Source organism: Rhinopithecus roxellana, chromosome 8, assembly GCF_007565055.1.
Source record: "Rhinopithecus roxellana isolate Shanxi Qingling chromosome 8, ASM756505v1, whole genome shotgun sequence".
Lineage (NCBI taxonomy): Eukaryota > Metazoa > Chordata > Mammalia > Primates > Cercopithecidae > Rhinopithecus > Rhinopithecus roxellana.
Window position 1 is genome coordinate 16,638,637 of NC_044556.1, and position 118,801 is coordinate 16,757,437.

Sequence of the window (118,801 nt, forward strand, 5' to 3'; positions counted from 1 at the left end):
TCTCCCTCTGTCGCCCAGACTGGAGTGTAGTGGTGCAACCTCAGCTGACTGCAACCTCCGTCTTCCAGGTTCCAGTGACTCTTGTGCCTCAGCCTCCCAAATAGCTGGGATTACAGGCTCCTGCCACCATGCCTGGCTACAGAAGGGCATCTTTAATGGAGGACTTGCCTCTGCGTGACAGGACATCAGTGAGAGGTGCCACCCCCACCACCATTCAGGCCCTTTCTCTCTACCTCCTTACAGCTCTGGTGCTCAATTCCACAGGTGCCGTTCCCACCACAGAGCGGTGCCACAGACTCCCGAGGCTGGGACGGGAGAGTCCCTGGTACCCCACATGATTCCGTATCACCCAGTGAAGCCCACATTTCAAAGTCTTGGCCTTCTAGGTCCCTGCCTCCCAAACCTCAATCTCTGAAACAGATTTTTAGTTCCATGTGCGAAAAAAAAAAAAATTGAAGTCAGATTGACTCAGCCACAAAAGGGGGACGACTGAGTTCATAGAACTAAAAACACCTAAGGGTTTCAGGTATGGCTTGATCTAAGGGCTCCAAAGGCATCTTGGGAAATTGATCTTCCATCCTTGGCTCTGCTTTAATTAGATTCTCCCAGTTCCAAATCCCGCTGTGGAATCTCACTGGCTAGTTCGGAATCTCAGGCCCTCCATAAACCAGTCGCCGTGACCCATGGAATGGTGGTCTGATTGGCTGGCCTGAAATCATGTGACAGGACTGGCCTCAGAGATTTCTCCCAAGGACATCAGAGCCCAAACAGAATTAAGGGCCTGGTGGCTTATGCCTATAATCACACCACTTTGGGAGGTCAAGGCCGGTGGACCACCTGTCAGGAGTTCGAGACCAGCCTGGCCAACATGGCAAAACCCCATCTCTAATTAAAGTACAAAAATCAGCTGAACGTGGTGGTACACACCTGTAATCCCAACTACTCAGGAGGCTGAGGCAGGAGAATTGCTTGAACCCGGGAGGCAGAGAGTAAGAGCCGACCGAATAAAATAATTAAGTGAAGATAGGCATGGTGGCTCACGCTTGTAATCCCTGCACTTTTGGAGGCCAAGGGCAGGGGTGGTGGATCACCTGAGGTCAGGAGTTCGAGATCAACCTGGTCAACATGGTGAAACCCCATCTCTACCAAAAATACAAAAAAAAATTAGCTGGGCATCATGGTGGGTGCCTGTAGTTCCAGCTACTGGGGAGGCTGAGGCAGGAGAATCGCCTGAACCTGTGAGGCAGAGGTTGCAGTGAGCCGAGATCGCACCACTGCACTCCAGCCTGGGTGATGAAGTATGACTCTGTCTCAAAAAAAAAAGAAAAAAAAAAAAGACCAGGGAGGCTGTGCAGGTAGGAAATGTCTTTATTATTGGCCTTGATTGAGTCATCATGTAGTGTCTGACATAGATTACGTGTCCAGAGGATCTGCCTGGCACACGCTAGCTACCCCTGCCCACTGGAGCGGCCCCTCTGGCCCAGACGCCAGGCCTTTGTCCATCATGCCAGGGAAGCCAACCCTACCATCCCACAAGTTCATGCTTGGGGTGCGGAGGGACAAGGCTGTCCCAGGATTGGATCCTCCATCCCTTACCTCCATCCTGGCCAGGGGTTCTGGGGAGGACGAGGCTGAGGCCTGGATGATCAGTCTCTTTTTGGTTTCATGATCATTTAAAAAACAGAAAAGACAAACATTTCACAGTCTTTAAAAAATAGAAGTCTGAGGAGAGAAGCTAGGGTCCTGGGCCCCGGGAGGCCCTTCGAGGCCTCAGCATTCCCTGTCCCTTGAGGTCTGTCTGCAGGCCTGGCCACAGCGCACGTGGCCCCGTCATTGTCACTGGCCTGAGCCATAGGGCCAGTTGAAGGTACTCCCCGACAGCAGCATGTCTCTGATCAGTGTCTCAATGGGCGTCTTCCCCACCAGGCGCATGAAGAACAGCTGGGAGATGAGGGAGGCAGGGACCGCCCGCAGGGCGGGCAGCCGCAGCAGCAGGCGCCCGAAGCGCTGGGGCTGGGACGGGTACTGCGCCCGCACGTACTCGGTGAGGGCCACCTGCGCCTTCTCCTGCAGGCTTTCCACGTGGGCCGGGTCCGAGAGGCCACAGGCATCTAGGGGGACAAAGGCAAGTCAGACAGGGTGGGAGACAGCCAGAGAACACAGGGCCCACAGGGGTGACTAGGGGATACCACTTGCAACTGTGGGTAAGAACAGGGGGCTGGGCGTGATGGCTCACGGCCACAGTCCCACCAATTTGGGAGGCCGAGGCAGGAGCATCATTCAAGACCAGCCTGGCCAACATGGTGAAACTCCATCTCTACTAATAATTAAGAATAATTAGCCCAACATGATAGCATGTGCCTGTAGTCCCAGCTACTCAGAAGGCTAATGGGAGGATCGCTTGAGCCTGGGAGGTGGAAGTTGCAGTGAGCCGAGATAGTGCCACTGCACTCCAGCATGGGCAACAGAGGGAGACCCTGTTTCTAAATAAATAAATAAATAAAATTAGCTCAGTGTGATGGCACGTGCCTATAGTCCCAGCTCCTCAGGAGGCTGAGGTGGAAGGATCTCTTGAGCCCAGGAGTTTGAGGCTACAGCGACCCATGATCATAGCACAACCTGGGCGACAGAGTAATAAGACCCTGTCTCCAAAAAAAAAAAAAGGAGACAGGAAGAGGGTGATGGGACCCTGGGATGGAAATGCGAATATCTAAGGCAGTGTCGATCCTCCAGAGATAGGGAGGTGTTCTCATCTAACCAGTGACACAGTGACACAGGGGTGCAGGCAATGATGTTTCAAGGGTGGCTGGTGCCCAACTGATGCCTTTGGCAGGGAGACAGGTTCTAATTTTTTTTTCTTTTCTTTTTTTGTTTTTTTTTTTTTTGAGATGAAGTCTCGCTCCCAAAGTGCTGGGATTACAGGCGTGAGCTACCGCACCCAGCCTAATTTTCTTCCTTTAAGATGGAGTCTCGGCCGAGGCGGACAGGTCATGAGGTCAGGAGATCGAGACCATCCTGGCTAACACAGTGAAACCCCGTCTCTACTTAAAAATGCAAAAAAAATTAGCCGGGTGTGCTGGCGGGCACCTGTAGTCCCAGCTACTCGGGAGGCTGAGGCAGGAGAACAGCGTGAACCCGGGAGGCGGAGCTTGCAGTGAGCCGAGATCACGCCACTGCACTCCAGCCTGGGCGACTGAGCGAGACTCCATCCCAAAAAAATAAAAAGACGGAGTCTCACACTGTCCCCCAGGTAGAAGTGCAGTGGCACGATCTCACTGCAACCTCCGCCTCTGGGTTCAAGTGATTCTCCTGCCTTAGCCTCACGAGTAGCTGGCATTACAGGCACACTCCACCACACCCAGCTAATTTTTGTATTTTTAGTAGAGACAGGTTTCGCTATGTTGGCCAGGCTGGTCTTGAACTCCTGATCTCAAGCAATCTCCCCACCTCGGTCTCTCAAAGTGCTAGGATTACAGAGCCAGCGGCCCTGGCCAAGGAGACAGGTTCTAAGGAAGCTCACAGGGAAGGTGGGGCTGGGAAGGAAATTTGATGAGGAAGACAGAGCCCAGAAGGGCCTGCGGTGTGAGAGAATGTGGCAGCCTCTAGAGAGACCCAAGACGATGGGAAGCCAAGAAGAATCTTCTGGGAAAACAATAAATAAAGCCATATTTATTGATTTTCGAGACGCAGTCTCACTGTTGCGCAGGCTCGAGTGCAGTGTGGTAATCAGAGCTCACTGGAGCCTGGAACTCCTGGGCTCAAGCGATTCTCCCAACTCTGCTTCCCAAAGTGCTGTGGCTACAGGCCTGAGCCACCTTGCAGGACCAAAACCATTATTTATCAAATGAAAGCCACCTCCCAGAGTAGCCTGGTTCTGGTTCCTAGCCCCAAAGATACCTCTGATGGGATCTAGGGGCTTCCAGTAGGTGAAAGAACTCCCAGGAGACACGCTGGAAAGACCTTTGTCTAAAGGCATGGTGGCACACGCCTGTAATCCTAGCACTTTGGGTGGCTGAGGCAGGACTGCTTGTGCCCAGGAGTTCAAGACCAGCCTGGGCAACATGGTGAGACCATGTCTCTACAGAAAACTTTTAAAACAAAATTAGCCAGGAATGGTGGTGCACGCCTGTGGTCCCAGCTACTCAAGAGGCTGAGGTGGGAGGGACGATTGCTCGAGCCCTGGAGTTCGAGGCTGCAGTGAACCGTGTTCGGACCATAGCCTGAGTGACAGGGTGAGACCTAGTCTCAAAAAATAGAACAAATAAAACAATAAAGTGGAAAAAAAAAAAAGCTGGCTGCACCGCCAGTCGCTGGAATACGATAGGGCTACCACTGCTCATAGGGCTACCACTGCTCGATAGTTGACGGTTACTTAAATTCTGGGGATGCCCCGCCCCTCAATGGGAGGGGCCTCCGAGCCACGCCCCTACCCAGATCCCTGCAACCCTGGCGACCTGCAGGTTGCCCTGGGAGCCCAGGGATCAGGCAGTGGGGTGCCTGAGGGGGCGAGAAACAGGAGGTTAGGACCGTCCCTCCCACGTCCCCCCAACTTTGTGGTATCAGTGCTCACTGAGCGTGAAGAGACCTTTGGTGAGGGAGTAGGGGTCTCAGGGAGCCTGGGAACAGGAAGAGGGGTCTGGGGTCCGGGGTTCAGAGTTCTCCAAGAGTGTTGGAATCACGCAATGGGGGTGTCACTGTGTTACACTGCTTACATCACCCCTCTACGGCCACCCATGAGCGTTCGCTCACGGCGCTTGCAGGGCGCCAGGCCTAGGGAGCGAGCGGGGCGCTATGGGGGCCGGAGTCTGGGTCCAGGCTGCCCTCCTCCTAACCTCCCTTGGGTCCCCCCATCCCGCGGCCCCCTTCGGAGCGTGACTCACCGGGCGTGAAGAGCGCGATGGCCTTGAGGCAGCCGTACTCGGCCGAGTCGACCTGCAGGCGGCCCAGCTTGTCCACCTGCTCCTGGAAGGCCCGCACCTGGTCCATGAAGGCCACGGCGCGCTCGGCGGCCATGGGTGCGGCGTGGAGGCCGGCGGCGGCCAGTAGCGGCGCCGTGTGCAGGGGCAGCGCCGCCTGCGCCGCGTTCAGCACGAAGAGCTCGCTCCAGCTCAGGCGCAGCAGCGCCACCTGGTCGGCCACCGGCAGCTCGGGGAAGAAGGGCGCGTGGCGCGCCCACTCCACGGTGCTGAAGAGCAGCCGCGCCGCCAGCTCGCACACGTTGTCGATGCCCAGCACCGCGCCCGCCGCGCCACCCCCTGCGCCGAAGCGTCCGGCAGCCGCAGGGTAGGGCTCAGCGCGCAGCAGTTGCGCAATCAGTTCGGACACCGGCTGCCCCGGGAAGAGGTCTCCGCCGCCCGCCACCGCCGCCAGCGCCGAGCCCGGGGGGCTGCCCGAGGAGGTGGCCACAGCGCCAGGCAGCGAGTGCGGGATGCGGCCGCGCTGCACCGCTGCGGGAGGCAGGGACAGGAGGGACATGCGGGCGGGAGGGGAGGCGGGGGGGGGTTGGGGGGTGGCCACGGCAGGAAACGAGGGAGGGACAGGAATTAGGGGAGGGGAGGGCGGGGCACAGAAGGCCGGGAGGAGTGGAGATAGGAGATGGGGGAGACAGGAAGGGGAGCAAGGGGTATAGAGAGAGGAGAGGGACAGAAGAGAGGGGAAGGAATGAGGGACCAAGTAGGTGCCCAGAGAGACATGGGGGGCGGGGCAGGTAGGGAAGGACAAGGTAGGAAAAGTAAGGAGAATAACGGGGAAGGGAGACAAAAGTCATCAAGGGGTCACTCAGGCCCTCCCCTCCAAAGCCCCCAGGCCCAGCCTTTCCCAGAACGCCCAACCCCACCCCATGGGCACCAGGCTGGTTAAAGTCAGGGTCCAGGAGCCCCTGTCCAGGTCCAGCCACCACTCCCCACCCCCAGCTCCTGGGGACGAGGAGCATCTAATAAACCTTTTGGAGCCTCCATCTGTTAGTCATGGGGTTCCCAGAGCTGAGGATGGGCCAAGGAGGACTTGGGGACCCTGGCCAGCCTGGTCCCCAAAGCAAGAAATCAATACCCACCCAGCACTAGCTCTCTCCTATGGAGTGGGGATCATTTCTCTACCTTCCATCCCCTCCCCACCAGATGATGACCCCTGAGGGCCGGTCTGGGTCCCTGCAGAGGCCACAATGCAGGGAAGGGTTGGGGGGGACCCACAGTAGGGAGGGGTCCTGGGGGGGCTGCAGTAGGTCCTCAGTAAACATTAGTCGCCATCAGTAGTCTTGCTTATGAGGTGGGGAGGCCCTGCTGCTAGCTTGGGCACATGTCTGCAGTGAGCAGGTGGGTGAGAAAAGGGAAACTGAGGCACAAAGAGGCAGAGGGTTGGCCACGTGCCTGCCTGGCTTGTGCTGCGGTGGGCAGGGTGGCAGGGCAGACTGGGCTGGTTGCCAGCAGACTAATTAATGAGCTTTAATGAGTTGGCATGCCCCATCTCATCACCTCCGTGAACTCCAGGTCAACTCTGCATAGAGCGAACACCAGAGGGGAATGCGGGCAGAATCTGGGGGCGAACAGCGCTGAGCGGAGAAGCCGGGACCTGGGTTGAAGCCCGCTCCAAGGGGTCCCTGAGTCTAAGTCAACTCTCAAATGAGGACAGGCGGATGAGGCCCAAAAGTGGTTCCCCTCCTCCAGGGAGCTTCTTCCCCCTTTGCTCACTGGCTTGTGAGCAACCACCACTCCCTCACTCGGCCACATTCCCACCCCAGGGCCTATGGACTTTTTCTTTTTCTTTTTTCCCTCCCTCTCGCTCTCCCTTCCTTCTTTCCTTTCCTTTATTCCTCTCTCTTTGAGATGGAGTTCTGCTTTGTCACCAGGCTGGAGTGCAGTGGCATGATCTCGGCTCACTGCAGCCTCCAACTCCCGGGTTCAAGTGATTCTCCTGCCTCAGCCTCCCGAGTAGCTGGGATTACAGGCACCTGCCACCACGCCCAGCTAATTTTTGTATTTTTAGTAGAGACAGGGTTTCACCATATTGGCCAGGATGGTCTCAATCTCCTGACCTCGTGATACACCTGCCTCGGCCTCCCAAAGTGCAGGGATTACAGGCATGAGCCACCGCGCCCAGCTGGCCTTTGCACTTTCTGTTCACTCCTCCCCAAACCACTCTCCAGCTCTTCAGCCCAGACTGTGGAGGTTCAAATCCCAATCACAACTCTGTTGCTCTCTGACAAATAGCCTCACCAATCTGTGTGCCTTAGTTTCCTCATCTGTAAAATGCAGACAGTGGCTCCCATTTGCAAGCCCAGCACTTTGGGAGGCTGAGGTTTGAGCCCAGGAGTTCAAGACCAGCCTGGGCAACATAGTGAGACCCCATCTCTACAACAAATTAAGAAATTAGCCGAGCATGGTAGCGATCGCCTATAATCTCAGCCACTCAGGAGGCTGAGGTGTACAGATCTGGAAAAAGTGCACTCCAGGCAGAGGGAACAGCACGTGCAAAGGCCCCGACGCAGGACTGTGCTTAAAGCATGAGCTGTCATCATACATATTTCCACCCGAGGCTTTTAGAGACTTCTGGCGAGGCTGTTTGCTCTGAGGACATGACTTGAGATATATGAGAATTTTAGGTAAAACAGATAAGTAGAGGCAAAATCCATGTTGTGGGGGCAGGGATAAGAAAGTTACCCCCAAACTTAAAAGGGCCACAGGGAGGGATCAGTTTTAAAAGAAAGCTCCTCAGCTGTCTCTCTCAGCTTCTCCCACCAAGGCCTAGACAAAAAACAACAGCTTTAGGCCAAGTATGGTGGTTCATTCCTGTAATCCCAGTAGTTTGGGAGGCGAAGGTGGGAGGATCACTTAAAGCCAGGAGTTCAAGACCAGCCTGGGCCACAGAGTGGGACCCTGTCTCTAGAAAATAAATTTAAAAAGCAGCCAGGTGGGGTGGCTCATGCCTATAATCCGAGCACTTTGGGAGGCTGAGGCAAGCGGATCACCTGGGGTCAGGAGTTGGGAGACTTCAGCCTGGCCAACATGGTGAAACCCCATCTCTATTTATTTATTTATTTATTTATATTTTTTATTTTTGAGACAGAGTCTCGCTCTGTCGCCCAGGCTGGAGTGCAGTGGCGTGATCTCGGCTCACTGCAAGCTCCGCCTCCTGGGTTCATGCCATTCTCCTGCCTCAGCCTCCCGAGTAGCTGGGACTACAGGCGCCTGCCACCATGCCCCGCTAATTTTTTTGTATTTTTAGTAGAGACAGGGTTTCACTGTGTTAGCCAGGATGGTCTCGATCTCCTGACCTCATGATCCGCCCGCCTTGGCCTCCCAAAGTGTTGGGATTACAGGATTGAGCCAACGCACCCGGCCAACCCCATCTCTATTAAAACTACAAAAATTAGGCCGGGCGCAGTGGTTCATGCCTGTAATCCCAACACTTTGGGAGGCCGAGGCGGGTGGATCACGAGATCAGGAGATCGAGACCATCCTTGCCAACATAGTGAAACTCCATCTCTATTAAAAATACAAAAATTGGGCCGGGCGCAGTGGCTCACACCTGTAATCCCAGCACTTTGGGAGGCCGAGGCAGGCAGATTACGAGGTCAGGAGATCGAGACCATCCTGGCTAACATGGTGGAACCCCCTATCTACTAAAAAATACAAAAAACTAGCCGGGCGAGGTGGCGAGCGCCTGTAGTCCCAGCTACTCGGGAGGCTGAGGCAGGAGAATGGCGTGAACCGGGAGGCGGAGCTTGCAGTGAGCCGAGATCGCGCCACTGCACTCCAGCCTAGGCGACAGAGTGAGACTCCGTCTCAAAAAAAAAAAAATAATACAAAAATCAGCCGGGCATGGTGGTGTATCCCTGTAATTCCAGCTACTGAGGAGGCTGAGGCAGGAGAATCGCTTGAACCAGGGAGTCGGAGGTTGCAGTGAGCCGAGATCCGGCCACAGCACTCCAGCCTGGCAACAGAGCAAGACTCTGTCTCAAAAACAAAACAAAACAAAATACAAAAATTAGCTGGACGTGTTGGCCCGTTATCTGTAGTCCCAGATACTTAGGAGGCAGAGGCAGGACAATGACTTGAACCCAGGAGGCGGAGGCTGCAGTGAACTGAAATCACACCACCAGCCTGGAAGATGGAACGAGACTCCATCTCAAAATAAAATAAATAAAATAAAATAAAATAAAATAAAATAAAATATAAAATAATGAAAACAAAACTTCAAAGCAAGAGAGGCTCAGGTTAGACACCAGAAAGAACTGCCAGCCTGGCCCACGACACAGTCCCCAGAGGAACCTGAAACCCAGCACAGGAGATCTCATCCAATAGGCTAGATTCTTTTTTTTTTTTTTTTGAGACGGAGTCTCACTGTCGCCCAGGCTGGAGTGCAGTGGCGTGATGTCGGCTCACTGCAAGCTCCGCCTCCCAGGTTCACGCCATTCTCCTGCCTCAGCCTCCCGAGTAGCTGGGACTACAGGTGCCTGCCACCACGCCCGGCTAATTTTTTATATTTTTAGTAGAGACGGGGTTTCACCATGTTAGCCAGGATGGTCTCGATCTCCTGACCTCGTGATCCGCCCTCCTCGGCCTCCCAAAGTGCTGGGATTACAGGCGTGAGCCACCAATAGGCTAGATTCTATTCCTGAACCCCAGAAATCCATGTGGAAATCTCTGGGTTCTACTTGAATTCTAAGGGGGTTTGGCAGAGTTCTAGGCCCACTGGCCCAGAATACGCCCATCCACCCAGGTTCCCTGAGCAGAGACAGCTGGGCCTCATTCTTGCTCCCAGTGCCCTGGGTCAGGAGAAAGGGTAAGCTGCCCTTTGCCTTAATCAGGCAGAGTTCCTGCCTTGGGCAAACAAAAAGCATGGGTGAAGGGTGGAGGGGAAGCAAATCAAATAAAAAAACACATACACACACACACACATCCTTGTTCAGAAAGCAGTGGCCACGCCAGCAGACAAGAGGTCACCAAGGTGTCAGGGCCAGGGAACTGGCCTCTGAGACCGGAGTCGGGGGTAATTGGGGAGGGGAGCTCCTGCAAGAGAATGGGGCTGGGGAAAGTCCCTTGTGGGGCGTCCCTGGCCTCTTCAGCTCCACGGCAGCAACCAGGGGGCCAGGGATCCTAATTGGATTCCTCCAGCCTAGGGCCAGACCATAGCCCACTGGATCAAGGGATCAGTGGTAATGAGGTTAGCAGGCGCTGGGCCCCACCCCCTGAGGCACCCAGACCCCTGTGAAAGGGAGGGAAAAAGGGAGGAAGAAGCTGTTTGTTCACCCAGCCCTAGCTGCTGTGATCGTCCCCAGTGTGTCCCCAGCACGTACTCACCCTCCTTCCTCATGCCCACCCGGAAGCACTTCTTGAGACGGCAGTACTGGCACTGGTTCCGGTGGTGCTGGTCGATCTGGCAGTCACGGTTGGACCTGGGGGCACACAGAGGCCAGGGCTCCCTGAGACCCCCACGTCCTCCTCCCCCAACCAGCCTATGAGCTGCCTTTGGAGGCTGCCCCTCAGAAATACGAGTAGGGGCCCTCTAGACTGGGGAGGTAGCCTCGAACGGGTACAGGAGCTCAGCCTGCAGGTCTGCAAAGCAGACAGGATAACCTGGATGGGTGGTGATGGATGAAGCGGAATCTGTGGAAAAGCAGATGAGCACCCCAGGGAGGGCACATTGGCACTGGGTTTTGAAGGATGAATAGGAGTTCTCCAGGTGACTGGAGGGGTGATCCCAGAGACAGAGTATAGCCAGAGCAAAAGGGCTGAAATACACAAATATGAAGGCCTAAAGGGTTTCATTTTATTTGGTCACTGTCAGGCTGAGCAGGGTCATTGTCCCCAAAATGATGTGAAGGCAGAGAGGACATGGTCAGAAAGCTAGGCTTTGTGAGTTAACTAGGGGTCAGGCCAGAGGCTAGTGGTCTGTGGGGCCCCTGCATTATCACCCGCACAAAGCCCACACCAATGAATGAGTAAGTAAACAAAGTCACTCGGGTCCTCCGCCCTGAAGGTCCCACTCCTGTGCTCTTCTGGGAGGACCACCCAACCCCTATGAAAGCTTGAGATTCTCCTGGTCAGCCCTCAGTGAATACCATCGCCTCTTGCAGCGATGAGACAGGTGGCCCCACCCTGAGAGAAGGTGAGCTCCCCATCCTGGGTCAGCCCCAGGCAGGAAGGTCCAGGCCTTATTCTTCAAATGTCCCCAGAACCTTCTCCCCTTGGCCCATGCCCTTGGACTCCCCTGGTCTCTTGCCACCAGGAGCTGGGGGCTCTCCAAGGCCTGGGCCTGGCGCGACTACCTGTGGGGTCCCAGCTGGACACCCAGGGGATACGCAGAGACATTCACAGAGTGGAACCATCACTTAAGGGAATTAAATAGATGCATCTCTGTGGTGGCTCACGCCTGTAATCCCAGCACTTTGGGAGGCGGAGGAGGGTGGATCACCTGAAGTCAGTTCAAGAACAGCCTGGCCAACATGGTGAAACCCCATCTCTACTAAAAATACAAAAACGAGCTGGGCGTGGTGGCGCATGCCTGTAATCCCAGCTACTTGGGAGGCTGAGGAAGGAGAATCGCTTGAACTGGGTAGGTGGAGGTTGCAGTGAGCCAAGATTGACCCACTGCATTCCAGCCTGGGCGACAGAGTGAGACTCTGCCTCAAAAAAAAGAAAAAAGAAAAAAAAAAAAAAAAAAGGCTGGGTGCGGTGGCTCATGCCTGTAATCCTGGCACTTTGGGAGGCCGAGGCAGGCGGATCACCTGAGGTTGGGAGTTCAAGACCAGCCTGAACAACATAGAGAAAACCCGTCTCTACTAAAAATACAAAATTAGCCAGGCGTGGTGGCACATGCCTGTAATTCCAGCTATTTGGGAGGCTGAGGCAGGAGAACCGCTTGAACCCAGGAGGCAGAGGTTGCAGTGAGCCGAAATCGCACCACTGCACTCCAGCATGGGCAACAAGAGTGAAACTCCCTCTCAAAAGCAAAACAAAAACCAGATGAATCTCAGCTGCAGACACACAGCCCCACCCCTCAGGTGGCGACTGCCCCACTGAGCCTTGGTTTCCTCATCTGAAAATGGGAGGCCAGATACCGCCCTATATGGGATGGACTGGGTCAGAGGGGTTCACGGAGGACAGTGTCAAGACCCAGACCCCAGGCGGGGAACCCAACTTAGGAAAGCTGAGGCTCTGTGCCCATCTCCCCAACACCCCCATCCTCCCCTACACCCCCACCACTGCCTGGGTCCCGCAGCACCAGCCGCTGAGCCCCTGGGAAGAGGCCCCACTAGGGCAGAGGGAGCTCAGGCAGAACCAGAACAAAGCCCAGCCGCGGGATGGTGGGAGGATCCAGGGCAGCCGGGTGGAAACAGCCTGGCCTGGGGCGGCCCTGCAGGCAGGGAGAGGCCCGGCTCAGGGGCCCCTGACCTCAGGGGAGGCCCTGAACCTTCTGTATCAACTTCTCCAGCTGTAGAATTTGGACAGATCCGTCCCTCCAAGGAGGAAAGCAGTTAAGTTCTTCCTGTTATCCCACCTAAAGAGTGCATGCTTTTTTGCCCAACCCCGTGGCCCAACTCAGCTTCCTCCCTGAGCTTCTGGCCTCCAGTCCAATTTGATCAGAGCCCTCCCCTGCTCACACACCCTCCATGGCTCCCCATCACCCTCAGCCAGCATTTCAGGCCCACCTAGCTATGACTTCTCCCATGGCTGCGCGGTCCCCTCTTACAGCACAGCTCCCCCAGTCTGCCACTAAATGTTTTGTCTGGGCCACACACTGGCATGCTCCTGTGGCCTTTCTTCCACCTGCCAACTCCATGCTTCAAGGTTCATGTCCCCTAGCCTCCTCCAGGCAGAGCCTCTGCTGTCTCCCTGGGACCCCAGATCCCACAGGCTTGGGGCATCTGTCTCATTGTGTCTCCTCCAGACTGGAGGTTTCTCAGGAGCTAGACTTGGAGCTGGGGTCTCTCTGGAGGGGCTGGCATCAAACCACCCAGGCTGGGCCCCAGCGAGACCCTGCTAAATCCATTTGAAGCTCAGAATGGAATGGTAACTTCACCAGGTCACACAACTCACATAGCACAAACCTGCCACCAAGCAAGGGCCCCCCAATCCCCGCGGAAACTGGTGCTCCCTGACCCCACCCTCAGGAAGTCCCTGGGACCCCAAAACTGCCTGAGCCCCCTCCCTTCCCCTCCCTAAAGACATGACGGGAGAGAAGGCGGTTTTCCAGCAGCAAGAATGAGGCCAAAGTCTAGTGGCCCAGTTTGTGCTGGAGGAGGGAGCAAGGCAGCTCCACCACACATGGTCACACCAGGCCAGCCCTGACCCGGGACCTGGGGTCAAACTCCACCCTCGGGTACCTGAGGCCCTATTTGATGGCCTCAGCCAACAAGCCTTCCATTAGCCGTTCTCCCTGGGGGCACCCCGATCCGAACTCAGCGGTCCCCTACCTGGTCCCACAGTTCCCCCCTGGAAAGCCCCAACTCGGGCAGGGTCCCTCCATGTCCAACGCAAAGCAGGCACCAGGACCTCTTTCTGGGCCTTTGGGCCTCTGTTTTGTGCAGCTGGGAAATGAGACCGTCTAGACCGGCTCTACAGACACCCTGTATGTTCCTGGGGTGCAGAGTAGGGGCTTATAAACGGACAGATCGGATGCTTGCCCGGGAACGGTGAGAAAAGAACTCCTGGGCTGGACAACCCCGATCGCTTTCCCTGGGGACCTTCCGCCAGAACAGCTAGAAAGGCCACGCCCTGCCAGAAAGGTCTCCGACCTGGGACAGCCCAGCGATCCTGCTCAGAAACGTTTCACTCCCTGCCCGTCTCAGAGACACCCAAAGTTTAAGGGATTTTTCCAGGAGCCCCAGGTCTGCACCCACCCCTGGGGGAGGGGGACGTTTCAGTCAATTCCGGTGGCCCTGCCGGCCTTCCAGTGGCGATTTCCGGTGACCCAAGGCTCAGAGTGAGCCCAGAGGGGTTCCCCGGGATGGGCAAGGCCAACTCCCACCCCCACCCCCACGCTGGGCCCCTCACTCGAAGAAGACCGCCCCGTGCCACCCCAGCCTCCTTCCGTCTGCCGCCTCCGTAGCCACAGCGACTTTGGAAGTGATATTTGACCCCAAGGGCGCGCCGTATCGATCCGCGCGGCCGCAGACAATGGCCCCTGGACGCTGCGAGCTCCACGGTCCAAGTTCCACGTTCGATTCCCTCGAGGGCATCCCGCGCGCTGGGATCCCCGAGAACGGGTGCCCTGGAGTTGGGCTGCCACCCCTGACAGCACCCCTACCCCCACCCCAGCGCGGAGATGACCCCTCCCCAGAGAAAAGGAGGGGGGAAGGAGAAGCAAGTAACTGGGGCAAAAGCCTCCAGGGACCACCTGATGGGGGGAAGCCTGCAATGATGCAGCGCCGACTGTATACACAATCCCAGCCATGGAATACGGGAGGCGGGTGCTGTGCCCCTATCTCAGAGGGGGCAGTGGAGGCCCAGGGAAGGTCAGAGCCAGGCCCAAGGTGACCGAGCAGGTCAGAGGCCCGCCCCAGGCCGGGGCGGGGTGCACGGCGGCGGCGCGCGGATGGGGGGGCTCACCGGCAGGTGTAGCTGAGGTTGCGGCGGATGCTCCGCTTGAAAAAGCTCTTGCAGCCCTCGCAGGTGAAGACACCGTAATGCTTGCCGCTCGACTTGTCCCCGCACACCACGCAGTCCACCTGCAGCCCCGGCCGCTCCTCGTCGCCCGGCTCGGCGTCGCTGGCGGCACCGGGGGGGGAGGCCGAGTCGTCCTCGGCCGCGCGCGGGTAGCCGCCCGCCTTGTCCACGCCGTTCGTGTCGCCGCCGGGGCCGCCCCAGCCGCCGGTCACCATGGCCATAGCCCCAGGGCAGCGGGGCCGGGGCGCCCCCTCCGCGCTCTTCCCTCCGGGCACCCCTCTCGGCCCGGGGGACCCTACGCTGCGCGCATCCGGCCCCGGCGCGCGGGGGACACAGGCTGCACCCCCCAAAAAAGTTTTGCAGCAACTTCCTGCGGCCGGTCCGCGCGCCCGGGCGGAACTGGTCGGGCCGGTTCCAGGCCAACTTTCCCACGCGTGCGCGGGGCCGGGCCCTGGGCCGGGAGGGGCGCGCTAGAGGCGCGGGCCGGGGGCCCAAAGGACTCGCGTCCCGCCGCCCTGGGGCCCCGGCGGGGGCGCGCGGGCCATGGCCTGGCCCGAGCCGCGCAGGGGGCGTCCTCTGGTCTGGCCGCCGCTCGCCCGGGGGCTGCGGCCAACTCAGCGGGCCGCCATCCGAGCGCAGGAGGCCGGGGGGAAAGTTTGGCCGCAAGTTGCGCGGCCGCCCGTGACGGGGGGGGAGGGGCGGCGGGTGCGCGCCGGGGCCGGTCGCCGCGCCCCCTGGGTCCCCCGGCGGCCGCGGCTGCCGCTCCGGGCCTGCAGGGCCGCTGGGCCGGCGCCTCTGGAGCTGCCGCCCCCGCTGCGGCCGCTCCCGCCTGGCCTGGGCCTGCGCCTGAGCCCGAGCCTCGCTCTCGCCGCCGCCACCGCCGCCGACCCCGCGCGCCGGCCTCGCGCTGCGGCCGGTTTGACACACAGCGTTCCATTCGCGGGGCGGGCGGGGGGCGGGGGCGGGGGCAGGGGCGCGCGCCGCGGGCTGGGGGCGGGCGCTCGTTGCCCCGGCGACGGCCGCCCTTATAAGGGCATGGGTGGCCGCGCGCGGCGCCGGGCGAACGGGCCGGCGGGAGGGACGGGGGCCGAGCGCGGGGCCGCGGGGCCTGACCCTCCCCCGCCTCCCTCTGCCCCTCACCCCCGCCCTCGCCCTCGCCCGGCTCCAGCCTTAACCCCTGCCGGGCCGCGGCGGGAGCCTGAACCGCGCCTGCCCTCTGCCCTTCCTCGAGCCTCACCAAGATGTCTCTCCAAGGCCCTCCCCTCCACCTTTGGCCTTGGACGTTGGGTCGCTCGATCACCCTCGAGGCGCCCCTCGGAACCTCCCCCCACCCCACCGTTCCCGGCAAAGCAATGATGGGGGGCCAGTGGCACCCGGGGGGGGCACGCCCCTGCGCAAGACACACGCGCGCAGGAGACACACACGCGCGCACACACAAACACACACATCCTAGATTGTGTTTGCTTCCTCTTCCAGAAAGTCGCCGCGTCTGCCCCCCACCCCACCCCACCCTTTCTCTGCTCGGGTTAACACCTGGTGCTCGGAATCTCCAGGGGGAAGGGATGTTGTGGTCTGAGACCGGCTGGCCGGGGCCGCGAGGTCAGGGGGCCCCTCTGCAGAATTTCTGGCCTCCGGGGGCAGGGCGCCCACCCGCCCCGCGCGACTGGAGGCGACAGGCATGCCCACCACCCCTGCCGGGGGCCTGCCCCTTTTCCCTTTTAATTTCCTTTTCTTTCTGTGCTTCGCAGAAAGGGCTTGGCCTGGCGGCCGGCTGGACTGCAGATGTCTCTTACAGGCGCCCTGGAGCCTCGCAGCTGCCGCCACCTCCAATTCACCCCATCCCCCAGAACCGGGGCTGGGGCCCGCCTGACCAGCATTTATTAAACACCCTTTGTATGCGAAGTCCGGGCTGGCGAGCTGGAAAAGCCCGAGCCTCTGGCTCTGGGCAGGTTAACCTTTAACCGGCTGGAAAAGCTCTTCCCGGAGTGACTTTTCACCTCGGAGTCTTGCGGCCCCAGCCACCCAGACTGTGGTCCCACCCCGCCCTGAGCCCAGAGGTGGACACCAGAGCATGCAGCTGGGCCTCTGAGAGCTCCGGCCAGGACTGTGCCCTCTGCGCACCTCCTCCTCTGCCTCCCAGAGCCCTGATGAGACTTGAAGAATTGCTCTCCCTAGAGTAGGGGGAAAGATGCTTAGAGATCTCCCAACACTTAAAAAGAACACTTAAAAAGGTTCTGGGAGAGCCATGCACACCCAGCCCTGGGCCTCTCGACCTGTTCCAGGGACGTTCTGGCTCCCTGCAAGGTGGAGGAGGAGGCGTTAGTGAATACAGAAAGCAGGAAGGACTAGGATTAGACATGAGCAAGGACTTCCCGTGGGTCTAGAGTCGGGTTCTGCCCACAGCCTGATGTAATCCCTGCTGGGAGAGAGGAAGGCGTGGGTGGAAGGGAAGACCCTTTGGTTCTGAGGCTGCATGGGAATGTGACTGGTAATTTGTGAGGACAGGGATCCTAGGCCCCTTGCCTGGACCTGCTAGGATCTTTGGTGGGGAACACTGGGGTGGAGGTCTCACCGAAGGGATTGAAAAGAGACTTAGATGGGAGACAGACAGGCGCTGTGGCTCACGCCTGTAATCCCAGCACTTTGGGAGGCCGAATCAGGAGGATCTCTTGAGGCCAGGAGTTCAAGACCAGCTGGGGCAATAAAGTGAGACCTGTTTTGAGCCCAGGTGTTCAAGGCTGCAGTGGGTTATAATCACGTCACTCCACTCCAGCCTGAGCAAGACCCTGTCTCAAAAAAAAAAAAAGAAGAAGAAGAAGAAGAAGAGGGAGAGAAGATTCAGGGAATGGGGGGATTGTGAAGGGGAGGGAGCAGAGAACTAGGTTTGAGGGAGACAAGTCTTGCAAGGGGGCTGAGGGCTGGGTGGGAGACGGGGTAAGAAAGACCACCGTGCAGATCCCAGAAACTCTAGTAGTACCAGTCCCAAAGGCTGCCCCACCCCCTCACAGTAGCCTGGCCACCCCTGTGCCCCCTGGGACCCGCCTGGGGGTGGATCGAGGTTCTACTCCGCCTCCCTGACCCTTGCCCGCGGCCCCGCGGTAACATTTGACCTTGCAGCGGCCGCAAACTGGGGACAAAGGGGCCTAGGCCCATCTGCCGAGGGAGCACCGATGGGAATGGCCAGATCCTGCTGGGGCAGCCTGGGAACCTATCCCCACCCCCCACCCCCCGCCGCCACATGTGACCTTGGCTCCCTTTGCCCCTCCACAGGCAACCACCTGGCGGGACCAAGAACACGGGTAGGTCTTAGACTCTGGGGGTCGGCGGGATACAGAGAAGAAATTCAGCTTCTCTGCCCCGCCCCAAAACGAGCAAGGTGGTCTGCCTCTGTTTCCCTGCTTTTTTCAAAGTTGGCCCAAGTCCAGGAACAGCGTGTAGGTCGGAAGGTCACTAGCCCCAGACCTCGCTGGAGAGGACTGTGCTCCCTACCATACTTCTTGTTCTGTTTCTGGGGTCAGGTTGACTGGATTCGAGTCCAGGCCGCTGACTGGCGCTGACCTCAGGCTGGCGTGGTGCTGCCCTGGGAGAGGCGGTGAACACACCTGCACAGGTGAGGCGTGGAGCACCCGCCCCCCAAGGCTGGGAATGAAAACCTTTCTAATCCCCGTCTTGGGTTTCAGCTGCCGCCCTGAAGGGGGACAGCTGGCCACTAATCCAAGCCTGGCTGGGTCATTCCAAGCTCCCCTTTCCCGGACTCAGCTAGTCCTGGTGTGGAGGGGCGGGGAGATGTGGCTTATGCAAATGACGTGCTAATCCATTGCCTGCTATTAACCTGACACTTCCCACAGCTCCTGGGCCCCCAGGAGAAAGCTGGAACTGGCCCCCATTGGCATTCGTTCTGAGTTTCTCTTGAAGTACAATGCCACCTGAGTCCCAGACTGTTACCTTTGCTATGCCTGTCCCCCACCCAGAAACCCTTTACCTTATTTTATTTATTTATTTTTGAAACAGACTCTCCTATTTTGCCTAAGCTGGTCTTAAACAAACCCCTGGGCTCAAGCAGTCCTCCTGCCTCGGCCTCCTGAGACACTGGGATTACAGGCAAGTTCGACTACATGGAGTCCAGAAACCCTTGACCTTAGCTTTGAGTTAGTAGCAACTCGTCATCCACACCCTGAATCTGAACCATTCCAGCTTCAGTCTCCCCTCTGAAATATAGGCATCCTCCTTTTTGTTTTGTTTTGTGTTTTATTTATTTATTTATTTAGAGACAGAGTTTTGCTCTTGTTGCCCAGGCTGAAAAGTATTGGCGCTATCTCAGTTCACTGCAACCCCCGCCTCTCAGGTTCAAGCAATTATCCTGCCTCAGCCTCCCGAGTAGCTGGGACTACAGGCGTGCGCCACCACACTCAGCTAATTTTTGTATTTTTAGTAGAGACGGCAATTTCACCATGTTGGCCAAGCTGGTCTCAAACTCCTGACCTCAGGTGATCCTCCCTGCCTCGACCTCCCAAAGTGCTGGGATTACAGGCGTGAGCCACCGCATCTGGCCTGTTTTTGTTACTGTTGTTTGAGACGGAGTCTTGCTCTGTCACCAGGCTGGAGTGCAGTGGCGCAACCTTGGCTCACTGCAACCTCTGACTCCCTGGTTCAAGTGATTCTCCTGCCCCAGCCTCCCGAGTAGCTGGGATTACAGGCATGCACCACCACACCCAGCTAATTTTTGTATTTTTAGTACAGATAGGGTTTAACTATGTTGGACTTTATCTTTTGACCTTATGATCCACCCGCCTTCACCCGCCTTGGCCTCCCAAAATGCTGGGATTACAGGCATGAGCCACTGTGCCTGGCCCTGTATTTTTTTGAGACGGAGTCTCACTCTGTCGCCCAGGCTGGAGTGCAGTGGCACAATCTCGGCTCACTGCAAGCTCTGCTTCCCGGGTTCATGCCATTCTCCTGCCTCAGCCTCCTGAGTAGCTGGGACTACAGGTGCCCGCCTCCACGCCCGACTACTTTTGTGTATTTTTAGTAGAGACGGGGTTTCACCGTGTTAGCCAGGATGGTCTCCATCTCCTGACCTCATGATCTGCCCACCTCGGCCTCCCAAAGTGCTGGAATTACAGGTGTGAGCCACCGCGTCCGGCCTGTTTTGTTTTTTTGAGACAAGGTCCTATTCTGTCACCCAGACTGGAGTGCAGTGGCGTGATCTCAGCTCACTGCAATGTCTGCCTCCCAGGTTCAAGCAATTATCCTGCCTCAGCCTCCTGAGTAGCTGGGACTACAGGCATGCACCACCACACCCAGCTAATTTTTGTATTTTTAGTAGAGACGGGGGTTTTGCCATGTTGGCCAAGCTGGTCTCAAACTCCTGACCTCAGGTGATCCTCCCCGCCTCAGCCTCCCAAAGTGCTGGGATTACAGGCATGAGTCACCACACCCAGCCTGTTTTGTTTTTTTGAGACAGGGTCCTACTCTGTCACCCAGACTGGAGTGCAGTGGCATGATCTCAGCTCACTGCAACCTCTGCTTCTCAAGCTGAAGTGATCCTCCCACTTTAGCCTCCTAGATAGCTTTATAGGCACATGCCACCATGCCTGGCTGATTTTTGTATTTTTTTGTAGATTTGGGGTTTTACCACGTTGTCCAGGCTAGTCTTGAACTCCCGGGCTCAAGTGATCCACCCACCGTGGCCTCCCAAAGCGCTGGGATTACAGGCGTGCACCACTGCGCCCGGCCCCCTTCAGGAAAATCTGCCAGCCAAACCCAGCATCTCCTTGGGAAGGGGCTGCCAGGAAAAGCTCTGTCCAGTCCCGATGAATCCCTCCCTGGGCTTCGGGAGACAGGCCAGTTGGAACTTCAGCTGTGGCTATGCAACCTCACAGACCTCCAAAATGCGTCAGTCCCAGGGACCTGGTCCCACAGCCCAGGTTGCTTCTGGCCTGACCCCACTGATGTGAAGTTCACATTCCACTTGGTGCCAGGCCAAAGACACCCAAGTCTTTCTGCATTGCGTGGCCACACCCATCAGGCCCTGGACACCCATGTGCACCAGCTTCCCTCATGCCAAATGTGCCCCAACACGCCAAATCATGCAACATGACATGGTGTCACTCCAGGATAGTTTATGACATGCCACAGCAGTCTAGCATGTCCAGACATGGCTGGGCAAGGGGCCTACAGAACAGTATCCCCAAGCTGGGGAGGCGGGAGGGGCGGCCTGGGCTTCCCCAGGGCCCTTGCAGTGGCTTCGAGCACCGCCACCTCCTCGGCCTGCTGAGCCTCCATGAGTGCCATCTGCTGCTCCAACTTCCGGCATTGCTCTTCCTGCTTCCGGTGGGCTCCTCGGAAGGCCAGGACCAGGGCGCTGGAAGGGGTGGGTGGCTGGGTCAGGAAATAGTCCCCGACTCCACCCAAGGCAGGGGCCATGTACTCCCACTCCCAGAATGGGGGCTTTTTCGCATTAGGTCTCCCAGGGTCCCAGCTAACTGGTCTTTTTGTTGTTGTTGTTGTTTGAGACAGAATTTCGCTCTTGTCGTCCAGGCTGGAGTGCAATGGTAAGATCTCCCCTCACTACAACCTCTGCCTCCTGGGTTCAAGCAGTTCTCCTGCCTCAGCCTCCCAAGTAGCTGGGATTACAGGTACCCGCCACCATGCCCAGCTAATTTTTTTTTTTTTTTTTTTGAGATGGAGTCTTGCTCTGTCACCCAGGCTGGAGTGCAGTGGCCGGATCTCAGCTCACTGCAAGCTCCACCTCCCGGGTTTACGCCATTCTCCTGCCTCAGCCTCTCGAGTAGCTGGGACTACAGGCGCCCGCCACCTCACCTGGCTAGTTTTTTGTATTTTTTTAGTAGAGACGGGGTTTCACCGTGTTAGCCAGGATGGTCTCGATCTCCTGACCTCGTGATCCGCCCATCTCGGCCTCCCAAAGTGCTGGGATTACAGGCTTGAGCCACCGCGCCAGGCCTATTTTTTTGTATTTTTTAATAGAGACTGGGTTTCACTATGTTGCCTAGGCTGGTCTTGAACTCCTGACCTCAGGTGATCCGCCTGCCTCGGCCTCCCAAAGTGCTGGGATTACAAGTGTGAGCCACTGTGCCCAGCCTGTTTTTTCTTGTTGTTGTTTTTTGAGACGGAGTTTTGCTCTTGTTGCCCAGGCTGGAGTGCAGTGGACCGATCTTGGCTCACTGCAACCTCTGCCTCCCAGGTTTAAGCGATTCTCCCGCTTCAGCCTACTGAGTAGCTGGGATTATAGGCACGCGCCACCATGCCTGGCTAATTTTGTATTTTTAGTAGAGATGGGGTTTCTCCATGTTGGTCAGGCTGGTCTCGAACTCCCGGCCTCAGGTGATCTGCCCGCCTTGGCCTCCCAAAGTGCTGGGATTTCAGGCATGAGCCCACTGTGCCTGGCCCAGCCTGTTGTTTCTTTTTTTGAGACAGAGTCTCGCTCTGTCGCTCAAGCTGGAGTGCAGTGGTGTGATCTCTGCTCACCGCAACCTCCACCTCCTGGGTTTAAGCAATTCTCCTGTCTTCCAAGTAGCTGGAATTACAGGCACGTGCCAAGATGCCCAGCTAATTTTTGTACTTTTAGTAGAGATGGGGTTTCACCACGTTGGCCAGGCTGGTCTCAAACTCCTGACCTCAGGTGATCTGCCGGCCTCAGCCTCCCAACATGGGATTACAGGTATGAGCCACCGTGCCTGGCCTTTATTGCCTATTTTGGGACAGCGGGGAAGGCTAAGGCCCAGAGAGAGCCAGGGATACTTCTGAGATCCTGGTGGGGGATGGTGCCAGGGGGATTGGAGGGATGCAGAACAGGGGTCCCACCTGTGGGCTTTGCATAAATCCCTGTTCAGCTCGGCACTCTGAGACCGTCTGGCTCGCCCCTTCTGAGCCACCCGTTCCAGCTCCCTGCGCAGAGACTGCAGCTGCTCCCGCAGGTCCAGCGTCCTGTTGCGAAGGGGAAGAGAGGGGGCTCACAGCCCTAGCCCATCCTATTTCCCACATCTCCTCCTACCCACCTGCCCACAGTATTGTCATGTAAACACACCTGTACACAGGGGTACACCTTAACTTCTGCTGCAGACAACCCCCCTGGGGGCTGTCACATAGTCTGCCCACCCCCACCCAGCCCAGGACCCAGGCACACACCTGGTAAGCGATGCTGCCAGTTCCTGGGCTAACTTCTCTGGGTCCCAGGGCCTGCCCACCTGGCCACCATCAATGCCACTGGTGCCACCAGGGACAGCAGGAAGGCCCTAAGGGAGAGAGAAGACAAGAAAGTGACATTAACCTGGGCCAAGTCCGTGCTTGGCCCTCACTGGACATTGAAGCTACCCAGACAGTGGCAGCTGCTGTGCTCTCAGAGACCCCCGCCTGGTTCCATACCCCAATAAGAGCGAAGTTACACTCTGATAAGGGAAATATCTTATTTAATTAAAAAAAATTTTTTTTTTTTTTTATTGAGACAGAGTCTCACTCTGCCACCCAGGCTGGGGTACAGTGGCACGATCTTGGCTGATAGCAACTTCTGCCTCCCAGGTTCAAGCGATTCTCCTGCCTCAGCCTTCCAAGTAGTTGGCATTACAGACACATGCCACCAGACCTGGCTACTGTTTGTATTTTTAGTAGAGACTTGGTTTCACCATGTTGGCCAGGCTGGTCTCGAACCTCATCTCTAAAAATAAAATTTAGGGGCCAGGTATGGTAGCTCACGCCTGTAATCCCAGAACTTTGGGAGGCCGAGACGGGTGGATCACTTGAAGTCAGGAGTTCAAGACCAGCCTGGCCAACATGGTGAAACCCTGTCTCTACTAAATATACAAAAATTAGCCTGGCATGGTGGCAGACCCCTGTAATCCCAGCTGCTCAGGAAGCTAAGGCAGGAGAATCGCTTGAACTTGGGAGGTGGAGGTTGCAGTGAGCTGAGATCACGCCACTGCACTCCAGCCTGGGCAACAGAGTAAGACTTGGTCTCAAAAAAAAAAAAAAAAAAAAAATTAGCCAGGCATGGTGGTGGGTACCTGTAGTCCCAACTACTTGGGCAGCTGAGGCAGGAGAATCACTTGAAGCTGGGAGGCAGAGGTTGGAGTGAGCTGGGATTGCAGCACTGCACTCCAGCCTGAGCGACACAGTGAGACTGTCTCAAAAAAAAAAAAAAAAAAAAATAGAGATCCACGGGAAGTCCTTGCTCCTGTCTAATCCTTGTTTGAAATAATAATAATATATATTTTTTAAATTAGTCTGGGCGCAGTGGCTCATGCCTGTAATCCCAGAACTTTGGGAGGCCAAGGTGGGCGATCACCTGAGGTCAGGAGTTTGAGAACAGCCTGGCCAACATGGTGAAACCCTGTCGCTACTAAAAATACAAAAATTAGCCAGGCATGGTGGTGCAAGCCTGTAATCCCAGCTACTCGGGAGGCCAAAGCAGGAGAATCGCTTGAACCTGGGAGGCAGAGATTACAGTGAGCCAAGATCACGCCACTGCACGCGGGCCTGGGTGACAGAGCAAGATCTGTTTCAAAAAAAAAAAAAATTAAAGGCCAGGCGCTGTGACTGATGGCTATAATGCTAGTACTTTGGGAGGCTGACGCAGGCAAATCACCTGAGGTCAGGAGTTCGACACCAGCCTGGCCAACATGGTAAAACCCCATCTGTACTAAAAAATACAAAAATTGGCCGGGTGCAGTGGCTCACGCCTATAATCTCAGCACTTTGGGAGGCCGAGGAGGGTGGATCACGAGGTCAGGAGATCGAGGCCATCATGGCTAACACAGTGAAACCCCATCTCTAGTAAAACTACAAAAATATTAGCCGGGCGAGGTGGCAGACGCCTGTAGTCCCAGCTACTCGGGAGGCTGAGGCGGGAGAATGGCGTGAACTCCGGAGGCGGAGGTTGCAGTGAGCCGAGATTGCGCCACTGCACTCCAGCCTGGGCAACAGAGTGACACTCAGTCTCAAAATAAATAAATAAATAAATAAATAAATAAATAAATAAATATTTGGGCACGGTGGCAGACGCCTATAATCCCGGCTACTTGGGAGGCTGAGGCAGGAGAATTGCTTGAACCTGGGAGGCGGAGGCTGCAGTGAGCCAAGACTGCACCATTGCACTCCAGCCTGGGCGACAAGAGCAAAACTCTGTCTCAAAAAATAAATAAATAAAGAGAGATGAGGTCTCGCTCTGTGGTCCAGGCTGGAGTGAAATGACATAATTGTGGCTTGCTGAAGCCTCCAACTCCTGGGTTCAAGTGATCCTCCCACCTCAGCCTCCCCAGTAGCTGGGACCACCGTGCCTGGGTAACTTGATAAGGGAAATATGTAACAGGAAACCTCATCTGAAGTCACTCCAGGAGGGCTTCCTTGAGGAGGTGATGTCTAAGCTAAGATCTACAGGAGATCGAGGACTTTATGACACAAACAGGGAAGTTCCTGGCAGGGACACAGAATGTACAAAGGCTTGGAGGTGGGAGAGATGATTCAAAGAGCTGCATTAAGGACAGGCGCAGCGACTCATGCCTGTAATCTCAGCACTTTGGGAGGCGGAGGCAGGCGAAACATTTGAGGCCAGGAGTTCGAGACCAGCCTGGCCAACATGGTGAAACTACATCTCTACAAAACATACAAAAATTAGCTAGATGTGGTGGTGTGTGTCTGTAATCCCAGCTACTCAGGAGGCTGAGACAGGAGAATCACTTGAACCTGGGAGGCAGAGGTTGCAGTGAGCAGAGATGGCAACATTGCATTCCAGCCGGGGCAACAAGAGCAAACCTCCGTCTCAAAAAAAAAAAAAAGGGGGGGGGGTGCTGTGATTGACAAGGACTATGTTCTCATTAGTAAGCTACTACCCCTGCCAGGTTCAGGCAGGGCGGCTCACCTGATACCACTCTTCCTCGTCCCCGCTGCTGCCACCTCCGCTGCTATGTCCGCCACTGCTGTTTGCCCCACCAGTCCGGAGCTCTGCCCGTTCCCACCGCAGTTGCTCCAGCAGGAGCACGTGAGCTGGACCCAGGGCTCGGAGGGCAGCCTCCCGCAGCTCTAGGCCCCGCTTCTCACGCCGCACCAGCTGCAGCCGAAGCATCAGGTCCGTCAGGGCCTCCTGCAGGACCAAGGAGAGGGGAGAGAATTTCTGCTTCTACGGTCAACTGCAGGGAAACCGAGACCCCAAGAGGCACCCACTGAGGCCTATTCAGACAAAAACAGTGACCTTTGGCTGGGCACGGTGGCTCATGCCTGTAATCCCAGCACTTTGGGAGGCCGAAGTGGGTGGATTACCTGAGGTCAGGAGTTCGAGACCAGCCTGGCCAACATGGCAAAACACCGTCTCCACAGAAAATACAAAAAATAGCCGAGTGTGGTGGTGCACAACTGTAATCTCAGCTACTCAGGAGGCTGAGGCAGGAGAATCACTTGAACCCGGTGGGGGCAGAGGCTGCAGTGAGCCGAGATAGCGCCACAGCACTCCAGCCTGGGTGAGAGCAAGACTCTGTCTCAAAAAAAAAAAAAAAAAAAAAAACCTAGGACCTTCACCATTTTCTTGTGAGGTGGAAATATCTTCCTCCCATAAAAACCACAGCTGTAGAAATGGCATTTCCTAGAGAGCAAGTAGCTTACATAGGTCATATAGCAGTTCTGTCAAAGCTTCTGGAGTTTCTCCAGCTCCAGAACCTCAAGGTTTTCATGCCAAGCTACAAACCCAAGACTGTGTTCTTTGCTCCCACCTCTTCCCATAGGAAGGGGATTTTGGAGAGCCAGATTTGTAGTCTATTGAGAAACTGAACCCCAGAAGACAAACTCCTATTAATCCCTCAAAACCCCAGTTCCAATTCTCCTTCACAATGCCTGCACCCAGCCCAGGAGAATTCTCCTTTGCTCCTTGATCCCCCAACCTCAGTAAAGGATTTTGTCCCACCAAGAAAACTGACAGTGACCACAGCCCATTTGTACCCTTGTGGCCACCAGGTCCTGCTGAATTTGTGTCTTCTCCAGTCGGGGAAGAGCTGGGCCAGCCTGGGTCCCCAGAATGGCCTGCACCATGGCTTCTGCACGGGGCACAGTGGGCATGGGTGCCAAGGTGGGACCAGGCTCTGAGAGAATCTTCACTAGAGAACGGCGCTCCTGGAGACGCTGGACATAGCTTTGGAGCTGGAAAGCCACTTCCTGTGGTGTGGGCTTATCCACACTGCTGCCCTCAGGGCTACAGAAAACAGAAGAGGTGCCTATGTCAACACCGGCAGGCATAGGTGGGTTAACTTCATGCCAATCCTGGTAGGGTCCATCATCTTCCATCTCACTGGCCATGATGGAGTCTTTGCCATCTGTGGTGGCCCCTGTCACACCAACATACCCCACTAGGCACCATCTTCCGTCAAGACCACATTTTGGTCAGGTGCGGTGATGCACACCTGTAACCCCAGCACTTTGGGAGGCTGAGGCGGAAGGATTGCTTGAAGCCAGAAGTTTGAGAGCAGCATAGGCAACAGAGTGAGAATCCGTCTTTATAAAAAAAATTAGCTGGGGCTGGGCACGGTGCCTCACGCCTGTAATCCCAGCACTTTGGGAGGCAGAGGCAAGTGGATCACCTGAGGTCGGGAGTTGGAGACCAGCCTGACCGATATGGAGAAACCCCATCTCTACTGAAAATTCAAAATTAGCCAGGCATGGTAGTGGGAGCCTGTAATCCCACCTACTTGGGAGGCTGAGGCAGGAGAATCACTTGAACCTGGGAGGCGGAGGTTGCAGTGAGCCGAGATCAGACTATTGGACTCCAGCCTGGGTGACAAGAGTGAAAATCCGTCTCAAAACAAAACAAAAACCAGGGTCTCACTCTGTCACCCAGGCTGGAGTGCAGTGGTGCAATCTCAGCTCACTGCAGCCTCCACCTCCCAGACTCAAGGCTTCCTCCCACCTCAGCCTCCCAAGTAGCTGGGACTACATGGGCACACCTGGCTAATTTATTTGTAGTTTTGGTAGAAAAGGACTTTCGCCACGTTACAAGGGCTGGTCTTGAACTACTGAGCTCAAGCGATCTGCCTACCTCGGCCTCCCAAAGTGCTGGGATTACAGGCGTGAGCCACTGTGCCCGGCTGCGGGTGCCAGTTTTAACCAGTAGGCATCATTATCCATCTTCACGCCAACTGCAATGTCTGTCAACCACCATGCCAACTTTGTCAAGTAGCAACAGGCCAACTGCAGTTGAGCCTCATGTCAACCAATTACAGTGTGCTCCATACCAACCTTGCTGGACACAGCCACACCAAGCCCCCAAACATGGTGAGCTCTGGGACCCCTATTTCCCAGTCAAGACCCCACTCCTCAACCAGGCCAGTTCCCAGGGTTCCGGGGAGGTACCTTGGCTGTGGATTCTGCCGTGCCCCCGCATCCATGGTGGCCTCCTCTTGTGCCAGCAGCCTCCATGCTTCCTCTTCAGCTGCTTGCAGGTCACCCGTGGGGGCTTCGTCTCTTGCTTCTGAGTTGGCCTCCCACAGAGCAAGAAGAACCCTGTATGCCTCTTCACAGTGCTCACTGTGGGACACTGGTTCTGAGTGCTTCGGGACACTCAGCTTGGCTGGGTGCAATGGCCCTCGCCTGTAGTCCTAACACTTTGGGAGGCTGAGGCGGGAGGATTACCTGAGGTCAGGAGTTCGAGACCAGCCTGACCAACATGGTGAAACCCCGTCTCTACTAAAAATACAAAGATTAGCAAGGTGTGGTGGTACGCACCTGTAGTTCCAGCTACTCAGGAGGCTGAGGCAGGAGAATCGCTTGAACCAGGGAGGTGGAGGTTGCAGTGAGCCAAGAGGGCACCACTGCACTCCAGCCTGGGTGACAGAGCTAGACTCTGTCTCAAAAAAAAAAAAAGAAAGAAAAAAAAAAAAAACGCTTAGCTACATCTCACTCTATAGGTGCCAGTCCCCACTTGCTCCTGAGCTCCTCTTCTCCCCACTGTCCTCAACTCTGGAAGCATGTAGACTCCCTTACCAACCCTGAACTAAAATTGCCTTAAGTTAATTTCTGGGCCGGGCGAGGTGGCTCACACCTGTAATCCCAGCACTTTAGGAGGCCAAGTTGGGTGGATCACGATGTCAGGAGTTCGAGACTAGCCTGGCCCATATGGTGAAACCCGTCTCTACTAAAAACACAAAAATTAGCTGGGTATGGTGGCATACACCTGCAATCCCAGCTACTCAGGAGGCTGAGACATGAGTGTCATTTGAACCCAGGAGGCAGAGGTTGCAGTGAGCTGAGATCTCGCCACTGCATTCCAGCCTGGGTGACACAGCAAGACTCTGCCCCCCCCCCAAAAAAATTAATTTCTGAAGTGGGGAAGGTGCTCTCCAGTGAGGGTTCTGTGGATTGGGGCCATCCTCAGAAAGCCCATTCCCTCCCCAGCTGGTGACATCACGGGCAGGGTACACTGACCTGTACTGCAAGGCCAGATGCAATGCTGTGGCCTCAGCCTCCCGCTGGCCTAGCTGCATACTGAGGCCCTCACAGTGGCCCTTGTATCCCTGGAGCACAGCTGATAGCAGACGGTTAAAGCATTTGAGCTTCTCAATGCTCCTGTTCCCAAAGGTGGGGAAGAGGGAAAGTCAGAGGCCTTCTAAGGCAGTCAGGCCTCAATTTCCACCCTTACCCTCCCTCCTGTTGCAGCTTCAGACTCCAGGCCTTGTAACTCAGCTGGAGGAGGTGCCTGTGCCCTTATGAGCTCAGCATTTGAGTCTCTTACCCCCGGAGTTGCTCCATCTGGGCTTCCATGATGTGCATCTCAGGACTGAGGGGCTGGGTGGGAAGAGACCCAAGGATCTGGGTGCTGGAATGGCTGCGGAGGCGCTGAAGCAGGGGGTGAGCCAGGGAGAAGGAGTCCTGCCAAGAAAAGGTGATGTAATTGACCCCAATTGTCACCAAGAGCCTGGGATTGTAGGTATTTTGCAACCCCAGAAGCTGTTGGATCCCGTGACAAAGATTTGAGTCTCATCCCCCAGAAGACTAAGGACATCAAGACCGTGGGATTGAACTACTCACACTCACCTGAGTCTCCCAGGGTTCCCTGTCTGCCTCAGAGCTGCTAGAACCACTGCCTGAACCACCTGCTTGGCTGTGGGAAAGACGTGGGAAGGGCTCCAGCCTCAGGAGGGAATTCTGCAACTCCTGAACCTGGGAAGGATGAGGGGGGATGTCAGGCCAAGGGGCTGAAACCAACCACCAGCCTTCCCTCCCCAAGGCCTGTTCTTGGGGAAGTGGCAAGAACCCTAGCTGGAAGGCAGGAGGCTTGGATACTTAGCCTGCCAAAAATCTCACTGTCTGACCTTGGGAATGTTTGTCAGCTGCTGAGGATTTCATTTTTCCCAGCAGAAAAATGGGCCCCACTCTGGAGGAAAATGAATCCCTGGACTGGGCTCCCATAGCCCCGAGTTTTCCTACCAGCCTGAGATGAGGGCTTCCCTCTCAATACCTCATTCAGCCACATGACTTTTTTATTTTTATTTTTATTTTTGAGATAGAGTCTTGCTCTGTCACCCAGGCTGAAATGCAGTGGCACAGTCTCAGCCCACTGCAACCTCTGCCTCCCGGGTTCAAGTGATTCTCCTGCCTCAGCCTCCTGAGTAGCTGGGATTACGGGCATCTGCCACCATGCCTGACAAATTTTTGTATTTTCAGTAGAGATGGGGTTTCACCATGTTGACCAGGCTGGTCTTGAACTGCTGACCTCAAGTGATCTTCCTGACTTAGCCTCCCAAAGTGCTGGGATTATAGGCATGAGCCACTGCACCCAGCAGCCACATGGCTTTAAATGCCACCTACATGCTGAGGATGCTCAAGTGTCTCCCTCCTGCCCTGCTGTCTCCCTTGAGCCCTGGACTCAGACACACAGCTGCTCCCTTGAGGACCCCACGTGGATGTCTTATGGGCACTTGAGCTTATCAAGGGCTAAAGAGATCTGGTCACCACCAGCCAAACCTGCCCACCCTGTAGCTCCTCCATCTCTCCCTTCTAGTCCTTCAGGTCCCAAAGCCTGAAGTTCTCTCTAGCCTTCATGCTCACACCCATCTTGCACATCACCCAAAATCCGTCCGCATCTCTCCACCTCCACAACCTCCACCATCCTGCGTGTCTGGACCAGTGAAGTCACCTCCTGGCTCTCCAAGAGTCCACCCTCACCCTCTCAGACTGTTCCTACCTCTGCCACCAGAGGGCGCCTCTGAACACCTGCGTCGAGCACCCCCTCCTCTGCTCAGAACCCTCCGGGGCTCTCACCTTAATCAGAGCAAAGCCCAAGTGCCTCCTTGCAGCCCACGAGGCCCTGCGCGATCTGCATTTGTCCTCCCTCTGTTCTGGCTCCCCACACTCTCCCTGTTGCGCCCTGTGTTCCAGCCACACTGGCGTCCTTCGGGTTCCTTGAACAGGCCAGTCATGCTGCCACTCCAGGGCCTGGTCTCACCACCCTCAGTTTTCTTTCTTTTTCTTTTTCTTTTTTTTTTTTTTTTGAGAGTTTTCCTCTGTCGCTTAGGCTAGAGTGCAATGGCGGGATCTCGGCTCACTGCCTCCTGAGTTCAAGCGATTCTCCTGCCTCAGGAGTTCAAGCGATTCTCCTGCCTCAGCCTCCTGAGTAGCTGGGACCGGGACTACCAGCGCGTGCCAGCACGCCCGACTAAATTTTTTTGTATTTTTAGTAGAGATGGGGTTTCACCATGTTAGCCAGCATGGTCTCGATCTGCTGACCTTGTGATCTGCCCACCTCGGCCTCTCAAAGTGTTGGGATTACAGGCGTGAGCCACCATGCCTGGCTTTTTTTTTTTTTTTTTTTTTTTTTTTTTTTTTTGAGACAGTCTCACTCTGTCACCCAGGCTGGAGTGCAGTGGTGCGATCTCGGTTCACTGCAAGCTCTGCCTCCTAGGATCAGGCGATTCTTGTGCCTTAGCCTCCCTGGTAGCTGCAGAATTGCGTCAAGCAATTCTCCTGCCTCAGCCTCCTGAGTAGCTGAGATTACAGGCATGTGCCACCACACCTGGCTAATTTTTGTATTTTTAGTAAAGACAGGGTTTCACCATGTTGGTCAGGCTGGTCTCTAACTCCTGGCCTCAAGGGATCCACCCACCTTGGCCTCCCAAAGTGCTGGTGTAGATTACAGGCATGAGCCACCACACCCAGCCAATCTGGCTGTTTTTTTTTTTTTTTTTTTTTTTGAGACAGAGTCTCACTCAGTCCCCCAGGCTGGAGTGCATTGATGTGATCTCAGCTCACTGCCACCTCCATCACCCGGGTTCAAGTGATTCTCCTGCCTCAACCTCCTGAGTAGCTGGAATTACAGGCGTATGCCACCACACCTGGCTTTTATTTATTTATTTATTTATTTATTTATTTATTTATTTATTTATTTATTTGTATTTTTAGTGGAGATGGGGTTTCACCATGTTGGCCAAGCTGGTCTTGAACTCCTGACTTTGTGATACTCCCACCTCAGCCTCCCAAAGTGCTGGGATTACAGGTGTGAGCCACCGTGCCTGGCCCATCTGGCTGATTTTTATTTTTTATTTTTTGCAGAGGTGGGGGTCTCGCTGTGTTGCCCAAACTGGTCTTGAACTCCTGGCCTCAAAGGATCCTCCTGCCTCTATCTCCCAAAGTGCTGGGATTATAGGCGTGAGCCACCACACACAGCCTCAAAAGGTTTTTGGAATGAACAGATGAATGAATATTGCCTACATCGTGCCTGCCTCCTCCCTCAGACAGAGAGCCACATGGGACTCAGGATGGCCCCACTTACCTCTTTCTGCAGCGTCTCCTTCTCAGCTCGGATGGCCTCCAGGGAGGCCTGCGTGCGGACCAGCTCATCCTCTCGGCTACTCAAGGCCAGCCGGAGCCAGGCATTCCTCTCAGCCAGGCGAGCTGCCTCTCGCTGGCTGCTCCCTGCCCCTTCCTGCTTCCCAAGGGGACCTGGTCCCCCTTTGCTTGTGTCTTCCAACCCCATCGGCCCAGGATGGCTGGGGGGCCGGTGGCGCCAGGCTGCAGCTGCTGCCTCCAGGGAGCTAAGAGCGTGCTGGAGGGTCTGAAACACATCGGGGGCCCCAATCCCGGGGGGCACAGTCTCCTTGTACTGTAGGGCTGCTTCTGGGGCCTGGTGGGCTTCCACTGCAGGTTTCTGGGGCACCTCGGGGGCTGAGGCCAGTCCCCTGCCAGTGCCCTCATCCGTCTTCTTGTCGGTCCTGTGGACACCAACTCAGGCACTTGAGTCGCTCCATGCTGGGCAGGGAATTCTTTTTTATTTTTTGAGATGGAATCTCACTCTGTTGCCCATGCTGGAGTGCAGTGGTGCAATCTCAGCTCACTGCAACCTCCACCTCCTGGGTTTGAGTGATTCTCCTGCCTCAGTCCCCCAAGTAGCTGGGATTACAGGCGCCCACCACCACGCCCGGCTAATTTTTGTATTTTTAGTAGAGACAGGGTTTCACCATGTTGGCCAGGCTGATGTCAAACTCCTGACCTCAGGTGATTCGCCCGACTTGGCCTCCCAAAGTTCTGCGATAACAGGCGTGGGCCACAACGCCCGGCCCAGGGCAGGGAATTTTTAGGGCTTAAACTTCATGGTCTTCGGGAGGTGTGAGTGGGGCAGAGAGTTGGCAAGAGCTGCGTGTTCTGGGACTTGCATCCCAGGGAGACACTGGGAGGCTGGGAATTCAGGGAAGAGGCTGGACAGAGGTGGTGGAGAAGTTGGAGGGGAGACCTGGGGCTGCGAAGCAGAGTGAATAGTAAGTTGGACTGTGACAGGCACTGGGAAAGTCCTGAAGGTGAGAGACAGAAGATTCTAGAAATGGGGTCTTCTGGGGCAGCAACTCACACTTGTAATCCCAGCACTTTCGGAGGCCGAGGTGGGGGGATCACCTGAGGTCAGGAGTTCAAGACCAGCCTGGCTAACGTGGCAAGACCCTGTCTCACTAAAAATACAAAAATTAGCTGGGTGTGGTGGCACACACCTGTAATCCCAGCTACTCAGGAAGCTGAGGCTCTCGCTTGAACCCAGGAGGCAGAGGTTGCTGTGAGTGGAGATTGTGCCACTGCACTGCAGCCTGGGTGACAGAGCAAGACTCAAAAAAAAAGAAAAGAGGCCGGGCGCGGTGGCTCAAGCCTGTAATCCCAGCACTTTGGGAGGCTGAGGCGGGCGGATCGTGAGGTCAGGAGATCGAGACCATCCTGGCTAACACGGTGAAACCCCGTCTCTACTAAAAATACAAAAAAAAAAATTAGCCGGGCATAGTGGCAGGCGCCTGTAGTCCCAGCTACTGGGAGGCTGAGGCGGGAGAATGGCATGAACCCGGGAGGCGGAGCTTGCAGTGAGTCGAGATCGCACTACTGCACTCCAGCCTGGGTGACACAGCGAGACTCCGTCTCAAAAAAAAAAAAAAAAAAAAAAAAAAAGAAAAGAAAGTCAGGCTGAAGGCAACAGGGAGCTATGGTAGGTGTGTGAGCAGAGAGGGCACATCAGCAGATCTGCAGATGGCAAAGATGCGTCTGGACTGGAGTGAAGGGCACAGACCAAGGGGGTCTCACCTGCTTCCTAGGCCTTGGCCACTGACCTCCTCCATGGGGCCCAGCTGTTCCAGCCCGGAGCTCACTGGAGGTGGGGCAAAGCTGAGCTTGGAGCTCCCACTGGCTGCCTCAACCTCCTCTGAACTCTCAGCCACGGGGTCCAGTTCACCCTGCAAATGACCCCCATGGCCCCGCTCTGAGCCAGGCAGGACAGGACCTTGGGGTCCCCAGGAGCTGGGTGTGGAGGGGAGAGGGCGACACTTACGGGTAGAGCATGCCTCCCTCGCCGGCTTCGGGGCCGCGTGGCCCGGGCACTCATTGCTGTCCAGAAGCCAGTGCCCTCTGAATGCTTCTCCTTCGTCAACCCCTAAAACCACAGCCTGCCATGACCTCTTGCCTTTGTTGTCCTGGACAAGGGACAACGTCAATTTCCTCTGCTGTGAAATGGGGCATTGACTACCCTCAGGAAGGGATTTTGTTATCAATGTTGATTGGGCACATTTGAATGCCTCCCTGGACAGGCAGCTCACTACCTAACAAGGTTGTCTGGATCTCCCCCTTCTTCTCTGCCTTCTTTACCTTCACTACATCTTTGTCCCCTTCTCTCCTCTATTTGAGCCTGGGAATGCGATCTCAATAATTCTCTCTCCTCCGCGGCCCTCCTAAATGACAGGTTCAGCTCTCTCTACCTCTCTGATCCTCTGGGGGTAACTTGATCAGAGGCCTGAGTCCCTGGACACTGTCTTGGGGTCACTCTGGCCACTGCCTGGTCAGGCCTGGGCTGGCCAGGCCTGGCCTGGGAGGGACCAGGAAACAGGAAACCCCCTCCCCTGGTCATGTGACTTGTTATTGTGTTGTTTCCTTTTTGAGGACAGCGGCTTCCTGCAGCCCTAGCGGGGCACACATACCTGACTCCCAAGGTTTCAGCCCCTCCTCGTCTGAGCCTCCAAGCCCATGGCTCTTCTAGCTCTGACTCTTGGATTTTATTTCTCAAGAGCTAGAATGGGCCGAGCACCATGGCTCACGCCTGTAATCCCAGCACTCTGGGAAGCTGAGGAAGGCAGATCGCTTGAGCCCAAGAGTTTAAGACAAGTCTCGGCAACATGGCAAGACCCCCATCTCTACATAAAATATAAAACTTAGCCAGGAGTGGTGGCATATGCCTGTAGTCCCAGCTACTCGGGAGGCTGAGGTGGGAGGATTGCTTAATACCTGGAAGTTGAGGCTGCAGTGAGCCATGGTCACGCCACTGCACTCCAGTCTGGGTAACAAGGCAAGACACTGTCTCAAAAAGAAAGAAAAAAAAAGAGCTAGAATGTTCCTCTGAGCTGATGGATTTTATTTGGCTCCCCTGTAAACTCTTCTTCTCTGCTTGTCTCTCCATTGTGGGCTGACAGTTCTCTTCTCGCTCTGTCGCCCAGGCTGGAGTAGAGTAGTGCGATATCAGCTCACTGCAACCTTTGCCTCCCGGGTTCACACCATTCTCCTGCCTCAGCTTCCCGAGTAGCTGGGACTACAGGCACCTGCCACCACGCCCGCCTAATTTTTTTGTATTTTTAGTAGAGACGGGGTTTCGCCGTGTTAGCCAGGATGGTCTCGATCTTCTGACCTCGTGATCCACCCACCTCGGCCTCCCAAAGTGCTGGGATTAGAGGCGTGAGCCACTGCGCCCAACCTTTTTTTTTTCTTTTTTTTTTTTTGAGATGGAGTCTCGTTCTATCGCCCAGATTGGAGTGCAGCGGTGCAATCTCATTGCATCCTCCACCTCCTGGGTTCAAGCAGTTCTCCTGCCTCAGCCTCCCGAGTAGCTGGGATTACAAGTGCCCACCACAACGCCCGGCTAATTTTTGTATTTTTAGTAGAGACAGGGTTTTACCATGTTGGCCAGGCTGGTCTTGAACTCCTGACCTCAGGTGATCCACCTGCTTCAGCCTCCCAAAGTGCTAGGATTACAGGCATGAGCCACTGCACTCGGCTAGAGATGGGTTTTTGCCATGTTGGCCAGGCTGCTCTTAAGCTCCTGAACTCAGGTGATCCACCCGCCTCACCCTCCCAAAGTGTTGGGATTACAGGCATGAGTCATCGACCCCACCAGCCCCAGAAGTATTTAAGAGCCACTTGAAGCCTCAGTTTATTTATTTATTTTATTTTTTTAGATGGAATCTTGCTCTGTCACCGAGGCTGGAGTGTGCAGTGGCGTGATCTCGGCTCACTGCAACCTCCACCTCCTGGGTTCAAGCGATTCTTCTGCCTCAGCCTTCCGAGTAGCTGTGATTACAGGTGTGCACCACCACACCCGGATAATTTTTTGTAATTTTAGTAGAGACGGGATTTCACCATATTAGCCAGGCTGATCTCCAACTCTTGACCTCGTGATCCACCCACCTCAGCCTCCCAAAATGCTGTGATTACAAGTGTGAGCCACTGCCCCCAACCCCTCAGTTTTTTTTTTTTTAAGGGTCAAAGAAGCCTGCCACATTGGCCAGGCTCTAATCCGAGAATAGCCAGAGGGGCTGTGTAAAGGTGATCTTTGAAGGATGAAGAACTTGCCAGAAAAGCAACAGGAGGAACAGCATTCCAGGCAGAAGGAACTGCCTGGACAAAGGCTTAGAGCCTTCAAAGAGCTGCTCTAGGCGACAGACCTCTGGGCGACACAGAGAGGTTCCATCTCAAAAAACCAAAACCAAAACCAAAAAAAAAACAACGGCCGGGCGCGGTGGCTCAAGCCTGTAATCTCAGCACTTTGGGAGGCCGAGGCGGGCAGATCACGAGGTCAGGAGATCCAGACCATCCTGGCGAACACGGTGAAACCCCGTCTCTGCTAAAAATACAAAAAAATTAGCCGGGCGTGGTGGTGGGCGCCTGTAGTTCCAGCATGCATACTTCTGGGGCTAAGGGGGAAGTGTGCAATAAGAAGACAACGGCAGCCTGGGCGACAGAGTGAGACTGTGTCTGAAATAAAAAAAAAATAGAAGGGGCCGGGCGCGGTGGCTCAAGCCTGTAATCCCAGCACTTTGGGAGGCCGAGACGGGCGGATCACGAGGTCAGGAGATCGAAACCATCCTGGCTAACACGGTGAAAGCCCGTCTCTACTAAAAAAAAAAATACAAAAAACTAGCCGGGCGTGGTGGCGGGCGCCTGTAGTCCCAGCTACTCGGGAGGCTGAGGCGAGAGAATGGCGTAAACCCGGGAGGCGGAGCTTGCAGTGAGCTGAGATCCGGCCACTGCACTCCAGCCTGGGCGACAGAGCGAGACTCCGTCTCAAAAAAAAAAAAAAAAAAAAAAAAAAAAAAAAAAAAAAAAAAGAAGGAAGGCTGGTTTAGCCTGAGCGGTGGTCCTCGCCTGTAGTCCCAGCTACTTGAGAGATCGCTTAGCTGTAGTGACTAGCCAGGATCGCGTGACTGCAGTCTAGTTTGGGCGACAGAGCGATACCCTGTCTCTAAAAATAAGAAAGAAAAAAGCCATGAAAAAGGAGGCAGGCTTGAAATAGGCCCGACTTAGCTTCCCTCCACCTACAGTGACCCAATAAGACCAGAGTAAGTATTTTTTGATTCATGCAAATATATGTAAAATAACGAGCAGGAATTAAGTAGTTGGGAGGGGCCCTGGATGCTTAGGCCACGCCCACATGGGAATAGCTGCCTCACATGGAGGCTCAGGCCAGCTCCACCAATCACCAATCAGCTCCTCCTCTTTCCCTAAATCGGCCTTCTTCGTCCCTCTTAGCCTATCACATTGCAAGCTCCACCTGTATTCCACGTTTTAGCCTATCACGGTAGAAGCACTGACACTGTCGCACTCCAAACCCCACCCCCTAGCCCAGTATTAGCCTATCAGCTTCCAAGTCCTTCCTAGCCGCAAGCAGTTTCTGTCTCCGCTTGTTCTGCGACCCGTTGAACTACATTTCCCAGGAGGCGTCGGGGCTGCGCCGCACAACTTCCGGCTGTAAAGATGGCGGCTTCCTAGAGAGTCGGCGGCTGATTTAGAAGGAGGCTCAGGCTACGGTGAGCCGAAGTTGGGTGGTGAAAGCATGCGCGGCCCGTTCCTAGGGGCCCAGCTCCCTTTGCCCCGAGAAATCCAGCTCCTAGCCTTTCCTGGGGCTTCCGCCTTTATTTCTGGTTTCTTATGCAGTCTAGCCTCCATCCTTCTTGCTGTCACTAAAGCTTTGTTTTCCTTAGAGGCGTGGGGACTGCAAGGAGCTCAAAGACCATCTTGGGAAGCCCGTGCCTATTGCCCAGATAGACAAACTGTTCCATTCGTGTCCTATTTCTCTCCAAGAGGAACCACAGTCCTAATATTTTGCTTCTCCCCCATGCAGACACCCGCTAGGCACGAGGGTGTCCTAGAGGTTATTATTCCTTTATTCACCAAGACGTTTTCAGTTTTAGGTAACAGAAAACCCTACTCAATGTGGCTTAAGGAAGAAAAGGAAGTTAGTGGCTTATAGATTGGGTCTAATAGGAGCTGGGTCCAGGTGGTCAGAATTCGATCAGCAGTTTTCTGGGTAGAGACCATTTCGCTTTTTACTTTAGAGGCAAAAGGGGCCCCTCGCAGCTCTCAACTTTATTCTCCCAGCTCTGCAACTCTAATGGGAGTCTCTTTTCCTTGATGGCAGTGTTAGAAGTTGCAGAGCTGCCACTCAATGGCCTGATTTGGGTCATGTGCCCATCCCTGAGCCATTTTCAGTGGCCAGAGAGCTGGGATGTGCTCACCGGCCGAATAGGAGCATGGGGCTAGCACTACGTTAAAAAAAAAAAAAAAAAAAGGAAAAAAGAGGGGGGACTGTTATCTTATATCAGAGTGACTACTCAGCTGATAGGTGTAAAAGGCACTCGTTCTACAGCTGAGGAAACAGACTCCCTAAGAGGAGTGACTCATCATCAGTAAGCGGCTCATGGACCCTCTTCCTTCTTAGTAAGCAAAATTTTTTTTTTTTGAGACCGAGTTTCACTCTTGTTGCCCAGGGTGGAGTGCATGGTGGGATTTTGGCTCACTGCAACCACCCCTCCCAGGTTCCATCGATTCTCCTGCCTTAGCCTCCCGAGTAGCTGGGATTACACGCATGCACCACCACGCCTGGCTAATTTTGTATTTTTAGTAGAGACGGGATTTCTCCATGTTGGTGAGGCTGGTCTCGAACTTCCAACCTCAGGTGATCCGCCTGCCTCGGCCTCCCAAAGTGCTGGGATTACAGGCGTGAGCCACCACGCCCGATCATAACCAAATGTTTTCAAAACTCCCAAGGGGAGGATTCTGGCTTCCCCTGTCTATGTTCCATCTAGCCACACAGGAGCCATGGAAGTGGTGGAGCCCAGCAGCCCCACTGAAGAGGAGGAGGAGGAAGAGGAGCACACAGCAGAGCCTCGGCCCCGCACTCGCTCCAATCCTGAAGGGGCTGAGGACCGGGCAGTGGGGGCACAGGCCAGCGTGGGCAGCCGCAGCGAGGGTGAGGGTGAGGCCGCCAGTGCTGACGATGGGAGCCCCAACACTTCAGGAGCCGGCCCTAAGTCTTGGCAGGTGCCCCCGCCAGCCCCTGAGGTCCAAATTCGGACACCAAGGGTCAACTGTCCAGAGAAGGTGGTAAGTAGAAGGGGTGGCCTGGGGCTCTAAGATGCTATGAAACCTAGCATCTTGTCTTTTGGGATTCACTCTGCAGACATTCCCTTTGTATTAGTTACCTGTGGCTGCCACATGTCTCCATGGACTTGATAGCTTTCAACCAGAGAAATTTATTCTCTCACAGTTCTTGGGGCCAGAAGTCAGGTGTCGGCAGGGCCACGCCCCCTCTGGAGGCTCTAAGGGAGGATTCTTTCTTGCCTCTTCTTTTTGTCTTTTTTTTTTTTTGAGATGGAGTTTCGCTCTTGTTGCCCAGGCTGGAGTGCAGTGGCACGATCTTGGCTCACTGCAACCTCTGCCTCATGGGTTCAAGCAATTCTCCTGCCTCAGCCTCCCAAGTAGCTGGGATTACAAGTATGCGCCACCACGCCCGGCTAATTTTTGTATTTTTAGTAGAGACACAGTTTCACCACATTGGCGAGGCTGGTTTCGAACTCCTGACCTTAGGTGATCCGCCTGCCTTGGCCTCCCAAAGTGATGGGATTATAGGCATGAGCCACCCCACCTGGTCTCTTCTTGCCTCTTCTAGCCTCTGGTGGCTCCTGGCATTCCTTGGCTTATGGCTGCATCACTCTAGTCTTTGCCCAATTTTTTTTTTTTTTTTTTGAGACAGAATCTCACTCTTTCGCCCAAGCTGGAGTGCAGTGGCATGATCTCGGCTCACTGCAACCTCCACCTCCTGGGTTCAAGTGATTCTCCTGCCTCAGCCCCCCTAGTAGCTGGGACTACAGGCGCATGCCACCACGCCCGGCTAATTTTTAGGAGAGACGGGGTTTCACCATGTTGGCCTGGCTGGTCTCGAACTCCTGAGCTCAGGTGATCCACCCGCCTTGGCCTCCCAAAGTGCTGGGACTAGAGGCGTGAGCCACTGCGCTCGACTGTCTTTGCCCAATTCTGTCCAGTCCTCATAAAGCCTTTCTCACTGTCTTCTCTTCTGTCTCCTATAAGGACATTTGTCATCAAAACAGGATCTTATCTCAAGACCCTTACTTTAATTACATTTGCAGAGACCCTGATTCCAAATAAGGTCACATTCTTTTTTTTTTTTTTTTTCTTTGAGATAGAGTCCTGCTCTGTCATCAGCTGGAGTGCAGTGGCATGATCTCAGCTCACTGCAACCTCCAGCTCCCTGGTTAAAACGATTCTCCTGCCTCAGCCTCCCAAGTAACTGGGATTATAGGCACTCACCACCACATCCAACTACTTTTTGTATTTTTTAGTAGAGACCAGGTTTTACCATGTTGGCCAGGATGGTCTTGATCTCCTGACCTCATGATCTGCCTGCCTTAGCCTCCCAAGGTGCTGGGATTACAGGTGGGAGCCACCATGTCTGGCCTCTGTTTTTTTTTTTTTTTTTTTTTTTTGAGACAGAGTTTCACTCTGTCACAGGCTGGAGTGCAGTGGTGCAATCAGGGCTCACTGCATCCTCCACCTCCCGGGTTCAAGCAATTCTCTTGGTTTAGCCTCCCGAGTAGCTGGGATTACAGGTACGTGCCACCACACCTAGCCAATTTTTTGTATTTTTGGTAGAGATGGGGTTTCGCCATGTTGGCCAGGCTGGTCTCAAACTCCTGACCTCAAGTGATCTGCCTACCTTGGCCTCCCAAAGTGCTGGGATTACAGGTGTGAGCCACTGTGCCTGGCCAAATAAGGTCACATTCTCAGGTTCTGGGTGGACATATCTTTTGGGAGCCACAGTTCGACCCACTATATCCTCATTTCTGTGTTTCTGTGTCACACATTCTCTGGCTCATTGATTTGCTTTTCTACATGGACTCCCAGTTCAGCGCCCATGCTTCTAAGCCATTGCTTTTCAAAGTGGATGGCTTGGCTCATGATTAGGGGTCACCGTACTGCCTTTTCAGACAGGGCAGCTTGAAGAGGGCCAGTAAGTGGTGTGGGAGCCAACGTTAAAGTCAGAGGATGCTCACCACCCTCCAACTACCTTGTAGATTATCTGCCTGGACCTGTCAGAGGAAATGTCACTGCCAAAGCTGGAGTCGTTCAACGGGTAAGAGGGACATTTTAGGGCTTGAACATGTGGCCATGGCCGGGAGGGTCAAGCCCAAAAGATACGGGGCTCTCACTCTGAAACTCACACCAGCTTGGTCTGGCTTCAGGCCTGGCAGTATCAGAGAGTAGCAAGAGCCAGGTGCAGTGGCTCATGCCTGTAATCCCGGTGACTCGAAAGGCCGAGATAGGAAGATCACTTGAGGCTAGGGGTTCAAGACTAGTCTGGGCAACATGGACCCCATCTCTCTAAAATAAAAAAAATATATATATATATGTATATATGTATTCATTTATTTGTTTTTGAGACAGGGTGTCGCTCTCTTTCCCAGGCTGGAGTGCAATGGAGTGAGTTCAGCTCACTGCAACCCCCACCTCCCAGGTTCAAGTGATTCTTGTGCCTCAGCCTCCCGAGTAGCTGAGATTACAGGCATGCACCACCATGCTCGGTTAATTTTTGTATTTTTAGTAGAGATAAGAGTTTTACCATGTTGGCCAGGCTGGTCTCAAAACTCCTGATCTGAAGTCTGCCTGCCTTGGCTGGGCATGGTGGCATGCTCCTAGACTCCCAGCTACTTGGGAGGGCAAGCTGGGAGGATCGATTGATCCCAAGAGTTTGAGGCTGCAGTGAGCTATGGTTTTGCCACCACACTCCAGCCTGGGTGATAGAGCAAGACCTTGTCTCTCTCTTTTTTTTTTTTTTTTTTTGAGACAGAATCTCGCTCTGTCGCCCATGCTGGAGTGCAGTGGCACTATCTCCGCTCACTGCAAGCTCCGCCTCCCGGTTTCACGCCATTCTCCTGCTTCAGCCTCCCGAGTAGCTGGGACTACAGGTGCCCACCTCCACCACGCCCGGCTAATTTTTTTGTTTTTAGTAGAGACGGGGTTTCACCGTGTTAGTGAGGGTGGTCTCGATCTCCTGACCTCGTGATCTGCCCGCCTCGGCCTCTCAAAGTGCTGGGATTACTTTGGGAGGCCGAGGTGGGCAGATCACGAGGTCTGGAGTTTGTGGCCAGCCTGGCTGACATAGTGAAACCCCCACCTCTACTAAAAATACAAAAATTAGCTGGGCACGGTGGCGCATGCCTGTAGTCCCAGCTATTCAGGAGGCTGAGGCAGGAGAATCACTTTAATCCGGGAGACAGAGGTTGCAGTGAGCTGAGATCACGCTATTGCACTCCAGCCTGGGCAACAAGAACAGAACTCCATCTCACAAAAAGTAAAATAAAAAAAGAGTAGCAAGGACAACTGGTAATGTTAAGGCTATGACCCATTGAGCCTCCCTTCATAGCAATGACTTGGAGATGCCAAGAAGCAAAGTGACCTGCTCAATTGAGGGCTCAGAGCAATGGGGCAGAGCCAGGATTGGGACCCAGGCCCAGCTGGCCCTGAAGCCCTTGTCTGGAGTCATGTGCTGCCTACACATGATACTTGCCTGGAGCCATGTATCTGGGGTAGGGGGCAGTTTGAGTGGCAGGGCCTGGATGGGGCTTGAGGGCCTACTTGGAGATGTTGAAGATGACACCTCCTTCCCCTCAGCGGCAATCACAGCTGCCCATGGCTGAGCAAAGTTCCTGCAATGAGTCTTGAGGAACTTTGATCCGCATGCTGCGCAGAGGGACCATTTGGAGAGGGCAGGCGCTCAGATGTCAGCCAGTCTACTGGGTTTGTGGCTGAGCTCCGCCATCCCCCTGCAGTGTGACCTGTACTTCTAGGGCCTTATCGTGGGGCTGATACAGGGTTCTCAGAGGAGGGTCGCTGAAGGAATCTTTTTTTTTTTGAGACGGAGTCTCGCTCTGTTGCCCAGACTGGAGTGCAGTAGCACGATCTCGGCTCACTGCAACCTCTGCCTTCCGGGTTCAAGCAGTTCTCTGACTCAGCCTCCTGAATACCTGGGATTACAGGCGCCCGCCACCACGCCTGTCTAATTTTTTTGTATTTTTAGTAGAGACAGGGTTTCACCATCTTGGCCAGGCTGGTCTTGAACTCCTGATCTCGTGATCCACCTGCCTCGGCCTCCCAAAGTGCTGGGATTACGGGCATGAGCCACCGCGCCCGGCCCTGAGGGAACCTTAATTCCCCTCTACTCTGCCTCTCCAGCTCCAAAACCAACGCCCTCAACGTCTCCCAGAAGATGATCGAGATGTTCGTGCGGACAAAACACAAGATCGACAAAAGCCACGAGTTTGCACTGGTGGTGGTGAATGACGACACGGCCTGGGTGAGGCCTGGGCAGGCGCTGGGTGCCCTGGGGTCCCCTGGGGCCCGAGGAGCACCGCGCTGAGGCCTTTGCTTCCCTGCAGCTGTCCGGCCTGACCTCTGACCCCCGTGAGCTCTGCAGCTGCCTCTATGATCTGGAGACGGCCTCCTGTTCCACCTTCAGTATCCTTCCTGGCACGGGTGTCCCTGTGAAGGGGGCTGTCTCCTGTCGTCCTTGGGGCTCAGGAAAGTCTGAGTCCTGACTCTGGCTGGCTGAAGTTCAGATCTCAGTCCTGCCAAGGCTGGGAAAGTCACCCCTCTGAGCCTCAGTTTCCGCATCTGTACTGTGGAAGGCACAAAGCTGCCTACCCCATGGAGATGCTGTAATAATATAGAAGCGAAAGTACTTCATTTGGTCCAGGCACGGTGGTCCCCGCCTATAATCCCAGCGACTTGTGAGGCTGAGGCTCAAGAATCACTTGAGCCTGGGAGGCGGAGGTTGCAGTGAGCTGAGATCTCGCCACTGCACTCCAGCCTGGATGACAGAGTGAGACTCCGTCTTTAAAAAAAAAGTACCTTATTTGTACTCAGGAGGTCCAGAATTTACCCACAAGGGGATCACCTCACACAGGGCTGGGCATACAGTTGGTGCTCAGTAAATGGCAGTGTGTGACAGAAATGTCATCATTCCTCCTACAGCCCCTTGAACCTGGGTGCAGGACAGTTTACGGTAATTTGGACATAAAAGGCTCATATGTGGCCCAAAACTGAAATAGAATAGGACTCTTGTAAGTTGAAAAGGTAAAAAATGGTTAGAGTTTTTTTCAGGAGGACAAGAACACCCCTGGCTCTTTTGTTTTGAGGACAGTGGCCCCAGCCGTGCAGGAAAGGGGAGCTTTTTTTTTTTTTGCTTTTTTTTTTTTTTTTTGAGACGGAGTTTTGCTCTCGTTGCCCTGGCTGAGTGCAATGGTGCGATCTTGGCTCATTTTAAGTTCCACCTCCCAGGTTCAAGTGATTCTCCTGCCTCAGCCTCCCAAGTAGCTGGGATTATAGGTGTGCACCACCACACCAGGCTAATTTAGTATGTTTTTTTTTTTTTTTTTTTTTTTGAGACGGAGTCTCACTCTGTCGCCGGGGCTGGAGTGCAGTGGCCGGATCTCAGCTCACTGCAAGCTCCGCCTCCCGGGTTCACGCCATTCTCCTGCCTCAGTCTCCCGAGTAGCTGGGACTACTGACGCCCGCCACCTCACCCGGCTAGTTTTTTTGTATTTTTTAGTAGAGACAGGGTTTCACTGTGTTAACCAGGATGGTTTCGATCTCCTGACCTCGTGATCCGCCCGTCTTGGCCTCCCAAAGTGCTGGGATTACAGGCTTGAGCCACTGCGCCCGGCCAATTTTGTATGTTTTTTAGAGACGGGGTCTTGCTATGTTGCCCAGGCTGGTCTTGAATTCCTGGGCTCAAGTGATCCTCCCACCCCAGCCTCCCAAAGTGCTGAGATTACAGGCATGAGCCACCATGCCCAGCCCCATTCTGTTTTAAAACAAATTAGATTTCGTCCCATCTCTGCTCCAAAACCTCCCATGGCTCCCTGTGGATCTTATTTATTATTGTTTTTGAGATGGGGTCTCGCTCTTGTTGCCCAGGCTGGAGTGCAGCAGCACGATCTCGGCTCACCGCAATCTCCACCTCCCGAGTTCAAGCAATTTTCCTGCCTTAGCCTCCCAAGTAGCTGAGATTACAGACATGCGCCACTAGGCCCAGCTAATATTGTATTTTTAGTAGAGATGGGGTTTCACCATGTTGGCCAGGCTGGTCTCGAACTCCTGACCTCAGGTGGTCCACCCGCCTTGGCCTCCCAAAGTGCTGAGATTGCAGGCGTGAGCCACTGTGCCTGGCATACCAAGAGTCCTACGTCATCTGGTGCCAGCACCCTATTTTGTGATCCATGCTGAGGGGAATTCGAGTGTCAGAGAGGGCAAGTGACTTGGCAGGGTCACATGGTGCATCTGCAGGCGTGCCGGGTCTCCTCTAGCATCAGGACCGGGGAAGCCACCTGTTCCTGTTCACTCGTGCTCTACCAGCCTTCTCCTTAGCATCCCCACCAGATCTGGAAGGACTTTTCAGCCTCATGTAAGTCCCCTGCGGAGAAATTCTTACTCACCTTCAAAGAGAAGGGTCACTTGCGGGAAGAAGCCCCAAATAGCCCAGAAATAATCTAGGGAGTCTTAAAGCCTCCTCCCTTCCAACCTCGCCCTGAGCAATTCCTCATTTATGTGTCTTGGGAGCACGGGGGCCGGTGGAGATGCACGTGCTGCTAGGCAGCTCCAGCTGACAGCAGTGATGGGGGATGCTCAGGACACTGAGGGTGGCCCAGGCGCGGTGGCTCAGGCCTGTAATCCCAGCACTTTGGGAGGCCAAGGCAGGCAGATCTCCTGAGGTCAGGAGTTTGAGACCAGCCTGGCCAGCGTGGTGAAAGTGCATCTCTACTAAAAATACAAAAATTAGCTGGACGTGGTGATGGGCGCCGGTAATCCCAGCTACTTGAGAGGCCGGGTCAGGAGAATTGCTTGAACCTTGGAGGCAGAGGTTGCAGTGAGCCGAGATCTCACCATTGCACTCAGAGGGGTGAGGCTGGGAACATGCTCAGGGCAGAGGGAACCGCTTACGGGACGCCTCACAGGCAGCAGTGAACTTGGGATACATCAGTGGGGCCTCACCTGCCTGGTGAGCATCTAGCGTCTCTCTGAGGGTGATAAGAGGGGCAGACCCCCACAGGCTGCTCTGACTGCTCCCTCCTCCCGCGTATGCAGCCAGCAGAAAACTGAGCTTCCGGTCACAGAGAACGTGCAGACGATTCCCCCACCATATGTGGTCCGCACCATCCTTGTCTACAGCCGTCCACCCTGCCAGCCCCAGTTCTCCTTGACGGAGCCCATGAAGGTGGGTGAGGCCTGGGAGAGGGAGGGGTGCCTGCAGCCATGAAGATGGTGGTTTGACACCAGGAGGGACTTCCCAACCACAGAGGCTGGAGTGCCTAGAGGCAAGTTGCCAGAGTCTGAGGCAGAAATAGGGGAGTTATAGACATGGGGCATGGGGTCACCCAAGCCCCAGAGGCTGGTGTTCTTTACTTCCCCCACAGAAAATGTTCCAGTGCCCATATTTCTTCTTTGACGTTGTTTACATCCACAATGGCACCGAGGAGAAGGAGGAGGAGATGAGCTGGAAGGTGAGAGGCCGCAGCACGTGTTGAGTGGCAGGCGGGTGTGGACAGGATGTCTTGGAACACACCTGTGCTGGGTCTGGGGGTCTCTACCTCCATTTGGTAGCCCTGGAGCCCTGGCCGGGGTGGGTCATGGCATTTGGTCATTGAACAGCTGTTTCCCAATTGTCTGCTGTGGCAGCCACTGGGACAATGGTCCAGGCAAACATCTTGAGTCCTGCCTCCCCCATCCCCAGTGTTCCTTGCTTTCCTTTCTTTCTTTCTGTTTTTTTTTTTGTTTGAGACAGAGTCTCCGTCTGTCTGTCTCCCAGGCTGGAGTGCAGTGGCACGATCTTGACCCACTGCAACCTCTGCCTCCTGGGTTCAAACAATTCTCATGCGTCAGCCTCCCGAGTAGCTGGGAATACAGGTACCTGCCATCACACCAGGTTAATTTTTGTATTTTTAGTAGAGACAGAGTTTCACCATGTTGACCAGGCTGGTCTTGAACTCCTGACCTCAGGTGATCTGCCTGCCTCAGCCTCCCAAAGTGCTGGGATTACAGGTGTGAGCCACCGCAACCGGCTCCCTCTTCCCTTTCTTCCTGCCTTTGACCTCGCTGTGCCCTCAGCCTGGAGCATCCATCCCTCTTGGACTCCCCAGGCCCTGCTGGGCCTTCACATCCCAGACCTGAACTAGCTGTGGGACCTCGAGTGTACTCCTTACTTCTCTGAACCTCAGTTTACCCAACTATGAACAGGGAGTTGAGACCAGCTCCTCCTCATACCTCAATACCCAAATCAAAAGTCCCCCCTCTTGCCAGGCGTGGTGGCGTATGCCTGTGGTCCCAGCTACTCGGGAGGCTGAGATAGGAGGCTCACTTGAGCCCAAAAGGTGGAGATTGCAGTGAGCTATGATCAAGCCACTGCACTCCAGCCTGGGTGACAGGGTGGAGACCCTGTGTCAAAAAATAAAAATTGGGCCAGGCAGCGATGGCTCACACCTGTAATCCCAGCACTTTGGGAGGCCGAGGCAGGTGGATCACCTGAGTCGGGAGTTTGGACCAGCCTGACCAATATGGAGAAACGGTGTCTCTACTAAAAATACAAAATTAACCGGGCATGGTGGCGCATGCCTGTAATCCCATCTACTCAGGAGGCTGAGGCGGGAGAATTGTTTGAACCTGGGAGTTGGAGGTTGCAGTGAACTGGGATCGTGCCATTGCACTCCAGCCTGGGAACAACAGCGAAACCCCGTCTCAACAATAAAAAAAAAAGTAAAATAAAAAATCCCTCCTCTGAGAAGCCCTCCCTGTTTTTCAAGAAGGATCAAAGTGGGGGCCAGGATAATGTGTCTGTATGTGACTGTGTCTCTCCACACTGGGGACTCTTTGGGGGCCATGACTGGGACCTCTTCGGATCCCTAACACTGGGTCCGTGGCAGGGAATGTTTGCTCAATGTATGAATGGTTTCTGCTTGGCAAACTCCTCTTCACCCTTTAGAACCCACCCCAGATGTCCCCTCTTCTCAGAAGCCCTCCAGGGATATGAAGGGCCTATTGGGGTAACCTCTGCCTGAACAGACCTTCACTGACCCCCGCCCCTCCCCAGGACATGTTTGCCTTCATGGGCAGCCTGGATACCAAGGGTACCAGCTACAAGTATGAGGTGGCGCTGGCTGGGCCAGCCCTGGAGTTGCACAACTGCATGGCGAAACTATTGGCCCACCCCCTGCAGCGGCCCTGCCAGAGCCATGCTTCCTACAGCCTGCTGGAGGAGGAGGATGAAGCCACTGAGGTTGAGGCCACTGTCTGAATCATCCCTGTACATCTGCATCTTCTTGTGCAAGGAAGTCCTTGGCCTAAAGCTTTGGTTCTCAAACTGGGTTCCTTGGGACCTCCGGGGTCAGGGGGTTCCAGGAGGCACCTAGGGTACCTTGGGGGGGTCCTAGGAGGGAAACCCAGGATTCCAGGAGGGATCCCAGGAACTGTGGGCATCCATCTTCCATGTTTCCCAGCCCATTTCCACTCCTAGTTTGTCATGGATAATTTTTGTTCTTCCCTGTGTGATTTTTGCCATGAAAATAAAAATTTGAGACTCATTAACCAAAGTCCACACCAATCACTTTGTGTTAATTGGGATCATCTTCATTGCAAGTGACAGAAAACTTAGCCACTGAGCAAAGGTGAGTGGCTGCTTTCTTGTGGATGAAAAAGCCCCTGGGACGCAGAGGTTGCAGCGAGTTGAGATCACACCACTGTACTCTACCCTGGTGACAGAGCGAGAGCTTTTCTCAAATAAAAATGAAAAGTTCAAAAATAAAGATGAAAAAGCCAAGACAACAGCTTCAGGCTTGGCTGTATCCAGGTGCTAGGTCAACATTGCCATTGGGGAGGGTACTACATGGTTGCCAGTCAATGTGCCCTGCTTACCCCCCAACAAATGGAAAGGTGTATGATGGCTCCAACCACTCCCCAGACCCCAATCCAGGTCAAGGCAGAGTTCTGTCAGCACCTGGATATGACTGGACTTCCTTGGGGGGTTACATGACCTTAAATTAAGAGCTAGTCCTGTGCCAGGGTTGTATGGTGTTCTGATCAGCCAGGCCTGGATCATACGTCCCTAAGGGGGAGGTTTAACAGCTCCATCAGCAGTATTGAGGCCATGATAGGAGGGTTGCCTGAGGCCAGGAGTTCAAGACCACCCTGGACAACATAGCAACATTTCCTGTCTCTACAGGAAATGCAAAAATTAGCCAGGCTTGGTGGCTCACGCCTGTGATTCCCAGCTGCTTGGGAGGCTGAAGTGGGAGGATCACTTGAGCCTAGGAGGTCAAGGCTGCAGTGAACTGTCATCGCAACACTGCACTCCAGCCTGGGCAACAGAGCAAGACTCTATCTCAAAAGTAAACACAAATAGCTTTATCGAGTGACTGCTTTTCCTCCCTATGAACATTTTTCGGGAACCTATTGCGTGTGTCAGACCCTTGTGCCCAAGCCCCTGTTCAGTCCCCGCATCAGCTTCGTTAGGATTCTCACATTTTGCAGATGGGACACTAAGACTCAGAGGTCCAGCCCTCCAAAATACTGAAGTCCTAATTGCGCTGGATTAAAAATGGGCAACACAGAACGGGGGCTGGAAATTTTTAAAAAGATTGTTTTTAAAGACAGGGTCTTGGCCAGGCGTGGTGGCTCATGGCTGTAATCCCGGTACTTTGGGAGGCCGAGGCAGGCAGATCACAAAGTCAGGAGTTCAAGACCAGCCTGACCAACATGGTGAAACCCTGTCTTTACTAAAAATACAAAAATTAGCCAGACGTGATGGTGCATGCCTGTAATCACAGCTACTGGGGAGGCTGAGGCAGGAGAATCTCTTGAACCTGGAAGGAGGAGGTTGCAGTGAGCTGAGATCACATCACTGCACTCCAGCCTGGGCAACAAGAACAAAACTCCGTCTCAAAAAATAAATAAATAAATAAATAAATAAATAATAAAGACAAGGTCTCTGCCTGTAATCCCAGCAGTTTGGGACGCTGAGGCAGGCAGATCACCTGAGGTCAGGAGCTCGAGACCAGCCTGGACAACATGGTGAAACCCCATCTCTACTAAAAATACAAAAATTAGCTGAGTGTGGTGGCACATGCCTGTAATCCCAGCTACTCAGGAGGCCAAGGCAGGAGAATAACTTGAACCCGGGAGGCAAATGTTGCAGTGAGCCCAGATTGCGCCACTGCACTCCAGTCTGGGGGACTGAGTAAGATCTGTTTCAAAAACAACAATAACAACAACAACAACAACAAAAACCAAACAGACATGGCCTCACTCTGTTGCCCAGGCTGGTCTCAAACTCCTGCACTCACAAAAAGAAAGGAAAAATAACAAAAAACTAGTAGCCTCAAGCGATCCTCCCGCCTCAGCCTCCCAAAGCACTATGATTAAAGGCGTGAGCCGGGCCCTCGGCCTGGGAGTTGGAAATTAAAGCCTCTATTTTATGTATGTATGTATGTATTTATTTTTTGAGACGGAGTCTCGCTCTGTCGCCCAGGCTGGAGTGCAGGGGCCAGATCTCAGCTCACTGTAAGCTCCGCCTCCGGGGTTTACGCCGTTCTCCTGCCTCAGCCTCCCAAGTAGCTGGGACTACAGGCGTCCGCCACCTCGCCCGGCTAGTTTTTTGTATTTTTTAGTAGAGACGGGGTTTCACTGTGTTAGCCAGGATGGTCTCGATCTCCTGACCTTGTGATCCACCCGTCTCGGCCTCCCAAAGTGCTGGGATTACAGGCTTGAGCCACCGCGCCCAGCCTGTATGTATGTATTTATTTATTTACTTGTTTATTTTCTGAGACAGAGTTTTGCTCTGTTGCCCAGGCTGGAGTGCAGTGGTGTGATCATGGCTTACTGCATCCTCGAACTTCCGGGCTCAGGAGATTCTACCAACTCAGCCTCCCAAGTAGCTGGGACCACAGGCGCAAGCCACCACGCCCGGCTAGTTTTTTGTATTTTTTGTAGGGACAGGGTTTATCCAAGTTTCCCAGGCTGATCTCGAACTCCAGAGCTCAAGCAACCCTCCTGCTTGGGCCTCCCGAAGTGCTGGGATTACAGGTGTGAGCCACCGTGCCCGGCCTAAGCCTCTCATAAGGCCGTGCGCCCTCCCAGAGGCCACCCTTGTAGAAGATTCCCTGAGACTTAACGACCTGCGGCACCCCGGACTTTCCTAATCGTAGCTCCACCCACTCGAGCCGGGTGCCTTCGTGTTTCCCGTTTTTAAATGAGATAGTGGCACACCCGGTGGCATCCTCCCTCCCGGGCTCTTATCGGCGGTCCCAGCCCCTGCTTGAGCGCCTCCGGGTGTCACGGGCCTCTGCGAACACCAAAGCTCTCGAACCCCGATGTGGACCCCGGTGCGGCGCGGGGCAGCCTGGCTAGGAACCCTGCTCACCCCGGGAGAGGGTACCCCCGAGCCGAGGGGCGGAGCGGCGCATGCCCACAAGCCCGCCGCGGGAAGTAGGAAATGGGCCCGCCAGGAGATGCGCTTCGGACCCCGCCAGGGCATGTGCTCCGAGGCCCGCCTGGCTCGCAGGTTGCGGGCGGCGCTGCGGGAGGAGGAGCCGTGGTGAGGGCGGGACGGGGGGCGGGCCAGGAGTGGGGGTCTTTGACCCGAGTCCACTCTGACCCTGGTGTTTGCAGGGCGGTAGAGGAGCTGCTTCGCTGCGGCGCGGACCCTAATTTGGTGTTGGAGGATGGCGCGGCGGCTGTGCACTTGGCGGCCGGAGCCCGGCACCCGCGTGGCCTGCGTTGCCTCGGGGCCCTACTGCGCCAAGGCGGGGACCCTAACGCTCGGTAAGGTAGAGCCTGGGTCCGGGGCGGGGTCTCCCCAAGCCGAAGTCTGGGAATCCGGGAAGGGGCGCCCCACCATCCCGGGCCAGGGCCTCGGAGCCCGAGGGTGGGGTTTGGGGGAATCTTGGGGAGGGAACTTGGGGCTCCAAGGGCAGGGGCTAGGGCTCGAGGGAGGCGCTGGGGCCCCAGACCGAGGGCGGGGAATGGGGCTGCGCTAGGACCAAGGGTTCGGATCTTGTGGTGGAGGCTCCAGGGTCAGACGACAGAGGTTTGGGTCCTGGCCTGAGGTCATAGCATCTAGGTTCCAAGGGCAGTGTCCCAGGGTGGACAGTGGAGATCGGGGGGCCGAGAACGAAGGCTCCGGGTCCCCAGAGCGGAGATTGGGATTCCTGCCAGGAGGCGGAGTCCGCAATGACCCCTCTTGCTCTGCCGCCCCAGATCTGTCGAGGCACTGACGCCGCTGCATGTGGCCGCTGCCTGGGGCTGCCGCCGCGGCCTGGAGCTGCTGCTGAGCCAAGGAGCGAACCCGGCGCTGCGCGACCAGGTTGGGAGGCACTGCGCGGGCAAAGAAAGGCTGGGCGAGCCCAGAGAGAGGGAGGGAGGGAAGGAAGGTAAGAGGGCCTCGAGAGCCCCCTGCTGACCGCGCCCCTGTAGGATGGACTCCGGCCGCTGGACCTGGCCCTGCAGCAGGGACACCTGGAGTGTGCGCGAGTCCTGCAAGATCTCGACATGCGGACCAGGACCCGGACCCGGATTGGGGCAGAGACCCAGGAGTCCGAGGCTGCACCTGGCAGTGAGTAGGGCCTGCAGGGCTGCTGGGGCTTGACTTCTGAAGACCAGTCCCTGGCATCCACTGTCTCCCCCACCCCGCCTATTGGTTCTCTTACGTCCACTATCTGTGGCCAGCTTTTTTGGCCTCAGACATTGCTATCTCCTTTTTATGTCTGATCCTATTCCCATTGCTGTCTCATCCCTCCTCCTCTCCTCTCTGACCCCCACTCTCACCTGCAGCTCCAGGCCTCTCTGGATCTCCTGATGAGATGCTGGACTCCATAGCACTCCAAACGCAGCCATGCAGAGGTGACAACAGGGACATGGGCTTGGAGGCTGACCCAGGACCCCCCAGCCTCCCTGTTCCCCTTGAAATTGTGGACAAAGATGGGAGCTCAGCGTCCCCTCCAGGGCACTGGGATTACAGCTCAGATGCCTCTTTCATCACAGCGGTTGAGGTCTCTGGAGCCGAGGACCCAGCCTCGGACACTCCCCCCTGGGCAGGGTCATTACCACCGATCAGGCAAGGACTTCTGCATGTTGTCCATGCCACCCAGAGGGTACCTAGGTCTCAGGGCACGGAGGCAGAGCTGAATGCCCATCTGCAGGCCCTGACTCTGACCCCACCAAATGCTGCTGGCTTCCAGTCCTCCCCTTCCTCCATGCCTCTCCTAGACAGGAGTCCAGCTCATAGCCCCCCACAGACACCACCCCCTGGAGCTTCTGACTGCCACGGCCTGTGGGAGCACCAGACATCCATTGATAGTGACATGGCCACGCTCTGGCTGACAGAGGATGAAGCAAGCTCTACAGGTGGCAGGGACCCTGTCAGCTCTTGCCAGGACCAGCCAGTCTCCATTGTGTCTGACTTGGAGTTGCTGCAGGGGCTCCGAGCGCTTGGTGAGAATCCTGGCCCTGTCACACCCTTCACCCGGCGATTCTACCTCCAGCAGCTGAAAGCAGCCCAGATTGCGCCTGGTTAGTCTCCCCAGGGCATATGGAATCCAGGGAGCCTCCAGGAATCTCCTAGAGAACCCCAGCTCTCAGCCCCATTTCCCTCCTCATCTCAGAATCATCCCTTCCTCCATCTCCCTTGACTTCCAGGCCCAGAGTTTTCAGGGCACAGCCTAGAACTGGCTGCAGCCCTGCGGACAGGCTGTATTCCAGACGTCCAGGCAGATGAAGACGCACTGGCCCAGCAGTTTGAGCAGCCAGATCCTGCCAGGAGGTGGCGGGAGGGGGTCGTGAAGTCTAGCTTCACATATCTGCTGCTGGACCCCAGGTACTTAGGGCAGGAAAGCCCCAGAAATGGAAGCTAGAAAATTTGGGGATTGGTTTTTATTCACTGTGTACCCTTAAGAAAGGGACTGGCCCTCTCTAATCATCAGCTTCTTCTTTTTTTTTTTTAAGACAGAGTTTCATTCTTGTTGCCAAGGCTGGAATACAATGGTGCCGTCTCGGCTCACTGCAACCTCCATCTCCTGGCTTCAAACAATCCTCTTGTCTCAGCCTCTCAAGTAGCTGGGATTACAGGCACCCGCCACCACACCCGGCTAATTTTTGTATTTTTGGTAGAGACGAGGTTTAAACATGTTGGCCAGGCTGGTCTTGAACTCCTGACCTCAGGTAATCCGCCCACCCTGGCCTCCTAAAATGCTGGGATTACAGGCGTGAGCCACCACACCAGCCTCTTTTTTTTTTCCTTTTTTTTTTTTCCTTTTTTATTTTTGAGGCGGATTCTCACACTTTCACCCAGGCTGGAATGTAGTAGTGCAGTCTTGGCTCACTGCAACCTCTGCCTCCTGGGTTCAAGCGATTTTTGTGCCTCAGCCTCCCAAGTAGTTGGGATTACAGGCATATGCCACCATGCCTGGCTAATTTTTTTTGTAATTTTAGTAGATATGGGGTTTCATCATGTTGGCCAGACTGGTTTCAAACTCCTGGCCTCAAGTGATCCTCCCGCCTCGGCCTCCCAAAGTGTTGGGATTACAGGCGTGAGCCACCATGGCCAGCACTTTGGGAGGCTGAGGTGGGCAGATCACCTGAGGTCAGGAGTTAGAGACCAGCGTGATCAACATGGAGAAACCCCATTTCTACTAAAAATACAAGATTAGCCAGGCGTGTTGGCGCATGGCTGTAATCCCAGCTATTCGGGAGGCTGAGGCAGGAGAATCGCTTGAACCTGGGAGGTGGAGGTTGCAGTGAACTGAGATCGTGCCATTGGACTCCAGCCGGGAGAACAAGAGTGAAACTCTGTCTAAAAAAAAAAACAAAAATATATATTAAAAAAAAAGCAAGCTGCTGAATGTCTTTGGGGAGCCACTGCCTTTCTCTGATCCTGTAATCAGGAGTCACTAGACATATGACTTTAAGGACTGCCTCTGGGAACCACTCTATCCACTTTTCCTTGTCTGAGCTGCCCCCTTCATCCAGGGAGACTCAGGACCTGCCAGCCCGAGCCTTCTCACTGACCCCAGCTGAGCGCCTTCAGACTTTCGTCCGTGCCATCTTCTACGTGGGCAAAGGGACGAGGGCCCGGCCATATGTCCACCTTTGGGAAGCCCTTGGTCACCATGGGCGGTCAAGAAAACAGGTGTGAGGACAGGGATCAGGGTTCAGCGAGGGCAGTCAGGCCATGGGCAGGGGAGGGGATTGGGGGTGCTGACTCCAGACTCTGCCCTAGCCCCCCCAGGCCTGCCCCAAGGTGCGTCAGATCTTGGACATCTGGGCCAGTGGTTGCGGCGTTGTGTCCCTACATTGCTTCCAGCATGTGGTCGCTGTGGAGGCTTATACACGGGAGGCGTGTATTGTGGAAGCCCTAGGTGGGTGCCTGGTACATAGAATGGGGGTCATATGAAAGGCATTTGGCTTTCTAGTTCCCTCATTTTTTTGCTTCTGAGGGGTGTTCATTTGTTGACTGAGGAATTATTGAGCACCAACTTTGAACCTGAACATGCATGTATTTTGCTCCACTGGTTTATCCCCACTCAAGGGCAATACGCATTGGGTTTGCTGTCACATACTTTTTTGTGTGTGTGTGAGACTCTGTCGCCCAGGCTGGAGTGTGGTGGCATGATCCCAACTCATTGCAGCCTCTGCCTCCCAGGTTCAAGTGATTCTTGTGCCTCAGCCTCCCAAGTAGCTGGGATTACAGGCATATATCACCATATCATGCCAAGCTAAGTTCTGTATTTTTAGTAGAGATGGAATTTCACCATGTTGGCCAGGCTGTTCTTGAACTCCTGGCCTCATGTGATCTACCCAAAGTGTTGGGATTACAGGCGTGAGCCACCGTACCCAGCCGCCTGCTGTCACACACTTCTGGATGGGGAGGTGTCCCCATGGCTGCCCCTGTGACCTCACATCCAATTTCTCCAGGGATCCAGACGCTCACCAACCAGAAACAAGGGCACTGCTATGGAGTGGTGGCAGGCTGGCCACCTGCTCGTCGCCGGCGCTTGGGGGTGCACCTACTGCACCGCGCCCTCCTCGTCTTCCTGGCTGAAGGCGAGCGACAGCTTCGTCCCCAGGACATCCAGGCCCGGGGCTGAGTGCTGGGGAGTTGGCCATCCAGCCTGGGAAGAAATGTTTGAATGTTCCAGCTGCCCCGTGCTGACAGCAGCCCCCATCTCTGGTTTCAGAAGGGGTGTGTGTGTGTGTGTGTGTGTGTGTGTGTGTGTGTGTGTGTGTGTAGGGAGCACCAGGGCAGATCTCCCCCAGTCTGAGAGAGGACTTTGTTACAGATGGTACTCCTGGAGGGGTAGTAAATAGTGAGCTCCCCGTCATGGGAGGAGGACAAGTAGGGAAGCAGAAGGTGCTTTGGAACAGTCCAGTGCTTCTGTCAGAGGCGTTTGAACCTGGGCAACTCCACCTTGAATAGAAGCTGGGTAAAATGAGGTTGAAACCTACTGGGCTGCATTCCCAGACGGTTAAAACATTCTAAGTCACAGGATGAGGTAGGGGGTCAGCACAAGATAATGGGTCATAAAGACTTTGCTGATAAAACAGGTTGCAGTAAAGAAGCCGGCCAAAACCCACCAATACCAAGATGGCGACAAGAGTGACCTCTGGTCGTCCTCATTGCTACACCCCCACCAGCGCCATGACAGTTTACAAATGCCATGGCTGGCCAGGCGCTGTGGCTTATGCCTGTAATCCTAGCACTTTGAATGGCGAAGGCAGGCAGATCACCTGAGGTCAGGAGTTCAAGACCAGCCTGGCCAACATGGTGAAACCCTGTCTCTACTAAAAATACAAAAATTATCTGGGCATGGTGACACGTGCCTGTAATCCCAGCTAGTAGGTGGGCTGAGGCAGGAGGATCACTTGAACCTGGGAGGCGGAGGTTGCAGTGAGCTGAGATTGTGCCACTTCACTCCAACCTGGGCGACAGAGCGAGAGTCTGTCTCAAAGAAGCAAACAAAAGAACAAATGCCGTGTCAACGTCAGGACATTACCCTTTAGACCCTATATGGTCTAAAAAGGGGAGGCATGAATAATCCACCCCTTGTTTAGCATATCATCAAGAAATAACCATAAAAATGGGCAACCAGCAGCCTTGCCCTGTCTATGGAGTAGCCATTCTTTTATTCCTTTTGTTTCTTAATAAATTTGCTTTCACTATACTCTATGAAATCACCCTGGATTCTTTCTTTTTTTTTTTTTTTCTTTTTGAGACGGAGTCTCGCTCTGTCACCCAGGCTGGAGTGCAGTGGCCGGATCTCAGCTCACTGCAAGCTCCGCCTCCCGGGTTTACGCCATTCTCCTGCCTCAGCCTCCCGAGTAGCTGGGACTACAGGCACCAGCCACCCCGCCCGGCTAGCTTTTCTTGTATTTTTTTTTAGTAGATACGGGGTTTCACCGTGTTAGCCAGGATGGTCTCGAACTCCTGACCTCGTGATCCGCCCGTCTCAGCCTCCCAAAGTGCTGGGATTACAGGCTTGAGCCACCACGCCCAGCCTTCCTGGATTCTTTCTAGTGTGAGATTGGAGAACCCTCTCTTGGGGTCTGGATCAGGACCCCTTTCTGGTAACACTTTGGCAGCTTGTTCCTGTCAAAATGGATAGAGCCTGCTCTTACCTCCCAGACATGGGACACCCACATGGCGGGATGGACTGGCAAATCTTCAGCTGCACTCAGGGTATCTACCCAGCTCAAGAGCCAAGTTCACTGCTACCCAGCCGTGAGACCTGGGACCAGTATTTAATCTGTCTGAGCCTGGGTTTCCTAGGTTGTACAGTGGGGGCAGTAAAGAGATGAAATGTGGTCATGTCAGGGCTGGGTGTCACGCCTGTTCTCCCGGCACTTTGGGAGGCTGAGGCAGGAGGATAGCATGAGCCCAGGAGTTTGAGACCAGCCTGGGCAACATAGCAAGACTCTCTCTCTACAAAAAGTAAAAACATTAGGCGGATGTGGTGGGTGGGCCTGTAGTCCCAGCTGCTTGGGAGCCTGAGGTGGGAAGATTGCTTGAGCCTGGGAGTTGGAGGTTGCAAGGAGCTACGATCACAGCACTGCACTCCAGCCTGGGCGATATCAAGATCCTGTCTCTTAAAAAAACTATAAAAATTTAAAAATAAGGTCATGTGAGCAAAGTGTGTGGCTCAGAGCCCAAAGTGTCTAGCAGTGCAGCCCAGGCGAAAACTTTCTGGAGGAAGGGGAGGTGTGGGGGCCCTGGAGAGGCTGCCTGTGTGATGAGGCGTGAGCAGGGCCAGGACCCTCTTCAGGATCACTGTGCAACCCCACCCTCTATAAAATGGGATTATTGGCCGGGCTCAGTGGCTCATGCCTATAATCCCAGCACTTTGGGAGGCTGAGGCGGGCAGATCATCTGAGGTCAGGAGTTCGAAGCCAGCCTGACCAACATGGAGAAACCCCATCTTTACTAAAAATACAAAAATTAACCAGGCGTGGTGGCACATGCCTGTAATCCCAGCTACTTGGGAGGCTGAGGCAGGAGAATCACTTGAACCCGGGAGGCGGTGGTTGTGGTGAGCTGATATCCGGCCATTGCACTCCAGCCTGGGCAACAAGAGCAAAACTTTGTCTCAAACAAAAAGGGGGGGGGGATTATTAATAATAACCCTGCAGGGCGTGGTGGCTCACGCCTGTAATCCTAGCTATTTGGGAGGCTGAAGCAGGTGGATCACCTGAGGTCAGGAGTTCAAGACCAGCCTGATCAACATGGTGAAACCCTGTCTCTACTAAATACAAAACATGAGCCGGGTGTGGTGGTGAGCGCCTGTGATTCCAGTTACTTGGGAGGCTGAGGCAGGAGAATCACTTGAACCTGGGAGGCGAAGGTTGCGATAAACAGAGATCGCGCCACTGCACCCCAGCCTGGCGAAAGAGTGAGACTCCATCTCAAATACTTCTACTACTACTACTACTACTACTACTACTACTACTACTACTACTACTACTAGTACTATAATAACCTGACTTCCAGCGATGCTACGAGACTTCAGATCATTCATGTGCAAAGATCTTCAGTAAATACGAAGTCGTCATCCTGGTGAGACATCAGGAGTCTGGTTTCGGGCGGGCAGGCGGGTCGAGGGCATTTAAGCTTCTGGAAGTCGCTTCTGCAAAGGGCCCCGTGGATTTAGGGACCTGGAGAGATCCGCTGCCTCATTGGCTTCAGGACCTGCCGGTCATCACGGCAGTTTAGCCAACCAGGTCCCTCAGGGGGCGGGCTGTGACCTGGGCCGAGTTTCCGCCGCCTTGCCACTGCTGAGCCGCTGGCTGTTCCTGGGGGAATGGCTGGTATTGTGATTAGGAGTCCAGTTTCTGGAGTGGGTTTGGGCTCCACCACTTGTAACTGACCCGAAGAAACCGTTCTCTGAGCTTCACTTTCCTCAAATGTAAAACAGGGGCCAGGGACCGTGGCTCACGCCTGTACTCCCATCACTTTGGGAGGCCGAGGCGGGTGGATCACCTGAGGTCAGGAATTCAAGATCAGCCTGGCCAACACGGTGAAACCCTGTCTCTACTAAAAATACAAAAATTAGCCGGGCGTGGTGGCGGGTGTCTGTAATCTCAGCTACTCAGGAGGCTGAGGCAAGAGAATCGCTTGATCCCAGGAGGCTGAGGCTGCAGTGAACCAAGATTGTGCCACTGCACTCCAGCTTGGGCAACAGAGCAAGACTCTGTCTCAAAAAAAAAAAAAAAAAAAAAAAAAAAGTGTGAAATGGGGTTGTCTCCCAGGTGCCAAATCTAATGATAAAGCCACAGGAGTTATGACACTGTCCCATCGCCCCAGAATACAGAAACAGGACATTGGTAAAGAATCTAGAGCCCCCAGAAGAGATGGGATTTGTCTAACACAAGGTTTCCCAATCTTGGCTCTAATGACATTTGGGGTTGGCTTATTCTTTGCTGTGGGGTCTGTCCCGTGCATTGCAGGGTGATGAACAGCGTCCCTAGTCTCCATCCCCTAGAAGCCAGCAACACCCATGCACCCCCAAACATGGCGATTAAAAATGTCACCAGACTGCACTCCAGTCCGGGCGACAGAGCGAGACTCTGCCTCAAAAAAAAAAAAAGTCACCAGAAGTTGCCAATGGACACAATTGCCCCCCTGGTCTAAACTAAAGATGGAGCTCCCAAACCAGTGGGGAAAGGATAGAACCGAAGGAAAGATTTCCTCCCTCCTCCTGTAACACACAGGAACCACAGATAGGCCTAGATATACATGGATCAGAATAAAATGTAGGCGAGGTGCAGGGGCTCACGCCTGTAATCCCAGCACTTTGGGAGACCGAGGCGGGTGGATCACGAGGTCAGGAGTTCAAGACCAGCCTGGCCAAGATGGTGAAACCCCATCTCTACTAAAAATACAAAAAGTAGCTGGGGGCAGTGGCAGGCGACTGTAATCCCAGTTAGTCGGGTGGCTGAGGCAGGAGAATCGCTTCGACGGGGGGGGTGGAGGTTGTAGCCAGCCGACATGGTGCCACTGCACTCCAGCCTGCGCGACAGAGTAAGACTCCATCTCAAAAAACAAACAAACAAACAACAACAACAAACACCAAAAAACTAAAACACAGATTTGGTGGTCTCAAAAGAAAAATCTTCTTGACAAAAGTGACCCTAAACCAAGCTGAAAGATATAACATGGGGATAGTAAAAGATCCTAACTTGCTGGATGGGGTTGGATGAGTCGAATTCAATGAAGCAGTGGGTGACAGGCATTCAAAACACAGCCCGGAATACAGTGGGCACTCAATTATGGCAGCTCTAATTCCATGCATCACCCACCGATCTTTACCTAAACCTTTGTTGGATCTCTTCCTGCCAGGGAAGGGCTCATCTCGTGTTTTTTGAGACAGAGTCTTGCCTTGTTACCCAGGCTGGAGTGCAGTGGCACGATCTCAGCTCCTGCAACCTCCACCTCCTGGGTTCAAGGGATTCTCCGGCCTCAGGATCCCGGAGTAGCTGGGACTACAGGCGCTCGCCACCATTCCTGGCTTGTCTTTGTATTTGTGTTTTTTTTTTTTTTTTGACGGACTCTCGCTCTGTTGCCCAGGCTGGAGTGCAGTGGCGCGATCTCGGCTCACTGCAAGCTCCGCCTCTTGGGTTCACGCCATTCTCCTGCCTCAATCTCCCGAGTAGTTGGGACTACAGGCGTCCGCCACCACACCAGGGTAATCTTTTGTATTTTTAGTAGAGACGGGGTTTCACTGTGTTAGCCGGGATGGTCTCGATCTCCTGACCTCGTGATCCCCCCTCCTCGGCCTCCCAAAGTGCTGGGATTACAGGCTTGAGCCACCGCGCCCGGCCGGAGGCCCAGCCTTCTGAGGTGCGAGGGGAAATTCAGGAAGCTAACGTGGATCCCAGACATTGCCAAAGTCGATCCTGAGCTCGAGGCATCAGCCTGAGCCCAGTCTGCAGATGGGAAAACTGAGACTCCGGGCGGTGAACACCCTGCCTTGCGGTCACCCAGCACAGGTCCGGAGACTCCGATTGTCACTTCTGTTTATTGAGTTACAAGTTGAGATGTGCAGGTTCGGTGGCGCTAGCCCCCCCATCCCTCCCACCTTGGGCAAAAATAGCTCCCAGCGCCGAGGAATGCGGGGTAGGGAGGGTCTCGGGCAACGGGATGGGGCCCCGAGGGTCCCCGTGGGGATCGTGGGTCCCAGGATCAAGCACGTCTGACACCGAAGACAGAGAGCGGGGTGGGGGGCCTGCCTCGACCGTGGCGTCGTGGGGAAAGTGAGGGAGAGCTTCTGTACAAAGTCATCTTCCGCGAGGGTCCCGGCTGCAGCCCCGAAACGCCGATGGGCCCCGCGGGACGGAAGCAGAGAGCGGAGTGTCCGCTGGGCTCTCTCAGATGCCACGCCCCGCCCAGCCAGCCTTGGGGCGTCTCCCTGACCTGGCCCCGCCCACCGGAGCGAACGGCCCGCCCAGGTGGTCTGAGCTGCAGACCCCGCGCAGGCTCCGGCCTCCTCCTGCTGCGGCTGTGCTCACCAAGCGATGCCCCGCCGGCCCGGCGTTTACTTCTTGTCTTCTGGAGGCGCCGGCAGTGGCTCGGGCAGAGCCTTGGGCGAAGGCTCGGGCTCCCAGAGCAGGAATTCGTGGAGCAGCGTGTTGACCGTCTCGGGGCATTCCAGCATCACCATGTGGCTGCCCTCGTCGATGAGCTTCAGGAATGCCAGGAGCAGGATCTGCAGAAGACGCGGGGCTCAGGGTAGGCGGGGGCAGGAGGGTGGAGCGAGAAGCCAGGCTTCCCTGGGACTCCGACATCCACACATGGCCCGCAGCATCCAAAAGTCCCTCCTCCCATCTACCCAGCATCTCTCCACTTCCACTCAAGGGGGAGCTAGAGGATGGCCTGTCGCCCTGCAGGAGCCGAACTAGTATTCAGGCATCCAGCATTTATTAAGTGTGTACAGTACGCCCGGAGAAGGATATTCTTTTTTCTTTTCTTTCTTTTCTTTTCTTTTCTTTTTTTTTTTTTTCTGGAGACGGAGTCTTGCTCTATCACCCAGGCTGGAGTGCAGTGGCGCAATCTCGGCTCACTCCAACATCTGCCTCCTGGGTTCAAGCGATTCTCCTGCCTCAGCCTCCCGAGTAGCTGGGATTACAGGCACACGCCACCACACCCGGCTAATTTTTGTATTTTTAGTGGAGACGGGGTTTCACCATGTTGGCCAGGTTGGTCTCCAACTCCTGACATCAGGTGATCTGCCCGCCTCGGTCTCCCAAAGTGCTGGGACTACAGGTGTGAGCCACCGCGCCCGACCCGGAGGAGGATCCAACATTAGGAGCTGGATCATTCTTTGCTGGTGGGGGTGGAGGGTAGCTGGTGTGGGGCTGCTATCCTGCGCATTTGTAGGGTGTTGAGCAGCATCCCTGGCCTCCATCCACCAGATGCCAGTAGTACCCCCTCCCCCTCAGTCGTGACACCCAAAAATGTCTCCATGCATTTCCACGTGTTCCTTGGGGGCAGAATCCTCCTTAGTTAAGAACCACCAGTACAGAGCTATACTTTAATTTTTTTTTTTTTTTTTTTTTTTTTTTTTGAGAAATGGGGTCTTGCTCTGTCGCCCAGGCTGGAGTGCAGTGGTGCGAGTATGGGTCACTGCAGCCTTGAATTCCTGGGTTCAACCGATCCGCCCCACTCAGCCTCCCAAGTTGCAGCGATTATCGGCGTGAACCACCTCACCGGGTTAGTATCCAAGGCTATTCTAAGTGCTAAGGATCCCCAGACCCTTTCTAATATCAACTCGCTAATTAGAGTTTCTAATCTAAAGATCCCCTGGTGCCAGTCTCCTAGAATTATATAATCACTGGTCTCTTATACAAATCCTCCGCTGTGAGGAGAGCCTTCTTACATGCGGTGGGGGACGGTGCATAATTGCTAACACCTGTCCAGGGCAGCCCTGCTTTCTAGATTATACCTTTGATGCTAGACCTAATGGTCCTGTTTGCCTGGGGTCAGAACAAGATGCAGCATCTAGACACCACGCCCACCCGGCGACCACGCCCCCTAGGGAAGAAAGCACGCCCACCAAACACTACCACGCCCCCCGCAGAGGCCACGCCCCTCCTGGGCTGCACCCTGGGGATTTGTAGCTGTGGCGCCCCAGGTGCCCTCCTCTACCTCGGCCATCCGCTGGTCTTCCTCTACGGGCACAAACTTATCGTGCATGCCGTGGACAAGCAGGACCGGCACGGTGAGCTCGGCGTGGTAGACCTCGTCGCCCTCTGGCCAGTACTGGCCACTCATCATGGCCCGGAGCACGAAGGATGACACGTTGAAAGCGTTACCCTCCTTTAACAGCTGCTTCTCCTTGGCTCCTTGGCGGGCGAAGCCGGCCCTGGTGGTGGTGGAGGCACCGCTAGAGCCCCTCATGCCAGCCCGCCTGCCGCGGGGTGCCCCCGATGCCAGCCCTAGTCCCAGCAGTACAGCCCACCCTCCCATCCAACTCGAGCAGACGCCTGGGTTCCCCAGGGCCAGGATCACGGCCTTTGGGATGGGGGCACTCACTTGAGAAAGCTCCAGGCCAGGCAGGGCGACAAGCAGTGCAGGACGCAGGTGGGCATGTTGAAGATTGAGCAGAAGCTGGGCTCCAGCGCCGTAGGGCCCCCGCCATTGATCATGATGACCTTGTGCACTAGGTCTGGGTACTCATGTGCCAGGAATGTGCAGAAAGAGACACTGCCCGGAATGGGTGGGGTGATGGGAGGATTGAAGGGAGGCGGTCAGCAGGATATAAGCAGTGACCATTTTGTTTTGTTTTGTTTTGTTTTTGTTTTTGTTTGAGACAGAGTTTTACTCTGTCGCCCAGGCTGGAGTGCAGTGGCTCGATCTTGGCTCACTGCAACCTCTCCCTCCTGGGTTCAAGCGATTCTCCTGCCTCCGTCTCCCGAGTAGCTGGGATTGCAGCCGCACACCACCACACCCAGATAATTTTTGTATTTTTAGTAGAAATGGGGTTTCACAATGTTGGTCCGGCTGGTCTTGAATTCCTGACCTCAAGTGATCCATCCGCCTCGGCCTCCCAAAGTGCTGAGATTACAGACGTGAGCCACTACGCCCGGCCTGGTTTGTTTTTGTTTTTGTTTTTGAGACAGAGTCTCACTTTGTCGCCCAGGTTGGAGTACAGTGATGCAGTCTCAGCTCACTACAACATCTGCCTCCCAGGTTCAACTGATTCTCCTTCCTCAGCCTCCTGAGTAGCTGGGAGTACAGGCGTTCACCACCACACCTGGTTAATTTTTGTATTTTTCAGTAGACACAGTGTTTCAGCATGTTGCTCAGGCTGGTCGAGAACTCCTGACCTCAAGTGATCTGCCCACCTTGGCTTCCCAAAGTGCTGGGATTACAGGCGTGAGCCACTGGGACTGGCCCGTTCCGTTTTTGAGACAAGGTTTTGCTGTCGCCTAGGCTGGAGTGGTGCAGTGGCATAATCGTAGCTCCCTGCAGCCTTGACTTCCTGGGCTCAAGTGATCCTCTCACCTCAGCCTTCTGAGTAGCTGGGACTACAGGCATGTGCCACCATGCTCAGCTAATTTTTAAAAATTTTTATGGCCGGGTGCGGTGGCTCACGTCTGTAATCCCAGCACTTTGGGAGGCCGAGGCGGGCAGATCACGAGGTCAGGAGATGAAGACCATCCTGGCTAACATGGTGAAACCCCGTCCCTACTAAAAATACAAAACATTAGCCGAGCGTGGTGGCAGGCGCCTGTAGTCCCAGCTACTCCGGAGGCTGAGACAGAAGAATGGCGTGAACATGGGAGGCGGAGCTTGCAGTGAGCCAAGATCGTGCCACTGCACTCCAGCCTGGGTGATGAGCAAGACTCCAGCTCAAAAAAAAAAAAAAAAAAAAAAAAAAAATTTTTTTTATAAAGACAAGATCTCCTCATGTTGGTTAAGCTGGTCTTGAACTCCTGGGCTCAAGTGATCTATCCTCTGGCCTTAGCCTCCCAAAGTGCTGGGATTACAGGTGTGAGCCGTAACACCCGGCCTGGTGAGGGGGTTCATGTCCTCCCCTCACCCAGAAGGTTCAAGAAGAACCTTGAAAGCCAAGATTCTTCCCCTGGGGTCCATGGACACCTGAAGGGGTGAGGGATGGGGGCGGCCTCTCAAATACCATGAAAGTGTGAGATTGAGTGTTGAGGATGGAACTTATTTTGAAGAGAGAATCTGGATCCAGAAGCTTCACCAGACTTTTTATTTTAATTTTTAAAAATTTTTGTAGAGATGAGGGTCTCACTATGTTGCCCAGGCTGGTCTTGAACTCCTGGGCTCAAGTGATCCTTCCACCTTGGCCTTCCAAAGTGTTGAGATTATAGAGCCACTGTGCCTGGCCCTCATCAGATTCTGAAAGTCACCATGACCCGAAAGCAGTAAGAATTACTTATCAGCAAGTGTTAGGAAAGCAATCTGATTAAACAAATGCTTCTGGCTGCCCAGAGGAGGTCACGGTTTCCTACTATCCCTTCCCTTTTAGGATGTTCCGCCACCTGCCTCTGGGCAAGACATATCTGTCTTCCTTATACAAGATGGAAGGGCATGGCCTGAGGAGCCCCCAAAGTTCAGTTCCTCATTCCTACTAAAGCAGGGGTCAGCAAACTATGTACGGCCTCTGGGCTAGTCATTTGCTTTTGTAAATATAGTTAACACTTTTGGAGATTTGAAAAATGTTTTCTAAATAAAGTTTTTTGTTTTTTGTTTTTTTTTTCTTCTGAGACAGAGTCTCGCTCTGTCACCCAGGCTGGAGCACAGTGGCATGATCTCGGCTCTCTGCAATCTCCACCTCCCGAGTTCAAGCGATTCTCCTGCCTTAGCCTCCCGAGTAGCTGGGATTACAGGCGCCCGCCACTATGCCCGGCTAGTTTTTGTATTTTTAGTAGAGACGGGAGTTCACCATGTTAGTTAGGCTGGTCTCGAACTCCTGACCACAGGCGATCTGCCCACCTTGGTCCCCCAAAGTGCTGGGATTAGAGGCGTGAGCCACCGTGCCTGGCCAAAAAATGTTTCCTAAATAAGGTTTTATCAGAAGTTCCAACAGTGACTGTATGACCTGCAAACCTAAAATATTTGCTATCTGACCCTTTAAGGAAATGTTGGCCAGCCCCTGCTGTAATGAGGAAAGGATACAGACAGGAGTCAGGCAGACCTGATTGTGTCAGGGACTTCCTGTATGTCTTTGGGCAGGTTGCTTCACCTCTCTGAGTTTCAGCCTCCACATTCCTGAAGTTGTAAATGTGCTGACCTCATAGCATTGTTATGGAGTCATGGGAACTATTGTAGGTGGGTGTTTTTTGTTTTCTTTTTCTGGAGAAAGAGTCTTGCCCTGTCACCCAGGCTGGAGTGCAATGGTGCGATCTTGGCTCACTGCAACCTCCGCCTCATGGGTTCGAATGATTCTCCTGCCTCAGCCTCCTGAGTAGCTGGGATTACAGGTGCCTGTCAGCACACCCAGCTAATTTTTGTATTTTTAGTAGAGACAGGGTTTCACCATTTTGGCCAGGCTGGTCTTGAACTCCTGACCTCGTGATCCGCCTGCCTCAGCCTCTGAAAGTGCTGGGATTACAGGTGTGAGCCACTGTGCCTGGCAGGTGGATGCTCATTTAATTAGAGGATTACTTTATCATAAGCATCAACTTTTGAGTATGTTATTATATAAACAAATATAAACAAACAAGAGCTGTTACCTCTCAGTCTGGATTCCTTTCTTTTAGATACTTACATAACTTCCTTGTTTTCTTTTTTTACTTTTTTACTTTTTATTTTTTTATAGAGATAAGATCTTGCTTAGGTTGCCCAGGTTGGTCTTCGGCAACTCCACAGCTACAGCAGTCCTCCCACCTCAGCCTCCCAAAGTGTTGGGATTACAGGTGTAAGCCACCACAACTGGCCACTTATTTATTTTTCTTTTTTTCTCTTTTTTCTGTTTTTAATTTTTGAGACAGAGTCTCACTCTGTTGCCCAGGCTGGAGTGCAGTGGCACGTTCTTGGCTCACTGCAAGCTCTGCCTCCCGGGTTCACGCTATTCTCCTGCCTCAGCCTCCCGAGTAGCTGGGACTACAGGCGCCCGCCACCATGCCTGGCTAATTTTTTGTATTTTTAGTAGAGACGGGGTTTCACCGTGTTGGTCTCGATTTCCTGACCTCGTGATCTGCCCTCCTCGGCCTCCCAAAGTGCTGGGATTACAGGTGTGAGCCACTGCACCCAGCCTCTTTTTCTGGTCTAATTGCATAGGCTAGAATCTCTAAAACAGTGGTGTTCAACCCACCTGGCTGTTCCAATCTTGCCTTTCTTCCTGGATAAGGGAAAGAATGAGGCCACTTGGTAGTGGTCAAGCCCTGGGGACCAAGCCTTCCATAGAAGGGTTATTGGTAAGTTTTAGGTTGTATTACCTGCCCTTTAAGCAGGAGTGAATTTCAGTAACCCATGCCTTTGTAAATGCCTAGAATTTACAGGATTCCAATGAGCCCTTCCTGAATGCACAGGCATCTCCAGGGCAGCTGACTTTTGAACGTAGTCTAAGGCAGTGGTTCTCAGCCAGGGGTAATTCTGCCCACCAGTGCACATTTGGCAACTTCTGAAGACATTTTTGACTGTCATGATCAACACTAGATTATGTAGTTGTATCAACTGGGCAGAAGCCAGGGATACTACTAAACATTCTATAGCCCCCCACAGAAAAAAAAAATAACCTGGCCAAAAATGTTAGTGCTGAGATTAAACAACACTGTGTTTTTTGTTTTTTGTTTGCGGAGTCTCACCTTGTTGCTCAGGCTGGAGTGCAGTGGTATGATCTCTGCTCACTGCAACCTCTGTCTCCCAGGTTCAAGTGATTCTCCTGCCTCAGACTCCTGAGTTGCTGGGATTACAGGCACACACCATCATGCCTGGCTAATTTTTTGTACCTTTAGTAGAGATGGGGTTTCACCATGTTGGCCAAGCTGGTGTTGAACTTTTTTTTTTTTTTGAGACAGAGTCTCGCTCTGTCGCCCAGGCTGGAGTGCAGTGGCCGGATCTCAGCTCACTGCAAGCTCCGCCTCCCGGGTTCCCGCCATTCTCCTGCCTCAGCCTCCGGAGTAGCTGGGACTACAGGCGGCGCCACCTCGCCCGGCTAGTTTTTTGTATTTTTTAGCAGAGACGGGGTTTCACCGTGTTAGCCAGGATGGTCTTGATCTCCTGACCTCGTGATCCACCCGTCTCGGCCTCCCAAAGTGCTGGGATTACAGGCTTGAGCCACTGCGCCCGGCCTGGTGTTGAACTCTTGACCTCAAGTGATCTGTCTGCTTTGGCTTCCTAAAGTGCTACGATTACAGGCATGAGCCACTGCACCTGGCCTGAGCAACACTGCTTTAGAACAATGTGAAATAATATCAGTGATGATGGAAATCCCTGTCTGATTACATATGTTAATGGGAGCTTTCAGCCTGGTATAGTGGCTCATGCCTGTTATCCCACCACGTCAGGATGCCAAGGAGGGAGGATGGCTTGAGCCCAGGAGTTCAAGACCAGCTTGGGCAACATAATGAGACCCCCGCCATCTCTATATAATTTTTTTTAAACTTGAAAATTGGCCGGGCGCGGTGGCTCACGCCTGTAATCCCAGCACTTTGGGAGGCTGAGGAGGGAGGATCAGGAGGTTGGGAGAATGAGACCATCCTGGCTAACACGATGAAACCCTGTCTCTACTAAAAATACAAAAAATTACCAGATGTGGTGGCGAGTGCCTGTAGTCCCAGCTACTCAGGAGGCTGAGGCAGGACAATGTCATGAATCTGGGAGGTGGAGCTTGCAGTGAGCCAAGATCTCGCCACTGCATTCCAGCCTGGGGAACACAGCGAGACTCCATCTAAGAAAAAAGAAAAAATTAAGGCTGAGCACAATGACTCACACCTGTAATCCTAGCACTTTGGGAGGCTGAGGTGCGAGGACCACTTGAACCCAGGAGTTACAGAACATCTTGGGTAATATAGTGAGACACCATCTCTATTTAAAAGAAAAAGTAAAACTTAAATAATAAAAAAAATGGGATTTTTTTTTCAAGGAGAAAAATTAGGATTTTTGTTTGTTTTGTTTTGTTTTAAGAGATAGGGTTTTGCCATGTTGTCCAGGCTCATCTCCAGTGATCCATCTACAAGTGTGCACCACTGTGCCTGGCCTTTTTTTTTTTTTTTTTTTTTTTTTTTTTTTTTTTAAAGAGAGACAGGGTCGGCCGGGCGCGGTGGCTCAAGCCTGTAATCCCAGCACTTCGGGTGGCCGAGACGGGCGGATCACGAGGTCAGGAGATCGAGACCATCCTGGCTAACACGGTGAAACCCCGTCTCTACTAACAACTACAAAAAACTAGCCGGGCGACGTGGCGGCGCCTGTAGTCCCAGCTACCCGGGAGGCTGAGACAGGAGAATGGCGTGAACCCGGGAGGCGGAGCTTGCAGTGAGCTGAGATCCGGCCACAGCACTCCAGCCTGGGTGACAGAGCAGGACTCCGTCTCAAAAAAAAAAAAAAAAAGAGAGACAGGGTCTTACCATCTTGCCCAGGCTGGAGTGCAGTGGTGTGATCACAGTTCACTGCAGCCTCAACCTCCCAGGCTCAAGCGATCTCCTGCCTCAGCCCCTTAAGTAGCTGGAACTATATGTGTGCACCTCCTCATCTAGCTAATTTTGTACTTTTTGTAGAGTTAGGGTCTCCCTATGTTGCCCAGGCTGGTCTTGAACTCCTTGCCTCAAGATATCCTCCTGCCTTGGCCCCCCAAAGCACTGGGATTACAGGCGTCAGTGGCATCTGGGCTGAAAATTCAGGTTTTTTTTTTTTTTTTTTTTTTTTTTTCTGAGACTGAGTCTCACTCTGTCACCCAGGCTGGAGTACAGTGGTGCAATCTTGGCTCACTGCAACCTCCACCTCCCTGGTTCAAGCGATTATCCTGCCTCAGCCTCCCCAGTAACTGGGACTTCAGGTACATGCCACCATGTCTGGCTAATTTCTGTATTTTTGGTAGAGACGGGGTTTCACCACCTTGGCCAGGCTGTTCTCGAACTCCCGACCTCAGGTGATCCGTCCGCCTTGGCTTCCCAAAGTGCTGGGATTACAGGCGTGAGCCACAGGGCCCAGCCAAAAACTCAGTATTTTGTGACTGTCAGTCCCTGCTGACCCCCATCCCTCACCCCCACCCCACGTGCCAGGGTTCACTTACCCGTAGGAATGACCGATGAGCACGTTTCGCTTCTTGGCATAGCGCTTGAAGATCGCTCTCATGTCCTCAGCCAGCGCATAGAAGGTGTAGGCTGCGGCCACCTGGGGCGCAGAGCTGGCACCGTGGCCGGCCAGGTCAGGAGCCACCACCTCATAGCCTAGGCGCACAAAGAAGTCCAGTTGCTCCTTCCAGATGGCCAGGGAACCGCCGACACCATGGATGAAAAACAGCACCACGTCGGCCTGGGCGCCTTTGCAGCTAGTGATGCGCTTCTCACAGTCAATATGGATGGTCCTCTTGGGGCGCCGGGCTCGCCGCCGCCGCCCACCACTGCCACTGCCGCTGCCGCTGCCGCTGCTGGGAGCCAAGCGGCCATCGCTGCCCGCTGGATCGGCCAGCTCCACCTCCAGGGCGGCTGGCGGCTCCCCAGAGCCATTCTGCCCGTGCAGGAGGTCGGCTCGAGGGGCTCGGCCCAGGTTTTCCACCAGCAACCGCCCATTGCGGTACACGGTGATCCGGCGCTGACAGCGGACCAAGCCAGAAAGGTCCCCCTGGGCTGCATCCGAGGATGCGGATAATGGCGGAGGTGGGGCAGCGGCCGGGGCGGGTCCTGCATGCTTCACTCGCAGCACGCGGCCGGGCTTGACCTCTACAAAGGTGTAGCCATCGCTGGACTCGACGCTCTCCAGTGGCCCTACGGCGTTGGGGGGCGTGCCCAGCAGGCAACAGAAGATACCGTCGGTCACCCCGGTCAGCATGGTGTGTCCTGTGAGTGGGGACAGCAGCCAGTTCAGGTGCTGTCTCAATGAGAACCCTCTACCCTGCAGCATGCACTCCCTGAGCCTTGGGAGAACCCTTGTAGACTCCAGTTTGGGGAGCGCCAGAGCAAGTGAGCCATGGCACTCAGGTGTGTGTGTGTGTGTTTGAGACAGTCTCACTTTGTTGTCCAGGCTGGAGTGCAGTGCCAGTATCTCGGCTTACTGCAACCTCCCCCTCCTGGGTTCAAGCTATTCTCCTGCCTCAGCTTCCTCAGTAGCTGGGATTACAGGCAGGCGCCACCATGTATTTTCTGTAGAGATGGGGTTTCACCATGTTGGCCAGGCTGGTCTTGAATTCCTGACCTAAGATGTTCTGCCTGCCTCGGCCTCCCAAAGTGCTGGGATTACAGGTGTGAGCCATCCTGCCTTGAGATGTTTTGTCTGGGCAGTGCCTTTGTGTAAGACACCCTCCTGGGCCACCCTAGTCTATCGTCAGAGAGAAAGACGTGGCTATGGCTTACCCCACAAGGTGTCCGCAGGGAAGGTGGTGGGGTCTGGTGGGGGATGTTCCTGGAGAAGGGGACATTGTGGCAAACATGGACCAGCCTGAAGACACCCCCTCCCCACAAGCTGGAGTTTATACCATTTATGGCCTCCTAACTCATTCATTCAGGTATACACGAACTTATTCATTCAGGTATGCACTAACTCACTAACTCATCCAGGTATACACTCACTAACTCACGTATCCCCAGGGCCTCCTAAGTCATCTAAAATGTGCAAATCTTTGGTGGGCCCCCAGTGAGACTCCTGGCTCTGAATCTGACTCCTGAAAGATGAGGCCCTGGGAGAGGGGGTTGGGAACTGAGCCACAGAAAGCCTTGCTCAGCTCCCCCAGACCGAGGTGAGCCGGGGTCTGTTTCATAGAGGGCCAAGCTGAGACCCAGATATTCTGAGAGGAAGCTAGACTCTGAACTTCCTCCTTGGCACTCTGGATTCTGGGGATCTGCTACACAAGTCCCCGGAGGTGGAGAAGAGGATGGGAAAGGCAAGGCCCTGGCTGGGGGCCTCCAAGCCTCCATCCCACTCCTTGGGCCACCCCCGCCCCCGTGTCCATGGCAACCACAGGCAGTTACATAACCTAAGAGGGGATACCCGAGCAGTGCACCCCCATTGTCTAGGTGTCTAGGGCCTGGAGATGGGGCCAACTGTCTGCCTGCCCCCCACCCCAGGTTGGGCGCCGCTAAGGTAACGCACGCCCGAGACTGAGCCCGCAGTGGCCCCAGACATACTGGAGGGGAAGCAGACTGTGCCCCGCACCTCGAGTGGGGCCCTAATCCCGGATTGCAGAGGGCAACGCACAGGCGCCTCCCCAGTCCCGCTTCCCCGCCCCCGGCCCCCGCCTTCCAGGTGTTCGTCATCCCTGCAGCGGGGTCGAGCCCACTGGGGCTCCGTGGCTTCCTAGGAGCCCAAACGCGGGGTTGGTGGACACCACTCCTCCGAAGTGGAGGCCCCGGGGTTTCGATCTCTCCTTTTGGGGCCCACTCCCCGCTCACCTCATCGAGGGCCGCGGGGCCCGGGTCGGGGCGGAGGGGTCCCAGGTGGAGAAGCCAGCGTCCGCCTGCTGGCGCCGTTTACATGGTGGCGCGGGGTCAGGCCGGGTGCGTCTACGCTGGCGGGCACCGGCCCCTGGCGGTCAGCACAGGGGCATCCCGCGGCCGCCGAAAAAGCCGGCCCTTTAAGTTCCTCCCCCCGGTAGGCGGAGCCATGTGCCGACGGGCGGGCACTTCGGCCTATCGCAGCTGCGGATTGACCTGGCCTAGTTACGAGCCCAATCAGAGGCGGTAGTTCCGGAGTGGAGGCGGGCTCTGGGAGCAACAACCCCGCCCCTTTGGTGGTGCACCGAGGTTGCGGGAGGATGGGGCCTGGCTCAAGGCGGAGAAGGGGGTTGCAGTCTAAGGTCTGAGGGACGCCTGGGAGTGCGCGGCCAGGGCCCTCTCTCTGCAAATGGGTTTCCCAAGCCCCTGCCTCCCAGCCCCTGCCTCCGAATTGTCCTGTTCCTCTCCAAACGAGGCTCCCATACTCTTCTCTCTGTATCGACCTTTCCATTCTAGAAGCAGAGACTCCAAGATCTTTTTCCAGTCCCCAGTGGGGAAACTGAGGATCATAAAGGGCACAAGAACATAAATCAAGCAAGGGGCAAAGCTGGGACTTGAACCCAAGGCTGTGTAAGCCCTGGGAACCATTATTTGCTAACCTCCCTCACCCCCATCCCCTGCCCCGCCCCCCCTTTTTTTTTGGTAAGGACGAGGTCTCGCTATGTTGCCCAGACTAGTCTCGAACTCCGGGCATCAAGCAATCCTCTCGCCTACGGCTTCACCAAAGGGCTGAGATTACAGGCGTGAGCCATCGTGACGGGCTTCTCTAAAGCTTTCAAGGAAAGTCTTAGAGCTGTGGGTAATTAGAGAGTTTGAATTTCATAATCAGCCGATTTAACCTATGGCTGCCATGGTTCTGAGGAGGGCTGATAGCAAGAGGCAGGCATCCCAGCTCTGTGGTGCCGGCGGGGCCACGGTAGGCCCTCAGGAGAGCTCAGGTCTCAAATCCAGCCTCTGCCCTTCGCTGAGGTGTGACCTTGGGCAAGTTACTTCACGTTCCTGAGCCTCTGTTTATTTTTTATGAAATTCATCCTCTCATAAGTTTACTATACAGCAGTCATCAGTGTCATGCATATAACAAGTGCTCCGTATATTATGGGCGTTATTGTAGTGGTGATGTTTTGCTAAATGATGTTACAGGTAGGATGGGCTTCGGGGGACGAGGGGTTAAATGCTCCTTGCTGCTTGGCCACTCCCATCCCCTGGAATTTGCTGCCAGAGCTGGATTCCGTCCAGACACCTACTCTTGCCCACTAAGGGCACTTCTGGGAGACTATACAGTTTATTCATTTAGCAAGCACCTCTCTGTATGAACCCCAAGCTGGCACTTGTAGGGATACAGCCCCAGGCCCCTGGCCCTTGAGGAGCCCCTGAACTTGGGGTAGAGTCAAGGGAAGGCAGCTGGGCCAGAAGAATGGACAGCGCTTGAGAGAAGAGGACTCCTTTTTTTTTTTTTTTTTTTTTTTTTGAGAAAGGATCTCACTCCATTGCCCAGGCTGGAGTGCATTGGTGCTATCATTGCTCACTATAGCCTGGATCTCCTGGGTTCAGGGAATCCTCCCACCTCACCTTCCGAGTACTTGAGGCTATATGAGGTTGCTACCATGTCCCCAGGCTGGTCTCAAACTCCTGGCCCCGAGGGATCCTCCCTCCTCAGCCTCCCAAAATGCTGGAATGACAGGCATGAGCCACACCTCACTCAGCCCTTGGAGGAGAGGAGAGGATTTTTAAAGGGCGGATAGGGGAACACCAGGCAGAGAGAAGGGCGTGGCTGAAATGTAAGATGGTGTGTGTACAGGGTTTTGCATGCCTGATGGAAGGGCTGAGCAGGTTTTACTTGGGGATATGGAGAGCCAAGGATAGTGTGTGAGTAGGTGAGGGGTTCAGATCTGAGTATCAGAAAATTTTTCTTCCTTTTTTCTTTTTTTTTTTTTTGGTTCTAACAACAGAGGAAAATTCTTCTAGGGTCCGAAGTGGAGGCAAGATTGTCAAAGACAAGCTTGCAATCCATGAGTTTTACAGATAGAGAAAGCCCAGAGAGGCGCAGGGACCATCCCAAGAACACCCAGCGAGCTTGAACTCAGGCCCCCTCGGCTTCCTGCCAAGAGGCGGAGACTTGGCTGCAGCCAGGACAAGCTGCCAGCCAGCTAGCTGTGTGCCATCTGCCCAGCTGGAGGTGGTTAAGACGAACCAGCCGCTTCTTGCGGCTGCCACCAGCTGCACCCGGCCACCGCGGGGCACCCTCTGCCGGTCAACAGGAGAGATAACTACAGCACAGCTCCCAGTTGACGGCGGGAGATAATGCCTTGTGCGCACGCGCGTGCTGAAAAGGCGCTGTTCTCCCGCTACCTTTTGGTTTGTATGAAGAACCCTGCCCCGCGGACAGACTGGAGCGCCTCTGTTGCGCAGGCGTAGAACTACAACTTCAGTGTTTTCCCCAGCGGCCTGTTTTTGCACGTTAGGAGAAACTACACTTCCCATAATCCTTTGTTCCAGGGTTGGGCTCCTCTGGGCTCCGGAATCGCCGGCGGCCGGGCCTGCGGGACCCACTGAGGACATGGCTCTCTTGGCTGGATCCCTGTTGGGCCCCACGCGTAGGTCGGCAGCGTTGCTGGGTGGCAGGTAAGTCCTCAAAGGGGAACCCTTCCCCAAATCTGGGAATAAGGGCGTCGGAGGCTGGCGCTACTGTTCACTGCCCGCATGACCTGCCAGTGACTTGCGCATTTATGGAGCGCATTTTGCAGCCAGGCTCTGTCCCCGGGAGCAGAGGCTCAGAGAGGTTGAGCGCCGAGATCACCTAGCACCCCGTCTGACCTTTCTCGCCGTCCCTCTACCCACGCAGGTGGCTCCAGCCCCGGGCCTGGCTGGGGTTCCCGGACGCCTGGGGCCTCCCCACCCCGCAGCAGGCCCGGGGCAAGACTCGCGGAAACGAGTATCAGCCGAGCAACATCAAACGGAAGAACAAGCACGGCTGGGTCCGGCGCCTGAGCACGCCGGCCGGCGTCCAGGTCATCCTTCGCCGAATGCTCAAGGGCCGCAAGTCGCTGAGCCATTGAGGATCGCCATGCTGTCGGCGGGGCCCCTATAGAAGCATCGGCCTCACCTCGCGACCTTGCCTGGCGCTGTTTTTGCAGGCAGCTGGGGAGCAGGAACGCCTCGGACCTGAGTACTCTCCGTATTGTGGGGTTGAAGGCTGGATGGGAGCTTGCCAAGTCCCTTTTTACGCTTTTTAATTAGGAAGCATTTCGAACCTGCGCAACAGACCGAAGAACAGTACAACGAACCTCCTTGTACCCAGTACACAGCCCTGACTACCGACCACCTACAACCCGTCCCTGCCCCATCCTTGGTTCTTTTGAAGCTGATCTCAGGCATTGGATTATTTCTTCTATAACTATTTCTTGTATCTCGGAGAGAATGTATCTCTCCAAGATGAGAGCTCATTAAAACATAATTACAAAGCGTATCACATCCAAAGGAATTATCAATAATTTTGAAGTATTGTTAAACGTGTAATAAATGTTCAAAGTTCCAGTTGCCTTACATGTCATAACTCTTTTTTTTTTTTTTTTTTGAGACAGAATTTCCCTTTTGTTGCCTAGGCTGGAGTGCAATGGGGCGATCTTGACTCACCGAAACCTCTGCCTTCCGGGTTCAAGCGATTCTTCTGCCTCAGCCTCCCGAGTAGCTGGGATTACAGGCATGTGCCACCAGGCCCGGCAAATTTTGTATTTTTAGTAGAGAGGGGTTTCTCTATGTTGGTCAGGCTGGTCTGGAACCCCCGACCTCAGGTGATACGCCTGCCTTGGCCTCTCAAAAAGTGCTGGGATTACAGGCATGAGCCACGAGGTCCGGTTTTTTTTTTTTTTTTTTTTTTTTGAGACGGAGTCTCGCTCTGCCGCCCAGGCTGGAGTGCAGTGGCCGGATCTCAGCTCACTGCAAGCTCCGCCTCCCAGGTTCACGCCATTCTCCTGCCTCAGCCTCCCAAGTAGCTGGGACTACAGGCGCCCGCCACGTCGCCCGGCTAGTTTTTTTGTATTTTTAGTAGAGACGGGGTTTCACCATGTTAGCCAGGATGGTCTTGATCTCCTGACCTCGTGATCCGCCCGTCTCGGCCTCCCAAAGTGCTGGGATTACAGGCTTGAGCCACCGTGCCCGGCCTTTTTTTTTTTTTTTGATACAGAGTCTTGCTTTGTCCCCCAGGCTGGAGTGCAGTGGCACGATCTTGGCTCACTGCAAACTCTGTCTCCCGGGTTCAAGCAATTCTCCTGCCTCAGCCTCCTGAGTAGCTGGGATTATAGGTGCCCACCACCACACCCGGCTAATTTTTGTATTTTTAGTAGAGACAGGGTTTCAACCATGTTGGCCAGGCTGGTCTCGAACTCCTGACCTCAGGTGATCTGCCTGCCTTGGCCTCCCAAAGTGCTGGGATTACCGGTGTGAGCCATCATGCCCAGCCTGTGTCATAAATTTTATAGGTCTAGGAAGGCTGGTGGAAAACTGTGTGTGTGGCGGGGGGGTGTTTGTTTTTGACAGGGTCTCACTCTGTCGCCCAGGCTGGAGTGCAGTTGTCGGATCCCTGCTCACTGCAACCTCTGCCTCCCAGGTTGAAGCAGTTTTGGTGCCTCAGCCTCCCCAGTAGCTGGGATTACAGGCGCTACTAATCCATGCCCAGCTAACTTATGTATTTTTAGTAGAGGGGGGTTTCACCATGTTGGCCAGGCTGATCTCGAACTCCAGCCTGTAAGGAGTTTGAATCTTCCACCTGCCCCTTGGGGATGTTTGATTTTGAGCAAGGACTTAGCTCTGTGGGGTGCGTTTGTCACCTATAAAATGCAGTGCTGGTTTCTCCTCTGCTCTGTTGCTATTGGAGTAATAATACTTAGTAGCTTCCACTTAGCAACTTCACTGTGCAGTTGCTATGTGCTGGGTGCCCAGTCTTTGCCCTGGAAGTCAGGAAGGCAGTTTGGACACAGCGGTGTCAGGGCTGGGAGGGGGATTGTGAGGGCTGTAGGACCTCAGTGAAGATACCTGACTTGCCTTTTTGAAGAATACAGTCTTGGAGGAAATGGCAAGGTCTGGGAGAGCCCAGATGTAGGAGGAATTGGTTAGAGGTGAGGACACAGGTGGGCAATGAAGGCTGCAGTTACCCATAAATGGGGTCAAGGAGTTGGGATTGAATACTAGGGAGTTATGGGAGGTGTTTGAGCAAGATGGTCTCGAGAAGGGGATAGGGAGTGTTATGGTTTTCCTCTTCTAGGGCTGCTTTAAAAACGTAATAAACACAAGAAGATGCCGGCACGATGGCTCCCAGAACTTTGGGAAGTCAAGTCTGGAGTACTGCTTTAGGCCAGAAGTTCGAGACCAGCTTGGGAAACATAGCGAGACCCCCGTATCTTTTTTGGAGACTGAGTTTTGCTCTTGTTGCCCGGGCGGATCTCGAATTTCTGCCCTCGTTATCCGCCAAAGTGCTGGGATTATAGGTGTGAGCCACCGTGCCCGGACATTTTTTTTTTTTTTTTTTTTTAAGACAGTCTCGCTCTGTTGCCCAGGCTGGAGTGCAGTGGTGCGATCTCGGCTCACTACAAACTCTGCCTCCCGGGTTCACCCCATTCTCCTGCTTCAGCCTCCCGAGTAGCTGGGACTACAGGCGCCCGCCACCTCGCTTGGCTAATTTTTTGTATTTTTAGTAAAGACGAGGTTTCACCGTGTTAGCCAGGACAGTCTCAATCTTCTGACCGCGTGATCCACCCGCCTCCGCCTCCCAAAGTGCTGGGATTACAGGCGTGAGCCACTGCGCCCAGCCGACCTTTCATTTTTTTTCTTTTTCTTTTTTTTGAGACTGATTTTCGCTCTTGTTGCCCAGGCTGGAGTGCAATGGCGCGATCTCGGGTCACTGCAACCTCCGCCTACCGGGTTCAAGGGATTCTCCTGCCTCAGCCTCCCGAGTAGGTGGGATTACAGGCGCAGAGATGGGGGTTTCACCATGTTAGCCAGGCTGGTCTCGAACTCCTGACCTCATGCGATCCACCCGCCTCGACCTCCCAAAGTGCTAGGATTATAGGCATGAGCCACCGCACCCGGCCGACCCCCTCATCTTAAAAACAGACACACAAAAGCTCTAGAGAGACTCGCGGAGTTGTAAACTACAACTCCCAAGAGACTTCGCGGCCGAGGCCTCCGCCCACTTCCGAATCTCTTTCCATTGCTTCCAAGTACCGGGCGGGGCTTTGCTTCTTCAACCGAACTTGACCACAATGGGAGGAGGCGTGGCAACCAATGGGCGCATGAGTTAGCTGGATATGGCCAATGGGAGCGTGCAAAGCGCTCATATGTGGAGGCGGGGCTAGAGTGCGCACCAATGACGGGGAGGTGGTGGCGCCATCAGTGTGGGCTGTGCCGTGGCTGGAAGTTACTGTGAGGCGGCGGCTTAGAAGGCGGCTGTGGTGGCGGCGGTGGAGGCTGAGGCGGCGGCCGAGGCGGCGACGGAGGAAACAGAAGATGGTGAGTATGGCCTCCAGGCCTCTACTCCCCCTCCGCTCGACAAAATGGCGTCGTAGTCCCACCCATCTCTAGTATCCCCCTAGGCCCCTCTCTGCCCTGCCCGGCCCCCTCAGGCTTGGCCCGCCCCTCCCACTCACCTGTGACCTTCGACCCCCGGACCCTACCGAGAGCTTCCTGATGATCCCACTGCCACTCCTTCTCCGACCCCTGACCCCATCCAGGATGCCAGGCCCTGACAACTCATTCATTTCCGGGTTGCGGCTCCCCCCGGAAATCGTCTGGGGTGGGGATGGGGTTCCGTAAGACCCCCTGGTCTGGCCTCGTCCTCAGCGCGCTGGGCCTGGATCTCTTCAGTTCAGGAGAATTTGGGAGGCCGGCCTGGGTCCCGGGGAGGGGGAGGGGGCTTGGCACCGTGATATGCAGGGCTTTGTCGCCAAAGGAAGTGCGACATCGCCGACTGTCCCGGTCCCCCTGGGCCCTGACCCCACCTCCGCCATTCTGGGCCCTTACCCGTCCCTAAGAATGAACAACTTTTATCTCCGATCCACATGGGTTGTCCCTGTCAAATGAGGGTAGCAGTAGTCTGAACCTCTTAGGGTGGTGACAAGTTAGGTAACTGACGTCGTAAAGGACTTAGGATAGTGAATGCTGAACAGATGAGCTGGGTGACTCGAGGCCAGTGACGTTCTCTTCTAGTTACCCCTCGTCATGAAGTGTGGATCGTCCCCACCTAGCTGTTGGAACGTTGAAATTCCTTCCGGGTTCCTCAGTCATCCTGAAATTTGGGTCTGGTGGTTCTTCAGGGTTCAGTCTCCCCACCTGAAAAGTGGGATGGTGACCCACCCTCAGAGTGGAGCTAAAGCCTCTCCCCAACCCCCACTAATTGGCATCCTCAGGGCTGGGAAGAGTGATGGGAAGCTTGGTCAGGATACGTCGAGGCTCCTTTGTCCCCTGACCAGACTCCCAGCCCACAATCCACAGTCCTTGGGATGTGGTGGGGATGAAAGGAAGACTCCCTTTCAGGAAGAAAATGGGAAGGTGGGTTCCTAGTGTGGGGGTCCCCAAGCCTGGGTGTTATCCTTGACACCTTGGTACAGTCTCATCCCTACGGCCAATCATGAGTGGATTAGATTGGCTCTGCCTTCAGAAAACACCTGAATTCATCCATGGCTTCACACCCTGTTGCAGGTACTGCCACCTCCCACCTGCATACCTGTCCCAGCTTCTTCCCTGGTCTCCTAGCCTTGCTGTCACCCCTTTGGCAGTTCATAATTCACCTGAACCAGAAGGAGCTTTTTTTTTATTGGAGGCAAGGTCTCATTCTGGTGCCTAGGCTGGAGTGCAGTGTGTGATCGCAGCCTGCTGCAGTCTCCACTTCCCAGGCTCAAGAGATCCTCCCACCTAGCTCATTTTTGTACTTTTTGGAGAGATGGGGACTCCCTATGTTGCCCAGGCTGGTCTCGAACTCTTGGGCTCAAGTGATCCTGCCTCAGCCTCCCAAAGTACTGGCATTACAGGTGTGAGGCACTGCCTGGGGCCTGAGAAAGCGCTGGGTTTTTTTTGTTTTTTTTTTTGAGATTGAGATGGAGTCTTGCTCTGTCGCCCATCCTGGAATGCAGTGGCATAATCTCGGCTCACTGCAACCTCCGCCTCGCGTGTTCAAGCCATTCTCCTGCCTCAGCCTCCCTAGTAGCTGAGACTACAGGCACCTACCACCATGCCCGGCTAATTTTTGTATTTTTAGTAGAGACAGGGTTTCACCGTATTGGCCAGGCTGGTCTTGAACTCCTGATCTTGTGATCCACCCGCTTCGGCCTCCCAAAGTGCTGGGATTACAGGTGTGAGCCGCTGTGCCTGGCCAGAAGGAGCTTTTAAAGATGTGCATCAAATGATACCACTTTCTAGCTGATAAAATGCTCCAGGGACCCTGGCGGCTCCCCTCCTCACCCTGAGGCCCCTGGCCACCTCTATGACCTTATCTGTAGTCTCTTCTCCACTCTGAGCTTCAGCCACCCTGGCCTTGTTTTCACTTCTTCACACTCCAGGTTCCTGCCACCTCAGAGCCTTTACACCTGCTGCTCTTTCTGCTCAGAACACTCTTCCTCCTGTGATGGAGGCCCTTCCTGAATTTGGGGGTTCCCCAATTCTTTGCTGTCAGCACACCGCTTCTCTTCCTCATCTCTTTGTTGGGTCTCTGGCAGGCTACCTGCAGTGGGACGGGCACACAGGTGTCCAGTGCGTGTCTGCTGAGGTAATGGATGGCTCCAGGGCCCAGCCGTGGCTGGCATTTGTCTGGCTGAGATGAGGTTTCCCTCACCCCCTGCCCGCCATGTCTCGAGGTCTTGTTTTCCAGCTTAGCATGACAGGAAGGCTGCACGTACGCTGCCTTCATTCATTTGTCCAACGCAGACATGTTGATCCTAAAGGCTGCCCCCAAGGGAGCTCCGTGCAAAGCATTCCCCTTGTTGTCTTATGACTCAGAGTAACCCTGGGAGGTGGCCTTGTTGGAATGCCTCTCTTCACAGGGAGGCCCAGAGGCTGGGAGGTCCCTTGTTCCAGGTCACACAACCAGGGACGGGCTGAGCCAGGATTGAGAGCAGAAAACCCGGGGTACCCACAGCTCTCGCCACTCAGCCACTGGGCCCCATGCGAGCCTGGCTAGGGTTGAGTCAGCCCTGTCCTGTCCTCTGCCCTCGGGGAGGTACCAGTCCAGCCAGGGAGGTGGATGTGTAAACAGATGACCTCGCTAGGGTGTGAGGGAGGCTCTGGGAGAGGCTCCCGAAGTGTCGGGGGAGCAAAGGGGCCAGGGAGGGGGTTGGAGCTGGTGGGGAGGTTAGCAGGTATTTGCCACATGGAGGCATGAGGGGCATTCCTAGAGGGTGTGTGTGGCAGAGGGTGTGTGTGATGGGAGTCCAGCAGAGGCAGGCTGGGCCAGGGCTTCGAAGGTGGACAGGGACCCCTCCCCACCCTTCAGGTCTCAGTGCCTCCATCCCTGCGTCTGGGCAGCCCTCCCTTATTCCCCAAATGGGCCGGAGCTCTGCCTTGCACCTCACACTGTGCCCTCAAGGCACCCTTTCCTGCAGCCACTTCCCGTCCACTGTGCAGCTCTTTGCCCCACACCATCCCAAGGCCAGGTACGTGTCCATGGTGGCTCAGTCCAGTGCCCTGGTGCCTGCTAGGGCCCCAGAACTTGCTGAATGAATAAAGCTGGCCCCACAGCCAGGGGCTGAGCTGAGGCTGGCATCCTAGGGTGGGAGGGGAGGCAGGTTTGAGGGACTTTGAACTGGTCCGGGGGCAGTAGGTCATCCAGATGTGACGGCTGCCTCCCGGGTGGGAGGGGGAGGCCCACCCAGCCACTTTCCGGCTTCTCGAGAGGGACCAGCAGACGAGGGGCCAGATGTCATAGAATTGGGGACACTGCTGCTCCTGCCTGTCCCAGAGGGTGGTGGGAAATTGTCTGAACAGCAGCTTCTCCCAGGGCAGCTCTCTTGGGCCTCAGGAATTGGGATGGTCCTCCCTCCCAGCTCTGTAGCCTGCAGGGGCTCCAGCCCTTGCTTTTCAGGTGTGTGATGAAGAGAAGGAGCTTGGAATCCGAGGTGGGGTACATGTGGGTTCAAATCAGCCCCTGGTTTTCTGACTGAGACTGGGTGACCTCTCTGCCTCGGTGTCCTTGCCTTTGATGGGGAGACACTACCTCCTGCCTCGTTGGGTCAGGAGATCATACATAATGAGCTCAGGAGGGCCCTGTGTAGGGCAAGCCTTGTGGGGAGACTCGCAGCAGACAGTCCCGCCACTGGCCCACTCCAGACCTCACTCACAGGGTTGGATTGAAAATGACTTTTTTGGCCGGGCGCAGTGGCTCAAACCTGTAATCACAGCACTTTGGGAGGCCGAGACGGGCGGATCACGAGGTCAGGATATCGAGACCATCCTGGCTAACACGGTGAAACCCTGTCTCTACTAAAAATACAAAAAAAAATTAGCCGGGCGCGGTGGCAGGCGCCTGTAGTCCCAGCTACACAGGAGGCTGAGGCAGGAGAATGGCGTGAACCCAGGAAGCGGAGCTTGCAGTGAGTGGAGATCGTGCCACTGCAATCCAGCCTGGGCGACAGAGCAAGACTCCATCTCAAGAAAAAAAAAGAAAATGACTTTTTTTTTTGAAGACAGAGTCTGGTTCTGTCGCCCAGGCTGGAGTGCAGTGGCATGATCTCGACTCACTGCAACCTCTGCCTCCCAAGTTCGAGTGATTCCCCAGCCTCAGCCTCCCGAGTAGCTGGGATCATAGGTGCGCACCACTCCGCCTAGCTAATTTTTATATTTTTAGTAGAGATGAGGTTTCGCCATGTTGACCAGGCTAGTCTCAAACTCCTGACCGCAGATGATCTGCCCGCCTTGGCCTCCCAAAGTGCTGGGATTACAGGTGTGAGCCTGCTGCGGTATGACTTTTAACCAGTGGCCTGTTCTCTTGCAGCCTCAATTTCCCCACCTCTTACCTAGTTAGGGTCTGTCATAAGGACCCCCCGGAGGACGTGCACATAGCCTGGCTTGGTTACTTTTCTCTGGGTCCGGCAGTGTACCCAGCAGCCAGCTCAAGGGTGTGTTCTGGAAAACTTGAACTACAAAGAACAGCGGGAAGAAGGGATGCACCATGCAGGTGCTTCAGGGATGAGCCAGCCTGTTGCCTATTTTCTCATGTACCATCTTCCATGTCTTCTAGGCAGATTTTTTGAAAGGACTGCCTGTCTACAACAAAAGCAATTTTAGTCGATTTCATGCGGACTCCGTGTGCAAAGCCTCGGTGAGTGAGTGTTCCTGGGGCTGAGAGGGATTGGGCACTTCCAGAGGGCCTGGGGGTGGTTTGTGTCCCCCGATTGGGGTCTTGGCTGGAACAGAGGCTGATCTTCAAGCCCAGCCCCATCCACATTCTTGAGTGTCTTCCAATCTGCACTGAAGGGTGGGTGCCGAGTGGAGGGATGAGGAGACCCCTGGCCCATGCACTCTCTTAACCTACCCCTTCCCAACCCTCCTGCAGAACCGACGGCCCTCAGTCTACCTGCCCACCCGAGAGTACCCGTCTGAACAGAGTAAGTGGCTGCTGTCGGTCTGTCCCATTCTGGCTGCTGAGGGGCGGGGTTTGGTGACCGCAGAGTGGCACGAGGAGGTTATCTTCCACCCTGGCCCAGGCCATAGACTTGGCTCGGGTTCACATGCTGGCTACTGAATCCAGTTAGGTCGGGGAGGGCCTCCAGGGAGGTACAAGAGGGGGACCGTGGGGGCTTCAGCCTGGGGATGCACATGTGGATGCCTGTCCACTCCCAGCACCTGGGGACAGCCAGAAACCTGGCTTTCCCCAGACATCTCCTGATTGGGACACACTGGGATCCACAGCCAGCCCAAAGGGGCCCCCAAGTTGTCCCTCGTCTGCCACTCACTGGCCCCTTCCCCTCCTTGTCAGATGAGGGCAAGTGAGAACTCTGGTTCTAAGACAAGTACTATTGCGCAGGGAGGCAGCAGAGGGCTACAGGAGCCTGGGCTGGGGATCCAGCCAGGCCTGGGTGAAAGTGACAGGAAGGGGGTCCAGCTGGAGGGGCCCACAGCGCAGGAGGACTTGGTCCTGCTGTCTTAGTTTAACTGTTCAAAAAGACTCCACACCAGGTAGGGTGGCTCCTGCCTGTAATTCCAGCACTTTGAGAGGCCGAGGCCGGAGGATTGCTTGAGGCCAGGAGTTTGAGACCAGCCTGAGCAACATAGTGAGACCCTGTTTCACCAAAAACCATATATATATATATATATATATATATATATGCCAGGCGTTGTGGCGTGCGTCTATAGTCCCAGGTGGGAAAATCATTTGAGCCCAGAAGCTCCAGGCTGCAGTGAGCTATGATTATTCCAGCCTGGGTGACAGAGTGAGACCCTGCTCTTAAAGCATTTATCCATCTGGAGCCTGTGGGGTGGGGCTGTGTGGTCACTGGGCACAGATATGCGGTATGTGCTCCTAGTCAGCCTGGGAGAAACATAGGCACGAGAGTCTCAGTGGCTGGGCTTGGTTCCCCATCCAAGGATGGAATCCCTTGCAGGGAGCAGGGACCCTGAAAGCAGCTGGCTCAGGCCGCTGGGAGTGGCTGCGTGTGTGCTCAGAAGCAAAAACATGGGACTTTTGGAGATCTCCGGAGTTGGGGATACTGAGTTCCAGCCCCAAAAAGACCTCCCAGGGCAGTGTCAGGGGAGGAGCCCGGGGAGGGGACGCATCTGCGACTTTCTCTGTCTTTCCTCCTTAGTCATCGTGACAGAAAAGACAAACATCCTTCTGCGCTACCTGCATCAGCAATGGGACAAAAAGGTGAGGCCCGCAGGGCTCCCGTGCGGGGATTGTGGGTGTACAGAGATGGGATGCCTGGCAGGGGCTTCTGAGCACAGGAAGGACTCTAGTGACTGGAGCAGGGCCTTGAGGGCTGGGTAGGAGTGCCCTGGGCGATCCAGGAGCTGGAAGAGCGTTCCAATGGAGGGAACCGCTGTGCAGAGGCCGCAGGACACCAGTGCTCAGCAGGCTGGAGGCCAGGCCCAAGCACCCACCAGGCCTGGCTTTCTATGGCCCTGGCATTAGGTAGACTGTATTGGTATGAACTAGATGGAATCTTTTCTGAGGCTGGGCATGGTGACTCATACCTGTAATCCCAGCACTTTGGAAGGCTGAGGCGGGTGGATCACTAGATCAGGAGATCAAGACCATCCTGGCTAACATGGGGAAATCCGTCTGTACCAAAAATACAAAAATTAGCTGGGTGTGGTGGCACGTGACTGTAATCCCAGCTACTCGGGAGGCTGACGCAGGAGAATCAGAGGTTGCAGTGAACTGAGATCGCGCCACTGCACTCCAGCCTGATGACAGAGCAAGACTGTCTCAAAAAAAAAAAAAAAAAAAAAAAAAAGGCTGGGCACAGTGGCTCACGCCTGTAATCTCAGCACTTTAGGAGGCCGAGGTGGGCGGATCATGAGGTCAGGAGATCGAGACCATCCTGGCTAACTCAGTGAAACCCTGTCTCTACTAAAAAATACAAAAAAGATTAGCCGGGCGTGGTGGTGGGCGCCTGTAGTTCCAGCTACTCGGGAGGCTGATGCAGGAGAATGGCTTGAGCCTGGGAGGCGGAGCTTGCAGTGAGCCGAGATCGGACCCCTGCATTCCAGTGTGGGTGACAGAGCCAGACTCCATCTCAAAAAAAAAAAAAAAAGAATCTTTTCTGAATGGTGAAGTGTGTACACATGATTAAAAATCTGGACCGGGCGTGGTGGCTCATGCATGTAATTCCAGCGCTTTGGGAGGCCTAGGCAGGCGGATCATGAAGTCAGAAGTTCGAGACCAGCCTGGCCAACATGGTGAAACCCCGTCTCAAACCACGTCTCTACTAATAATACAAAAATTAGCCGGGCATGGCGGCTCGCGCCTGTAATCCCAGCTACTCTGGAGGCCAAGGCAGAAGAATTGCTTGAACCTGGGAAGCAGAGATTGCAGTGAGCCGAGATCGTGCCACTGCACTGCAGCCTGGCGGTCTCAAAAAAAAAAAAAAAAAAATCTAGGCAACATGAGAGGGTGTGGCTGGGTGTGGTGATTCACACCCCGAACTGCTTGAGAGGCTTGAGAGGCTGAGGCGAGCGGAGCGGATGGCTTGAGGCCAGGAATTTGAGACCAGCCTAGGCAACACAGCAAAACCCCGTCACTAAAAAAAAAAAAAAAAAAAAAAAAAAAAATTAGCTGGCTGTGGCATGTTCCTGTTATCCCAGCTATTCAGGAGGCTGAGGTGGGAGGATCACTTGAGCCCAGGAGGTTGAGACTGCAGTGAGCCATGATTGTGCCTTTGCACTCCAGCCTGGGCAACAAAGCCAGACCCTGTCTCTAAAAAGTGGAAATGAGAGAGTGTAGTTGCCGTGAAGAGTCATCTCCCCGCCGCTTCTGGTGCCCCAGCTCCCTTCCCAGTGGCTGCCTCTGCACATGGGACATTTTTTCCTCTTTTTCTTTTGTTTTTGTTTTTGTTTGTTTGTTTTTGAGATGAGGTCTTGCTCTGTCGCCCAGGCTGGAGTGCAGTGGCATGTTCTCGGCTCACTGCAACCTCCTCCTCCCAGGCTCCACCTCCCGGGTTCAAGCAATTCTCCTGCCTCAGACTCCCGAGTAGCTGGGATTACAGGCACGCACCACCATGCCTGGCTAATTTATTTTATCATTATTTTTTTTTGAGATGGAGTTTTGCTCTTGTTGCCCAGGCTGTGTGCAATGGTGCGATCTTGGCTCACTGTAATCTCTGCTTCCTAGGTTCAAGCGATTCTGCCTCAGCCTCCCGAGTAGCTGGGATTACAAGCATGCACCACCATGCCTGACTAATTTTGTGTTTTTAATAGAGACGAGGTTGGTCAGGCTGGTCTTGAACTCCTGACTTCAGGTGATCCGCCCGCCTTGGCTTCCCAAAGTAGGCTGGGATTATAGGCGTGTGCCACCATGCCTGGCCTAATTTTTGTATTTTTAGTAGATTTAGTAGATTTTGTATTTTTAGTCTTGAACTCCTGACTTCAAGTGATCTACCTGCCTCGGCCTCCCAAAGTGCCACTGCACCTGGCCCTCTTTTTTTTTTCTTTTTTTTTTTTTCTTTTTGGAGACGGAGTCTGTCTGTTGTCCAGGCTGGAGTGCAGTGCTGCAATCTCAGCTCACTGCAACCTCCGCCTCCCAGGTTCAAGCAGTTCTCCTGCCTCAGCCTCCAGAGTAGCGGGGATTAGAGGCGTGAGCCACTGCACCTGGCAAGTTTGCTTTTTTTACTTAACATTGAACAGTGGGTGGCTACCTACCCTGGGCAAAGTTGGAAGGTGGGGGGACTCTGTGGCAAAGTGACTGCTGCCGAAAATCCAAGCTGCTGGGCCCACCCCACCCCTTCTCCTGCTTCCAGGCCTTGGTTTCCACATTGGAGAAGGAGACATGTGCTTCTCTGTTGCGCTGATGTGCGGCATCCCCAGTGGCTTCCAAAGGCCCTTTATTCCCAGGCTGGGTGGATCGCTCCTCTGAGTGCTTGAGAAACTAGCCCTGTGTGTCATTGCACGTGCTGGGGGTGACTCCTCCGGGTGCCCAGGAAGCACCTGTCTATCCCCAGCCGTGGGTCCAGGAAGTGCTCTAGGCAGGGCTTAGCAGGGCAGGTCCTGGTGGTAGGAGGGACTGCTCAGCCGGGGACCCCAAAACCCCCCACTGTACTCCAGGCTTAACCTCTGTGATGCTGTTGCAGGGGCCTGGGCTGGCATTAGGACTCTGGGAGCTCCACTCATGTGAAGACTCACAGCCCCCGGCTGGGCAACATAGTGAGACCCCCATGTCTACCAAAAGTACAAATATGAAGCGTGGTGCTGCGTGCCTGTAGTCCTAGCTACTCCAGAGGCTGAGCTGGGAGGATTGCTTGAGCCCGGAAGGTTGAGGCTACAGTGAGCAATGATCATACCACTGCACTCCAGCAAGAGCCTGTCTGAAAAAAGTGACTCACAGCCACTCTCTTTCCCCTGTCCCCTAGAACGCTGCCAAGAAGAGAGACCAGGAGCAAGTGGAGCTGGAAGGCGAGAGCTCCGCACCTCCCCGCAAGGTGGCGCGAACCGACAGCCCAGACATGCACGAGGACACTTAAGACTCTCGACCCCACACAGGCGCCTCCTGCCAGGTCTGCTCCTCGGTCGCCCACCCGCCTGCCCGCCATGTGTAAGCACCCCGCCCGCCCGCCTCCCTGCCGGCCCATCCACACCCTGCGTCCACACCACTTCCAACCTCATAGGAGCCGATGTATTTATTTTCCTTGAGTTTTTATTTATGCTGTAACCTGTATCAAGCGTTGGTTAAAGGGGACATCAGACCCAGTAGTGTGATGTTGGTAGATGCTTTTTAAAAAAAACACAACATTGTCCCCCTGACCCCCGCCTTCCACCGGGCCAGTTCCCCGACTCCTGCCCCCAGTTCTTCAGAGAACCAGAGTGTGTCTGTGAGGGTCTCTAGCGGGGGCTTTACTGTGGCTGGGCAACAAAGGCGGGCCTGGGGCAGCCAACCCACCAGGACAGCCGAGTGGCCTTCTCCCCCCAACACCGGTCCAGGCCCTTGAGACTCGGTCTTGTCCCACGCTCTGCCTGGACCTCTCCCATGCCCAGACCTCACTCAGCGTGTGCGCACGTCGGGGAGAAGTCGGCCCTTGGGATCTTTCTCGAGTCATTTTATTTTTATCATGGACTAGTGCGTGCTCCGTGTCCACCCCAATAAAAGGGTCTTTCCTACTTGACCTCGCGTCTTTGCTCCACACACCTTGGCTGCAGAGGACGGAGCCCCTGGGAGTCATCCCTGTTGTCACCAAGAGGAGTGAGAAGGGCCCCCCACGCCAGGGGCTCCGGGACCGGCTGGATTCTCTCGTGGGCTTGCTGAGGCCACCATGTTCAAGGCCAAGACCTGCCGGGACCATCCCCTCTGCCTCTCCTGTCAAGGTGACCCCAAGGACAGGTCATTCCTGAGAGACGGTCCATGGTGCCAAGGATGGAGCAGGGTCAGCCCCCTGCCTGGGATACCGCCGAGCAGGGCAGTACACCTGTCAGCCACCGCAGAGACGGCCAGCCTCACCTGGGGGCCTGGGGTCTCCGGCCTCTGCCACTCCCGTGAGCCATGGTGACAGCACAGATGGCATCTGGCTGGTCTTGCTGTCCCAGGTAGTGGCCTCACCCTTGCTGGGTCATAGAGGAGCTGTACAGAAAGTCGGCACCTGGCAGTTGGCATGTGCCATGGCTGCTCATGGGGACCCCTCCTCCGCCAGCTGGGCTGGGTTTGGGGCTGAACTTGGGTACGTAGGGGGTGTTTGGGCTCTTGGCAGAAGGTTTGTGGCCCTGACCATTAAGCCTGGGGCTGGGGGAACACCGCTTCTTCCCTTATCACCCCCACTGGCGGCGGGGCCAGGGGTCTTAGTTTTCTTTTGTTTTGTTTTGTTTGTTTTTTTGAGTTGGGGTCTCGCACTGTTGCCCAGGCTGGAGTGCAGTGGTGTAATCACAGCTCACTGCAGCCTCGACCTCAAGCATTCCTCCCACCTCAGCCTTCCAAGTAGCTGGGACCACAGGCACACACCACCATGCCTGGCTAATTTTTTTTTTTTTTTAAGATGGAGTCTTGCTGTGTCTCCCAGGCTGGAGTGCAGTGGCGAGATCTCAGCTCACTACAACCTCCGCCTCCCAGGTTCAAGCGATTCTCCTACCTCAGCCTCCCGAGTAGCTGGGATTACACGCGTGCACCACTACACCCAGCTAAATTTTCTATTTTTAGTAGAGATGGCATTTCGCCATGTTGGCCAGGCTGGTCTTGAACTCCTGACCTCAGATGCTTCGCCTGCCTCAGCCTCCCAAAGTGCTGGGACCGCACCCCACTGCCTGGCTAATTTTTAAAAATTTTTTCATAGAGACAGGGTTTCACCATGTTGCCCAGGCTGGTCTCAAACTCCTGGGCTCAAGTCATCTGCCTTCCTCAGCCTCCCAAAGTGCTGAGGTTACAGATGTGAGCCACCGTGCCTGGCAGAGGTCTTGGTTTTGAGAGCTGAGTCTGAGGGCGTTGGGATGGTGTGGGGTTGGGCCACAGAGCTAGCAGAGACTCTGGGCTATGGAGGGTGAGGGTCCGTCTGCCCCAGATAGACCCTCGGGCCTGGGCAGCCCATCTCTCCCAAGGACGGACAGTGTCAGGGTGGGCTCCCATCCTACACAAGGAGTGGCTGACCCGGCCCAGGCACAGCACGGCCACCCAGCTGTGTCTCCCAGCTCTCGGAAGTGTCTGCACCACAGGGATGGTGCTGTAGGGTCCGTGTGGTCACAGGGCAGGTGGTCAGGAAATACACAGTTGACCGCGGTCAGTAGTGCCGGGTCAGTAGTGCCGGGTTGGGCTGAATGCCCTGGAGGCTCCCAGCCCAGCTGGGGAGTCCCAGTCCCCGGGGTTGATGTGACCTGGGCAGGCCTGCGGTGTCCGTCTGTGAATGACTGAGATGGTGGGACTTCAGCTTCCAAGGCCAGGGGCCAGAGTGGGAGCAGGGGGCACCCCCGCCCTTCCCCTGGGCCTATCTAGACCTCTCTGGCCCCCACTTTCTGCTTTGAGTGGCTGGGGGCTCTCTTGACTGTGCTGTCTGCCCATGGGTCTGCAGGGCTGCTGGGCAGGCACCTCCTTCCCCTCCCCTGCCTCAGCTCCCTCCAATGGGGTCTCAGGGCTGTGTCCCAGCTCGCCTCCCTGTGGCCTCCCCCTACAACCGCTGGATCTGTTGGGACATGCCCCACCTGGCATACACACCCTGTGTGACTCCCACTGCCTGTGGTAGGACGCCGGGCCCCTGAGCCAGCCTCTGCCTACCCCTCCTGCCTTTAGGGTGCTCCGTACCCCACTGTTCCCCCAAACTGCCTCCACCTTCTCCGCCTTTGCACAGGCTGTTCTCCTGCCTCCAGTGAACTCTGACTTCTCCACAGCCTCCTGAAGGGCCCCTTGCTCACACTGGCCCCAGCCAGGCCCTCTGACCCAGCCCTCCTGCATGGCCACGTTGGTCTCTGAGCCTTAAGCCTTTGGATGTGTACACATTTGTCCTCCTCTTCCTGACAAACCTGAGGGTCTGAGAGGCCACATTCCTGTTCCTGAGTCATACGACAGAGTCCCAGAGACTTGGGTCTGATGTCCGTCCCACAGTGGGACATCCCTGCTGCATCCCAATGCCACTCCGTGCCCTGGGGATACCTAAATGTGCCATTCTCTCAGCATCGCAACTTGGGGACTGCAGGAGGCGCAGGTGCCAGGTGCCTTCCGATGTTCATGCCACAAGCTCTTCCCACTGTCTCTGGCTCCCCAGACAATGTTCCAGGAGGTGGGTGTGCCAGAAGGGGGCACGTCTTGCAAACCACCACTCTGTCCTCATTGAGAAGGAGTCTTACTCAGGACTGGGGCCTGTGCACACATTGCCGCCTCTTTTCAGCACTTAGAGATTCCTTCTTTTGTCTAGTGGCTGAAGCGAGGGCTGAAGTTGGCCTCCAAATCTGGGCCGTCTCAGAGGCGGCACAGCCTGGAGTTTTCCATCTGTGGCCGAGACCCAGTTTTTGGGAGGAGGCCCCCAAGGGTCAAGCCAGCCTGTACCAGGATGGGGGGAGGGGGTGCCCAATCCAGGCCCCAGCCACCCAGACTCCCCCACCCCCACTCCCTTTTCCACTGCTCTGTCCTCGGGCACTGTTGAAATATAGTTTTTATTGCATTTCTGCCGTTTTACAAAAATATGACAAAATAAATTAAAAACAAATAAATAATCGCCTATTCTGTGTGTGTGTGTGTGTGTGTGTGTGTTTTCTGTTGGTTTTATGGGTTTCCTTTCATTTGGAAAGGAAAACGGCAGATGGGGGGTGCCGGCCAATACTGGGGTCCGTTGGGGGCTGAAGGCGTCTTGCATTTTGGGGACCGGCCGCCCCTGTGAATGACTGATATTGCATATGAGAAGAGAAGGCAGGGCGGGCAGAGCTAATGCCAGCCGCTGGGCCAGCACACGGCCTGGGTGCTGGGGCTGGGGCTAGGGGAGGGTGCCGGGGTCTCGAGGGGCTCCGAGGTGGGCGGCAGCGGTGGGGGCGGGAGGCTGTAAAAGCTGGCGTCCCCCGGCAGAGGCTGGGGGGCGGGTGGGGCCCCGGCCATGGCACAGGGCGGGCACTCGGCAGCAGCCAGGGCTTGGCGGGGGACGGCACCCTCACCCCCGCAGCCCCAGGGCCCGTCCCACTGCCAGCAGCCGGCGGGCGGTGTCGGGGGCCGGGGCAGCGGCATTGGCGGCGGCGGTGCGGGGCTCCGGCTGCGGCGGGTGCGGAGGGCAGGGGCGCCCACGGGGGCCAGCGCTGTCCCTGCGGAGGCGAGAGGGGCCGTTCCGGGGGGATGCCGCCCCCGCTGGACCCCGCCGGGCTGGCAGCCCTGCCCACACTCCCTCCCGGGCTTCCAGGCACATAAAGGCCTTATTGCTTCTGATCAGAGACTGAGGTGGGCCGGCCCCCTGGGCGGCTTCCGATGCATACCCTGCCTCTGGGCAAGGCCCCCCCTGGTCACAGGGGGAGGACAGTTTGAGGAAGTCCCTCTGGCTTCTGACCTATGGCCCTTGTGCTGCAGCTGCCACCTGTTGGGCTCCCTGGGGAGGGGGTTGCTAGAGCCCAGGCTGGGATTGGGGCAAGGGAGGTGGCGGGAGTGGGAGGGTAGGGGTGAGGCCTGCACCTCTGCTCAGCACATGTGGGAGCTCCCTGGGTGGGCAGCCCCAGCCCCACCTCCGAGGAAGTCCTTCCTGAACAGCTGGGCTGCAGGGTGTGGATTTGCATAGAGGCCTGGGGGGTCAAGTCCCCCCCAGAGTGAGCTGGAGCAGAAGGGTGGGCTGGATGGGAAGCGGGCCTCCCTCATCTCTCCTGGCAGGGGAGCATGGTGGGGGGTCCCTGGGTGCGGTAGGCTTTGGCATCCCTCCCTGGGGAGGGTCAGGCACGGGGCTCTAGGCTAACAAATGCCCTGGAGATACGAAGCAGGCTTTAACTGAGAGGCTGCATGTACCACTGACCCAGGTCCCTGCCAGGACCCAAGACCGGGCCTCCTCTGTCCCCTTCAGCCCCTCTCCCCAGGCCTGGCCACCCTACCCTACCCCCAAAGCCGGCCCGGCGTCCCCACCCCCGAGTTAAAGCTTGTGACCTGAGCCTTCCTCTTCGGGCCGGGAGGCTTCCAGCTCCTCAGCCATGGCCTCGTCCACCGGCCCACTCCTCTGAACCCGGCTGCCGCCACCGCTGGGGTTCCCATCTGGTCGGGCCTGCCCGCCCGCCCCGTTGGACCCAGGCTCAGCCCGGGTGCCACCAAAGGGGAAGAGCTTGCCAGCGTGGAAGGCTTTGGGTGGCGAGTGGCTGCGCTCAGAGTCCCGCCGGGTCTCGGGTGACTTGAGGAACTTGAAGCTGAGAAAGGCGGGCAGGCGGGTGTCGCTGCCGGTGGGTGACTGGGCAGGGGGAGGCCGGGCGGTGGCTCCGGCCCCTGCAGCGGCCAGTGAGGATGTGGCCCCCGATGAGAGGAATTTGCCCTGCAGTGGGATGATCTGCTTCAACTTCATGACGTTGTTGGGTGCCAGCAGGGACCCTGGGCGTTTGGGCCGCTCAGGCCCATGGCCCCCCGCAGTGCTGCCCTTGGCCTTGGCAGAGGCCTTCTCGGAGGAGGTGGCAGGGTCCAGCCCAGAGCCCTCAGCCCTCGCCTCCTCCCGGCCACCAGAATCATGCTCCCGCCGGGCATGGTGCTCTGCATGGCGCTGTCGCTCCTCCTCCTCCCGGCGCCTGCGCTGCTGCTGCTGGTAGCGATGCTGGGCCTGGCGCTCGTGTCTCTGCAGGTAGAGCCAAGCCGTTACAGGACTAAGAAGAAAGGGTATTAGCAGGTGCCAGCCGAGGCTGGTGCACGCCAGGGCTCTCTGCAAAAGTGGGGGAGACTTAAATGCTTATTAGGTTCCAACTGTATCCCTGCACCCACAATGGGGGCTTCCTGCAGAAGTGGGAGAGATCCAATCACTTACTGCGTGCCAACTGCATTCCCAGGTACACGATGGGCCTCTCTGTGGAAGTCAGGGAGGCTTAAATGCTTATTGGGGCCGGGTGCAGTTGCTCACGCCTGTAATCCCAGCACTTTGGGAGGCCGAGGTGGGCAGATCACTTGAGGCCAGGAGTTCGAGACCAGCCTGGCCAACATGGCAAAACCCCGTCTCTACCAAAAATATAAAAATTAACAGCATGGTTGTGCATGCCTGTAATCCCAGCTACTCGGAATACTGAGGCAGGGGAATCGCTTGAACCCAGGAGACAGAGGTTGCAGTGAACTGAGATCGTGCCATTGCACTCCAGCCTGGGGACAAAGCGAGACTCTGTCTCAAAAAAAGAAAAAAAACAAAGCTTATTGGGTGCCAACTGCATCTCTGGGCCCACACTGAGATTCTCTGGGGAACTGGAGAGAGATTCCGAGGCTTATTGGGTGCAACTGAATGACTCCCTGGACCCGTGCCGGTACTTTCTGGGAATTGAAAAGAAAACAAACATTCACTGGCCATCAACTGTGTCCCCGGCTGTGTGCCAGACAGCGTCTTAGGAATTGGTAAAGTGGGAACCAGTCTTGAGCCTCAACTGATCCCCTGCTTCCCAGAGAACAGGCAAGAGACAGAACCGTGGCTGCAGGCTGGGCGCAGTGGCTCACACCTATAATCCCAGCACCTTGGGAGGTGGGCAGATTGCGTGAGGTCAGGAATTGGAGACCAGCCTGACCAACATGGTGTAACCCCATCTCTATTAAAAATACAAAAATTAGCCGGGCGTGGTGGCACGTGTCTGTAATCCCAGCTATTTGGGAGGCACGAGAATTGCTTGAGCCTGGGAGGTGGAGGTTGTAGTGAGCCGAGATTGTGCCACTATACTCCAGCCTGGATGACAGAGTGAAAGAGATTCTGTCTCAAAAAAAGAAAAAAAAGGACCGTGGCTGCAGCAGACTATACCCAGGTAGCCACGCAAGGCTCTGTCAATGTAAACTTAAATGCATTCATGTTCAATAAAATAAAAATTCAGTTTCTTGGTCACAGCAGTCCTACTTCAGCGTGCTCACTCATCACCTGTAGCTAAAGGCTGCAGGGACAGTGCAGACACAGGACATTGTCATTCTCGAGGAATGTTCCCTGTGCAGGCACTGGGGAGCTCCTTGGCCCATTCTGTAGCTTTCTGAGGAATGCCGAAGAAGCTGGGCTTCTAGGAAGCCTCCGCTGTGTCCCTGGCCCCCTAACAGGATGCAACTGGGCAAGCTGGTGGATGACTGAAGGTTCTGAAGGGCCAGCCTGGTGCTGGATGCCACCAGGATTCCAGAAGCTACTGGAGCTGTTGTGAGCACTAGTTATTATTGCTTATTATTACTCTTTTTAGAGATAGGGTCTTGCTCCATCACCCAGGCTGGAGTGCAGTGCCACGATCATGGCTCCCTGCGCCTCAAACTCCTGGGCTCAAGCGATCCTCCCACCTTGGTCTCCCAAAGTGCTGGGATTATAGGAGTGAGCCACTGCACCCAGCCAGGGAGCACTAATTATTACACCCAACTCTGTGCAATCTCTGCATTTGCCCTCACCAATGCAGAGGCACCATCTGATCTTGGTCATCAAGATCAGAGATCCACCAGCAGCCCCACCAGTGAGAAAACCGAGCCCAGCCTGGCCCCCCTACCTTAAAGGCCTCGCGGCGCTGGTACTCCAGCTTGGCCATTTCCTCAGCCACCCAGCCCGGGATATCAGGGATGGCCACGTGGATGAGGTACTTGAGGAGCAGAGCGAAGTGCTGCAGGGGTGGCAGAGAAGAGGCTGCAGGCTGCAGACGCTGGGGCCGCCCTCCTGCCTCCCAGCTGCCCCTGCCCCTGTCGCCGGCCCCACCTCCAGCACCACCACGGACACGATGGCTGCCTCCGGGCTCAGCCAGGGGAAGAGGCGCTGCAGCTGCCCGCACTGGCCGATCAAGTAGCAGTTGACCACAATCGCTAGGACACCCATGGCCTCCATCACCTTCTGCAGGGTGGCAGGAGGGCTCAGGCGGGGTCCAGTCGGCCTCCCCAGACCCCAGGCTCCTCCCAGCTGCACCTGGGCTCCATGTGGGCCTCAGCTCGGAGCTCTTGGCTTCCCCCCACCTGCCACTGGCCGATGCTCTCCACGCGCTGGCCGAAGGGCCGCTGCAGCCCGGTGCACAGCTTGAAGGCGTCGCTGCGGATCTCAATGAGGTTGTTGACCAGGGCGCACAGCGCCGCCAGGGGGAAGGCGGATGAGAAGAGCACTACGTAGCCGAACTGCACGAACATCTCCTGGTAGTCCTGGAACGTGTCCTGCGAGTGGGCGGGCCTCAGACCTGGAAGCCTCTTCCCTCGGACAATCTTCCTCCCATTGAGCCCGCCTCCCTCAGATGATCCCACATGGACCCAGGGCCTGTCCCCATCCTCGGCCAGTCCAGAGGCTTCCTCTATCTGGCTAGGCCTTCCTCTCCTGTAGCATCTCAGCATCAAGGGCCCTGTTATCACCACTCTCTCCCACCCCAACTGCCTTCACCCTCCGACGGTGCGAACAGCCCCCTGCGAGACCCCGCCCCTGCGAGGCCCCGCCCCTCCTCACCTCGTACTTCTTCATACAGCTCTCCAGCTCCGCCTGGGTGAGCTGGGGCGAGTGTTCCTCCTCGGGCGGGTCAATCCAAGACGACCGGTTCTGCCGTCTCTGCCTACGGGTCGAATCGCTGTTGGAGCCGGGCTCCGGGTCCGGGCCCCCGTCGGGCCCCTGGTCTCGGCCCTCGCCCCCGGCCCGGCGGAGCAGGATGGCCGGGGGCTCCCGTTCAGGGCTGCCGGGGGCACCCTCCGCCTCGTCGTCCTCCTCGGCCAGAGTGAACACTCCCGGCTCTAGCCCCTTCTCCACCATGGTGGGGCTCCCCTCCTCCAGGAGGGCCTCCGGGCTTGGGCCGGGCCGACGCCGCCCCGCGCCGCGCTCAGCGAAGCTGACCTTCTTCAGCCGGAGCCCGCAGTCCAGGAGGCCCCCTTCCTCGCCCTCCTCCTCGTCCTCCTCTTCCTCCTCGTCCTCCTCCTCGTCGTCGTCCTCGTCCTCCTCCTTGCCCCCTGGAGGCCCGTCCCCCTCCTCCCCGCCTTCCCCAGCCCGCCGCCGCTCCACCGGCGCCGCCTCCTCCTCCTCCTCCGGCGACCCGCAGCCCCCGCTGAGGCACCTGCGGCCCCCGCCCCCGCTGCCGCCGCCCCCGCCCTCATCCGCCTGGGGTTCTAGGCGGCGGGGCGCAGGGCGCCGGTGGCTCAGGAGGCCAAGCAGGGCTCGGGCCAGTTCCCAGACGGCCCGCAGGCCGAGCTCGCCGCGGCCCAGGCGCCGGTACAGGTGCGGCTGCAGGACCTCGCGCACGTTCTGGAGGAACTGGCGGGTGATCAGCAGCGTGGCCAGCATCTGGGGGCAGGAAGGGGAAGGAGAGAGGCACGTGGGGGGCAAGCGGGGCGCCGGGATCGGGGGACTCACCCTCCCTGGGCGCCCCGCTGGAGCACCGTGCCCAGACACACGCCGAATCCAGTTCCTAACTCCGTTGCTTTGGACGCGCCTGGACGCGAGGCCCCCAGCGCTCAGCCACAAACTACAGCCTGGCAGGCGCAGCGCTCCTCGCCGACCTCCCGGGCAGGCCCAGCGTGTCTCCACCCCACCGCGGGCTCGGCCGGTGCACCCGGCCGTGTGCGCTCCCAGCCGCCTGCACCTGCTTGCTGGCCTCCCCGCCACCCCAGATTGCCTTCGTGCATGCGCCCTCAGCTCGGCGCACCAGGTCCCCAGCACAGCCACGCTGCCCACCCCGGCGAGGCCCCACGGGCTCGCCACCTGCCCGTACTTTGGCCCGGGCCGCGAGCAGGAGGCCCCGGAGGGAGAGGAGGAGCAGGCGGAACCGCAGGGCCGCGAGCGGGACCAGTACCGCCCGCAGCTGCCGCTCGAGGCTCTGGGACAGGGACAGGACGAGCAGGAGCTGTGAAGGGACCGACGGACAGATGGACGGACAGATGGGGGGACGACAGGCAGAGAGAGGACGCACAGACGACGGACAACGGACGCACAGACAGGAGAGAAGGATGGAGGAGGGGAGGGAGGGGCTGGAGAGCCCTTGGACCCCTTGTGCCAGGTCTGGCCCCTCGCTGGCCGCCATGGGAGCAGAGGGGACTGCTGCTGGGGCGGGGGTCTCACCTCTTTCAAGCGCTCCATGTCCTTGAGGTAGAAACCGATGTAGAAGAGGCTCAGGTACGAGTTGACAAACTGGAACTGCAGGAAGGAGGCAGGCGGTGGTCACCCTGCACCCCCACCCCACTCCTTGGAGCCTTCCTTGTGCCCCCATACAGACCCCACAGCTTCCCTGCTGTCCCCCTGCCCGATGATGGTGACTCACCAGGACAACTTTGATGATGAGGTGCTTCTCATAGGCGCTCTCCAGCCGGTAATTTTCTAGGGGCCGAGGGGAAGAGTGAGCGGGCAGCCGCCGTACCCCCAAGGGTGGCAAGGATCCCAAGGGGCAGTGGAGACCTTCCTCCCCGAGACCCCCTGGCAGGGCGTACCCATGTCATTGAGCCAGATGGCTAGCTTCTTGTAGCCCTCGGCACTCACACTGACAATCAGGGCCAGCATGACCTTAGGCAGGAATCTGGCGAGACGGGGCAACCCCTTCACGCTCAGCACCAGCTCCTGCGAGAGAAGGGGATTCTGTGCTCACCCCAGCTGCAGGGCTCAGCCCAAGGTGGAGCTGGGCACCAAGGACAGGGCGGGTGGGGGTACAGGGGTCACCTGCAGCTGGAAGCAGCCAAGCATGAGCAAGAAGACACAGACGAGGCACGCCAGGCACAGGGGGAGGCTCACAAGCAGCTGGAAGAGCAGCCGCTTCCAGGGCGGGTAGTAGAACTCCTCCGCCCGCGTGATGGGGCTGATGCGTCGCACGCCCTGATGGTGGGCAAGGGCCGGGCCCAGCATGAGATTAGAGGGGCCACCTCTGCCTCATGCACCCCTCCCTATCCTTGGAACTCAATTTCCCTCCATCATGTGGAGGTGACCCTCTCAGTCACCCACCTAGGGCACTGTTCCCAGTCCCTCAAATCCAACTTCCACCCCTCCCCCTGGGGAGCACACAGAGCCCACCTCAATTTGGCATACGCTCTTTGATGGAAAAACCCTATTCACACCTCTCTGCCTTTGCTCCTGCAGTGCCCCCCACCATATTTACCTTTGCCCTGTCTCCAAGACCCTGGACTCAGCCCCCAACTAACCCTGAACTGGGGGCGTGGCTCCTCCACAGCTTCCCCAGGTGAATCCAGCGTCCCCCACTTGTATGCCAGCTCAGCCCCTCTCCGCTTCCATTCCTCTAGGAACAGCGTCGACCAGATCACATTGAAGAGGGCAAAGACCACGCAGGAAACATCCCGGCTTGTCTGTGAGTGGCAGAGAAGAGTTGAGTCATTGTTTGTGCCAGTCCAGAAAGGAGGGCGCCTCTGAATCCCCCAGACCTTGCCGGGTCCCTGCCCAGTACCTGATCAGCCTCTGTGAATGTATACAGGACAGACCCGAAGACAGCTGGGTATACCATAGCCGACGTGTAGAAGCCCAGCCAGGCGAAGTACATGGCAATTTTCACACCAAAGTAATCACAGATGTCATCTGCCAGGGGACAAGTGGGTCTCAGTCACCCCCTGCCTGCCTGCTGGGACTCCCCTCCCACCCCGCAGCCCAGGCAGCACCTAGAGGCTGGTTTTCACACACGGCCTGCACCCATGACTTCATGAGGCGGTTCAGAATACGCTGCTCATGGACAGGGAACACTTGCTGGATGATCCCACGTGCTGCCAGCTCGGGGACTGTGGAAGGAGGAGCACAGGTGATCCCTGCACCTCCACCTATGCCTAGCCTGACTAGCCCCCTTTTGTCTGAAACCCAGGTCAGTTTTTTGCCTGCTCTTAAACCTCTAGAGCTCTTTCCAGGGAAGAGTTCTAGATGGATAGAAGATCTGATTCTCCTTCAGACATTGTAGGTGTAGGGGCAGGCAGGGAGGATGCAAAGGAACCGGGAGAGTGAGGAACCACGTTTTTTGTTTTGTTTCGTTTTGTTTTGTTTTGTTTTGAGACAGAGTTGCGCTCTATCACCGAGGCTGGAGTGCAGTGGCGCGATCTCCGCTCACTGTAACCTCTGCCTCCCGCATTCAAGCGATTCTCGTGCCTCAGCCTCACTGCAACCTCTGCCTCCCGCATTCAAGTGATTCTCGTGCCTCAGCCTCCCGAGTATCTGGGATTACAGGCACCCACTACCACGCCCGGCTAATTTTTATATTTTAGTAGAGATGGGGTTTCACCACGTTGGTCAGGCTGGTCTCAAATTCCTGACCTCAAGTGATCCACCCGCCTCGGCCTCTCAAAGTGCTAGGATTACAGGTGTGAGCCACCGCACCTGGCTTTTTTTTATTTTTATTTTTATTTTTTTTTTGAGACGGGGTCTCGCTGTGTCACCAGGCTGGAGTGCAGTGGTGCCATCTCGGCTCACTGCAACCTCCGCCTCCCAGGTTCAAGCGATTCTCCGGCCTCAGTCTCCCGAGTAGCTGGGGCTACAGGAGCGCGCCACCAACCTCAGCTAATTTTTGTATTTTTAATACAGACGGGGGTTTCACCATATTGGCCAGGATGGTCTGGATTTCCTGACCTCCTGATACGCCCGCCTCAGCCTCCCAACGTGCTGGGATTACAGGCATCAGCCACCGCACTCGGTCTTATCTTTTTCTTTATTTATGTATTTATTTGCTTATTTTGAGACAGGGTCTCGCTCTGTCACCCAGGCTGGACAGAGTGCAGTGGCGCTACCATGGCTCACTGCTAACTCGAACTCCTGGGCTCAAGTGATGCTACCGCCTCGACCTCCCAAAGTACTGGGAGCCACTGCGCCTGTTCCCATGTTTTAAATAAAGCTCAGTTTGTGAACCTGAACGTCTGAGGAATGGTAAAAAGTTGCTGTTGGAAGGTGAACTTGGGTGGCTAGTTTCCTGGAGGGGAGTCCAACGCCCAGAGTCACACCACTCTATAGGTGGAGTGCTGTCCATGGTCCCTGCCTCCACCTTATCCCAGACCCAGAAAGGGCCTCTCCTGGACCCCAGTCCCAGAAATAAGCCCCACACTTTGGCTAAAGCCACGCCCCCTCAGCTCCTTGGTTTCTCAACTCTTTGCCAACCCCTAACTGGTTGGACATAAGCCCCGCCCTCCTGCCATGATAAGCTGTCCTCTCAGAGCTCCACCCAACTCAGGAGATAAGCACCACCCTTTTGCTAAGGCCACGCCCCTTTAACTTATTGGGTACCTCACTCTTTGCCAACCCCTGACTGGTTGGACTAGGCCCCGCCCTCCTGCTCCGATAAGCTATCTTTGAAGAGCTCCACCCAACTCTCTGCCTGTGATTGGTGTTGGCCCCGCCCTGCTCACTGATTGGCTGGTCCTCCAGGAAGCGCACGTTGTGGAGCGCCTCTCCCTGCTTGGCACGCAAATTCTGCAGCCAGAAGCGGATGATGCTCTGGCGTTCCTGCGAGGAAGAGAGCGTGAGCTCAGGGAACTCATAGGCACAGGATGCATGCGGGGGCCCAGAGCCGGCCTCACCTGGGAAGTGAAGAAGCGCAGCTCGCTCTCCACATTCTCATAGATAAAGTCCTCCTCGCAGGAGAAGCCACGGGTGCCCCCGCCAAACTCGGCCTTCACTGCCTTGCGCAGACCCAGCTCATCGGCCCCTCGGAGTAGGCTGTGAACAAGGCGGAGGAGGTGGGCTCACGGGGAGGCCCAGGCCCACCATCCTGGGGCTGAGGATGGTGCAGCTGGCAGCCTTTGGGACAAACGCAGGGCAGCTGGATAGCATGGTTGGCACTTGGTAGAGCGGGGAGGCGGGTGGCAGGCACAGCGAGAGGCCAGGGACAGGGGACTCGCCTCTCATACGTGGCGGTGACAAAGAAGGCGTAGGCACGCGTGTGGCGGTGGTGGCGGACTTGCACGATGAGCTCGGGGATGCCCACGCGGATGTGGTTCAGCAGCCATAGCAGCGTGTGGTCATCGGTCGTGTCTGCCAAGGGGCACAGGGACCGATGGCTCTTGCCACGAGGGGGCCCAAGGCCTCCTACATATTCCCGCTCTGGGAAGCCGAGCTCAGGAGAGCCGCATCTGGGCACTGGGCGGGCGGGCAGGCGTGGGTACCTGGGAAGGTCATCAGCACGTCGCAGTTCTCTGTAGGCACTGTCTTCATCCACGCCTTGTGGGACACCAGGTAGCGACCCGCTTGCAGGAGCCGCTTCCCGAAAAGCTTATCTGAGGGGCAGCGTAGCAGGCCCAGGTCAGGCCACTCTGGGTTCCGAACCCAGCCTCCAGTCTTGGCCCCTCCGGCCCCCACCAGGGCTCCTCACCACTCCGCCTGGCATTCAAGGCCCCAGGAGCTCTGGGCTTGGCTTATTTTCCTCCCTCCACGTCCTTGCACCAGCCAGGCCTTCCTCCAGAAATGCCCATCCCCCCAGATCCTCCCTTACAAATCTTACTCATTCTTGAGGCCCAGCTCCGCCTCCAAAACCACAATCGATGGAGCGCTCACTAGCAGCCCTGAGCGCTTCACCACATTGTGACAGCGCCGTCCTTGCAGCAGCCCCAGGAACTGGGTGCGGTTCTTACCCCCATTTCACAGGTGAGGAAATTGAGGCCCACAGCGTTTAAGTCACACGCCCAAGGTCACACAGTCGAGCTGGGATTTGAACCCAGGACTGTATGATTCTGTATTCTTCGCGGAGAGGCTCTCTCAAGCGCATCCCTGGCCCGCCGCGATCCCGCAGCCCGGGGGTGGCAGGGCTCAGCCCAAGCCTGGGGTTCTCGGAGGGGCGTGTCCTGGTCTCCGCGCTGAGACCCCAGCCCGAAGCACCGTCCCAGCCCCGCCCGCCGGGCCGCAACCGCAGTGCCGGGAGGAGCCGGCCCCTAGTCCAGACACCACGCCAGGTTACGTTTGACCCCGATCCTCCTCCCCGTGCAGTTGACGCGGGCTCCCCAGGCACCTGCAACCCAGTCTGGTCCAGCCGCCTCACACATACCCAGAACTCCGGACGCCGGGGCTGCAGGCTCGCCCTCCGGCGGGGGCCTCTTGCCACGCTCGCCCTCCAGGGACGTGCCCCCGGCGCCGGAGGCGGCCTCGGCCATGACGAGGACAGGTCAGGTCAGGGGCTACGGAAGGCCCGGGCGCCGGGGGGCCGCGGGCTCATGGGTCCGGTGCCGCTGCCGAGCGCGCGGGAGGAGGAGACAAAGGCCGCTCCCGCCCGCGCCGGCCGCCGTCTTCGCTCGCCCGAGCGCTGCTTCTCGTCCCCGCCCGAGCCGAACCTCGATTCTCCTTCCCGGCCCGGTGAACGTCACTCTCGGATTCTCAGCTGAGTTCGCCCGCCTAGCTCTTTGGTTCGCGTCTCCGCCCGTGTTGTTTTCTGGGTTTCCTTCTCGCCCGCCCACCTCGCTCTCTATTGCTGGTCCCCGCCCTCACTGACGGTGCATTCTCCAACTTGTCCCCACTTATGCTTTCTTCTGGTCCCCGCCTTGGAGCCTCAGTTTCTCCATTTGCAAACTCCAGACCCTGGAGACCCGGTTTGGAATGTGAGATGGGCGTAATTTGACTAAGGGAGGACGTGGGAGGGGCGGGCCTGGTTGGGGAAGATTCCTGGTGACAATAATTTCAACCACCCTAGTAGGGCTGTGATAGATAATTACAGCAAGACCTGCTTAGGAACTTTAGCACCATTTAGCTGCCTAGAATACTCCTCATGCACTCTTCGTCCGGTTAACACCGACTCCCTTCAGGATGTAACCTCGGAGAGGATCCCATAGAGTTGTCAAGTTTAGCGAATAAAAATACAGTCCGCCTAGTTAAATGTAAATTTCAGAGAAAAGAATAAATGTGCCGGGCGCGATGGCTCACGCCTGTACTCCCAGCACTTTGGGAGGCCGAGGCGGGTGGATCACGAGGTCAGGAGATCGAGACCATCCTGTCTAACACGGTGAAACCCCGTCTCTACTAAAAATACAAAAAATTAGCCGGGCGTGGTGGCGGGTGCCTGTAGTCCCAGCTACTCGGGAGGCTGAGGCAGGAGAATGGCGTGAACCCGAGAGGCGGAGCCTGCAGTGAGTCGAGAACCCGCCACTGCACTCCAACCTGGGCGATAGAGCGAGACTCCGTCCCCCACCCCCCCAAAAAAAATGTTAGCCGGGCGGGGCACACCTGTAATCCCAGCTACTCGGGAGGCTGAGGCAGGAGAATCGCTTCAACCTGGGAGGCGGAGGTTGCAGTGAGTCGAGATCGTGCCACTATACTCCAGCCTGGGCGACAGAGCGAGACTGCGTCTCAAAAAAACCCAAAAAACAAAAACAAAAACAAAAAAACAAAGCCTGGGCAACATAGTGAGATTCCCGTGTCTGCCAAAAAAAAAAAAAAAAAAAAACAATCAAAAAATTAGCCGGTCGTGGTGGCTCGCGCCTGTCGTCCCAGCTATTCAGGAGGCTGAGGCAGGCGGATCCCTCGAGCCCAAAAGTTGGAGGTTGCAAGAGCAGCGATCGCGCCACTGCACTCCAGCCTGAGCGACAGAGTGAGACCCTGTCTCAAAAATAAAATAAAATAATAAAGTAAATAAAAATATTGAGCAGGGTGAGGTAAGGGGGTATTAGAACTCTATTCTGTCCGACAGATTTTTCTTAACACGCAAGTGCGCCGCCCGCCCGCTCTGATCCAGAACCAGAGAATCGGCCGTGCGAAGGCGCTCCCGGAGACCCCGCCCAGCCAGTGCCTGGAATTCCACCATCAGCGCTTTATTCTGAGGTTCACTGCTGTCCTGGGTTAACCTGAAAGCAATCTCCGATGCTGTCCTTTCTGGCTTTCGGGGAGGCAGAGACTGACCGGACACTTGTCTCTGCAGGTGCAGACCTGGGCCAGAGAGAGAGAGCCAAGGAAGTCCACAGTGGAGAGAGGGCTGTGCTGGGGGTTCCAGCAAGACTTCCCGGAGAAGGGGATCTTGGAGCTAGGCCTTGAGGATGAGTTTGTCAAATGAGGAAGGGCATCCGAAGCCAAGGGAACGGCAGGAGGGAACGCTAGGGAGAGGAGAGAATCTGGAGAGTTCCGGTAAAAGCAAGTAGGACTCTTTCCAGAAGTTTGAGCAAGATTTTCCCTGGGCCAGGGCGTGGGTTCTTCAGTACTAATCCCTCCCGGTCACTGAGATGCTCTGCGTTTCCAGTCTGAACCTGAACGTAAAGAGGGGTAGTCCCTCCTTTCTTGAACTGAAAAACTGAGCGCACATAGGTCCTTGCCACGCCTAAGGCTGCGGAGTGATCAGACGGAAAATGCGGGACTCAAAACCTCCCCTCGCTGTAATTTGCACTGCCCTGTGCCAAGCTCGCTCTGTCCTTTCTTCCATTCCTTATTCCTATTGTCAGTCTCGCTGCGCTAGGACCCTAAAAATTCGGTCTCATGTTGCCAGGGGAACAACATTTCGCTACACCCACCTCCATAGAGCCCCCGCCTCCCTCTCTACCTTGCACCAGCCAATGGAAGCGAAGATCTTCAGACGGTGGGCGGGACGTATCCTAAGGTACCCAATGATGGTCGAGAATAGTTGAGCACTTTACTAGCTACGTCACGGAGTGGACGGGGCCTCCTGCCCAGACTTGAAGCCACACAGGCAGGTCTGGCAGGGAGGTCTCAGGTTGTAAATCCATGTGGCGGGGGCTTTGGACCCTGGCGGCCCAAGCGGCACGTGGGCCTCGCAGGTGGGGCTACAGGGGAAGGGGTGTGACAGCTTGGGGTGCTACTTGGACCTCAGACCCACTCCCAGGGTTTTAGTGGCCCAATTCCCTGCGGCAGAGCAATCATTCGCGTTCTTCCGTGCCTAAATCGTCCATTCCCCTTGCCGCAGAGCCCACATCTGGGTCTCCTTCTGGCCTCACAGTCCCTAATCCGGTCACCCTTCGGCCTTCAGAACATCCAATTTATGCATCCCCCAGCCGCAGATCCCCCGCACCTGGGGCATCTTGCGATCATCAAGCCCTTGGTTTACTTGACACTGAGACTGAGCCTCCCAGATGCGCTGATTCATCTCCCCTCCGGTTCTAGACTGTGCACGCGCCGGAGCAGCGGCGCACCAGCCCCCGGCTCCGGCGCCACCATCTTCGCGCTAAGCTCTGGCCAAGGCCGCTGCGGCATCGCGGTGATCCGGACCAGCGGCCCCTCCAGCGGCCACGCCCTCCGGATTCTCACGGCAGCCCGAGACCTGCCCCCTGCTCGCCACGCCAGCCTGCGCCTCCTCAGCGACCCCCGCTCCGGGGAGCCTCTGGACCGCGCACTGGTGCTCTGGTTCCCAGGTGAGGATCCCCAGATTCCGAGCCTCCTGTAGGTCCCATGAGTCAGTTTCCCCCTTCTAAGAGTTTGCACTGGCTGTGCTGTCCTTCTGACTGTCAGCTCTCTGCCACATTAGGTCCCCGGAGTTTCACCGGTGAGGACTGCGTGGAGTTTCACGTGCACGGAGGCCCGGCAGTGGTGAGCGGCGTCCTGCAGGCCTTGGGTGAGTTGCAGCCTTGGGTGAGATGCTTGGTCCTCCCGATGGGCCTGGGTGGGGACCAGGGGGCGTCAGACTGGGACCTTCCTGCAGGCAGCGTGCCAGGGCTTCGACCTGCGGAGGCAGGCGAGTTCACCAGGCGGGCTTTTGCCAATGGGAAGCTGAACCTGACCGAAGTGGAGGGGCTGGCGGACCTTATCCACGCAGAAACCGAGGCGCAGCGGCGGCAGGCCCTCAGGCAGCTGGACGGGGAGCTGGGCCACCTCTGCTGTGGCTGGGCCGAGACCCTCACCAAAGCAAGTTCCCCATTTGTCCATTCTCTCTCTCAGAGACCCCATCTGTGCAACCCTTGCATGAGACCCCCATCAATCCCTCATCCATTCCCTGCGTGAAATCTTCCGGCCTATGAGCCGCCAATCTGGCCCCTGAAGTCGGGCTGGATAAATTGGGTGTGGGAAGGTGGGTTTCTGGGTGCACACACCACCTCTGGTCTCCCTGTCCCGCCAGGCTTTGGCCCACGTGGAGGCCTATATCGATTTTGGCGAGGATGACAACCTGGAGGAGGGGGTCCTGGAGCAAGGTGGGTCTACCTAGTGGTGGAGGAGGAAGACACTTCTATCAGCCCTCAAAGGCTCCCCTCACTGTCTCTCTTTGCCTGCCTTCTCTCACCCACAGCGGACGTCGAAGTACGGGCACTGGAGGTGGCCCTGGGTGCACATCTACAAGATGCCAGGCGCGGGCAGAGACTCCGCTCAGGGGCGCACGTAGTGGTCACTGGACCCCCCAATGCCGGCAAGAGCAGCCTAGTGAACCTGCTCAGTGAGTGGGAGGGGGAGGGGGCGGGGCCTAGTGCCAGGGGCGGGGTCAGGAGCTGGGTAATTGAATTGTTCTGGTCTAAAGCGCCCTCCAGACACCGGGTAGAACCTGGGGGAGGAGCTCCCTTGTCTCCACCCTCTCCTCTTCTTTTGACCCTCCCCCAGGTCGGAAACCTGTGTCCATCGTGTCCCCGGAGCCAGGGACCACCCGTGACGTCCTGGAGACCCCCGTCGACCTGGCCGGATTTCCTGTGCTGCTGAGCGACACGGCTGGGTTGCGGGAGGGCGTGGGGCCGGTGGAGCAGGAGGGCGTTCGGCGCGCCCGGGATAGGTGGGCGGACAGGGTGGTGATGGGAGGGGAACGCGGGGCCCTTTCTCTGCCTTTTTTCTCCCTGTTGCATTTATTTTTCATTCTTCCTGAATCCCAGAGAACCTGCTATGCCCTTTCAAGCAGGGATCTCAGTGATTTGGTTCTTTTTTTTTTTCTTTTTTTCCGAGACCGAGTCTTGCTCTGTTGCCCAGGCTGGAGTGCAGTGGCGCGATCTCAGCTCACTGCAAGCTCTGTCTTCTGGGTTCAAGCAATTCTCCAGCCTCCCAAGTAGCTGGGATTACAGGTGGGAGTGACCACGCCCAGCTATTTTTTTGTATTTTTAGTAGAGATGGGGTTTCACTATGTTGGCCAAGTTGTTCTCTAACTCCTGAGCCTCGGCCTCCCAAAGTGTTGGGATTACAGGCGTAAGCCACCGCACCTGGCCTGTGTTCTGTTTTTTTTTTTTTGTTTTTTTTGTTTTTTTTTTTTTTTTTTGAGACGGAGTTTCGCTCTTGTTGCCCAGGCTGGAGTGTGCAGTGGTACGATCTCGGCTCACTGCAACCTCCGCCTCCTGGATTCAAGCGATTCTTCTGCCTCGGCCTCCCGAGTAGCTGGGATTAGAGGCGCCCACCACAATGCCAGGTTAATTTTTTGTATATTTAGTAGAGACGGGGTTTCACCATGTTGGCCAGGCTGGTCTCGAACTCCTGACATCAGGTGACCCACCTGCCTTGGCCTCCCAAAGTGCTGGGATTACAGGCGTTAGCCACTGTGCCGGGCCAGTAATTTGGTTCTGATTAAATCCTGCCCCCGGCCCTCCGGACATATTTCTCATCCCTAAGCGCTCCGCCCAGCCCTCACGGTCTGCCTCTATCCCGCCCTGGCGCTCCGCTCTGCCCCTCGTGGTCCACCCTATCCCCTGTGCTCTGCCCACCCCCTACATTCTGCCCCGCCCCTCGTGCTCTACCTCGTCCCCTGTCGTGTGTCTGGCCCTTCTTGCACTGCCCCGCCACTCATGGTCGCCCCACTCCAGTGCTATACCCGGCCCCTTTTTCTCAGCCCCAACCCCTGAGCTGTGCCCTGCCCGTCTTGCTCTGCTCTTCCCTCTGCACTGTGTTCCGCCTCTCTTGCTCTGCCCCGCCCCCTGTGCTGTGCCCCGCCCCCTGTGCTGTGCCCCGCCCCTCTTGCTCTGCTCCACCCTCCGCTGTGCCCCGCCCGTCCTGCCCTGCCCCACCCCCTGCAGTGTACCCAGCCCCTCCTGCTCTGCCCTGCCCCCTGCCCTGTGTCCAGCTTTTCTTGCTCTGCCCCGCCCCCTGTACTGTGCCCTGCCCCACTTGCTCTGCCTGGCCCCCTGCACTGTGTCCCACCCCTCTTGCTCTGCCTTTACCCCCTGTGCTGTGCCCCACCCCTCCTGCACAGTGCCCCGCTCCTCTTGCCCTGCCCCGCCCCCTGCACCGTGTCCCGCTCCTCTTGCTCTGCCCTGCCCCTTGCACTGTGCCCCGCCCCTCTTGCTCTGTCCCACCCTCTGTGCTCGGCTTGGACCCCCAACACTCTGCCAGTCCCCTGGTACTCTACTTCTACCCTCCCCACCTCAAGCTTTCCAGCTCCCTCAGTGCTCTGCCTGGCCCTTCTCACTGTCCCTCTACTCAGAGCCTTCTTCAATTGCTCCACTGGTCTCCCGCTTAGTTGACCTTGCTCCCCCAGGCTGGAGCAGGCGGACCTCATTCTGGCCATGCTGGACGCCTCTGACCTGGCCTCTCCCTCCAGTTGCAACTTCCTGGCCACCGTCGTAGCCTCTGTGGGAGCCCAGAGCCCCAGTGACAGCAGCCAGCGCCTCCTCCTGGTGCTGAACAAGTCGGACCTGCTGTCCCGGAAGGGCCCAGGTCCGCGTCCTGACCTGCCCCCACACCTGTTGCTGTCCTGTCTGACTGGCGAGGGTCTGGACGGCCTCCTGGAGGCGCTGAGGAAGGAGCTAGCTGCAGTGTGAGCCCCCCTCCCACTCCCAGCCTCCCCTGATCCGCAGTTCAAGTGTGGGCTGGCCCACTGGCTTTGGGCGCGTGCCTGTCCCTCAACTTCAATTTCTGTACCTACGAAATAGGTACAACCATTTCCCCTTCAAGGGATGGTTGTAAAAGGTTAGGAGGGACCATGTCTCTTGTCTCTTCCAGGTGTGGGGACCCGTCCACCGGTTCCCCGCTCCTGACCCGTGCAAGGCACCAGCACCACCTCCAGGGTTGCCTGGATGCCCTCAGTCACTACAAGCAGTCAAAAGACCTGGCCCTGGCGGCAGAGGCGCTGCGGGTGGCCCGGGGTCACCTGACCCAGCTCACAGGTGGAGGGGGTACCGAGGAGATCCTGGACATCATCTTCCGGGACTTCTGCGTGGGCAAGTGACGGGATCCAGGGAAGTCGCACCCAAGTTGCATGGAGCCCCAGGAGCCCCCGGGGATCTGGAAAGAGTTTAGGCCAATCGGGAATCTCTTTCACCTGGGAAAGAACTTGATTCTCAGTGAAGCAACACAGCTGAGAGGCAGTGAGCTCCCTACAGGGACTCCCTGGAGATTCAGGCCCTGGAATGAGGCTGAATGGAGGTCCCATTGGACCCTGGATGCTGGGGCATCCGTGTTGGGATGGAGACAGGAGGATATCCGGATATTTGTTTCATGGTTTTTAATTTATTTTGCAAATACCAAAGGAATGTAAAAAAAAACTCAGGTGCCGAAGTGTTTTCCTCCCTCCCTCCCTTCCTGGCGTGCAATGGTGCATCTCACTGCAACCTCCACCTCCCAGACTCAATCGATTCTCCTGCCTCAGCTTCCTGAGTAGCTGATATTACAGGCATGTGCCAGCATGCCTGGCTAGTTATTGTTTTTGGTGTTGTTGTTTTTTATTTTTATTTTGTTTGTTTGTTTTTTTGAGACAGAGACTCACTCTGTCGTCCAGGCTGAAGTGCAGTGGTGCGACCTTGGCTTACTGCAACCTCTGGCTCCCAGGTTCAAGTGATTCTCCTGCCTCAGCCTCCTGAGTAGCTGGGACTACAGGTGCGGGCCACCACGGCCGGCTAATTTTTGAGTTTTTAGTAGAGACGAGGTTTCACCATGTTGACCAGGCTGGTCTTGAACTCCTTGACCTCAGGTCATCTGCCCACCTCAGCCTCCCAAAGTACTGGGATCACAGGCGTGAGCTACCACGACTGGCCCCAGAAGTGTTTCAACATGAAAATTTTCCTTAGTCCTTCTCCAGTTGTCATGGCTTAATGTGTGTCTTTCCGGAACTTTGAATGTTTGCATATTTGTGGATGTATCTTTCAAATATGTTTGTCTTGTGATTTATATATAAATGGTGTTGTGTTCATTGTTCTACAAATTGTTATTTCTTTTTGAAAAAACAAAATTTTGGAGATGGGGATCTCACTAGGTTGCCCAGGCTGGTCTTGAGCTCCTGGACTCAAGCCATCCTGTTGTCTTGACCTCCCAAGGTGCTGGGATTACAGGTGTGAGCCACTGTGCCTGGCTCATTCCTTTTTTAGTCTTTAGTCTTTCTTTTCTTTCTTTTTTTTTCTGTGTGTGTGTATGTGTGACAGAGTCTCGCTCTGTTGCCTGGGCAACTAGAGTGCAGTAGTGCGATCTCGGCTCACTGCAACCGCTGCCTCCTGGCTTCAAGCCATTCTCGTGCCTCAGCCTCCCAAGCTGCTGGGATCATAGGTGTGCCCTACCATACCTGGCTAACTTTTGTATTTTTAATAGAGATGGGATTTTTGTCATGTTGCCCAGGCTGGTCTCAAGCTCCTGGCCTCACAAGATCTGCCCATCTTGGCCTCCCAAAGTGCTGGGGTTACAGGCACAAGCCACCACACCCACCCTTTTATTTATTATTATTTTTTGAGACGGAATCTCGCTCTGTCGCCCAGGCTGGAGTGCAGTGGTGCGATCTCGGCTCACTGCAAGCTCCGCCTCCTGGGTTCACACCATTCTCCTGCCTCAGACTCCTGAGTAGTTGGGACTACAGGCACCCGCCACCATGCCCGGCTAATTTTTTGTATTTTTAATAGAGATGGGGTTTCACCATGTTATCCAGGATAGTTTCGATCTCCTGACTTGGCGATCCACCCACCTCTGCCTTTCAAAGTGCTGGGATTACAGGTGTGAGCCACTGCGCCTGGGTTTTTTTTTTTTTTTTTTTTTTTTTTTTTTAAGATGAATCTCATTCTGTCCCCCAGGCTGGAGTGCAGTGGTGCAATCATGGCTCACTGCAAGCTCCGCCTCCTGGGTTCATGCCATTCTCCTGCCTCAGCCTACCGTGTAGCTGGGACTACAGGCGCTCGCCACCACACCTGGCTAATTTTTTTGTATTTTTAGTAGAGATAGGGTTTCACCATGTTAGCCAGGATGGTCTCGATCTCCTGACCTCGTGATCCACCCACCTTGGCCTCCCAAAGTACTGGGATTACAGGCGTGAGCCACCGCACCTGGCCCACACCCACCCTTTTTTTAAAAAAATTAATTTATTTTTTACTCTGTACCTCAATGGATGAAAAATGTAGGATTAGTCTGGACATTTTGCCTCTTCTATCTTTTTCTTTTTTAGACAGGGTTTTGCTCTGTGTCCTAGGCTCGACTGCAGTGATGGTTCACTGCAGTCTTGAACTCCTGGGCTCCAGCAATCCTCCCACCTTGGCCTCCCAAAGCACTGGGATTACATGCACATGGCGCAGTGCCCAACCTTGCCTCTTGTATCTTTAAAAAAAATTGTAATTAGTTCAATTATTAATTAATCAATTAATGATTTTTGAGATAGGGTCTCACGCTGTTGCCCAGGCTGGAGTGTAATGCCGCATTCATGGCTCACTGCAGCCTTGAATCTTAGCCTCAAGGGATTCTCCTGCCTTGGCCCCTCGAGTAGTTGGGACCACAGGCACGCACTACCATGTCCCATGTCTAGCTAATTTCTTATTTTTTATAGAAATGGGGTCTCCCTCTGTTGCCCAGGCTGGCCTTGAACTCGTGGACTCAAGTGATCCTCCCACCTCAGCTTCCCAAAGTGCTGAGATTATAGGTGTGAGCCACCACACCAGGACAACCTCTTGTATCTTAAAAATGACTAGCAAGGCCGGGCGTAATGGTTCATGCTGATAATCCCAGCACTTTGGGAGGCCATAGGCAGGCGGATCACAAGGTCAGAAGATCGAGACCATCCTGCTTCACATAGTGAAACCCCTTCTCTGTTAAAGATACAAAAAATAAGCTGGGTGTGGTGGCACGCGCCTATAGTCCCAGCTATTTGGGAGGCTGAGTCAGGAGAATTGCTTGAACCCGGGAAGCGGAGGTTGCAGGAAGCCAAGATGGTGCCACTGCACTCCAACCTGGGCGACAGAGGGAGACTCCGACTCCGTTTCAAAACAAACAAACAAACAAAAATCTGACTGGCAAAACCTAGGGGACTTTCTCCCTCTACAAGCTGAATCTTTATTCATTCATTCACTCACTCCATGAATATTCACCAAATTCCTGCATCCAGCATCGCACACACCATTTTATTGACTCTTCACCACAGCACGATGTCATGGCTATTTTCTTCCAGTTTTGCAGATGAGAAAACTGAGGCTTACAGGAGTTGTTACTTCCTGGAGTTCCCCCAGCTTTGGGGTTTGAACACAAGTCTGTTTGACTACAAATCTGAGTTTGCTGAGGGCCTCCTGTGGAGCAGGCAGGGTGTTGGGGTCACAGAGGGGAGCAACAGGCTTGGTACCTGTTCACATTAAAGAAATGACAAGAGACCAGGCATGGTGGCTCACGCCTGTAATCCCAACACTTTGGGAACCCAGGATAGGCAGATCACTTGAGGCCTGGAGTTTGAGACCAGCCTGGCCAACGTGGTGAAACCCCATCTCTACAAAAAATACAAAAATTAGCTGAGCATGGTGGAGCACATCTGTGGTCCCAGCTACTTGGGAGGGTGAGAAAAGAGAATCTCTTGAACCCAGGAGGCAGAGGTTGCAGTGAGCGGAGATTGCGCCGCTGCACTCCAGCCTGGGCGACAGAGCGAGACTCCACCTCAAAACAACAACAACAAAAAGAAGAGACAAGAGGTCATTACAGTGAGGTATGATGGCTGCATTTTTTTTTTGAGATGGAGCCTTTGCTCTTTTGCCCAGGGTACAGTGCAGTGGCACAATCTCAGCTCACTGCAACTTCTGCCTCCCGGGTTCAAGCGACTCTCCTGCCTCAGCCTCCCTAGTAGCTGGGGCTATAGGTGTGTGCCACCATGCCCGGCGAATTTTTGTATTTTTAGTAGAGACGGGTTTCACCATGTTGGCCAGGCTGGTCTCGAATGCCTGACCTCAAGCGATCCACTTGCCTCAGCCTCCCAAAGTGCTAGGATTGCAGGCATGAGCCACAGTGCCTGGCCTTTTTTTTTTTTTCCCCTTAAGTAAAGATGGGGGTCTTGCTGTGTTGCCCAGGCTGGTCTCAAACTCTTGGCCTCAGGTGATCCTCAGACCTCAGCCTCCCAAAGAGCTGGGATCACATGTGGGAGCCACCACACCTGGCCTGATGGCTGCTTTGTGAGCTCATAAAGAAGAGACGTGATCTAGTCAGGCAACTTAGGGTGGGCTGCCTGGCAGAGGTGACGAGTGTTGAGATCTGAATGGTGAGGATGCCAGATAGAGGAGGCTGGGGAGGGCACCCCAGGCAGAGGGCACTGAATATGCAAATCCCTTCATGTGCATATCCCACTGACACATATTTCACTGGATTACATATCCCACTGATGCGGGAACTTCACAGTGTGTTCAAGGAATAGTGAGATGGTCAGGGTTTTTGTTTGTTTGCTTGTTTTTTTGTTTGTTTGTTTTTGTTTTTGAGACAGGGTCTTGCTTTGTTGCCCAGACTGGATTGCAGTGTCGTGATTGTGGTTCACTGCGACCTCCGCCTCCCAGGTTCAAGCGATTCTCCTGCCTCAGCCTCCTGAGTAGCTGGGATTATAGGTGTGTGCCACCACACCCGACCGTTTTTTTGTTTTTGTTTTGGTTTTGGTTTTTGTTTAGACAAGGCCTCTCCCTTTCACCCAGGCTGGACTGCAGTGGCTCAATCATGGCTCACTGTAGCTTCCATCTTCTGGGCTCAGGTGATCCTCCTACCTCAGCCTCCTGAATAGCTAGGACTACAGGCATGTGCCACCATGCCCGGCTAATTTAGAGATGAGTTCTCACTATGTTGCCCAAGCTGGTTTTAAACTTTTGGGCTCAGGTGATCTTCCTGCCTTGGCTTCCCAAAGTACTGGGATTACAGGTGTAAGCTACCATGCCTGGCCTTTTATGGGGGAGGAGGGGGGTTGGGGTGGGGTCTCACTCTGTCACCCAGGCTGGAATGCAGTGGCACAATCATGGCTGACTGTAATCTTCAACCTCCTGGGCTCAGGTGATCCTTCCACCTCAGCTTCCTGAATAGCTAGGACCACGACCACCACGCCTGGCTAATTTTTTAATTTTTTTCGTGGAGACAGGATCTTGCTATGTTGCCCAGGTTTGTCTCAAACTCCTGACCTCAAGTGATCTGTCCTCGGCCTCCCAAAGTGCTGGGATTACAGGCGAGAACCACCGCGCCCGGCCAGAAGTGGTCAGAGTGGCTGGAGCAGAGGAAGGGAGGAGAGAGAGGAGGGAGACCATTGGAGGAGGGATGGAGGGATCAGATAGGCAGGGGTTCGTCTGAGATTCTTTGGGGAGCCTGACGTGGCGGGGACCGACCAGCAGAGGGCGCGTCGCGCTAACAGAGGCGGTCCACGGCGATCCTCCCATCAACGCTCCGGGTGCCCCACCCTCAGAGAGCGGATCTAGGCCTCCCGCACCCACCTGGTGGCATGTGAATGGTTAACTTCCCCTGACCGCGGTGGAAACTGAGTCTCGAAGAGAATCAGGATCTTTTCTGGAATCAGAAAAAGATCTCCACCTCCAGTGGCTGAAGATACAAACCCTCTGGTTTCAGTGGACACAGAGCCTGGGAGGCATCCGTGGCAGACAGAGGGCACGAAAAGGGCCTAAGGAGGCCCGCAGAGTTTCCTGACCACACAACTAAAGGAGACCCCGGGGCCGGGCGCGGTGGCTTACGCCTGTAATTCCAGCACTTTGGGAGGCCAAGGTGGGTGGATCACCTGAAGTCAGGAAACCAGTCTGGCCAACATAGTGAAACCCCGGCTCTACTAAAAATACAAAAATTAGCCGGGCATGGTGGTGCACATCTGTAATCCTAGCTATTCGGGAGGCTGAGGCAGGAGAATCGCTTGAACCCGGGAGGCAGAGGTTTCAGTGAGCCGAGATGGTGCCACAGCACTCCAGTCTGGGAAACAGAGTGAGACTCCATCTCACGTTAAAAAAAAAAAAAAAGAAAAAGATGTCCACCTCCAGAGGTTGAAGACAGAAACTCTCTGGTTTCAGGGGACACAGAGCCTGGGAGACATCCCTACCAGACAGAGGGCGTGACAAGGGCCTAACGAGGCCAGCAGAGTTTCCCGACCACCCAACTACAGGAGACCCAGGCCTGATTTTATTCGCAGGGTTCCTGGCAATATGTCATTATTTGTTCATTTCCTTGCTTGTTCAACCAAATCAACAAATTGGGGCTGGAGGGGCGGTGGCCAGAGTGGAAAGGGTCACATCATGAACTGAGTCCACGGATGTTACTATTGCCCCCATCAGGAAACCAAACTGATGCCCAGAAAAGAAAAGCAATAACGTGGATCTGTGGGGGAGGGGTGGGCTCCAAGGGGGGAGGGTCCTGAAGGCTCCCAGGAGGGGTGAGCTGGGCCTGTGTCTGGATAGGGTTGGAGATGCTCTTTGGACAGGATGCTGGGGCCCCGCCTGCCTTCCCCGGGGCCCTGGCACACAGCTGGCCTGAGGTCCTTGGCCACAATCCCTTTTTTCCAAGAAGGGTGAGGTGGTTTGTGGGAAGCAGCCATGGGGGTTATTTATAGAGGCTGCAGGAAATCCCCAAAGAGTCTGAGACTCGCCAGGCAGTTGGACCTCAGGGTCAGGAAGGGGGCCTGATCCGCTAATTGCTCGACCCCCACCCCTGTATTCAGCCCCCACCCGGTTCCTGAGGAACCACCAGCCTGGGACAGTCAGAACTTTAAGGTCAGGGCTGGAAAGAGGGAGGGATAAGGCTGGAGGGGGGGTTCCAAAAGGGGAAGCAAGGGCTATA

The 118,801-nt window shown here is 55.6% G+C and overlaps 9 protein-coding genes across 26 annotated transcripts; 5 read left to right on the forward strand and 4 right to left on the reverse strand.

Annotated features, from left to right (window-relative positions):
• Positions 1–1,348: 1,348 nt before the first annotated feature.
• Positions 1,349–15,542, reverse strand: NR2F6 (nuclear receptor subfamily 2 group F member 6). Its single transcript, XM_030935687.1, has 4 exons — positions 14,550–15,542; positions 10,299–10,393; positions 4,881–5,447; positions 1,349–2,111 (listed from the first exon to the last, which is right to left on the reverse strand). Exons 1-4 carry the CDS (start codon positions 14,825–14,827, stop codon positions 1,837–1,839), a joined length of 1,215 nt encoding a protein of 404 aa, XP_030791547.1. The 5' UTR covers positions 14,828–15,542; the 3' UTR covers positions 1,349–1,836.
• A 5,035-nt stretch (positions 15,543–20,577) lies between these two features.
• USHBP1 (USH1 protein network component harmonin binding protein 1) lies at positions 20,578–34,942 on the reverse strand. 7 transcript variants are annotated; one of them, XM_030935689.1, is made up of 14 exons: positions 34,817–34,942; positions 34,393–34,494; positions 34,149–34,297; positions 32,368–32,806; positions 29,634–29,759; positions 29,332–29,468; positions 29,025–29,165; positions 28,326–28,349; positions 27,954–28,127; positions 26,550–26,799; positions 25,480–25,701; positions 22,755–22,861; positions 22,431–22,553; positions 20,753–20,970 (listed from the first exon to the last, which is right to left on the reverse strand). In XM_030935689.1, the coding sequence occupies exons 2-14, from the start codon at positions 34,444–34,446 to the stop codon at positions 20,781–20,783; spliced, it is 2,136 nt and encodes a 711-aa protein (XP_030791549.1). In that variant the 5' UTR covers positions 34,447–34,494; positions 34,817–34,942; the 3' UTR covers positions 20,753–20,780. The 7 variants fall into 7 exon arrangements, with proteins under 7 accessions (XP_030791550.1, XP_030791551.1, XP_030791554.1 ...); XM_030935688.1 differs by having other exon boundaries at positions 34,707–34,926; XM_030935690.1 differs by having other exon boundaries at positions 20,578–20,970; positions 34,393–34,926.
• Positions 34,943–37,990: 3,048 nt separating this feature from the next.
• On the forward strand, positions 37,991–49,258 carry BABAM1 (BRISC and BRCA1 A complex member 1). 3 transcript variants are annotated; one of them, XM_010361460.1, is made up of 9 exons: positions 37,991–38,131; positions 39,410–39,707; positions 41,696–41,754; positions 43,854–43,974; positions 44,057–44,135; positions 46,059–46,083; positions 46,764–46,893; positions 47,093–47,179; positions 48,763–49,258. In XM_010361460.1, exons 2-9 carry the CDS (start codon positions 39,423–39,425, stop codon positions 48,964–48,966), a joined length of 990 nt encoding a protein of 329 aa, XP_010359762.1. In that variant the 5' UTR covers positions 37,991–38,131; positions 39,410–39,422; the 3' UTR covers positions 48,967–49,258. The 3 variants fall into 3 exon arrangements, with proteins under 3 accessions (XP_010359762.1, XP_030791555.1, XP_010359763.1); XM_030935695.1 differs by having other exon boundaries at positions 38,033–38,131; positions 39,372–39,707; XM_010361461.2 differs by having other exon boundaries at positions 38,033–38,131; positions 39,418–39,707.
• A 2,656-nt stretch (positions 49,259–51,914) lies between these two features.
• Positions 51,915–57,875, forward strand: ANKLE1 (ankyrin repeat and LEM domain containing 1). 6 transcript variants are annotated; one of them, XM_010361457.2, is made up of 9 exons: positions 51,915–52,260; positions 52,335–52,487; positions 52,923–53,028; positions 53,139–53,277; positions 53,496–54,233; positions 54,360–54,537; positions 55,689–55,848; positions 55,939–56,077; positions 56,634–57,875. In XM_010361457.2, the coding sequence occupies exons 1-9, from the start codon at positions 52,037–52,039 to the stop codon at positions 56,804–56,806; spliced, it is 2,010 nt and encodes a 669-aa protein (XP_010359759.1). In that variant the 5' UTR covers positions 51,915–52,036; the 3' UTR covers positions 56,807–57,875. The 6 variants fall into 6 exon arrangements, with proteins under 6 accessions (XP_010359759.1, XP_010359760.1, XP_030793015.1 ...); XM_010361458.2 differs by having other exon boundaries at positions 51,915–52,227; positions 53,496–54,155; XM_030937155.1 differs by having other exon boundaries at positions 51,915–52,257; positions 56,634–57,869.
• A 4,333-nt stretch (positions 57,876–62,208) lies between these two features.
• On the reverse strand, positions 62,209–73,959 carry ABHD8 (abhydrolase domain containing 8). Its single transcript, XM_010361455.1, has 5 exons — positions 73,728–73,959; positions 71,414–72,179; positions 64,741–64,911; positions 64,354–64,570; positions 62,209–62,914 (listed from the first exon to the last, which is right to left on the reverse strand). Exons 2-5 carry the CDS (start codon positions 72,169–72,171, stop codon positions 62,744–62,746), a joined length of 1,317 nt encoding a protein of 438 aa, XP_010359757.1. The 5' UTR covers positions 72,172–72,179; positions 73,728–73,959; the 3' UTR covers positions 62,209–62,743.
• Positions 73,960–76,293: 2,334 nt separating this feature from the next.
• Positions 76,294–77,368, forward strand: MRPL34 (mitochondrial ribosomal protein L34). The gene is made up of 2 exons (XM_010361454.2): positions 76,294–76,451; positions 76,672–77,368. The coding sequence occupies exons 1-2, from the start codon at positions 76,387–76,389 to the stop codon at positions 76,883–76,885; spliced, it is 279 nt and encodes a 92-aa protein (XP_010359756.1). The 5' UTR covers positions 76,294–76,386; the 3' UTR covers positions 76,886–77,368.
• A 2,834-nt stretch (positions 77,369–80,202) lies between these two features.
• On the forward strand, positions 80,203–90,625 carry DDA1 (DET1 and DDB1 associated 1). Its single transcript, XM_010361453.1, has 5 exons — positions 80,203–80,333; positions 85,051–85,131; positions 85,366–85,417; positions 86,615–86,676; positions 89,876–90,625. Exons 1-5 carry the CDS (start codon positions 80,331–80,333, stop codon positions 89,984–89,986), a joined length of 309 nt encoding a protein of 102 aa, XP_010359755.1. The 5' UTR covers positions 80,203–80,330; the 3' UTR covers positions 89,987–90,625.
• A 2,943-nt stretch (positions 90,626–93,568) lies between these two features.
• On the reverse strand, positions 93,569–105,359 carry ANO8 (anoctamin 8). 3 transcript variants are annotated; one of them, XM_030937220.1, is made up of 19 exons: positions 104,991–105,359; positions 104,116–104,226; positions 103,852–103,984; positions 103,531–103,669; positions 103,360–103,456; positions 101,638–101,754; positions 101,430–101,557; positions 101,170–101,331; positions 100,694–100,846; positions 100,468–100,594; positions 100,302–100,357; positions 100,103–100,177; positions 98,507–99,328; positions 98,032–98,223; positions 97,781–97,912; positions 97,578–97,688; positions 95,900–95,938; positions 95,044–95,713; positions 93,569–94,223 (listed from the first exon to the last, which is right to left on the reverse strand). In XM_030937220.1, exons 1-19 carry the CDS (start codon positions 105,094–105,096, stop codon positions 93,856–93,858), a joined length of 3,738 nt encoding a protein of 1,245 aa, XP_030793080.1. In that variant the 5' UTR covers positions 105,097–105,359; the 3' UTR covers positions 93,569–93,855. The 3 variants fall into 3 exon arrangements, with proteins under 3 accessions (XP_030793080.1, XP_030793079.1, XP_030793081.1); XM_030937219.1 differs by having other exon boundaries at positions 95,044–95,797; XM_030937221.1 differs by lacking the exon at positions 95,900–95,938 and having other exon boundaries at positions 93,856–94,223; positions 104,991–105,358.
• A 1,362-nt stretch (positions 105,360–106,721) lies between these two features.
• GTPBP3 (GTP binding protein 3, mitochondrial) lies at positions 106,722–112,407 on the forward strand. Of its 3 annotated transcripts, XM_030937224.1 has the most exons (10): positions 106,834–106,850; positions 107,409–107,519; positions 108,041–108,288; positions 108,402–108,488; positions 108,576–108,778; positions 108,990–109,062; positions 109,158–109,301; positions 109,463–109,628; positions 111,312–111,590; positions 111,776–112,407. In XM_030937224.1, exons 2-10 carry the CDS (start codon positions 107,476–107,478, stop codon positions 111,999–112,001), a joined length of 1,470 nt encoding a protein of 489 aa, XP_030793084.1. In that variant the 5' UTR covers positions 106,834–106,850; positions 107,409–107,475; the 3' UTR covers positions 112,002–112,407. The 3 variants fall into 3 exon arrangements, with proteins under 3 accessions (XP_030793082.1, XP_030793084.1, XP_030793083.1); XM_030937222.1 differs by having other exon boundaries at positions 106,722–107,519; XM_030937223.1 differs by lacking the exons at positions 106,834–106,850; positions 107,409–107,519 and adding an exon at positions 107,550–107,697 and having other exon boundaries at positions 111,776–112,317.
• Positions 112,408–118,801: the final 6,394 nt, after the last annotated feature.

Coding starts and splice junctions, on each gene's coding strand:
- NR2F6 (XM_030935687.1), bottom strand. CDS start 14,827: ATGGCCATGGTGACCGGCGGCTGGGGCGGCCCCGGCGGCGACACGAAC. Junction 10,394..14,549: donor AACCTCAGCTACACCTGCCG/GTGAGCCCCCCC, acceptor GTGTGCCCCCAG/GTCCAACCGTGACTGCCAGA. Junction 5,448..10,298: donor GGTGGGCATGAGGAAGGAGG/GTGAGTACGTGC, acceptor TGCCTCCCGCAG/CGGTGCAGCGCGGCCGCATC.
- USHBP1 (XM_030935690.1), bottom strand. CDS start 34,446: ATGAGTGCCCGGGCCACGCGGCCCCGAAGCCGGCGAGGGAGGCATGCT. Junction 29,760..32,367: donor AGGAGACGCTGCAGAAAGAG/GTAAGTGGGGCC, acceptor CATCCTTCCCAG/GTTCAGGAGTTGCAGAATTC. Junction 20,971..22,430: donor GATTTATGCAAAGCCCACAG/GTGGGACCCCTG, acceptor CACCCCTTCCAG/CGCCCTGGTCCTGGCCTTCC.
- BABAM1 (XM_010361460.1), top strand. CDS start 39,423: ATGGAAGTGGTGGAGCCCAGCAGCCCCACTGAAGAGGAGGAGGAGGAA. Junction 39,708..41,695: donor TCAACTGTCCAGAGAAGGTG/GTAAGTAGAAGG, acceptor ACTACCTTGTAG/ATTATCTGCCTGGACCTGTC. Junction 46,084..46,763: donor GAAGGACTTTTCAGCCTCAT/GTAAGTCCCCTG, acceptor CCGCGTATGCAG/CCAGCAGAAAACTGAGCTTC.
- ANKLE1 (XM_010361457.2), top strand. CDS start 52,037: ATGTGGACCCCGGTGCGGCGCGGGGCAGCCTGGCTAGGAACCCTGCTC. Junction 52,488..52,922: donor GGCGGGGACCCTAACGCTCG/GTAAGGTAGAGC, acceptor CTGCCGCCCCAG/ATCTGTCGAGGCACTGACGC. Junction 53,029..53,138: donor ACCCGGCGCTGCGCGACCAG/GTTGGGAGGCAC, acceptor GCGCCCCTGTAG/GATGGACTCCGGCCGCTGGA.
- ABHD8 (XM_010361455.1), bottom strand. CDS start 72,171: ATGCTGACCGGGGTGACCGACGGTATCTTCTGTTGCCTGCTGGGCACG. Junction 64,912..71,413: donor CTCATCGGTCATTCCTACGG/GTAAGTGAACCC, acceptor CATTCCGGGCAG/TGTCTCTTTCTGCACATTCC. Junction 64,571..64,740: donor CTGGCCTGGAGCTTTCTCAA/GTGAGTGCCCCC, acceptor CACCACCACCAG/GGCCGGCTTCGCCCGCCAAG.
- MRPL34 (XM_010361454.2), top strand. CDS start 76,387: ATGGCTCTCTTGGCTGGATCCCTGTTGGGCCCCACGCGTAGGTCGGCA. Junction 76,452..76,671: donor GCAGCGTTGCTGGGTGGCAG/GTAAGTCCTCAA, acceptor CTACCCACGCAG/GTGGCTCCAGCCCCGGGCCT.
- DDA1 (XM_010361453.1), top strand. Junction 85,132..85,365: donor ACTCCGTGTGCAAAGCCTCG/GTGAGTGAGTGT, acceptor ACCCTCCTGCAG/AACCGACGGCCCTCAGTCTA. Junction 85,418..86,614: donor AGAGTACCCGTCTGAACAGA/GTAAGTGGCTGC, acceptor TTTCCTCCTTAG/TCATCGTGACAGAAAAGACA.
- ANO8 (XM_030937219.1), bottom strand. CDS start 105,096: ATGGCCGAGGCCGCCTCCGGCGCCGGGGGCACGTCCCTGGAGGGCGAG. Junction 101,558..101,637: donor GTGTGAAAACCAGCCTCTAG/GTGCTGCCTGGG, acceptor GTCCCCTGGCAG/ATGACATCTGTGATTACTTT. Junction 100,595..100,693: donor TTGGCTGCTTCCAGCTGCAG/GTGACCCCTGTA, acceptor CTTCTCTCGCAG/GAGCTGGTGCTGAGCGTGAA.
- GTPBP3 (XM_030937222.1), top strand. CDS start 107,272: ATGCGGGACTCAAAACCTCCCCTCGCTGTAATTTGCACTGCCCTGTGC. Junction 109,302..109,462: donor CAGCCTAGTGAACCTGCTCA/GTGAGTGGGAGG, acceptor ACCCTCCCCCAG/GTCGGAAACCTGTGTCCATC. Junction 109,629..111,311: donor GTTCGGCGCGCCCGGGATAG/GTGGGCGGACAG, acceptor TTGCTCCCCCAG/GCTGGAGCAGGCGGACCTCA.